Source organism: Anser cygnoides, chromosome 26 (assembly GCF_040182565.1).
Source record: "Anser cygnoides isolate HZ-2024a breed goose chromosome 26, Taihu_goose_T2T_genome, whole genome shotgun sequence".
In the NCBI taxonomy this organism is placed as follows: Eukaryota; Metazoa; Chordata; class Aves; order Anseriformes; family Anatidae; genus Anser; species Anser cygnoides.
In genome coordinates this window covers 5,717,445-5,859,758 of record NC_089898.1, presented here as the reverse complement: position 1 = coordinate 5,859,758, position 142,314 = coordinate 5,717,445, and the positions used below count along the sequence as shown (strand labels likewise).

The window sequence follows — 142,314 nt, the reverse complement described above, 5'->3', positions numbered from 1 at the left end:
GCTCTGTCCGTGCTCTGTCCGTGCTGTGTCTGTGCTGTGCCTGTGCTGTGTCTGGGCCGTGTCTGGGCTCTGTCCGTGCTGTGTCTGGGCTGTGTCTGGGCTGTGTCTGGGCCGTGTCTGGGCTCTGTCCGTGCTGTGTCTGGGCTGTGTCTGGGCTGTGTCTGGGCCGTGTCTGGGCTGTGTCTGGGCCGTGTCTGGGCTCTGTCCGTGCTGTGTCTGGGCTGTGTCTGGGCTGTGTCTGGGCCGTGTCTGGGCTCTGTCCGTGCTGTGTCTGGGCTGTGTCTGGGCTGTGTCTGGGCCGTGTCTGGGCTGTGTCTGGGCCGTGTCTGGGCTCTGTCCGTGCTGTGTCTGGGCTCTGGCTGGGCTGTGTCCGTGCTGTGTCTGGGCTCTGTCCGGGCTGTGTCTGTGCTCTCTGTGCTGTGTCCGTGCTGTGTCTGTGCTGTGTCCGGGCTGTGTCTGTGCTCTCTGTGCTGTGTACGTGCTCTGGCTGGGCTGTGTCTGGGCTGTGCTCTGTGGTCTGTCTGTATTGGCCTCCTTTCTCCCCACTTCTTCTCAGAGCCTGTCTTCAGATGAACAGTCTCAGTCCTTTGTCAGCCATCCCGAGACAAGCCACCACCCCCGACGGGACCGCTGAAATCAGAGGGTGCACCTTCCTGTCTGTGGTAGCAAGAACTCTCTGGTAGGCAACAAGATCCGGGACGAGCCCCTAAACCCTGAGAAAAATCTCAATAATTTTCTTCAGACAGGATCTTCTGTGGAGCTTTTTTATTCGCGATTGCAATGGCGGGCGTCCTGCAAGCAGGAGTGCGCAGTAAAAGTTTATCATAACCGTGTATTCCCTATTACCCGACACCTGATTTCTCCCCTGTTTCTTCATTGGCTGAGTACTACAGGTTCACAGCCTACTCGACGCACTACTATACCATATATGTACAATTTTATTTGACCAACCGTTAATTTCTCCTTATCCTTTTATTTTTTCCTTCTTCTCTTGTGACTAGAGGGCCCGTGATCTTTGCTTTTACTGATCTCGCACTGCTCATCCTGTTTTTCTTAGCTATCCTCGTGATTTTGGGACAGTGGGACCTTCCCCTTATCTGCTTAACAGAGTCCCCACTGCTATGCCACACACAATGCCACTTTTGCATATGCAAGGTTAGTGGATTTTTCCACTGCAAAAACACCTTCTATTGCAAAAACACAACTTTGTTTCTCACAAGGAGAAAAAACAACACGCCTAAAGTCGAAGCCACATGCTAGAAAGAGAGGAGGATGCGCAGCACGGGAAGCTTCCCACAGAAAGGAGCTGCATTTGGGGTAAAAATCTGTCCCTTTTTATGTCATTGAGACATACGAGGGCGTAGGACACCAGCACTTCAGGTAACCAAGAGATGCTGTGCGTTTCGATCCGTCCCCCTGAGACAGCCACTAGGTGACGATGTTTCCAATTTTCTTTCAAGAAACCTTGCTTTCTCAGGCCCAGGTGTCCAGCTGCACATCGAGGACGTCCCTGGCTCCCAGGCGCAGTTCCCAGGCCGAAGGCCGAGCTCCCATCCGAACCCCCGGCCCGGCAGACATTGCTCCTGGCGTTGCGCAGCAGCCATTTCATGTCAGCCTTTGCTCATGGCAGTCAGCTTAGCGCCGTCAGTGCTGCCATCGGGGTGCCCGAGAGCCGTGTGAGGTCAGCAGAGAGTCACTGTCAGCCTTTGACCTCACAAAGGTGGGTGGCCATAAGTGCCCTGAGCGTCCAGCTCGCATGGAGTACTGCTGGTGGCACTCAAGGCATGGAGGTCTTGGTGGTGGAATAGGAGACGCCGATGTCCTGCTGGTGGAACAAGAGACGCTGACGTCCTGCTGGTGGAAGAGGAGACTTCAGGGTTCGAGGTCCTGCTGGTTAGAGGTGCTTAGGAGTGGGCAGCCTCCATCCCGGTGGCCGAGCATCTCCACGGCAGGGAGGCCGCGGGCAGCACGAGCCAGCCGCCCCGCGGGCTGACAGCAGAGGCCCCCGGGGATGAGACGTGCCCCACCTGCCTGGGCCTGCTGGCCGAGGCAGCACCTGAGTCCTGCGGGCACAGCTACTGCTGCGGAGAGCTTGAACCTCTTGTAAGTTTAGTCTTGACAAAGAAAACCCATCCTAAGTGCATTTGCCTTGCAGGCATTGGTAAGTTGGCCCTCCTGATGGATTTTCACTGCCACAGTAGTGCCTCTAATAATGCTACTGTTAATTAGTGCTCTACCCTTCCGATCTTTTACTAAGGTAGCTAGAGAGAAGTGCAGACACCTGTTTATTTCCTGGTAATACCTGCAAGAACCATCTATCTACATCTTCGCCAGATTCATCATAGCGCTCTTGGTACCGCTGATCTGTGTTGCTCTGGAATAAAGTGCAATTGTTAGCACGCCAAGTGTCCATGCCCTTGAATCTACCAGAATCGTGCAAATCCCTGTTGTGATCTCTCTCTAGCTGTGGGCTGGCTAAGCTGTCTTTTGGATGGTGAAAATGGGAAATCGTGGGGATGGGAAATGATGAGTGGGATGAGAAATGATTGCTGGGATGGGAAGACTTCCTTGGGCTGGAAAGCCATGGGGCTAGGAAATGAAAGAGACGGGAAAGCTTCCTTGGGAAGGAAAAGCATTGGGATGAGATACCTTCCTTGGGGAGGAAGTCATCCTTAAGGAAAGGCATTGGGATGGGAAATCTTCCTTGGGGAGGAAATCATTGGAAAGGAAAAGCATTGGGGTAGGGAAATCTCTCTTGGGATGCGAAATTATTGGGATGGGAAATCTTGAATGGGGTGGGTACGATTCATTGGGGTAGGAAATAGTTGGAAAAGAAATCCAAGGGATGGGAAGTCTTTGGGATGAGATCTCATGGGATTAAGAAACACTTCGTGCTGATGGGAAATAGTTTGCATGGGAATCTGTTGGGCTGTGAAACTGTCGGGATGGGAAATCGCCGGGAGGATGAAAAGTCTTGGGATGGAAAAGTCTTGGGATGGAAAATCCTTGGGAGGGGAAAGTGTTGGAGTGCGAAACCCCCCTGGGCCTGGCAAATGAGGACTGGGACGGGAAAGGCTCATGGGGATGGAAACTGATGGCGCTGGGAAGCCTGCTTGGGTAGAGAAACTGCAGTCCTCACCAAGATGGCGGTGAGGGGCTGGTCAGCCGTTGGGGCGGAGCCCCCGTTGGCCGGGTTCCCCAACGAACCGCCCCACTCTCCAGCGACCATGGCAGGTACAGCAGCGGGCTCCCGCTCCTCCCGGGGCTGCGGCCCTGCCGGCGAGCCCAGCGCCCGAGAGCTCAGCCCAGCGCCCTTTTTCCTCACAGAGAGATTCCCCAGACGGCTGCCGCCGGTGCCGCAGACGCCCAACTCCCCCTTCGTTGTCCCAGCTGAGCCGCCAACGGTGGCTGCCTGGCTGCTGCCCTCCTTCCCCGGAGCGATGGCGGTGCCCTTGCAGCCCCCCCAGGTACCCACCCTCTCCTACGCGCTGCCCCAGGCCACCGTCTGGCACGTGGTGCCGGAGGTCCAGGGGCAGGTGCTGCAGCTCCCACCCGTGGCGCAGCTGCCACCTGGGGGGCACCTCCCACCCGAGGGGCACCACCTGCATCTGGTGCAGCTCCCCCCTGTGGGGCATATCCTGCAGCCGGTGCAGCTCCCCCCCGTGGGGCATAACCTGCAGGTGGTGCAGCTCCCCCCCGTGGGGCATAACCTGCAGGTGGTGCACCTCCCACCCGAGGAGCATATCCTGCAGCCGGTGCAGCTCTCCCCCGTGGGGCATAACCTGCAGGTGGTGCAGCTCCCACCCGAGGAGCATATCCTGCAGCCGGTGCACCTCCCACCCGAGGGGCACCACCTGCAGCCGGTGCAGCTCCCCCCCATGGGGCATAACCTGCAGCCGGTGCAGCTCCCCCCCGTGGGGCAGCTCCCCCACACCGCTCTTCCCTGTGCCCCTGTCTGCCAGTGCGGACAGCCCATGGTGACGGGGACACTGGTGCCCCACCATGCGCTGGGGCTGGGGCCCAGGGCCGTGCTCCACGGGGAGCCCCTGCACCCCGCAGGCACCTGCCTGTTGCAGGCCCCCGCCCACCGCAGGCCCCCGCCACCCCTCGTCCCGGGGCCTCGGCTCCGGGGGCAGGCGCTCCCCACGCCCCGCACCGTGACCAGCAGCCAGGGGCAGCTGCCGGAGCCCTGCGACCACGCCGTGGGGCTCAGCGAGGACCAGGGGCCCCCGCTGCCTGACCCCACTCCCCCCGAGCCTTTCCTGGCTCCATCGACCCGCAGCACCCAGACGGCGACGCCCGACGGTGAGTTTGGCGCTGGCACAGCCGCCCCGTTGTCGCCCCACACCCATGAGCCATGGGAAAGCTGACATCACCCGTCTTGGGGGATTTTCTTGCTTCGTCCTCAGCGGCGACAGCCCCGCAGGTGCCTGAGGAGCCCCCGCAGCTGCCCGAGATGGGCCCTGATGCCTTCGCCGAGGCCTTTCCAGAGCTGGCAGGGGACAGCCAGCTGCTGCAGCACCTGCAGGACCAGCTCCTGGCCGACCTGGACATCCCCGGCACGGAGGAGCTGTTCAGCTGGCTCGAGGCCGTGGAGCCCCAGGACGCCTTCCCCGATTCGCCCAGCAGTCCTGCCCTCAGCCGCCTCCTCTCCCAGCTGCCCGACCTCTCCGAGGACATCGAGGAGCCGAGCACGCAGGGACTGGAAGCCACAGGAGCCCTCGGTGAGGTACCCTCAACCCCTGGGGTGTACCCCGAGAAGGTTGGGGGTGGGCTGTTGGTGCAGTCCCCTGTTGTGCTGGCATTGAGCCCCCCGCTCAGCCCTGCAGCCAGTCCCCTGCCCGGTGCCCTTAGTAGACCCCTACCCAGTCCACCCCTGAGTCCCCCCAGGAGGTCCCCTGACACCCAGGTCCTCAGTTCCCCTAGTAGACCCCTGCCCAAACCCCCCCTGAGTCCCCCCAAGAGGTCCCCTGACACCCAAGTCCTCAGTGAGCAGAGGACACCCCTGCCCAAATGCCCCCTGGGTCCCCTCAAGAGCCCCCTGGCTGCCCCTGCGTCCACCGGCACCAAGCGGGGGGCCAAGCGCCGCGCGCCCACCAGCACCCCCGGGACAGCGGAGAGCTCCCAGCCCAAGAGACCAGCAACAGAGAAACCCCCCGGCAAGGACAGGAAGATGCTGCTGGGCCAGGGTCTCCAAGGCCCCAAGACGCCTTGCCAGGGACGCCGTGCCAGGGACGCCAGGATGTCCAAGGCCCCAGGACGCCGTGGCAGCAGCAGGAAAGACGGCAGTGGCAGGCAGCAGCCAGCGACCAACAACAGCCGGGCGCCCAGCAAAAGAGCCCGAAGCCCGGGGGCTGCTGGGGGGCAAGGAGCAGCGTCGCCGCCTCCCCGCAGAGCGCGGCTGCTGCCGGAGACTCCGAGCGCGGAGCCCGGTGCCGTGCGGCCCCAGGACAGCCTCTGTCCCCAAGGCGTCAGGGCCAAGACGCTGCAGCGCCAGCGCCGGGGCACAAAGACCCCCAGCGAGACTTTGCAGCCGCTGGGGGTCAGGGCGAAGGCGCTGGGGCCAGTGCGCCAGCTGCCCTGCGTGCAGCCGCAGCCCACCTCCAGCAGCCCCAGCACGATGCCCAGCGCCGCACAGACAGTGCCAGGCTCCAGCGCTGTGCCCGCTGCCCCCCAATCCCCAGCTGGCGGCAAAGAGAAGGTGGTGCCGGCACCACCAGGCAGCACGGCGTGAACAGGGGACGCTGCCCTAGAGCAGGCGCCCAGAGCGCTGTGCCTGCCAGCCACGGGGGGCCAAGCGCAGCGGGGGGCTCTGCCCACACAGCCGCGCATGCTGCAGCCCCTGGCACGGCCCCACGTGGACTACGTGCCCTGCGTGGGGCCCTGGGCAGGCGGTGACGCGGCGCCCACGCCGCTGGAGGAGCAGGAGGAGCCGGTGCCCATCACGCTGCAGCAGCGTCCCGAGCGGGAGCGCCTGAAGCAGCTGGCCCAGGAGGAGCGGCAGCGGGCGGCCCACCAGATGAAGATCGGCCCTGTGCAATTCTTCGTGCAGCGGCAGAAAGACGGGGCCATAGCCAAGTATGCCGGCTACCCGTGACCCTGCGCTCCTCGACGGCCCCTGCAGCACCCAGTGGTGCTGAGCTCAGCACGCAGGCACAGAGACCTCTGCAGGCACCTGCTCCAGCTTGAGCCGCACTCTTCAGCCCTTTCCCCTCTCGCTTGCCCTTACCATTCTTTAGTGCTGTAGCTAGTCAGTGTTTCTCACTGTCAGGGATGGGCAACGGGGGGGGATGGGAGATGGGGGGGTCACGAATGAGTGTTGGGAGTGTTGCGATGGAAGCTGTTGGGATGGGCAATACCTGGCATGGGCAAGTTTGGGCATGGGAACTGCTTGTTGGGACACAAAATGGCAGGGATTGAAAGCTTATTTCTTCCTTTCTGGTCCTTTCTCTGCTTTATAGCCTTTTTTCTTAAATTCCTCTAGTGTAGGTGTTCACTCAGCAACGCCTCTGCCTGCAGTTGTTCTGGCAGTGGGATGCCGAGGGGATTTAATGCAGCCCGCTCCCGCTGCCCATGCTCAGTCCGTGAATGGATGTGGGCATGGCCAGCACGGACAGGAGAAAATGGGTGGATGGATGGATGGATGGATGGATGGATGGATGGATGGATGGATGGATGGATGGATGGGAGTTGGGAACTGAGCCTTGGGATCAGCAATGGGAGGTTGCTGGGATAGGAAATGATCAGTGGGATGGGAAGTCATGACGGTGATGGGGATTCATTAGTGTGAAATGATGGGATGGGAAATTGCTAGGTGATTTTGTGATATTGTGATCATGGTGGATTTTTTGTGATATTTTGTGATGTTGTGATCATGGTGGTGATAGGAGAGCATTAGGCTGGGAAAAAATTGTTTACATTAATAAATTTTATTGATTGTCTTTTTAATGTATTGTATGATTTGTATTATTATTTTCTATTCCTTTATTATTAAACTCTTTATCAATGCCTATGAGCTTTTATTTTCCTTCCGATTCTCTGCACGTTCACTCAGGATGGGGGGACGTGAGCGAACAGATGTGTGGTGCTGAGCGGCCTGCTGGGTTACACCACAACAGACTTTTTGGCAGCCAAGCTGGGGCACAAAGGGTTGAGCTAACGTCACATCTGACCGGAATGTTTTAAAAGAGTGTTTCTTATAAGCTTTCTCTGAGATTGATAGTTGCTGGTCACAATGTTGATATTTTGTCCTTTCTGGTGTTGTTTTTCCGTGCTTTTTAGGTGCTTTTTCTTAATCCCTTTCTTGTTGTTTATGATCCCTGGGGGCTGGCCTATGTTTGTTGATGGTTTTGCCCACTTGCAGGTAGCACGTGCTCCTCTTGCACCGACGGTGAACTTAACCCAGTATTTGTCCCCGAATGACAACCTCTGTGGTTAGACAAGGAGTTAAAAATTCCAGCCAGCGATCAGCCCTGAGGCAGGATGGCTACAGGTGGCAAGGGGTGGGGGGGGATGTGGGCCGGTTTTTATCACGATTGCCACCTCCGATGGCTTTGGAATTCAGCCCTGAACAAATGTGGTATCCTACGGCGCTGCTAAAAGGTTTTAGAAAGGTGTGCCCCGATGCTGGCAGTGCCAGAGATTTACAGCTCGCCAAGTTGTCCGAGAAAAGTTTGGATTTGTTACCCGATGCGCAAGAAGCCAATCCAGACACCAGGTCGAGACACAGTTTTCTTTCAGAACTGCGCGAGTCTGGGTACCAGGTGGTTTCCCACAAAGCCAGCACATGGAAAGATTTTCCACGCCACGCTTGATACAATCTTTTATCACTACATTTCCATGCTAGTACAATCCCCTAACTTCTCACAGGTTCCAGAATTAGCCTACGGCTGACATGACAAAATGATTCTGCGCATCCTCAGAGGGGAAGGGTCTCCTCTTGGGCTGGGGTCTCTCACTCTAGGGCTGTGATTTTTTGTATTAGAATGAGGGTACTTCGTCTTAGAATAGCTTTCCATTGTTTTCCAGTGGTTTCCAACAAATGGATTAGTATCAAACTCCAGTGCACGTGTGTAGGATTTGGCCTTACAAAAGGGTCTTCTCGAGTAAATAGATTCCTAGTTATTCATCCTTTAGATAGCTCCAACTCCAGGGTCATCTTTGCCCTTGCCTGAAAATACCCATTTGGTATCTGTTCTCATGAAACAAAGTTAACGAAAAACAAACAAACAAACAAACAACACAAAACTAGTTCCTAGCACCAGCGGCTTGTTTGCTGGGTCTGCTCTGTGTGTTTTGAAGACTATTCAGTACAATTCAGCACCTTCAAGAGAAATTGTGTGGGTCTATGAAAATGCGTCTTGATCTGATGCAAGCCTGTGACGCACCCTGAAGGCCCTCCAAGCCCTGGGATGGGCTCTGAGGCCCTTCCGAGCCCTGGGATGTTACCCGCAGCCACTCCAACCCCTTTGACGGGCCCTGCGGCCTCTCCAGCCCCGCTGACAGGCCCTGCAGCCACTCCAACCCTCTGACGGACCCTACAGCTGGCTCCAGGGACTGCCCTGTGGCATTCCCAGTCACCGATACACACAAGATGAAAGAATGGATGCACAAGTCATCTCGTTTAGTAAGGGAAGAAAGTCCTACTGAGAAGGGGAAGGAGCAATAGGAAGGCGAAGCAGACTACCCCAGTGGAGGGCCGTCCTAGGGAACAGCAGGCTGAAGACCACCATCTAAAAGCAGCAGTAACCAGGTGATCCCGATCTCTGGGTGAGCTGTGAGACATGCGGAAAGATTTCAGCTGTCCTCCAGGCGAGCACATTGTCACCTTGCTGCTGCCATGCTGGGATAACGGCTCCGGTGTCCGGGCTGTGTCTGTGCTGTGTCTGTGCTCTGTGCTGGGCCTGTGCTCTCTGTGCTCTGTCCGTGCTCTGTCCGTGCTCTGTCCGTGCTGTGTCTGTGCTGTGTCTGTGCTCTGCCCGTGCTCTGTCCGTGCTGTGTCTGGGCTGTGTCTGGGCCGTGTCTGGGCTCTGTCCGTGCTGTGTCTGGGCTCTGTGCTGTGTGTGTGCTCTCTCTGCTCTTTCTGGGCTCCGTCTGTGCTGTGCCTGTGCTGTGTCTGGGCTCTGTCCGGGCTGTGTCTGTGCTCTCTGTGCTGTGTCCGTGCTGTGTCTGGGCTCTGTACGGGCTGTGTCTGTGCTCTCTGTGCTGTGTACGTGCTCTGGCTGGGCTGTGTCTGGGCTGTGCTCTGTGGTCTGTCTGTATTGGCCTCCTTTCTCCCCAGTTCTTCTCAGAGCCTGTCTTCAGATGAACAGTCTCAGTCCTTTGTCAGCCATCCCGAGACAAGCCACCACCCCCGACGGGACCGCTGAAATCAGAGGGTGCACCTTCCTGTCTGTGGTAGCAAGAACTCTCTGGTAGGCAACAAGATCCGGGACGAGCCCCTAAACCCTGAGAAAAATCTCAATAATTTTCTTCAGACAGGATCTTCTGTGGAGCTTTTTTATTCGCGATTGCAATGGCGGGCGTCCTGCAAGCAGGAGCGCGCAGTAAAAGTTTATCATAACCGTGTATTCCCTATTACCCGACACCTGATTTCTCCCCTGTTTCTTCATTGGCTGAGTACTACGGGTTCACAGCCTACTCGACGCACTACTATACCATATACGTACAATTTTATTTGACCAACCGTTAATTTCTCCTTATCCTTTTATTTTTTCCTTCTTCTCTTGTGACTAGAGGGCCCGTGATCTTTGCTTTTACTGATCTCGCACTGCTCATCCTGTTTTTCTTAGCTATCCTCGTGATTTTGGGACAGTGGGACCTTCCCCTTATCTGCTTAACAGAGTCCCCACTGCTATGCCACACACAATGCCACTTTTGCATATGCAAGGTTAGTGGATTTTTCCACTGCAAAAACACCTTCTATTGCAAAAACACAACTTTGTTTCTCACAAGGAGAAAAAACAACACGCCTAAAGTCGAAGCCACATGCTAGAAAGAGAGGAGGATGCGCAGCACGGGAAGCTTCCCACAGAAAGGAGCTGCATTTGGGGTAAAAATCTGTCCCTTTTTATGTCATTGAGACATACGAGGGCGTAGGACACCAGCACTTCAGGTAACCAAGAGATGCTGTGCGTTTCGATCCGTCCCCCTGAGACAGCCACTAGGTGACGATGTTTCCAATTTTCTTTCAAGAAACCTTGCTTTCTCAGGCCCAGGTGTCCAGCTGCACATCGAGGACGCCCCTGGCTCCCAGGCGCAGTTCCCAGGCCGAAGGCCGAGCTCCCATCCGAACCCCCGGCCCGGCAGACATTGCTCCTGGCGTTGCGCAGCAGCCATTTCATGTCAGCCTTTGCTCATGGCAGTCAGCTTAGCGCCGTCAGTGCTGCCATCGGGGTGCCCGAGAGCCGTGTGAGGTCAGCAGAGAGTCACTGTCAGCCTTTGACCTCACAAAGGTGGGTGGCCATAAGTGCCCTGAGCGTCCAGCTCGCATGGAGTACTGCTGGTGGCACTCAAGGCATGGAGGTCTTGGTGGTGGAATAGGAGACGCCGATGTCCTGCTGGTGGAACAAGAGACGCTGACGTCCTGCTGGTGGAAGAGGAGACTTCAGGGTTCGAGGTCCTGCTGGTTAGAGGTGCTTAGGAGTGGGCAGCCTCCATCCCGGTGGCCGAGCATCTCCACGGCAGGGAGGCCGCGGGCAGCACGAGCCAGCCGCCCCGCGGGCTGACAGCAGAGGCCCCCGGGGATGAGACGTGCCCCACCTGCCTGGGCCTGCTGGCCGAGGCAGCACCTGAGTCCTGCGGGCACAGCTACTGCTGCGGAGAGCTTGAACCTCTTGTAAGTTTAGTCTTGACAAAGAAAACCCATCCTAAGTGCATTTGCCTTGCAGGCATTGGTAAGTTGGCCCTCCTGATGGATTTTCACTGCCACAGTAGTGCCTCTAATAATGCTACTGTTAATTAGTGCTCTACCCTTCCGATCTTTTACTAAGGTAGCTAGAGAGAAGTGCAGACACCTGTTTATTTCCTGGTAATACCTGCAAGAACCATCTATCTACATCTTCGCCAGATTCATCATAGCGCTCTTGGTACCGCTGATCTGTGTTGCTCTGGAATAAAGTGCAATCGTTAGCACGCCAAGTGTCCATGCCCTTGAATCTACCAGAATCGTGCAAATCCCTGTTGTGATCTCTCTCTAGCTGTGGGCTGGCTAAGCTGTCTTTTGGATGGTGAAAATGGGAAATCGTGGGGATGGGAAATGATGAGTGGGATGAGAAATGATTGCTGGGATGGGAAGACTTCCTTGGGCTGGAAAGCCATGGGGCTAGGAAATGAAAGAGACGGGAAAGCTTCCTTGGGAAGGAAAAGCATTGGGATGAGATACCTTCCTTGGGGAGGAAGTCATCCTTAAGGAAAGGCATTGGGATGGGAAATCTTCCTTGGGGAGGAAATCATTGGAAAGGAAAAGCATTGGGGTAGGGAAATCTCTCTTGGGATGCGAAATTATTGGGATGGGAAATCTTGAATGGGGTGGGTACGATTCATTGGGGTAGGAAATAGTTGGAAAAGAAATCCAAGGGATGGGAAGTCTTTGGGATGAGATCTCATGGGATTAAGAAACACTTCGTGCTGATGGGAAATAGTTTGCATGGGAATCTGTTGGGCTGTGAAACTGTCGGGATGGGAAATCGCCGGGAGGATGAAAAGTCTTGGGATGGAAAAGTCTTGGGATGGAAAATCCTTGGGAGGGGAAAGTGTTGGAGTGCGAAACCCCCCTGGGCCTGGCAAATGAGGACTGGGACGGGAAAGGCTCATGGGGATGGAAACTGATGGCGCTGGGAAGCCTGCTTGGGTAGAGAAACTGCAGTCCTCACCAAGATGGCGGTGAGGGGCTGGTCAGCCGTTGGGGCGGAGCCCCCGTTGCCCGGGTTCCCCAACGAACCGCCCCACTCTCCAGCGACCATGGCAGGTACAGCAGCGGGCTCCCGCTCCTCCCGGGGCTGCGGCCCTGCCGGCGAGCCCAGCGCCCGAGAGCTCAGCCCAGCGCCCTTTTTCCTCACAGAGAGATTCCCCAGACGGCTGCCGCCGGTGCCGCAGACGCCCAACTCCCCCTTCGTTGTCCCAGCTGAGCCGCCAACGGTGGCTGCCTGGCTGCTGCCCTCCTTCCCCGGAGCGATGGCGGTGCCCTTGCAGCCCCCCCAGGTACCCACCCTCTCCTACGCGCTGCCCCAGGCCACCGTCTGGCACGTGGTGCCGGAGGTCCAGGGGCAGGTGCTGCAGCTCCCACCCGTGGCGCAGCTGCCACCTGGGGGGCACCTCCCACCCGAGGGGCACCACCTGCATCTGGTGCAGCTCCCCCCTGTGGGGCATATCCTGCAGCCGGTGCAGCTCCCCCCCGTGGGGCATAACCTGCAGCCGGTGCAGCTCTCCCCCGTGGGGCATAACCTGCAGGTGGTGCACCTCCCACCCGAGGAGCATATCCTGCAGCCGGTGCAGCTCTCCCCCGTGGGGCATAACCTGCAGGTGGTGCAGCTCCCACCCGAGGAGCATATCCTGCAGCCGGTGCACCTCCCACCCGAGGGGCACCACCTGCAGCCGGTGCAGCTCCCCCCCATGGGGCATAACCTGCAGCCGGTGCAGCTCCCCCCCGTGGGGCAGCTCCCCCACACCGCTCTTCCCTGTGCCCCTGTCTGCCAGTGCGGACAGCCCATGGTGACGGGGACACTGGTGCCCCACCATGCGCTGGGGCTGGGGCCCAGGGCCGTGCTCCACGGGGAGCCCCTGCACCCCGCAGGCACCTGCCTGTTGCAGGCCCCCGCCCACCGCAGGCCCCCGCCACCCCTCGTCCCGGGGCCTCGGCTCCGGGGGCAGGCGCTCCCCACGCCCCGCACCGTGACCAGCAGCCAGGGGCAGCTGCCGGAGCCCTGCGACCACGCCGTGGGGCTCAGCGAGGACCAGGGGCCCCCGCTGCCTGACCCCACTCCCCCCGAGCCTTTCCTGGCTCCATCGACCCGCAGCACCCAGACGGCGACGCCCGACGGTGAGTTTGGCGCTGGCACAGCCGCCCCGTTGTCGCCCCACACCCATGAGCCATGGGAAAGCTGACATCGCCCGTCTTGGGGGATTTTCTTGCTTCGTCCTCAGCGGCGACAGCCCCGCAGGTGCCTGAGGAGCCCCCGCAGCTGCCCGAGATGGGCCCTGATGCCTTCGCCGAGGCCTTTCCAGAGCTGGCAGGGGACAGCCAGCTGCTGCAGCACCTGCAGGACCAGCTCCTGGCCGACCTGGACATCCCCGGCACGGAGGAGCTGTTCAGCTGGCTTGAGGCCGTGGAGCCCCAGGACGCCTTCCCCGATTCGCCCAGCAGTCCTGCCCTCAGCCGCCTCCTCTCCCAGCTGCCCGACCTCTCCGAGGACATCGAGGAGCCGAGCTCGCAGGGACTGGAAGCCACAGGAGCCCTCGGTGAGGTACCCTCAACCCCTGGGGTGTACCCCGAGAAGGTTGGGGGTGGGCTGTTGGTGCAGTCCCCTGTTGTGCTGGCATTGAGCCCCCCGCTCAGCCCTGCAGCCAGTCCCCTGCCCGGTGCCCTTAGTAGACCCCTACCCAGTCCACCCCTGAGTCCCCCCAGGAGGTCCCCTGACACCCAGGTCCTCAGTTCCCCTAGTAGACCCCTGCCCAAACCCCCCCTGAGTCCCCCCAAGAGGTCCCCTGACACCCAAGTCCTCAGTGAGCAGAGGACACCCCTGCCCAAATGCCCCCTGGGTCCCCTCAAGAGCCCCCTGGCTGCCCCTGCGTCCACCGGCACCAAGCGGGGGGCCAAGCGCCGCGCGCCCACCAGCACCCCCGGGACAGCGGAGAGCTCCCAGCCCAAGAGACCAGCAACAGAGAAACCCCCCGGCAAGGACAGGAAGATGCTGCTGGGCCAGGGTCTCCAAGGCCCCAAGACGCCTTGCCAGGGACGCCGTGCCAGGGACGCCAGGATGTCCAAGGCCCCAGGACGCCGTGGCAGCAGCAGGAAAGACGGCAGTGGCAGGCAGCAGCCAGCGACCAACAACAGCCGGGCGCCCAGCAAGAGAGCCCGAAGCCCGGGGGCTGCTGGGGGGCAAGGAGCAGCGTCGCCGCCTCCCCGCAGAGCGCGGCTGCTGCCGGAGACTCCGAGCGCGGAGCCCGGTGCCGTGCGGCCCCAGGACAGCCTCTGTCCCCAAGGCGTCAGGGCCAAGACGCTGCAGCGCCAGCGCCGGGGCACAAAGACCCCCAGCGAGACTTTGCAGCCGCTGGGGGTCAGGGCGAAGGCGCTGGGGCCAGGGCGCCAGCTGCCCTGCGTGCAGCCGCAGCCCACCTCCAGCAGCCCCAGCACGATGCCCAGCGCCGCGCAGACAGTGCCAGGCTCCAGCGCTGTGCCCGCTGCCCCCCAATCCCCAGCTGGCGGCAAAGAGAAGGTGGTGCCGGCACCACCAGGCAGCACGGCGTGAACAGGGGACGCTGCCCTAGAGCAGGCGCCCAGAGCGCTGTGCCTGCCAGCCGCAGGGGGCCAAGCGCAGCGGGGGGCTCTGCCCACACAGCCGCGCATGCTGCAGCCCCTGGCACGGCCCCGCGTGGACTACGTGCCCTGCGTGGGGCCCTGGGCAGGCGGTGACGCGGCGCCCACGCCGCTGGAGGAGCAGGAGGAGCCGGTGCCCATCACGCTGCAGCAGCGTCCCGAGCGGGAGCGCCTGAAGCAGCTGGCCCAGGAGGAGCGGCAGCGGGCGGCCCACCAGATGAAGATCGGCCCTGTGCAATTCTTCGCGCAGCGGCAGAAAGACGGGGCCATAGCCAAGTATGCCGGCTACCCGTGACCCTGCGCTCCTCGACGGCCCCTGCAGCACCCAGTGGTGCTGAGCTCAGCACGCAGGCACAGAGACCTCTGCAGGCACCTGCTCCAGCTTGAGCCGCACTCTTCAGCCCTTTCCCCTCTCGCTTGCCCTTACCCTTCTTTAGTGCTGTAGCTAGTCAGTGTTTCTCACTGTCAGGGATGGGCAACGGGGGGGGATGGGAGATGGGGGGGTCACGAATGAGTGTTGGGAGTGTTGCGATGGAAGCTGTTGGGATGGGCAATACCTGGCATGGGCAAGTTTGGGCATGGGAACTGCTTGTTGGGACACAAAATGGCAGGGATTGAAAGCTTATTTCTTCCTTTCTGGTCCTTTCTCTGCTTTATAGCCTTTTTTCTTAAATTCCTCTAGTGTAGGTGTTCACTCAGCAACGCCTCTGCCTGCAGTTGTTCTGGCAGTGGGATGCCGAGGGGATTTAATGCAGCCCGCTCCCGCTGCCCATGCTCAGTCCGTGAATGGATGTGGGCATGGCCAGCACGGACAGGAGAAAATGGGTGGATGGATGGATGGATGGATGGATGGATGGATGGATGGATGGATGGATGGATGGATGGGAGTTGGGAACTGAGCCTTGGGATCAGCAATGGGAGGTTGCTGGGATAGGAAATGATCAGTGGGATGGGAAGTCATGACGGTGATGGGGATTCATTAGTGTGAAATGATGGGATGGGAAATTGCTAGGTGATTTTGTGATATTGTGATCATGGTGGATTTTTTGTGATATTTTGTGATGTTGTGATCATGGTGGTGATAGGAGAGCATTAGGCTGGGAAAAAATTGTTTACATTAATAAATTTTATTGATTGTCTTTTTAATGTATTGTATGATTTGTATTATTATTTTCTATTCCTTTATTATTAAACTCTTTATCAATGCCTATGAGCTTTTATTTTCCTTCCGATTCTCTGCATGTTCACTCAGGATGGGGGGACGTGAGCGAACAGATGTGTGGTGCTGAGCGGCCTGCTGGGTTACACCACAACAGACTTTTTGGCAGCCAAGCTGGGGCACAAAGGGTTGAGCTAACGTCACATCTGACCGGAATGTTTTAAAAGAGTGTTTCTTATAAGCTTTCTCTGAGATTGATAGTTGCTGGTCACAATGTTGATTTTGTCCTTTCTGGTGTTGTTTTTCTGTGCTTTTTAGGTGCTTTTTCTTAATCCCTTTCTTGTTGTTTATGATCCCTGGGGGCTGGCCTATGTTTGCTGATGCTTTTGCCCATTTGCAGGTAGCACGTGCTCCTCTTGCACCGACGGTGAACTTAACCCAGTATTTGTCCCCGAATGACAACCTCTGTGGTTAGACAAGGAGTTAAAAATTCCAGCCAGCGATCAGCCCTGAGGCAGGATGGCTACAGGTGGCAAGGGCTGGGGGGGGATGTGGGCCGGGTTTTATCACGATTGCCACCTCCGATGGCTTTGGAATTCAGCCCTGAACAAATGTGGTATCCTACGGCGCTGCTAAAAGGTTTTAGAAAGGTGTGCCCCGATGCTGGCAGTGCCAGAGATTTACAGCTCGCCAAGTTGTCCGAGAAAAGTTTGGATTTGTTACCCGATGCGCAAGAAGCCAATCCAGACACCAGGTCGAGACACAGTTTTCTTTCAGAACTGCGCGAGTCTGGGTACCAGGTGGTTTCCCACAAAGCCAGCACATGGAAAGATTTTCCACGCCACGCTTGATACAATCTTTTATCACTACATTTCCATGCTAGTACAATCCCCTAACTTCTCACAGGTTCCAGAATTAGCCTACGGCTGACATGACAAAATGATTCTGCGCATCCTCAGAGGGGAAGGGTCTCCTCTTGGGCTGGGGTCTCTCACTCTAGGGCTGTGATTTTTTGTATTAGAATGAGGGTACTTCGTCTTAGAATAGCTTTCCATTGTTTTCCAGTGGTTTCCAACAAATGGATTAGTATCAAACTCCAGTGCACGTGTGTAGGATTTTTCCTTACAAAAGGGTCTTCTCGAGTAAATAGATTCCTAGTTATTCATCCTTTAGATAGCTCCAACTCCAGGGTCATCTTTGCCCTTGCCTGAAAATACCCATTTGGTATCTGTTCTCATGAAACAAAGTTAACGAAAAACAAACAAACAAACAAACAACACAAAACTAGTTCCTAGCACCAGCGGCTTGTTTGCTGGGTCTGCTCTGTGTGTTTTGAAGACTATTCAGTACAATTCAGCACCTTCAAGAGAAATTGTGTGGGTCTATGAAAATGCGTCTTGATCTGATGCAAGCCTGTGACGCACCCTGAAGGCCCTCCAAGCCCTGGGATGGGCTCTGAGGCCCTTCCGAGCCCTGGGATGTTACCCGCAGCCACTCCAACCCCTTTGACGGGCCCTGCGGCCTCTCCAGCCCCGCTGACAGGCCCTGCAGCCACTCCAACCCTCTGACGGACCCTACAGCTGGCTCCGGGGACTGCCCTGTGGCATTCCCAGTCACCGATACACACAAGATGAAAGAATGGATGCACAAGTCATCTCGTTTAGTAAGGGAAGAAAGTCCTACTGAGAAGGGGAAGGAGCAATAGGAAGGCGAAGCAGACTACCCCAGTGGAGGGCCGTCCTAGGGAACAGCAGGCTGAAGACCACCATCTAAAAGCAGCAGTAACCAGGTGATCCCGATCTCTGGGTGAGCTGTGAGACATGCGGAAAGATTTCAGCTGTCCTCCAGGCGAGCACATTGTCACCTTGCTGCTGCCATGCTGGGATAACGGCTCCGGTGTCCGGGCTGTGTCTGTGCTGTGTCTGTGCTCTGTGCTGGGCCTGTGCTCTCTGTGCTCTGTCCGTGCTCTGTCCGTGCTCTGTCCGTGCTGTGTCTGGGCTGTGTCTGGGCTGTGTCTGGGCCGTGTCTGGGCTCTGTCCGTGCTGTGTCTGGGCTGTGTCTGGGCTGTGTCTGGGCCGTGTCTGGGCTCTGTCCGTGCTGTGTCTGGGCTCTGTGCTGTGTGTGTGCTCTCTCTGCTCTGTCTGTGCTCCGTCTGTGCTGTGCCTGTGCTGTGTCTGTGCTCTGGCTGGGCTCTGTCTGTGCTGTGTCCGTGCTGTGTCTGGGCTCTGTCCGGGCTGTGTCTGTGCTCTCTGTGCTGTGTCTGAGCTGTGTCTGGGCTCTGTCCGGGCTGTGTCTGTGCTCTCTGTGCTGTGTCTGAGCTGTGTCTGGGCTCTGTCCGGGCTGTGTCTGTGCTCTCTGTGCTGTGTACGTGCTCTGGCTGGGCTGTGTCTGGGCTGTGCTCTGTGGTCTGTCTGTATTGGCCTCCTTTCTCCCCAGTTCTTCTCAGAGCCTGTCTTCAGATGAACAGTCTCAGTCCTTTGTCAGCCATCCCGAGACAAGCCACCACCCCCGACGGGACCGCTGAAATCAGAGGGTGCACCTTCCTGTCTGTGGTAGCAAGAACTCTCTGGTAGGCAACAAGATCCGGGACGAGCCCCTAAACCCTGAGAAAAATCTCAATAATTTTCTTCAGACAGGATCTTCTGTGGAGCTTTTTTATTCGCGATTGCAATGGCGGGCGTCCTGCAAGCAGGAGCGCGCAGTAAAAGTTTATCATAACCGTGTATTCCCTATTACCCGACACCTGATTTCTCCCCTGTTTCTTCATTGGCTGAGTACTACGGGTTCACAGCCTACTCGACGCACTACTATACCATATACGTACAATTTTATTTGACCAACCGTTAATTTCTCCTTATCCTTTTATTTTTTCCTTCTTCTCTTGTGACTAGAGGGCCCGTGATCTTTGCTTTTACTGATCTCGCACTGCTCATCCTGTTTTTCTTAGCTATCCTCGTGATTTTGGGACAGTGGGACCTTCCCCTTATCTGCTTAACAGAGTCCCCACTGCTATGCCACACACAATGCCACTTTTGCATATGCAAGGTTAGTGGATTTTTCCACTGCAAAAACACCTTCTATTGCAAAAACACAACTTTGTTTCTCACAAGGAGAAAAAACAACACGCCTAAAGTCGAAGCCACATGCTAGAAAGAGAGGAGGATGCGCAGCACGGGAAGCTTCCCACAGAAAGGAGCTGCATTTGGGGTAAAAATCTGTCCCTTTTTATGTCATTGAGACATACGAGGGCGTAGGACACCAGCACTTCAGGTAACCAAGAGATGCTGTGCGTTTCGATCCGTCCCCCTGAGACAGCCACTAGGTGACGATGTTTCCAATTTTCTTTCAAGAAACCTTGCTTTCTCAGGCCCAGGTGTCCAGCTGCACATCGAGGACGTCCCTGGCTCCCAGGCGCAGTTCCCAGGCCGAAGGCCGAGCTCCCATCCGAACCCCCGGCCCGGCAGACATTGCTCCTGGCGTTGCGCAGCAGCCATTTCATGTCAGCCTTTGCTCATGGCAGTCAGCTTAGCGCCGTCAGTGCTGCCATCGGGGTGCCCGAGAGCCGTGTGAGGTCAGCAGAGAGTCACTGTCAGCCTTTGACCTCACAAAGGTGGGTGGCCATAAGTGCCCTGAGCGTCCAGCTCGCATGGAGTACTGCTGGTGGCACTCAAGGCATGGAGGTCTTGGTGGTGGAATAGGAGACGCCGATGTCCTGCTGGTGGAACAAGAGACGCTGACGTCCTGCTGGTGGAAGAGGAGACTTCAGGGTTAGAGGTCCTGCTGGTTAGAGGTGCTTAGGAGTGGGCAGCCTCCATCCCGGTGGCCGAGCATCTCCACGGCAGGGAGGCCGCGGGCAGCACGAGCCAGCCGCCCCGCGGGCTGACAGCAGAGGCCCCCGGGGATGAGACGTGCCCCACCTGCCTGGGCCTGCTGGCCGAGGCAGCACCTGAGTCCTGCGGGCACAGCTACTGCTGCGGAGAGCTTGAACCTCTTGTAAGTTTAGTCTTGACAAAGAAAACCCATCCTAAGTGCATTTGCCTTGCAGGCATTGGTAAGTTGGCCCTCCTGATGGATTTTCACTGCCACAGTAGTGCCTCTAATAATGCTACTGTTAATTAGTGCTCTACCCTTCCGATCTTTTACTAAGGTAGCTAGAGAGAAGTGCAGACACCTGTTTATTTCCTGGTAATACCTGCAAGAACCATCTATCTACATCTTCGCCAGATTCATCATAGCGCTCTTGGTACCGCTGATCTGTGTTGCTCTGGAATAAAGTGCAATCGTTAGCACGCCAAGTGTCCATGCCCTTGAATCTACCAGAATCGTGCAAATCCCTGTTGGGATCTCTCTCTAGCTGTGGGCTGGCTAAGCTGTCTTTTGGATGGTGAAAATTGGAAATCGTGGGGATGGGAAATGATGAGTGGGATGAGAAATGATTGCTGGGATGGGAAGACTTCCTTGGGCTGGAAAGCCATGGGGCTAGGAAATGGAAGAGATGGGAAAGCTTCCTTGGGAAAGAAAAGCATTGGGATGGGAAATCTTCCTTGGGGAGAAAATCATTGGAAAGGAAAAGCATTGGGGTAGGGAAATCTCTCTTGGGATGGGAAATTATTGGGATGGGAAATCCTGAATGGGGTGGGTAAGATTCATTGGGGTAGGAAATAGTTGGAAAAGAAATCCAAGGGATGGGAAGTCTTTGGGATGAGATCTCATGGGATTAAGAAACGCTTCGTGCTGATGGGAAATAGTTTGCATGGGAATCTGTTGGGCTGTGAAACTGTCGGGATGGGAAATCGCCGGGAGGATGAAAAGTCTTGGGATGGAAAAGTCTTGGGATGGAAAATCCTTGGGAGGGGAAAGTGTTGGAGTGCGAAACCCCCCTGGGCCTGGCAAATGAGGACTGGGACCGGAAAGGCTCATGGGGATGGAAAATGATTGCGCTGGGTAGCCTGCTCAGTTAAAGAAACTGCAATCATCACCAAGATGGCAGTGAGCTGCCAAGCCCAGCACCCGAGAGCTCGGCCCAGCGCCCTTTTTCCTCACAGAGAGATTCCCCAGACGGCTGCCGCCGGTGCCGCAGACGCCCAACTCCCCCTTCGTTGTCCCAGCTGAGCCGCCAACGGTGGCTGCCTGGCTGCTGCCCTCCTTCCCCGGAGCGATGGCGGTGCCCTTGCAGCCCCCCCAGGTACCCACCCTCTCCTACGCGCTGCCCCAGGCCACCGTCTGGCACGTGGTGCCGGAGGTCCAGGGGCAGGTGCTGCAGCTCCCACCCGTGGTGCAGCTGCCACCTGGGGGGCACCTCCCACCCGAGGGGCACCACCTGCCTCTGGTGCAGCTCCCCCCTGTGGGGCATATCCTGCAGCCGGTGCAGCTCCCCCCCGTGGGGCATAAGCTGCAGCTGGTGCACCTCCCACCCGAGGGGCACCACCTGCAGCCGGTGCAGCTCCCCCCCATGGGGCATAACCTGCAGCCGGTGCAGCTCCCCCCCGTGGGGCAGCTCCCCCACACCGCTCTTCCCTGTGCCCCTGTCTGCCAGTGCGGACAGCCCATGGTGACGGGGACACTGGTGCCCCACCATGCGCTGGGGCTGGGGCCCAGGGCCGTGCTCCACGGGGAGCCCCTGCACCCCGCAGGCACCTGCCTGTTGCAGGCCCCCGCCCACCGCAGGCCCCCGCCACCCCTCGTCCCGGGGCCTCGGCTCCGGGGGCAGGCGCTCCCCACGCCCCGCACCGTGACCAGCAGCCAGGGGCAGCTGCCGGAGCCCTGCGACCACGCCGTGGGGCTCAGCGAGGACCAGGGGCCCCCGCTGCCTGACCCCACTCCCCCCGAGCCTTTCCTGGCTCCATCGACCCGCAGCACCCAGACGGCGACGCCCGACGGTGAGTTTGGCGCTGGCACAGCCGCCCCGTTGTCGCCCCACACCCATGAGCCATGGGAAAGCTGACATCGCCCGTCTTGGGGGATTTTCTTGCTTCGTCCTCAGCGGCGACAGCCCCGCAGGTGCCTGAGGAGCCCCCGCAGCTGCCCGAGATGGGCCCTGATGCCTTCGCCGAGGCCTTTCCAGAGCTGGCAGGGGACAGCCAGCTGCTGCAGCACCTGCAGGACCAGCTCCTGGCCGACCTGGACATCCCCGGCACGGAGGAGCTGTTCAGCTGGCTCGAGGCCGTGGAGCCCCAGGACGCCTTCCCCGATTCGCCCAGCAGTCCTGCCCTCAGCCGCCTCCTCTCCCAGCTGCCCGACCTCTCCGAGGACATCGAGGAGCCGAGCACGCAGGGACTGGAAGCCACAGGAGCCCTCGGTGAGGTACCCTCAACCCCTGGGGTGTACCCCGAGAAGGTTGGGGGTGGGCTGTTGGTGCAGTCCCCTATTGTGCTGGCATTGAGCCCCCCGCTCAGCCCTGCAGCCAGTCCCCTGCCCGGTGCCCTTAGTAGACCCCTACCCAGTCCACCCCTGAGTCCCCCCAGGAGGTCCCCTGACACCCAGGTCCTCAGTGCCCTTAGTAGACCCCTGCCCAATTCCCCACTGAGTCCCCTCAAGAGCCCCCTGGCTGCCCCTGTGTCCACCGGCACCAAGCGGGGGACCAAGCGCCCCGTGCCCACCAGCACCCCTGGGACAGCGGAGAGCTCTCAGCACAAGAGGCTGATGACAGAGAAACCCCCGGCAAGGAGAGGAAGATGCTGCTGGGCCAGGGTGTCCACGGCCACAAGATGCCATGCCAGGGGAAGACGGGTGGTGACAGTACCATGGCTGGCAGGAGCAGGCAAGTGGCAGCGGCACGGAGCAGTCGGCGATCAGCAGCACCATGGCACCCAGCAAGAGAGCCCGAAGCCCAGGGGCTGCTGGGGGGCAAGAAGCAGCATTGCCGCCCCCCTGCAGAGGATCGGCCCCGTTCAATTCTTCGTGCAGCAGCAGAAGGACCACGTCATAGCCAAGTATTATGGCTACCCATGACCCTGCACTCCTTGACGGCCCCCGCAGCACCCAGACCCGCTCAGGACGCAGGCGCAGAGACCTCTGCAGGCATCTGCTTCAGCTTCAGCCACACTCTTCAGCCCTCTCACTTGCCCTTTCCCTTCTTTAGTGCTGTAGCTAATTAGTGTTTCGCATTCCTTTTTGTCACTCCTGGCATCCCATGCCAGCACCAGCACCACCACCTGCATCTCTGCCCAACACTGGCAACAGCATCCCCACCACCTGCATCCTTAGCCTGGGCTGGCAGTGGCTCTCCCAGTGTCGTTGCCATGGACCCACCTGCAGCCGAGCTGGGAGCTGCACGGTCACCCCTCGGGTGCAGAGCAGGAGGACAAAACAGCCCCCAGCCATTCATGCCCACCTGTGGTGCAGGATGGGGCACGACACATGCCAGTGTCCAAGGGCCGCTGCCACCAGCCCCATCCCTTCCGCTCCAAAAGTCACCCCTCCCCAACAATCCTCACTGGGTTCAGGAATTGTTAGCATGGGAAGTGGGGAATATTTGGGATAGTAAATGATTATTGGGTTGGGAAATCACTGGGATTGGATTTTTTTTCTCATTTATTGTCATTTCCCGTATCTGTTGCTCTGTTTAATATATTATTAAATAATTTTTGTTCACTTTTTAATGTCTCTGCCTGCAGTCATTCATAGAATTAATGCAGTGGGTGCCCTAACACAGTCCACTCCCGCTTCCCATGCTTACCCCATGAATTTGTGTGGGGATGGCCGCCAAGGAAAGGAGTCAATGTATGGGTAGAGAATTGCCCTGGGTCATGGACACCCATGGGAGACTTAGGGAGTGGCAGGAGGAGTGGTTCCCATGGTACAGGGAAGCGGGGGTGGTTGGGGCTGCTTTGCAGACATATAGACTTGTACAGATGCCTTGCATGTAATTGCTCTTCTGACTCCATGCTTTTCTAGTCCTGGTAGTTTTGTCCCAGGACAGGGACTCAGTCAAGCCTGTATGTCCAGGGCAGGATTTTCCAGTCCATTGTGCATCTCATTCCCAGAAGGGCTGTGAGGAGGAGCACTTGGTGTCCCCCATCTTCTCCAGTAAGGTGCTGCAAGCACCCCTGGCTGGGGAAAAAGTGCCTTTTCTTGGGGGGAACTGCACCACACTGCACATTGCCCCCCAGGGGAAGCAGTCTTGCTTCCAGCCGTCCCTGCCACTAGTGCTCAGCCCATGCTGGCTTGCAGGATGCAGCCCTTGGACTCCTCCAGCCCGGGGTGAGGGGGCTTTGCTGCCCATGGGGATGGTGGGGACTGGGGGGGACTCAGTGGTTGTAAAACAGGCCTGGGATGGTTTGGAAAACTGTGTGGCTCATAACCCCGCCTCTGCACAGCCAAGCCAAGCCCAGATGCCCCAGGGAGCCCTGGGGAGCAGCCGCGGCAGCATCTGGGCTCGACACAGCAGCCGACCTGTCAGGCAGGTTTCCCAGAGCAGCCAGAGAAGCCAGCCAGGACCAGGCATGCCCCTCCGTGCGCTCGCAGGCTGACGGGGCCGCCCGGCTCTCTCCTCACCGCCGAAGCCATGCAGGCGGCCGGGCTGCTCCTCACTTGGGTGCTGCTGCGCCCGGCCGGCACCCAGCAATGCCACCCCAGCAGCCCTGGCAGCATCCTCCGCTTCACCGACACCCATGCCGAAATCCGGGTACCAGCACTGCACCGGGTGGCCAGCTCACTCGACCCCCTCTACAGCCTCGTCCGACACTATCTGGACCTCATCCAGCAAAACCCTCTGCCCACAGGTGAGTCTCCCAGGGACCTGTGACATTACCTCCGTGGGTGCCACCATCCCTTGGAGCCCCTCTGCAATCCCTGTGCTAGTCACCTAGGAATGGTCAGCGGGGTCTGAGCTGCTTTGTCCCTGCACCGAGTGGCACACTGCCAGGGGAGGGATGGGGATGCGTCTTGTGGGACATGGAAGCTGCCCCCAGGGCATTCACTGGCACCATGGTTTCTTTTACAGAGCTGCTCAGGACAGCCCTGAATGACCCCAGCTCAGTTCGGACATCACAGGTGAGCAGGGACATGGGGACAGGGAAGCCATGGTAGTGGCACCTGCCCAGGATGGGGAATTCATGACAGTGAGTGGATGGAGTGCCCCAAAATCTGCATGTGACCATGCTGACTGTGCTCTGCCGTCACACAGGTCGTGCAGTACGAGCTGGGCTACGTCATCTGTGCTGCAGTGGCTCTGCTCTTCACTGTGGCTGTTCCGGTGGCTGGGCTGTGCTTCTGCTACTGCCGGAGCCAGCAGCGGTGTGGGGGCCGCCTGCGTGCCCATCGGCGCTCACTGGGTTGCCGGCGCCGCTGCCTCCTCATCTGCCTCTCCATCACCTCCCTCATCATCCTGTGAGTGCCCCAAAGCCCTCCACCACTGTCCCCCCTCGCCCCAGGGTGGACCGTGCCCATGGGGACAGGGATGGGGTTGCTCTGTGGGACCCCCCCATCACTGCCTGCTTGTCCCTGGCAGGACCAGTGCCATCTGTGCCTTGGTCACCAACCAACGGGTGAAGGAGCAGATGGAGCCAGGGCTTGGTGCTGTTCCAGACACACTGCGCACACTGCGGCAGCACATTGACAATGTCCCCCAGGTGGGTCCCCAAGCAACTCTGCTATCCCAGGGTGGAGCAGACTGGGAGGTCAGGTGAAGCTGGTGCATTTTTAATGGAAAAGTATGGTTTCATCCCCTCTTGGAGGATGCTACTGCCATGTGCCCCCGTACACCAGCTCCTCTCTCTTTGCAGGGTGTGCAGATGGTGGTGGACCAGTTTGAAGTGCCCCGGCAGCGGATAATCTCCGACCTGGCGGGTAAGCATTGTACAAGCTCCCAGTGCACCCCAGCCTGGGCTGGGACAAGCAGCTGATGGTATCACGGTGCCTTGCAGGAGTAAGTCGCAGCGTGGGACTCTCCATCCATGCACAGCTGAAGGCAATGACCTACACAGCACTGGCAGACCTGCAGGACAGGGCAGGAGGTATGGCTGAGCATGGCTCTCCCTTGGGCCACTGTCAAAGCCTTGCCAGGGACTGGGGTGGCCAAGTGGAGCAGTGAGAACTAGCCTTGGGCTTTCTCTTTAAGACCTACAGACCTCGCTGCACCATTTACAGATTCTCGACAAGACGGTGCGGGTGCTGACAGCGGCACGGGCTGAGCTGGAGCCAGTGCTGCGGGAACGGCGGCAGCGTGTGGTCGCACTCCTAGACGACCCACGCTGCACCTCCTGCGCCAGCATCCTGGGCAGGGCACAGAGCCTGGAGCTGGGTGCTGACTACAGCAAGGTGAGACAGGGTGCTGGTCGCCCCTGCCCCTCTGGCACCCACAAGGCTCATGGGATGCTTTCTCCCACCACCTAGGTGCCCTCAGTGGAGAAGGTTTTGAAGACATTGGCTGGTCTGCCCCGAAGTGATTTTGCGGAGATGATTCGGCAGGTGAGGGCAGATGGGGTTGAAGTGGGGTAGCCCAGTGCCCATAGGCAGCCCCATCTGAGCTGCTCCTACCCTCTCTTCTCCTCACAGGGCAACGGTACCTTCAACTCTATCCCAGAGCTGGCTGTGGAGAGGATGGCACAGGTCATTCAGGGTGAGCAAGATCCCCATGCAGATCAGTGTTGCCCTCCGTGGGGTAAATTTGGATTTAGGGAGGTGGCATGGGACACACGGACCCCCTTCACCATGGTCTTGGTCCTGCAGAGCTGCGGGAGGAGATGACCCAAGTGTCAGAGAAGGTGCAGAGCATTGCCGATGGCTTCCCCCTCCCTGACTATACCTGGCATGTCAGCGAGGCCCTGCTGAAGGCAGAGAACCGGAGCCAGCCTTTCCTCCGTGAGGTGGAGCGCTTCGAGCGGTACAGGTGACACAAATGGGTGCTGGGGGTGCAGTGGAGGTGGGTGCTGAGCCCCCATGAGCCATATCTGGGACCGTATCGCGAGACTGCAACTTTCTCCAGGTGGATCACGGGCATGGCACTGTGCTCCATCATCCTCCTCATCACTGCCTGCAACGTGGTGGGGATGGCCCTGGGGGCATATGGTCTCTCCAAGCGGGAGGACCCAAGTGACTACGAGTGCCGAGGAGAAGCTGGCGCCAAGTTCCTTATGGTGTAAGCATCCCTCTGGGTCCCAGGGGTCTGTAGCCATCTCATGCCACCCCAAAAACAGAAGGGGTCAAAATCAAAGGGACAAACCTGGAGCCACCTGAGCAGAAAGGCTTTTGTAGCCACCGCCTGCGCCAGCAGGTCTGGGAGAAGCTGCTCCTCCCTGGGAGCCCGCAGCTCCCGCGCCCAGCCAGCATGCCCAGGCGCAGGAAGGAGCCGCAGGGCTGGGCAGGTTGCCGCAAGCCTGCTCAGGTCTGCAAAGCTACCAGCAGTGCCTCCGTGCCTCCTCTCCCTCTTTCAGTGGCGTAGGCCTGGGTTTCCTGTTCTCCTGGCTCCTCATCCTCTTGGTTTTTGCCACGTTCCTGGTTGGGGGCAACATCCAGACATTGGTTTGCAGGAATTGGGTCAACCAGGAGATTTATAAGGTGGGTAGCCATGCATCTGTCCATCACTCCATACACGTCTGCTTGGGTACACCAAGATGCCTACAAATGCTCTGCCTCCTCTCCCTGAACCCTGCTTGGAAAGCCTTATCCTAGACCAGAATATTAAGATGAGGATTAGGCCGCTGGATTTGCAACAGCAGCAGGAAATTGGCTTTGTGCTGGTTAATTTGTTTGGAGTGACAATGATCCCACCTTCACCCCTATCCCCTGGGTGTTTGGGGATGCTGGGGGTGGCTGGGGTGTTCTGAGGTGCTTGTGACTGGTGACATGCTGCTGTGGGGCTGGGAATGGCACCAGGCTTTATCCTGCAGTCATGCACACACAGGCAGGGCCGTGCAAAGGGCTCTCCTCTGCTTCCCTTCCCAACATCATACAAATACATGCAAGATTAGCTCCAGATGGGATGGGGTACCCCAGCATGCACCTGTGAGGGCAGAGCAATCCCAAAATCATGTCTGGGAGTGCCTGTGTCTGACCCTACCCCTCTTTTTCTTACTGTTTTGCCCAGTTCATTGACACCCCTGGGAACCTGCCTCCATCCATGAACCTCACCCGCCAGCTCAACCTCAGGAGAGACTCCAACCTCAGCACCACTTACCGGTAGGTGCTCACAGAATACCACCTCTGCCCCTAATTAGTGTGAGGCTTGTGGTGATGCTGCCACTGTCCCTTCAACTTGCAGGGAGTGCAAGAGTGGTGCAGGTCTGTGGGAGGTGCTGCAGCTAGAGAAGTCCTATGACCTGGATGAGCACCTCAAAACCCCCAAGGTGAGGGCTGGCTTCAACCAGAGCTTCTGGGAAGGGGAATGCAAGAGCTTTATTGAGGCTAATGGGATGGAGGTACCTGGTCCCAAACCTGTGGCATCCCCCTATCTCACGCCTGCAGTACACGGCCAACTTCCAAAAACGCCTGGGTGACTTCACAACGCACCTTGGTGATGTGCGGCTCCTCCGCAGTGAGGGCAGGCAGGATCTGGAGACCTTTGCCCGCAGCGGCGTGGACGAGGTAGACTATGGACGCTTCCAGGAGGAGGTGAGGGGATGCTGACAGGGAGATGGTCCCCCCAGTGGTGGGCATGTTGCAGCCAGCCCAACAGGGGGCCACTTTCCAGGGCTGGTTTTCGGGCAGACTATGACTCTATCTTCCTCTAGATGAAAATCCCTGTAGTGCAGACCAGCCTCCCTGGCCTTGCAAGGAGCCTGGAGGGGCTGCAGAAAATGCAGGTGAGTGGCAGGGCAGGCAGCAGGGGCTACCTGCATGCCCAGAGGGCTGTCCTCATCCCACTGTTCCCTGCAGAGGAATGGCACAGTGGCAGGGCGGCTGGCTACCGAGGCCCAAGCCCTGTGGCAGATGCAAAACTCCACGGTGCAAACACAGGAGGCTTTGGTGGTGAGTCCATGTCTGACGGGCATCTTGTGTCACTGTGGAGGGGGGAACAGGGATTTTGCGGTTATTTCACCTCTCTGTCCTGCAGGTGAAGCTGGGAGAAAGCATCCGGTTCCTCTCTCAATTGGCACCACACCTCCAGGTACTATTTTCAGTTCCAAAAAATATGCAGTGCCATATGGGTCTTGCTACCCAGCATCCCAGAAGTGATTTATAGGGTGATGGAAGCCCAGGAAAGATGTAACCCCAGGAGGACTGGTTTCTTCAGTGACTCGGTTTCGCTGCTGCAAATTAGAACCCCCTTGCAGCACTCAAAGCTGCATCCCTGACAGAGCCATCCCATGTTGTTTAGCCCACTCCCTGCCAGGAGTTTTCTCTCTCTCTGCCTACCAACAATCAGACCCAATTTGAAGCCTCACTCTGCACATTCTGCTCCCCACACACCTGGGGCACCTGTCCCACTAGACCAGTGATGCTCACTGCTCTAAGGGTGTTCTGTGCTCCCTGTGCTTCTCCAGGAGCGGGTGAAGACAACGCTGGCCACCACAGCCTCGGTGGAAGCCCAGCTGCCCTTGCAAGCCCAGCAGATCCTCCGGCAGGTGAGCCAGGGCTGGATGAGGCCTCAGGGGGATACAATTCCCCACAGCCAGAAAGGAAAAGTGGTAAAGAGGCTCTGGAAGAAGGGAAGGGGCACCTGGAACCTCCAGCCCTCATTTCCAAGCCTCACCTCCATGCTGCCTTCCCTCTGCCCAGGAGATTGGCTGCTTCACAAGGAAGGAGCTGAGGTACTTTGCGCAGTACCTACACTGGGTTGGGCACACGGTAAGTCCATGCCTTTGCTGTGGAGTTGAGGAAGTAAACTGCATCTCCCTGAGCTGGGAGTGATTTTACACTTTGCCTCCTCACTTTTTGTTCCAGCTGAGGGAGGATGTGGCTTCATGCCAGCCACTTGCCACGGCCCTGGACAATGGGCGGGTGATCCTGTGTGACCGCATTGCTGACCCCTGGGTAAGGACCCTGTGGTCGTGGTCCCTCTGTGGATGCCCTTATCCAAAGTAGCACATATTCAGTGCAGCTGAAGCCGACAGCAGCCCTGATGCCCCCACATCAGGACCAGCTAACACAAGACTCCCTAGACCCCTCTGGGCCTGCCTCTCCCTGAACAGCCAAGCAGGACCTGTGTGCTCTCTCCTTGCAGAATGCTTTCTGGTTCAGCCTGGGATGCTGCACCTTCTTCCTCATCCCCAACATCATCTTCGCCATAAGGCTCACCAAACATTTCCGCCCCATCCGCAACAGACTCATGTAAGCAGTGGACACAGGGTGGGCAGACTCCCTAGGATGATGCAAGGAGGGGAGTTGTGTGCTCCTCCTCGACCATCTGATTGTTTCTCCTTCTCCCTCTACAGCTCTACGGGGTCAGAGGAGACCTGTCCTTTCCATATCCCCCGTGTCACAGCACTCAAGCTCTAGGCCAGGCTCTGCCAGGTATGGTGGCAGGCTGAGACCTGGGGCACTTGCTTCAGGAGCTCCTGCCTGTCAAACTCATGTCCAAACATTACAGGGCTTCCTCCACCTCAGTGTCCTTGGGGGTCTGAGCATCCTTCCTGGGCATAGGACACTCAGGTGTTGTAGGGTTCCAGGTCCCTCTGACTTCTATTTCTCAGTGTCCTTCAGGGTCTGAGAATCCTTCCCAGTCGCAGGGCACTTGTGTCCATGTGCTGTAGGGATCCAGGTCCCTCCAACAACCCTTCCTCAGTGTCCTTGGGGTCTGTACAACCTTCTTGGGCACAGGGGCACTTGTGTCCATGCATTGTGGGACCCCAGATCCCTGTGACGTCTCTTCCTCAGTGTCTGAGCACTCATCAGGGACACCCCCAGAGCCTGGCTGATGGAGGGTGCCAGGACGTGCCCCCGCAGATCCCGCTGACCGCTGGTGCTCCCGCTGCACATGCAGACCCTGCTGGGATGCATACCCGACTCCCTCCCACCCACCGCAGCCCTCCTGCAGCAGCACACTGCGATGCTTCTCTGCTCCCAGGATGGACCCAGGAATGGAGCACATTAAACCCTCCCATGCCAAACCCACCACCACCTGCCTTTTTTTTTTTTTGCGATCACCAGTGCTGGGTCTTTGTAGGGAACCGTTTGGGCCTGAGGGATGCAGCCCCTGGGGGGAGCACGCTGGGCCCACAGTCCCCTCTGCCCCCTCAGAGGCTTCCAGGGCTGAGGCTGCCCATGGTGGGGGTGAGGCCATGGCTATAGGGGCTCCAGAGCCAGGGGAGGGATCTGGGGCTGAGGGGAGCTGCGGGTTGGGAAGGCTGAGGAGATGCTGCGGGAGTGCCATGAGGGCCATGAGAGGCCATGACTGGGGCACTCCATGGCCATGCCAGGGAGGAGAGGCCTCGGAGTAGTGGCCTCTGGAGCTCCGGGGCTGGGAACGCTCTGCAGCCAAGGGTAGGTGGCGGCTCAAGGACTCTGGGGCAGGGCATCATCAAGAAGTGGCGAGGCTGGGCCCAGCTACCCACGGGACCCCGGCTCCAGCCACCCATACCCAGGCGGGGGCCTCGGTGTAGACATGCTGGAGTCACAGGAATGGAGACCCAGAACCCCTGTGGGGCTGGGGACCCTCCAGGCTGGGTCCTCAGTGCACTGGAGATATTCACCAGCATTTATGATCATTAATTATTATTGCTTGGCCCTGGCTGGTGTTTCTGGTAGTCCTCGAAGAGGCTGGTGAAAAAAAGCAGCCCCTGTGGTGGTTGCAGGGATTTTGGGAAGCAAGAAACCCCTTTGCCCAAGGCCTGAAAGATGAGACATAAGTAAACTCACCTCTTAAAATTAATTAGAGGTAAGTTGGGGGGGGGGGGGGGCGGGGGGCAAAAAATCAGGATAAGTCCTCAATTTTGTGGGTAGGAGAACCTGCCAGACCTGGGGATCATTTTCAAGCTCCACTAGCTGAAATGGTATGTGTTTCATATGTTTTGTGGTTCGGAAGCTGCATCCCCGCAAGGAAATACAGCCGGAGCCTTTGACTTCCAATTTACAGCATTTATGGCTTTGTGGTAGGAAATGTCTAAAATTTCTGTAGTATCCTCCATAATCTTTAAAGCACTTTGACCCTTTCAGCAAGTTATTATTTACGAAATCTATAAAGGAGTTGACAGATCTGTGCCTTCAAAGTGAGTGAGGATTTCCCTGCATTTCCCTAACTGAAATACTCTCTACTTGGTAACTGACAGGGAAATACCCCGTTTTATGCATTATTAAAGGACTATTGCTACCCAAAGCCATCAATAATGCATAAAATACCTATGTTATGCATTATTTAGGTTGTTGCTGCCCAAAGCCATCTGGTTCTACTCAGTATTTGCCAGCAGAGGTCAGTATTGCAAAGCCTTTTTGCAAAGAAGGGCTTTGGTGAGTGCTTGCCCAAAGAATTTCTGCAGGAACCCAATGGGATGTCTTCAGCCCATATAAAAACTATGTGGTGGTGTCACCAGCAAAAATTGTCTTTAAAATGAATCATTTACAGCTGGCAACCGGTCATGAGTGGTGTTCCCCAGGGGTCGGTGTTGGGACCCATCCTCTTTAATACCCTTACTGATGATATGGATAAGGGAATTGAGTGCACCCTCAGTAAGTTTGCAGATGACACCAAACTGGAGGGTATTGTCAATCTTCCAAGATAGTAGGGTGGCCCTGCAGAGGGACCTGGATAGGATGGGTCGATGGACTGAGGCCAACGGCATGAGGTTCAACATGGCTAAGTGCCTACTCTGCTCTGGTGAGGCCACACCTCAAGTGCTGTGTTCAGCTTTGAGCCCCTCACTACAAGAAGGACATCGAGGCTATGGAGCATATCCAGAGAGGGCTACAAAGCTGGTGAAGGGTCTGGAACACAAGTCCTGTGAGGAGCAGCTGAGGGCACTGGGGTTGTTTTGTCTGGGGAAGAGGAGGCTCAGGGCAGACCTTATTGCTCTCTGCAGCTACCTGGAAGGAAGCTGTGGGGAGCTGGGGGTTGGCCTCTTCTTGCAGATAACTAGCGATAACACAAGAGGGAATGGCTTCAAATTGCACCAGGGGAAGTTCAGGTTGAAAATGAAGAGAATTTTTTTTCTCAGAAAGAGCAGTCAGGCATTGGAACTGAAGGTGGTAGAGTCACCGTCCCTGGGGATGTTTAAGGAAAGGTTGGACCTGGTGCTCAGGGTCATGGTTTAGTGGGTGACATTGGTGGTGGGGGGATGGTTGGACCAGATGATCTTGGAAGTCTTTTCCAACCTTAATGATTCTGTGATTTTGTCTTCAGAGAAAGGCTGGTGGAGGGGAGAGGCAGGGGTACCACAGTGGGGTACAGAGAAGAGATGTCAGTACCTGGAATTCAATTAGAAAACACATCTACAAACCTTCTGGGTATATTTTGAAGGCTTACAATCATGTAATTCTTACAAAATTATAAAGGAAAGGTATACCTCACTTTTTTAAGCCCCTCTCAACAGCAGTACTACATTTTAAATAAAATTATACTCAATATGTGGTATAGAAGAGCAAAGGGCTTATCTACCTGAGAAGGTGAGTAACTGAAAATATTTGTTGGGCTGATCCATTGATTAAAAAACCATACAGGTGTGCAAACAAAGGAGACTAATTCAATTAGTTCTTCTTACCAAAGTTATTTCTTGTAGCTGGACCATAGTAAATGAAGTGCCACACAGATGAGCAATGAATAACAGAGGAGTTCATCCCAAGAGAGATGATTGTTATGAATATGCATGGTCAGAAGTACCGTAGTGCTGTTTCCTGCTTGGTAGATAGACAGATTAAAAACATGACTGGTTGCATCTCTGGGTTAGTAGTAAATAACCAATGAATAATCCAGAAAATTGTTCTAAACCAAATAGACTGGGGATTCATTTTAGTTTTTAGGAAAAAAATGAAAATGCGGACAAGCTGGTTAATGATTCCTCAGCTGAAGCAAGGTCATGAGGTTTATGAATAACTTCTGATTCCTTCCCAAAGGGGCCTCCTACAGTGGTTTAACAACCAATGGGCACCACCACTCTCACCAGTGAACGGCCCACTCTCTCACTCCACCTGAAAAAAAAAAAAAGAAGACTTCACAGAACCAAAAGGAGAAAAAATTAGTCTCTAATTCCCATTACGAAGTGATGTTCGGCCACTTCTTGGGAAGAGGGGCCTCAATACATGTAGCAGTTGCTTGGAAAGACAGACACTTTCATAACAAGAGACACATACACACACACACACCCTTCTGCTTTCACTTCCCCAGCTTTTATTGCAGAGCATGACATTATACAGTATGGAATATCTTTTTGGTCAGTTTAGGTTGGCTGCCACAGTGATGTCCCCTTGAGCTCTTGCCTAGCCCCAGCCTACTATCTTTTTGGGGGGGAGGAAGGGGCTCAAGAGACAGCCTTGATTCTGTGCCAGCAGGAGCCAAAATGTTGGTGAGGTATCAACACTGATCTAGCTAGAAGAGCAGAACACAACACTGTGGTGAAATGAACTCCATCCCTGTCAGACCCCGTACACTCCCTTCTGTAGGCTGACACACCTTTCCCCTGCTCATTTATTGATAACATAAAGACTAGAAATGACTTATTTCCAGCTCCTGGATGCAGTGTGTTTTACAAAAAGTAGTTATCTCCTTCATCAGAGTTTGTTTTTTTTTTTTTTTTTTTCCTCTATCTTGTTTTGTATGGGATCTGTGTTCTGTGCATTTAACTAAACCATTAAACCATTTCCCTTCTCATATCTTCTCTCTTGAAATTCAACCACTGCAGCACCTCACCTTCCTTGTGCTCTGTGACTGACCCTGAGAAGTGTCTACAGAATATCAATAATTCAATGGCTAGACAGCAGCAGGAGCCAGGAGCTCTGGCGCTAGCCCAGGTGCAGTTCCCCACCAACACCTATTTTGAGACATAAATCCCTTTTTCTTAGTCCCAGAAATAAGGAACTGGTGGGAACTAAGGAAAAAATACAGGAAATACAGCCAATTCTACCACAATCTGCCTATTTTTGGAATTAAAATAACATGAGGGCTTACTATTGTTGTTTCATTTTCCTTTTATTCCTTTCTATTTTTCAAGGAACACCGACCTCATTTTTTCTCCAGAAAAAGGACTTCTGTCCTTTTACATCTACTTCTCTCATCATCTCCTTAAAATATCTCCAAAAGCTAAAACTGTAGCATCTCCAGAAGAAACAGCTGCAGCAAAATGTTACTCCAAACTTCATTCTCATCCCAGTCGCCAAGATATTCCCTTTAAAGCTATTTTTGCAGAAGAGTTACAGTGGTTACTGAGGGAGCAATAATACCCCAATTTGCAGCTTTACATAATTTAATCTCTGCTGAGGAGTTGGCATGATTGTATCAAACTAAACATCTTTGGTTCTTTTTGTGCAATGGATGACCTAATGAATCTTTAGCAGAATAACTCCAGCTCCCACACATGCTGAGCTTGGTGAGAATTCAAGTCCCAGAGGATTTGCTCCAGCTTAATTTATTTTTTACGTGACAAAATCCTTGGACTATTGATACCGTAAAAATATTTTGAATGGTGCAGATGTTTCTGGCCAGAATACAGACAATAAAATACCCTGGGAATTATAAACCATGTTGTATTATTAGCACTGATTATTATTTCCTATTTAATGGTCGCAGATGGGGCTTTGCTTGCAAGATACCTCATTGTGCCAAGCCTGGTGTGAGCAATCTTCCTGGTCCGTTGGCAAGATTTATGTTCCTCCATCCTCCTTAAGCCCTGCTAGATAGCAACTCCAAGCCCTGACAAGCCTACATGTTTCTATCCTTGTAATCTAATCCATAGTGGTTCTGTACAGATTTAACATAACTTTTCTTATCCCAGCTTTCTCCAAGCAGTCTGCAAGACACGGCATTTACGCTACAGCTGAGAGGTGGTGGGAGTTAGCAGGAGATAGAAATAAGGAATAAATCCTTTAGGAGAGTTGCAGGCTATAGTGTATCAGCTCAGCCACTCATGCTAACACATCTCAGTTGCAGATATATTAACTGGTTGACAAAATCTAGATGTTGCTATGGTGCGAAGTCTTTGCTGTTGCTTACAGGTAATTGCTACCCAGGGAAGAAAACACAATTCTAAATGATTTTTTTCCACACCCCAAGCAAAGTTCAACTTCCTTATCTGCATGCTGGACTAATTGGGAGGTAGCTTTTTTTTTTTTTTTTTTTCCCTTTAGGAAAGTCATGCCCATGGGATAATCTTGGCTTGATTCTAAAAGCAGGAATATTATGTGTGGGTTTTTTTGTTTATCACACTGCATTAAAAAAAAAAAAAAGAGCTGCATCTGCACCCCAGTACACTCACTGTAACAGTGCATCTGAGGCGTGATGTTACAAATCTCAGTTTTTTATAAATAAAAAATTTGCAAATCTCAGCTGCCTTCAAGCTCACAGCTAGCATCCCTGGGGATAAACCTTTTGGATCATCCCAAATGGTGCTTGTTTATACCAGGTAAGAGTGAGCACGCAGCTTTTAAGCTAACAACGTAGTTTCTGCAACACTTGCATCTCCAATGCTCAGCGCTGAGGTAGCCATGGAGATGGCTATGGGGAGCACCGTGCCCATGACAACTCTGCATGAGCATCTGGAGCATCTTTGGAGCAGCATGCTTCTCCCTAGTCTCTTCCCTGCATTAGACCATGATTACTGGCTTGTTCTTGCTCCCACGCAGGGGACAGTAAAGCTTTTCCCCAGCAGCAATTCCCCTTCCAAAATAAAAGGGCAAAGAATGAAACACGGAGCAGATTTGGTACTAATGTCTCTGAGTATTTGATATATAACGTCTCTTTGGTATATAATATCTCCTTGACATATAACATAGAATCATAGAACCTTTAAGGTTGGAAGAGACCTCCAAGATCATCTGGTCCAACCATCCCCCTACCACCAATGTCACCCACTAAACCATGTCCCCAAGCATCACGTACAACCTTTCCTTAAACACCCCCAGGGACGGTGACTCCACCACTTCCCTGGGCAACCCATCCCAATGCCTGACTGCTCTTTCTGAGAAGAAATGTCTCCTCATTTCCAACCTGAACCTCCCCTGGCACAACTTGAGGCCATTCCCTCTTGTGTTATCGCTAGTTATCTGCGAGAAGAGGCTGACCCCCAGCTCCCCACAGCTTCCTTTCAGGTAGCTGCAGAGAGCAATAAGGTCTGCCCTGAGCCTCCTCTTCCCCAGACTAAACAACCCCAGTTCCCTCAGCCGCTCCTCACAGGACTTGTGTCCCAGGCCCTTCAACAGCTTTGTAGCCCTTCTCTGGATATGCTCCATGGCCTCGATGTCCTTCTTGTAGTGAGGGGCTCAAAGCTGAGCACAGCACTTGAGGTGTGGCCTCACCAGAGCAGAGTAGGCACTTAGCCATGTTGAACCTCATGCCGTTGGCCTCAGTCCATTGACCCATCCTATCCAGGTCCCCACGGACTTGTGACAGTCCAGGTGGAGTAGCAGGTCTCTAACTGTTTCCACCTGAACTGTGGGAAGGTTCTTCTGCTCCTCATCCCAGAGTTCCAGTTCAGGAGGCTGAATACCCTGAGGATAAGTGGTCTGGCTAGTAAAGACATGCAAAGAAGGCGTTAAGAACATCAGCCTTTTCCTTATCCTCTATAGTCATATTCCCCCTGCACCCAGTAAAGAATGGAGATTCTCTTTGGCCCTCCTCTTGCCATTGATATATTTGATGGCAACCTCACCCTTACCTTGGGACTGCTCCCCCAGGTCCATCTCAGCATGAGCCTGACCCACAGCACAAGCCTCACAAAAAGCCTGTCAGCTTCCCAGCTGGAAGATGCGTCAAAATGCATGGAAAGGTGCACATCATGTGGGAAACTGTTTCAGTGTGTTAAAAACCCTAATAGCTGTAAGCCTAAAAAAAATATAATAATTGCCCTGAAGGCACACATTGCCCAAGCCCAGTTTATTTTTGCTTGTTTTACTGATACCTGGAGGAAAGAGGGATGAATGCTCAGCAGTGGCAGTGGTAGAAAACAAGGTGGACATGGCCCTGGAAAACTTTACCTGTGGGAAGAGGGGGAGATTAGGGCAGGAGCAGCTGGGCTAAGGAGATTTGCACACACGTTTGGCGAGAGAAGTGGGCTTAATCATCTCATCCTACCCAAGCACTTGAATTAGAAACCATGTCACTGGGAGTGAGAGTTTGATTCAGTCTCCTGTGAATAAACAAATCCTGTGAATAAACAAAGCAGAAATCTAGACCAAAATTATGTATAGAAAAAAAATATGGATTTTAAAAAAAAAGCACTTTACAGTTCTCTTTATCATTTCACCATCTCCAATCTTGTGTCATATCAGTCTTTTTTTTTTTTCTTAATTAAAAACAAAACAGCCTGTGTTTTCTGAAATTCCCATAGGGGAAACTGATTAGTTTTACCCCTCTCCCAGTTCAAACCAGACCCATTTCAGAGGCAGCCCCAGGGACTGCTGCATCATCTCTGCTCCCATCGCCCTTCCCACTGCAGGGACAATGTTCCAATACGTCAGCTGGGCTTTCGGCAAGCTCCTGCACGCTTTCAGCTCGCAGCTGACGTCCATCTGGATAGGAACTGGCACTGAAGCAATTTCCTGAAACTGCATCTGAGACTGGCACAGATGATTTATGTAAAAACAATGAAAATGGGAGTGCCTTCGCCCGCCTGGGGTGTGCCCTGGATTATTTTTAAGGAGCTGACCTCAGTGCTGCCGCACTATGTCATCTGATCATGCTCCCGTTTCTGAAAGTCTTCCAAGGGGATTGCAAGTTAAAAATAAATGGGAGAGGTGAAGGAAAGCCTCCTGGTGAGTCAGATATTACTAGCCCTGAAAAAAAAAAAAAAAAAGGCAAAGATATTCAGCTTTTCCTGCACAGGATCCAACAGGTCGGTCCTGCGCTACTTGGGGAAGGTCTGTGAGTAAGTTTATAGGAAGCTGGATTAAAGCATCACTGGCTGAGTATTTGTTCCTGCAGCTTTACGGAGCTTTAAAAGAGCCCAAATGCTGCCTGTCCTTGTCTTTTCAAACAAACAAGCAAGTTATTGAGAGGAAAGGACATAATGTGCTCTTTCTGTTAAGGATTTTGGTTCTTCTACATGCTCATGCTCCCAGACACAGAAGCAAATTGTTCACCCCCAAAGGCACTGACCCTGAGTGTCCCATGGCAGCTTCTCCAGAGGCACAGGACAAGTTATTTTTAAACAAAATATCATACTGAATCTGAATTCAGACAGCAAACTTCTTCCTTGAAGGATCGTGATTTACTTATCCATGTAGCCTGATTTCTCCATAAATTCATCTAGCTATTGCTTGCAGAACCCAGACTTGATTTTTTTTTCCTCTTTCAAAGCACTTTTATTACCAATGCTTATTCCAAAATGAAAAAGTATCCCCCCCCAAAAAAAAGCTTTTATTTTATTTTATTTTATTTTATTTTATTTTATTTTATTTTATTTTATTTTATTTTATTTTATATTTTTTTAAAAAGCAGTTATTTAAAAAATAAAAACAGTTACAGCACCTGAGTGATGTCACTAGAGCCAGCAGGGCCACTCCCTGCAAATTCTGGGGGGGTTGTACTCCTTGCAGATTATCTTTTAAAGCTGCAGTGCATCACTGGGAAGGCATCAGCCTGTAGTCAGGGATGCCCCCATCTGTAAAGAGCTTAGGCATGCCCCTGCTTGGAATAGCAGGTGTACACCAACAGAGCTTGTTATACTCCTAATCAGATTGTAGCAAGTGGCTGTATATTTATAGCTCTTTTAAGATAGTTCTCTAATAGTAGAGGGTATGTTCTCCAAAAGAAGCTCACATTCAACTACTTCAGCTAACTTGCTTCCTCAAGGATCAAGCTGTGGCTTGGAAACGCAATAAGAAAGCTACCTCACTTATTTGCAAAAAGCAGTAATGCCTTTCAATGCTCACCCAGCTATGCCCTCAATAGGAGCCTTCCGCCCACAGCATCACGTCACACCAGTACCTGAGCCCCGTCTGCCTGTGGAGTGATTTGCAAGAATGTGCTGCAGAGACCTGCAACCCAAAGGAGATACAAGCATGGGGGATATAATTCCTCCCCCTGCCCCAGAACCATGGCTGCAGGCAGTCTCATTTGCTGGGGCAGGCATGAATTGATTTATTCTTTCATTTTTCCATTCCAGCTTTTGGCTTTGCAACAGAGCTGCATCTGTTAAAAAATAAAATCCTGGAAACAGCATGAGATGGCGCTTGAAAAAATTGCTTTGCTTGCTTTTCCCTCGTGTTTCCTCTCCTGGCACATTTTTGGGCCATTTGTGTCCTTGTCTGTCTCCAGGATTAGGAACTAGCTGTGACTTCTCCACAGGATCAGAGGTCGTGCAGTTGCTGCCTGTGATAGAGTGAAGGTGCATGCATTCAGTGTCCTGCTCACACCAGTTTTGTAAGGAGCATCATGGCTTGCTTCCACCAATGGCAAAGGGCTACAAATTTGTACAGTCTTTTTATTTATTTGTTTTTAACAGGAAAACTTACTGCACTCAAGAGTGGAGGAGAAACACCATCCATGAGCTGCACTTTCCCCTCATGCATTCCAATGCAGAATAAATGTGCAATTCAAGATTTCTATGTAATTCTTCAGAGCCTTGTGGAAAACCCCCTTGTTCTAAAAATGGGCCCAGTGCGGCATTTCTTGTTTGTTGGTAGGGACCTGCCTTTCCTGCGGTCCCCAGGGACTTGAACCCTGGTGGAGCTTTACCCTGTGTGTGCAATGAAGCCCTATGCAAAATCCCTTAATAGTTGTTTTGTTTTGTTTTGTTTTGTTTTTAATTGAACAATGACATGGAAAATTAAGCCTGACTGAATGACATCTGTCCTTTTCTCTTGTACAGTTGCCCCTGGTGCTTTCCTTCCCTGCACTGCCATTGCCCCATTTATTCCCCAGATTGCCTTTTCTCTGCTCTCATTGAGGCAAGAGCCAGATATCACTGAGATATTGCCTTCTCAAGAAAATCCCGAAGTAGAGCATTTCACATAAGAGATTGTTCAGTGGTGATACCAGAAAATAAACCAATTTACAAATACAAAAATGTATTTCATTAACCCTTCAAGCACATAAAGGGAAGATTGTTTGCAGCTATTATTGCCCTTGAAGGGTTTAAAGCATTTCCTATGGAGGGAATGTTTTCCTAGCTGATTCCTAGCAAGGTGATTGATGTTCCATGCTTTGAGCTCCATGACTGATGCTCCAGTGTTCAAGAGGCATTTGAATAATGCTCTTAAGAATATGCTTTAACTTTTGGTTAGCCTTGAAATGGTCAGGCAGTTGGACTTGATGGTATTTGAAGGTCTCTTACAACTAAACTAAATTAAATTTCTTTTCTATTCTATTCTAAAGAGGTTTCCTGATGAGGTGACTGTGCTTGAGCCAGCTCAAGCCCAGATGTGTTCCCAGCTCCAGGGAGCAACTGCAGGACAGGGATGGGCTGTGAGACTTGGTGATCTAATCCCCACCTCCAAAACCTGTCAGATCACCCCAAAAACTTATATCCAGTAAACCTCACGCAAACTATTTTCATGCTTTCCCCTGCATTTACAAGCTGTGGCTTTCCCCAGGCGAGCCAAATTGCCAGAGTGCACTATGTGAACTGAAGCGTTGTGCATGAATTAAACCAAAATTTCAGAAAAAAAAAAAATCAATGAGAAGCAATGAAGTAGGGTCACATGGATCTGGGTCCTCTTGCAGCTCTTGCACAGCTCTCATTATTAAAACAAAGTCAGTTCTTTCTATTTGTTACAAGAAAAAACAGCCCATTAATGCTTTCTAGCCTGGCACCAACTCCCTCCTCACTTAACATTGCATTACTGCATCCGCCTAAGCTGTGGCTGAGGCTGAAGATGAAGAAGGGCTGACCTCCAGCACAGATCGATACAGCTCTCAGGTTTCTGCCAGTAGAAATTTCACCCCAAGATACTTAAAGCAGGGAACACTGCAGAAAGAGTTTGTGTGGCTCGGTTAAAGAGATGCTGCAGGTTTGGGTGCTTTCAGTATTGCTAACTTCTACAATAAAATAAATCAGTTGGCTGGTCCTGTTCTAACTGCAGCTGGGATCCAACAGAGTTTCTCTATTTCCCCAAACAAGGTGAGAAGTTCCTCTGAAACAGATTATGGTGGAGAGATTTTGTTTTTTAGAAGTCACTGATGGATTGATCTCAACCGTCCAGTCCCTGGTGCTGTATTTCCTTCACAGATGCTTTGGATTTTAGATAGATAGTCCACTGATGAGTGCTTAAGCCAAACCCAGGGAATCAGGAACCATCTGTGCACCCACAAGAGGAATGAATGTGTCTACATATTACAGGAAAAATATTCAATCGGCCTGTAATAGCTGACCTTAATCCTGACCCAGTTATTTATTTTTTTCATATAGAAATGAATATGTATGTCAAGCAGGCACAGCCAAACCACCCAGCACAACCCACTTCCTGCCAGACAGAAGTTTCTTTTTTTTTTTTTTTAATTTTTTTTTTCAAATATAATCTGGTCAGATGGATAGAGAAGCACATGGAGCAAGGGGCTGGGAGTCCTCTTTATGGCCAGATGTACTGTGTAATCCAGTGGTGGGAGCACCACCAGGGCGGCCATGCAGAAATCCATCTGGGTGCAATTAGCTTCAAGGTGCAATTGCATCTCCTAACCACTGTGCCAGTGCCCCTGGGTGCTCCAGGCTCAACCCTTTTACCGTAGCCTAACCTAAAGGATGGGAATTAAGGCCAGATGAAAAACTTGCCTGAGCCATTAGCGCACTATAGCCATACATTCCCTTATCCTCCAAACAAAGGGGGCTATATAAGCTTGTCATGAGCATCACATATCATTTTTAATTAGTGTTTGTGGTAGAGGCATACCTCAAAACACACATCTACAGGAGCTCTGCAACTGCTCTGCCGTTTCACTCAATCAAAGCAAGATGAACTCAGAAGACAGACCCATCATTTCTGCTGTCGGTCTAAGTCTATTTTATTCTCTACTCATCAAGCTGCAGAGTATCTCTCTCTGTATATTTTACAGTGGATGGGTTTTTACAAGCTAATGGATTTGGATACAAACGGCACCACTAAAAGCTTCCTTTGCTTCTCATGCTGCGACACCCAGAGCCCTGACACTGAGCTTTCCAACCCAGCCCCAAATCCCAAATACAAACAACTCTTGAATATCACCGAATAGAAACAACTCGTGAATAAACCAGCCAAGCGCTGCAATTTTCCAGTTTTGCCTCTTGCATTGCTCGTACACGCCGGGAGAGATAGGGAAGAACCCAAAACGCTGTGCTCTCCGAGGGGAAGGAGGGTGCTGGCCAGGCTGTGCAGCTTGTGCTCGGCAGCCGGCTCCTCCCTCTCGCTATTTATTCCTTCCCCCGTCTCTGCGGCCGGGACTGGATCACCCTGAGCCGAGCAGGCGGTGGTGAGTGCCGGGGCAGGGACTCTGGGGGGCACGAAGCCAGGCGGGGGCTGGGGGGCAGCCGGGGCGATGGTCGGAGCTGGGCTCTGCGCGGCGTTGACGGCTGAATCGCCTTAGGGGATGAGGGCTGCCCTCCCTTCGCTGCCTAAAATAGGCATTTCCAGCTCCGAAGGAGACTGCCAGCCTTAAAAGAGCTCTGCTGCTTGCCTCTGCTTGTTTATTCCGATTCCGGGCTGATTCTGGTGGAAAAATGTCGTCGCTCCCCCCCCCCCCCCCCCCGGTCGACCCCCGGTGTTTTATTCGCCCGGTGTTGTGGGAGCCTGGGGCCCAGTGGTGCAAAATTGTGCTTCCCTGGTGCTGGGGGGGGGTGGAAAAAGGGGGGATTTCTGAAAGGCAGGGATGTTATTATCAGAAAGCAGCTGTCATGTCTTACACCTCCCCCAGCCCTGCTTTTGTGGCCCCGGTGCCACCGGCACTCAGCAATTCCCAGCATTGCAGAGGGGGCTCGGCTCGAAGCACAAACCGAGCGTCTTCCCCTCTACCCCACTGCTCCTCTGCCTTGCCCTTGCCCTTCCCCTTCTCCACCTTCTCTCTTTTCTCCTTTACCCTCATCTGGGCCCAGGGCACTGTAGCAAGGCCTGGCCTGGGGTGATTTTGGCAGGGGGTGCTGGATTTCCTCCCCGGGGCCAAAGCTGTATCTGACAGCCCCCCGCACAGCTGCACACTCCCACACATGTAATCGCTGTTCGCAATCGCTCTATGCAACCTCCATTTTCCCTTTCCCTTCTGCCATGCTGGCACTGTGGTTGTAAACACGGGTGCAGACATAAAACCCTCCTTCTACCCCTCCCTGAGTGCCATAAATCAGCTGAATTAATCAATCATCTCCATTCAAGGCTTCTCAGATCAGTCACATCATAAATATTATCTCTGAAACAAAGAAAGCAGCTACTGAGACCAGGCACCTCACCCCCAGGTAAGTGCATCCGCATTCCTTATCTCTTGCAGGGTTTTAATTGCGTTTATTAAGGGAGAAGCTCAGCCACCTGAGGAGCTCAGTAATTAGCTGTGCAAACACAACCGAACCCCCCCCCCCCCCCCCCCCCCGGGGTTTGTCAGAGCTGAAATACAATTAGGGGATCAGGTCGGTACTGCCGGGCTGGAATATCCTTTGGGGCCTTCCCAAAACCTGTTTTCATCAAGGCTGTGTTTTAGGGTTATTTTTCCACCCCTTGCAACTTGCTTCAGGAAGTCACATGTCTTAAAATGAGCTGCCAACTTGCTGCTTTTTTTTTTTCCCTATTTTCCAAATCCTTCTTTGAGATCCCAAGGGAGCATTCACCCATCCAAATTTTTTGACATGTCTTCTGGCTATTTTTAAACTAGCTGATCTCATTGTTGCTTGCTCCCAAGTGGGTGGGTACTGTGGGACTGGGAAAGCAGCAAACCTGGTGAAAAGCAGCTGCCAAGACTGGGTTTCCTCCCCATCACAGGGGTCACCTCACTGAATCCTCCCTGTTGTTATTTAAGACTCTTGCTAGTGATCCCAACCAAAATGCTGCTGTTAAAGTGCCGCAATTCAAGATTTCCTAGATTGTTTCAGGCCAGAATTTTCTGAGGGGTAAAAGGGCATTACTACCTGAATAGAAAGAGATTAGTGTCCTTTTTCATGGAGCATAAAACCTTAGCTGGTATGCAAAAGGAAAAAGTTCTGGCTTCAAGAGGAAATTGTTGTGGCTGTTTGCTCTGTTAAAAGCAATATCTCACAAGAGCCATCTGTTATCTGCATTAAACTTGTCTTTGGATTTACTTGTGACCATTAATGCCTGCAAAAAACACTCAAGATCCAAAATGCGGTTACTTCTTGCTGCAAGATGAGCCAGAAAGCATGCCCAGCACGTTGTCTACCCTTTTGTATTACTGGACACGCTTACTGATCATGAGGATTGCAGTAACTTGATGCTCCTTCGTGCTGCATGTGGAACCTGAAGGGGGTTTTCAGTTCAGAAGGTGTTTTCCAAAGGCATAGACCTGGTGTTTATTACTCCTTCACTGTTTCACAGGGAGATAACAGCTCATTAAAGTGGCATTTCTTCCTCCCACCAGCTACTGTAAGTGTAAGGGACTCCTGGCATCCTGCATGCCCCGGGATGCCAGCAGCAATGCTGAGTAAGCAGCTTTGCAAACACATTAACCAGAAAGACACCACCAGCTGGTTTTCAGTTAAGGTCTGTTGTGCATAAACAGGGACTTGGGCAAAACACAGTGAATTTCATTCTTTTGCAGAAGATCTCCAGGGAGAGCCTGAGTGTAAACCTCAGGTCTGGTTAAGCATTTTTCCCAAAATTCTTTTTTCCGCTATTGAGAATTGCTGTTAGCAGCAGAGCTGGCCCTTGTGGCTTATGGAAAGCTGTACAGGAGGTTCCAAGCAAGGGAAGGTAGAGATACAGGGGTTCTGGGGGGAGGGAGAAGGGAGTAAACAAGCATTTAAGCTCAAACTGTTCATTCTGTAGCTAGATTAAAGGGGATGATGTGTGTTTTATATGATGCATGATTTGGATGCAAGCAAGCATAAAGCCTGTCATGCTTACAAATGGTGCAGACAACAGCTGGGGGTCTCTGTCCCCTGCCCCTAACACACTGCTTGTCCTTGTACCTGCAGCCATGGCCAGGCTCCTCGTCACCTGCTGGTTGGTGGCCCTGCTCCTTGGTGCCTGCACTGATGTTGCCCTCTCCAAGAAGGGTAAAGGCAAACCCAGTGGGGGTGGCTGGGGCACTGGGAGCCACCGCCAGCCCAGCTACCCCCGCCAGCCTGGCTACCCCCAAAATCCTGGCTATCCCCACAACCCGGGGTATCCCCACAACCCAGGGTACCCACATAACCCAGGGTACCCCCACAATCCCGGCTGGGGATACAACCCATCCAGCGGAGGAAACTATCACCACCAAAAGCCGTGGAAACCCCCAAAGACCAACTTCAAGCATGTGGCTGGGGCAGCAGCAGCAGGTGCTGTGGTGGGGGGCTTGGGGGGCTACGCCATGGGGCGCGTCATGTCGGGGATGCACTACCACTTCGACAGCCCCGACGAGTACAGGTGGTGGAACGAGAACTCAGCACGTTATCCCAACCGGGTTTACTACCGGGATTACACCAGCCCTGTGACACAGGACATGTTCGTTGCTGACTGCTTCAACATCACAGTGACCGAGTACAACATTGGACCCGCTGCCAAGAAGAACGGCTCGGAGGCAGGCACAGGGGCAAACCAAACGGAGACGGAGCTGGAGACCAAGGTGGTGACGAAAGTGATCCGTGAGATGTGCGTGCAGCAGTACCGCGAGTACCGCCTGGCCTCGGGCATCCGGCTGCACCCTGCCGATGCTTGGCTCGCCCTCCTCCTCCTGCTTGCCACCCTCTTTGCCATGCACTGATAGGGTGTTGCACCCCGGCCCTGCAACGGTGAGATGTCTTCATGTCCCTGAGCCCACCCGAGGGGTTCCCCTCCCCTGTCCTCACTTTGTCCACCTTTGGTGAAGAGCTGTCAGGGTGAGTGGGCACTGATGTCCCCCACTGCCTCCCTACAGGCTCCAACTTGGGCAACCATGAGTAAATTTTGCCCTGTCCTGGTTGTGTCAGGACAGCTGCCAGTGATGGAGTAGGATGCCCAAAAAACAGTCATCACCACCTCCTCCTCCTCCTCTTTGGGGTCACCCCAAGAGTGATGGGCCCAACAGAGATGGGCTTGCCCAGCCTTCATCATCCCTGCAAGAGCATTTCTGAAAATCCTCTTTGCTAGGAAGCAGGGTTTTACCTAATCCGTTTAGCAACAGCAACACCAAAACGCCTTTCCCTGGGACACGCCAGTGTTGCAACTCTGAGCACGAATGCTCAGCACTCTTGCATTCCATGGGGTTTTATGGGTTTTGGGGTGCTCCAAGCAAGACCCTGGGCTGCTGGGTGTAGTTTTAACCCTTTAATCCCCCAAAACCACCCTCACGATGTACATAGGAACATATCAATGCTGCAGCTGGCATGCTGCAAATACCTCTTGCAGCAGCACCCCACCCCCAAAAAAGTGGGTTTGGAATAGCAAGGCTGAAGCCACAGCTACTTTCCGAGTCCCACCAGGGCTGGGTTTGGAATATCGCCCCGCACCACTTTGCTTTCAGCTGAGCCTTGCTGCCTTTTGTAGCCTGCCCAAAGGAGGCAAGTGTGAATACCTGAATGCCCAAGAAAAGCCCCCCAAAGTAACACCTGCAATGTTACAGCCCGAGAAAATGCTTTTCCTTAAGTGCTATGGGTGTTGAGTGCATCTTGCGCAGTCAGTCATGGAAGCATGGTCATTATTTGCCATCAGCACTGTAACCCAAAGGATGCAAAAATATATCCAAAGGGATTCCCAGGGGGATCAGTCACACAGGGAGGGACTTAAATCACCTAAACTGGACTGATACAGCAAACAGCATTGATAAAATGAACCCTGAGGAACTGGCGATGCTGGAAAACCACCTTTCACAAATAATTTGACACACTCACGGCACAGCTGCCATGGCAATGGCAGCTGAAACTATTGCTTCTTGTGCTTTGGTTGATGCTGATTTGTATATAGGCTGTAGTATATGTAAAGTTACACTTGTCAAGCTACTTAACACCGCATAGATCTGATATATATCATGTATTTTGGCACTGAATGCCCCTGTTGACGATATCAAACCATTCTAAATGATTTTCGCATCAGTGTAAGCTAAGTGGAGATATACATAAACACAGAGCAACAAAATCTTTTGGGATATTCACTGCAAAAGCAGGACATGGAGTTAACATGTACTTTGTGATACGCGACTGTTTTGTAAATTTGTAACAGCGCATGCTCTGCATTTTACCTTCCAATACTTTTCTAAGTGTTCGACATCTGGTGCAAATTAAAACAGGTGAAGCGAAGGTGCAGGTCAGCCTCCTTCATGCGAACGCCTCCCTGCAGTTTTAGCTCTTGCCATCTTGAGATCCCACACCCCATCCCAGGGCTTTGGTGACATCCTGGTCTCATCACCTGTTTTCCCCATTTTCTTCCCCTTTTCCCCGCTTCTTGCCCACTTTCTCTCTCGGAAGCATTCTGTAGGGATGTGCTTCAGATAGAAGCAGCTTTCTTTTGCCCTTTCTGACCCTGCCTCCCATCACGTGGACATATTGTTCCCCTTTAACACTGAATTTAACCCAGAAACCACAATCTGAGTTAACCTCTCCTCCCCTGCTTCCACAACTGGCTTCAGTGCCATCCAACAAACATTTTCTAATAAAGCCAAAACAACAGCTGAGGACCAGGATATCTTCTCCCCATTTGAACCTTGTATTCCTCCCTCTGCTTGTCCAATAAAAGAGCTTTCATGTTTGCTATTTCAGTGGAGATAATGCTGAACAACGTCACATGAAGCCTCAAACCATACTTACTGCTGCCAGAAATTGGAATCTCCCATAGTTCAAAAAACAGCACAACTTTTGGGCCATTTGGAATGTAGCGAAGCTTAAAGATTGCAATTAAACGAACTGAAGGGTTTGGGCACCTCAGCGTGATGGTGCCTTTTTTTGCAGCTTGGACTGGTTTGGTTTGAGCCCATGCAGAATGCTATTAATTGTACTGCAAAACCCCCTTCCCACAAGGACACTAAAGGATTTGGTCTTCAAGCAGTGCTCCAGGTAAACCCCCAAAGTGTCTCTTTTTCATACTTCTGGCGGGGAAAAAAAAATATTCAGCACTAAATAGATTATTATTTCTGAGTGCAAGAAGCCTGCTCAGAGAAGGAAACCACAAGAAGTCGTTAACAGGGATCGAGAGCTCCCATAGGTGTCTGGAAAGAGCAAAAGTTTTTTCTTCCTTGAAATTAGCTACTGGGTGTAACCACATTATCTCTGACTATCGGTAAGGAGCCCCAAATGGGGAGTGGGGTGAAAAAATAGATGGCAGGCAAGAAATGAGCAAATTTTATTATTTGGAGCTAGTTACCAAAGTGAGGGGGAATAAATAAGATCTCCAACATTACATCCTTGCTGTTCCAGAGCAATGCAAAAAAAATGGTGATGAAGAGGAGGATTTGGGGAATAAAAAGCCCCTATGACTTTGTTGGCTCTTCCCTAAGCTTCCCTGGGACTGCTACTCAGCTTTTCTCCTGCACCAATTCAGTTGTGAAAGCAACCCAGCCGCCACCCAAACCCAGCCTTCACCAGGTCGGTTAGCCTAAATAATTGCAGTTGAATATCTTAGAATGCTCCCAGGTCATTTTAGGGGTGCAAAGAGATGCAGCACCCCAAAACACACCACTTTAGCTGCCCCAGCCCTGCTTGTGATCCTGGGTGGGATTTCTCATTGCTCCAAGTGCAAGGTGCACAGGAGCAGCTCGTCCCTTCCATCTCCAGACAGATGTTGCAGGATGCTTCCCCAAGGGGAAGTGGAGAAAATGTCTTTGCAGATGGCCAAGGAATGGCCTGCATGGCTGTTCTCTGCACGCTGGGGAAGCTTTATCTAACCTTTCTTATTAATTAACACATTGCAAACCGAGAAACAAGAGCAACTTCAAACTTCAAATAAATATAAAATGGTAGCAGTGAAGGCATGGTTCTTTGGGGTTGGGCTTAGAGGACCCAGATCCTGTTCCAGCAAACTGCAGGTAAGCTCAACATTTAAAACAAAATGAAAGAGAGAAAGAGAAAGAGGGAAAGAGAGAGGGAAATGGGGAAAAAGGGGGAAGAGGGAGAGAGAGAGAGAGAAAGAAAGAGAGAGAGAAAGAAAGAGAAAGAGAGAGAAGAGAGAGAGAGAAAGGAAGGAAGGAAAAGGAAGGAAGGAAGGAAAGAAAAAGAAAGAAAGAAAAAAAGAAAAGAAAGAAAGGAAAGAAAGAAAGAAAGAAAGAAAGAAAGAAAGAAAGAAAGAAAGAGAAAGAAAGAAAGAAAGAAAGAAAGAAAGAAAGAAAGAAAGAAAGAAAGAAAGAAAGAAAGAAAGAAAGAAAGAAAGAAAGAAAAAGAAAGAAAAAAAAGAAAAACACATTTTCAAGATGAGTGTACTGATATTGGGGCTAGCAACATCTGCATGGCAAGTTGGGTCGTTCCCAAGTTCCAGTAAGGGAAGGTCTGACCTCAGCACACAGCAACACAAAATGGTTATTTCCAGACCCCCAGAAGCCAGACATTTTCCTGCACTTCACTCAAAGTAGATGAAGCTGCTCCAGGGCCAGCAAGGCAGGTGGAAACACTGACTTCGGCAATGCTTGGAGGAGGCTCAAAAAAACTATGTCCACCCTCTGTGCCCACACAGCACTGAATTAATTGGCTAAATACTGCAAATCCTGCAGTGTTCGTGGAGCTTTGCTGCCAAACAAACAGAAAGTGTTTCTGATTTACCATGCTGATAAAGGAGAAATAAAGTGCAAATGCAATAGTTTAGAGGTAGTTTTTTTTCTGCTGTCTTTGAAATCTCTTTATCAAGGTAAAACCCTCACTTGACAAATAAGCATTCCCTATGGAGGCTGAACAACACCACACTTTTTTTCTACCAAATAACAAACAAACAAAACACCCGAAACCCTCTAAAAAGTGTGTTTTTAGTGCAAGTGATGTTACAGCTGGACAGTTGGCACAGAGCTGGAGGAGGGATGTGCAGGGGATGTGCAGGACATGCATCGCTGCCGGACACTTGCCGCCAAGCGGACGACAGCTCCATCTCCTGTCCGAGCTGTGCCCCAGCTCCAAACAGCAGCCCTGGAGATGTTTTTGCAATGCTCTTATTCCCGAATACACCTCCCAAGGCAGCTCTGATGTCTCAGGAGTTGTTATTTCAGAGGAAAAGGAATGAAAAATGCCCTTTCCTCGCCTGCTGTTGCTTTCATAAAAAGGTGGTTGGGGGTGGTGGTTGTGCATGCCCTATGTGTTGCATACCCTTCGGAGGAAGAAAGCAAGAAAAAGGTGGGACTGCATGAAGCTGTGGCATCTCTGAACTCAGGCTGCAAATCAGATGGTTGAGTGGAGGATGCTCGTAGCATGGTCCTGCCATCTAGCCTGGGCAGGTCAGGATGCAAAACATGGGTTGGAAGATGTAAATTCAGGCTTATCATTTACATCACCTAAGCACGCTAACAACAACCAACCAACCCCCAGTACGTTATAGGAACAGCTGTACTTGTTCAACCTGAAAGTGAACCCAGGCTGTGTCCTAAGCCAGAGGAGAGGTGACAGAAAATCATACTCAGCATCATTTAAGTGAGAAAACCAGGCTCAGCAATATTTATCCTTACCTGCAGGAAGATGAAGCTGGGGACTGCCCCATTGTTTTTTGGGGACGCCCCAATAGTTTGCTTGGTTCCTCTTTGCTTGCAGCAGTGGCTGAGCTGCTGCACCTCAACCAGGTTTTTGGAGAGGTTTAACCACACAAGACAGAGAACAGAGATAAAAATGCAGGATCTGGGGCAAAAGGATCCCTCTTTTCCCAGAAGGACATCAGAGAGGATTTGCATCAATTTCTCTGCTGGGAAGGCCTGGAGGAAAAGCAAACCCGAAACATCCACAAAGGGCAAATCCTGGAGCAGGGAGCCCCCACACCCCGGAGAACGGGCAATCCCATAGCTGCCTGTGTTTTGGACAGGGGATGCTAAAGACTGGGACAGATTTGGTCATATTAATGCTGGAGAGATGGGACAGGAGGAGTTAGTCCCCAGACAGTGTGGTTACCCCCAGTGCCACCCTCTCTGCAATGTCCCTTAGCAGTGCAGGGCTTCCCAGGCTGCAGATGGTACTAAATATGATGGATTTGGTTTAAGGCTCCCCATGACACAAGCAAATCTGCAGTCCAAGAAGGTATGCCCCAATACTGCAAACTGGAGCAAGAGGCTGTCTCTAGGCCAAACTTTATTGCAAGTCAAAGGGGTTCATTTTGGAGCCCCATGTCCCCACTGAATCTCTGTGCTTTTTTCTGGGGGGGGAGGGGCATCTTTTTGCAAAGCCGTGCAGTGCAAAACCAGATCCCAAGCACCATGGCTGGTGGGGCTGATCCGGGGCTGCCTGCCACCATCCAAGTGCAAATATTGACACTTCCTTGCAGGGCTTGATTTGATTGTATGCTTGATGGGTTTGCAGGATCCAGTTGGCCCCAAGGTGGCCGCAAGTGTGGTGATGGCTGCTCGGCTCCAGCTCTCACAGAGGGTCCCGTCATGCCAGTGGGGGAAACCAAGACAGCAGCATCCTCCCGCCTCCCCCCAAGCCCCATCCCACCTCCCAGCACAGTCACGCACCAGTAAATCCCCACAGCTTCGGCTCAGAGGGGTCACCCAGGTGCCCGTGCCCCCTCCCCACACTGATGCTCAGAACTGCATCCTGTGGCTGACGAAGCAGATGGCATTAGCCAGCAGCAGAGTGGGGACAATGCCATCGTGCTGGTCCCTGGGGGCTCGGCTGGGGGGTCCTCGCTTGGCCCCCACCTCTGGCCAAACTGGAGCATGAAACCCCCCCACCAGTGGAGGCTGCCGGGCGGCTGGGGGGCCGTGGCCAAGACGAGATGGCCGCGGGCGTCCCAGGAGCCCCATGCCGTACCCCGCGGCAGCACCAGCCGCGATGGCCCCTGCCACCTTAGAGCCACGGCTAGGGGTGCCGCCGCCACGGGAGACAGCGCGAAAGCCCCCGCGCAGCCCCCCGCCACCACCGCCTCCTCCTCCACGTGCCCCGGCTCTTCCTCCAGCTCCACGGCGGCCACCGGCAGCATCGCTGAAGAGGGCGAGCAGCAGCACCACCATCCAGCACCAGGCATCGCGGGGCCTCATCCTGCACGACCTGCAGAAGGGGCGCAAGGAGGGATGGTGAGCACCGGCATCCTCCTTGTGTGCTCTGTGCATGCAGCCGTCTAGCTCGCATCCAGATCAGGCCAAGCGATACGTCTTATATTTTCTTACATTGTATTGTGTTATATTATACTACACTACACTATACTAATGTATTTGATTTTGTATTTGATATGCTTCATGTAGTTGATATAGTTGACATAGTTGATGTATTTTATGTAGTTGATGTAGTCAAAGAACCATAGATTGATTTGGGTTGGAAGGTGCATTAAAGGCCATCTAGTCCAACCGTACCACCACGGGCAGGGACATCAAATATATTTGATATATTTAACATATTTATCATGTTATTTAACCTATTATTTCATCTGTTATTTAAACTATTTACCATAGTCAGCATATTTAATACATACGAAGTTAGCCCGGAGGGTTGGCACTGCTGTTGTGGCACAACCTCCCGCGATGCCAACATGTGATGCAAATGCTCCTGAGCTCCTGAGAGAAGCTGCACCTTCATTTTTGTGACCCAGCGAAAAGCAGCGTGGCAGCATGGTGAGGACTCCCCCGTACTCCCCCGCCGCCCCTCCGGCTGAGCAAACAGGCTGATTGTGCCGAAGCTGCTGAGCCATCACTGAGCCGTGTCGACAAAAGCCTTTTGAAAAGGCAGAGCCCCGTGGCTGGGTGCCCTGGCTGAATGAAAGGCGGCAGAGCATCCCTGCGTCAGCATTTCCCCCGGTAGAAGGTGCCAGGCGTGACCCCTCCGCCCCCCCCCCCCCCCCCAAGCCTGACACATGGGAGGCAGTGCAAACACAGAACTTCCAAAAAAAGGGCTTAATTAGTTAAATTTGCCAACTTTTCCACTGTTGAGAGGGCATGCTCCTCCAAAGATCGTAATACCAGATTTTATTTTTTTTTTTTGCTATAAAGAAAGCCAGGATAGGTGCATGTCCCCATTCCAGATGTTTGCAGCTGCATCACTGCTACTGGAGCAGTGAGGCTGGAAATGCAGCAAACCTGAGCAGCAAAGCCCCACAAAAATTAAGACTACTCTTTTCCTTCCTATTTCCCTCCCCTTTTTCCCTGCAGCACCCACATTCATGGATCAAATCCCAGCGAAAACCCTGGTGCCGAAGTGCCCAGGCAGGGTGCAATGCCTCCCTGGGCTGCTCTCCCCATCCCGACCCCCAGCTCTGGTGCATGCTGCAAACCTGCAGTTTTCACTGCTCCATCCACACTACATCTTATCCTCTTATCCCGCTCTGCCATGCCACATGGCTATGAGCTGCCCTTACCGTGCCTCCGTGGCCGCGCTGGAACTGCCTCTTCCCGTCTGCACGCGCGGGGCTCAACTCACACTGGGCTTTTCCCAGCTGATAAAACATCGACAACAAGGGCCAACGTCACACGTTTCCCCTCCTGCATGGGGAGGGATAAATTTCACTGGGCTGGCTAACATGAGACGGTGGCTTCCAGCAAGCTCAGCGTCATGAAGGAGAAAAAAACAAAATGCATCAGGTTGAAAAATTCAGTGGGTTTAAAACAAGCCCAATCAACGCACAAGTTTCCTTCCAGACATGACTTTTATGTTCTGGAAGAGAAATACCCAGAGGATCGAGCACGCTAACCATGATGCATGGGGATAAACAGTCTGCTTAAGGGCCAGATAAACCTCACAGCAGCAAATTCTCACAAAAATCACCCTGGTGATTGGGTTGCGAGTCTCCAAATCTGCAACACAGGATGCTTCTCCTTAGGAAACACCTCAGCCCTCATGCTGGCAGAGTTTTGCTTTTCTCTCTCATAGCACCTAGGAAAAAACAGCTCATGTGAAGAGCCTATTTCTCAGTAGCGTTTCTATCCACAAAGTGCTTTATTTTGAACAAAACGGGTTCTAACTCATGTGCTTCCACACGGTATTAAGTTGCTACAGACTTTTTTTCTTGTTAATAAATGAAGCAATGCCACAGTTGTCCTCCAAATACATGAAACGCTTTTGTCACTGGACAATACTTTTTGTAACATGTGTTAAAGGTGTAAAAGGTACCATTAAAAAAAGTTACAAAGATATATCGTAAAAAAACTAAGGGACAAAATCAGAGTTTTAGTTCACATCGAGGTATAAAATTGATATTGCTGGTATAGCGTTGAAGGAGAGAGGCATTTGCCTTGCAAAACAAAACTATTTTTGTCTCTCCCCCCCTCCTGCCATCCTCACACACAAGCAGAAACATCCCCCAGACTCAGTTTCAACACCAGCAATGCACAAACACGCAAAATCCCCCCAAAAGAATGAGATGAGGAGAGTTCACAGATGATCTGTTCCTGTGCTGCTCCAGTTTCCTTACAGCATCCCTCAGGAGCAGCTCATTACCATGAGCGGCTCCTGTGAGCAGTATTTGGCATGTTATATCTACCAGGAGGTTTGACATCAGGTGTGTTGTTTCTTTTTTTAAATCCCACAGTAAAATTAGTGCAAATTAGAAAGAGGGGGGGGTTAGGCAACGTGATGCAGGTTTAAGGGAGAAACACAGCAGAATAACTCTTTCACTGTAAGTCCAACATTCAATCCTGTTTTGCTTTCAATGGCAAAAGCAGAAGAAAGCAATTCTCAGAGGTCCTTTAGGGATGTACAAAACCTTCCCATCACCTGTGAATTATTGCAATAGAAATGTGCTTTAAAAAAAAAAAATCTGAGAGGAATTATTTGTGCTATTTGGCCTCCTCCAGGCACTGCGCATGCAAACCATGGAAGAGAGCATCGCCAAACGGAGCTGAAGTTATTGCTCTTGAACACTTGCAGCCCCTCTCGTCCCCATATTCAGCGGCTTTGCCCTTCTCCTGAATCTCTTCTTTTTTTTAGCTGGGGTTTACAGGCATTTGAGGTTTCAGCCGAAGCCAATTGTGCTGCTGCTGGCCAGCGCCCTGCACCTGGCTCTCTGTGTACAGAAAGGAGCAGAAAAAGCATTTGCAGAGAAGGAGCTGTCTGAGGATGCTGCAAAGAAGCTGCCAAGTCCCGTGCATGGGACGGGGCTACCCTGAGTGTGCCGGCACCCCATGAGCTTGAATTTTTTGGGTGACATCCAGACATGGCAATAGATGCATCGAAGCTGTCTGAACTGCTCTGCCTGATGCAGGAGGCTGGGTTGGCTCGAAGACGGAGCAGTCCAGGCAGGTGGGTCCGCTCCCGGAGCAATGAGCATTTAGGGTTCAGTACAGGATGTCCTTCATGCAAACCTCTTGCATTGTAAGCAAGGCGCAGTGCTGCAAACTGCTTCACAGCCTTGCTGGCCCTTCAGAGATCTCTTCCAGCCTTTGTTCGATCATCAGCCGGAGGATGGAGTATCTGGAAAGGCAAAGGAAAAAGCAAAGAGAGCAGAGCCTTGCAGAAATGCTCAATGTTTCCAAGCTCCCCACTGTGTCTGCTTGATCAGAGGTCAGAAATTTTGGGGTTAGGATAAATTCATCACTGGAAAGGAGCCCAGAGCATCTCATGGGATGTGCACAGACTGCAGTCAAACTCTGCCCCAGGGGACCATGTTGTTTCGGGAGCCCAAGGCTATCTTAGGGACAGGCTCCAGTGCAGCATTTTTGGCAGCTGGGCAGGGAAGGGGTTTTGTGCTGGTGGGAGGACTTGTGGCTCCGCACCAAGGTTTTAGCAGCAGAAGCAGCAAGATGGGCTCTTAATCCAAATTACTAAGAAAGCCCTGGATAACGCAAAAAGCAATGTCTCATGCATGCATTAGGGATGCCTGTCTCGCAAGGCTGTTCAAATGAATCTTTGGCATCTAATTACTGCAGCTGAGCCCTCTCCCCTCCCCCCCCCCCAATGTCCTGTAAGCTCAGCATCTTCCCTTGATGTGCCAGCGCTCAGCAGTGAGATGCTGAGTACGTGTATGCATACTTGCGCATCAGCTTCTTCACTTCACGATCCTCCTCCTCCTCCAGCTTCTGAATGAAGCTCCTGAGGACAGGCATCTCAAATTTGATGTACTGAGCCACCTACAGAGGAGAGATGTGCAGATAAATGTCCACCTAATTTTTTCAACCAAGACCAGGATCCTTCACATCCTGGGAGTGACATGCGCATTGCCCAACAGTCCATTAAGTGCTATTTAAGCCCAAATGTACCCCAAAGCACCTCAGCTGTGCCCTGATTTAGGAACAAAGCCACAGCAGGGGCACGAGCAAGCCAGCAGATGGCACAGCAGAGCTGTTTCCCATGAGCAGCACTTTCCTCAGCTGGAAAAAAAATATCAATTGTGCTAAAAGATGTGCAGCAGGGAGATTTGGAAGGGCTGAAAAGGCAGGAGACAGATGGAGGCACAGCAGATGCTGGTGTCCATGCAAAAGGTGGGTAGTTTTGTATCCCCCTGCAGACAGGAGTTAGTCTCCTGCTCGGCATTTTTCCCTAGATACTTGTGTCCTTTGTTTAAGCACCCAGAGAGATTTTGAGCTCTGAATTTAACTCTTTCCAGGAAATTTTTGCCACTTTGAAAATGCTGGAGTGCGCCCCATCCTTCTATAATGTCAAGTGATGGAAACACAGGAATTGGATCAGTACCTGTGGCAGCCTTGATTGCAACATTTCCCACTGACATTAATACATCTTCACAATTACAGTGGGGTCCCTTTGCTCTCAGTTGCTCTTTAAGCACAGAACAAGGTTTTCCACATGAGAAAGCTTTAAAAGTGGCACAAAACATTGCAGATGGGTGGAAGGAACTGGGAGGCTTTCTCCTCCCTCATGCAAATGAATGGTACAGAACAGGGCCACATTGGCAGGAAGCTTCGCAAAGCTAACAGCATTTCAGAAAGCAGCCCCTTGGTCACCTGCAATGCTTTAAACCCCTGGAGCATGTGTGCTCCTGCACCCAGATGTGGGAAGTAAAGGGTGCATGCAGAGAGGCTGCGGTTTCTGCAAAGCAACTTTTGCACCCCAGTCCTTTTGGGGGTGCTCACCCTGAGTTGCCAGAATGTGCAAACACCAGGGACATCCGATAGCAGAAAGCTTGCCACAATGTAAAACTCACATCATAGGTGACTTCCTCCACCTGGTCCTTCTCCATGAGGAAGACCTTGGAGACCTGCTCGCAGGGGCCCTGCAGGATGCGGGCGATCAGGGGGTAATCAGTGGCCCTCAGCTTCTGCTTTTCTGTAATGACAAAAGCACCAGTTTTACACCACCAAGGCCACCAGCAGGCTTGGCCATCCCAGAGCTGGGCCTTTCCTGCAGCCTCACCTCCACTGGTGTGGACAATGTACAGCGCGAACTCCTCCGCTGAGTTCTCGATCTGAGCACAGATGTAAAGAAACATTACATTTTGATTTTTTTCAAACCAAGAAAATAAACATCATTTTGCTCCCCCATTACATTTTATATCCATGGAAACTAAGCTCCCCATTACATCTGGTGCAGAGCAGCCCAAGGATCACCCCAGCTTGCCTTGAACTTGTTGAGCAGCAGCTTGAGGACCTGCGGGGTCGTCATCGTGCTGTTTATCCGGACATTGGTGACGGAGCCGTACGCCGGTGTGAACACTGATGTCTAAGGGGCACAACGTTCATTTCACCCCCATGAGCACCAAAACCCCCATCCTTTGCCCCCGGAGCAGCTTCCACCACCCATCCCCACCCCACCCCGGTGCCAGGGGCGGGAGCCGGGGCTCGCCTTGTGGTTGTAGAAGTGCCCGTTGATGGAGAAGCGGTGGCGGCGGATGCGCCGCTGCTCGCTGGGGGTGCGGGCGCTGCCCCGGCGACGCACGCCCACATCGCTCCGTGTCCGCAGCAGCTGCGGCGGCTCCTCTGGCTGCAGCCTCACAGCACCTGGAAAAGCCAGGATGGGGTTAAAGGTATGGATGGACAGACGCTTGCCAGTGACAGTCGAGTGGCTGGGGCAGAAATCACTTCCTTGCTCTGCTTTGGGGCAACCGGTAACCAGCGGGGTCCTGGTCCAACATTTCCCTGATGCAAAATAGCCGTTGCAAGCCACAATACCCCAAAAACATAAACAGACAACCCTCCCTGATCTCTTGCCCAGGACATCCATCGGCCCAGACCACTGGTTTACTTGCCCCAAAAGGAGGCTGTTAATTCACAATTACTGCATACATCCATGCTGCTACCTGGATAAAACCTCATCTCCTGGGAACTTGAGCATCTTACTCGCTTTTCCGTAATTTAACTTTTTTTTTTTTTCTTTCTTTTCCCTTAATGAGAGCAGGAAAATGAGGCCAATGCTTCAGATCTCGGCATGAAGACTGGCCTGGGTCCAGATTATTATAAACTCGCCGTTCATCCATTTTTAATGAACCTCTCCAACTCAAGCTGATGTTTTAATTCAAAGCATGTCTGCACCAAGAAAATCTCTTGTGTTCCAGATGCATGCCAGTGACTAAGCACTCACAAGGAGCCATGCACACACATTATGCACTGATTTTGCAGACTTTTGGAGAAAATAAAATAAAGACTTCTTTCTGTGCACTGGCATATGATCCACGTCATATGCCCAGCCAAAATAGTGCCTGGGTTATTTCTATATGTCAGTGCGTTGCGGTTATCGCCCACCAATCTGTAACACGTCTCTAGGGCAAAAAAAAAACACAAAAGAGTCGTGCATGGGAAGATCAAAATGAGGAAGAGGAAGCGGGAGGACAGAGGGCTGTGCAAGTAGTTTCACAGATCTGTGAGCAATGCAAGGGCCCAGTTCCTTCCCGACTGGGAAGCGGATGAACAGCAAAGCCCAAAGCCAAAAGGATTATCCGGCTCTTATCAGCCTCCAGGGTGCCTTTCCTTAACAGCATTAAAAAAAAATAGCAAGGAACACGTGCAAAATGCCCTGATTGAATGAGAAAAGGTGTAAGGCAGGTTTTCCTGGTGGGAACCCTGGTTTCCCATTCACTGCTGCCGCTTGCAAAAATGAAGAGCAAAGCTGGTGCCAGGGTGAGGAATCTGGGTCCCAGTGGGATTAAGGAAATGCTGGGGCAGGCAGAGGAAAGGCCCTAGAACCTGACCTCAGTGCATGCAGCAACGCGATGGGGAGGGAAAAAACTTTGCAGAACTGTTGACTTCCCCATGGTAACGGCACTTCACAACAGCACCTATTATTCCTCCGTAAAAGCAGAACTGCCAGGAAGGGGAAGCAGCAACATCCTTTTCCCTACAATCCCAATAGGCCTTTTTCTTCATCCCCCTATTTCTTTCCACACTCCTCTCCAACACATCCACCATGGACATTTCCCTGAGCAAGCTCTTAGGAAGGGTTTCAGGTCACTGCAATTAAATATAAGCACTTAGGAAATGGCTTGAGCTAACCTAGAGAGGCAGGGACACTGACTTCTACCAAAAGAAATGCCAATTTTATACTTTTACAGATATAACTGGAATGTAAGGAAGCTGGTGCAGAGCATGGCACTGCTCGCAGTGGTGCAGCTAAATCCATCTCTGTCTCACCAGTGCTGCTGCCGGTGCCCTCCGCGTTCATTGTGGCATCCACATCTGTAACCTGGATGTCTGGCAAGGTGCTGGGCTTCAGCACCAACCTCGGAAAAAAAAAAAAAAAAAAAAAGGAGGTGCATCATTACCAGGCAGTTGCAAAGGAATTAAAACCATAATAATTTTCCCTCCAAGCCCCATGTTGCTATGTTGTCAGGAGGGAAGGTAAAATACTCCATGAATCCATCCACAACTGGAGAATGCAGTTTTCCCACCAGCTTTGCAGTTTCAACCTGCCCTTCTCATGGCTTTGCCCCCCAGCCAGACCAGAGCATCCCCAAAACTGGGGGCAGTGGGGAGACTGGGTGCACCCGACTACACCAGGCTGATGCTTAGATCAGGACAGGTCCGGCAGTACAGCCACCCCCTTCTTACAGATCTGGAATGTTGCAAAGCACCGGCTAACCTCCTGCAGGGTCTCTGCACAATATATTTCCACTAAAAATCCTGGATCCTGCACATTTTTTTTTCCACTTGTAGATGTCTAAGTGATGAGTGAAAAGCATGCAGAAAAACCCACAGACATGCTGCTCTTAGTCACTTCTTAAGTGACCATCATGCAGCCCCAGGGTCCCACGGGCGTCTGCAGAGCACAGGTCAAAAATCACTGTCCTGGAGAAATTACTTGTGTCCAGATTAAAATTCAGCATTAATCTTGTTTTGTATTAAAGTTAAAACTGAGGCTATTTTGGAAGGATCTTCTTGATGGCAAAGGGGTCTTCTTGATTTGCAATAGGGGTCCTTACAGAGTGAAACCCAGTTGCTTTACTTTGGACCTGCCCTCTCTGGGCATTGCATGTTGGAATAAAAGGAGTTTTCCTGCACAAAGCAATGACTGAACACAGCCTGCAAAAGACCTCCTTGGCCACCACAGACTCATTGGTGAACACAGTTATTAGGCTGCTTGGATGAAATGCAAATATTAACAGCCCTCAGGTCTCATCTTCATTAGGAGAAATGATGTCCTCCTTTATTACAGCCACCCAACCGTTACCGTGTGGCCAAATCCTTTCAGACACGGTAATTGTGATTGCACCCAGGCAATGGCTGCAAAGCACAGCCTGGGACCTCTCTTTTTCCTGCACTCACCCATGCGCTCCCAGGTTGCAGCCCGAGTGCCAGGAGGAGGAGGAGGGCGGTGGGCGGATGCGCTGGTTGTCATCCTGCATCTGCAGGCGGATGGGCCGCCGCAAACCCCACGAGATGTTCAGCAGCCCCTCAACGATGAGCTCGCCTTCCTCCTGCACAGAGCAAAGAGATGGGCATCACTCTGGCCACCCACACAAATCCTAAAGGATGCACTGGGGAGGAACAGTGTGAACATGGATGGGAGGTGGGTTATAAAGAGACTGAACGGCCAGAGGGTGGTGGTCAGTGGTGCCAAGCCCAGTTGGAGGCCAGTCACCAGCAGTGTACCCCAGGGGTCAGTCGTGGGTCCCATCCTGTTCAACAGCTTCAAGAATGAGCTGCATGACAGGGCAGAGCGTGCCCTCAGCAAGTCCACTGCTGGTCCCACAGTGGGAGGAGTGGTTAATGCACCAGAGGGCTGTGCTGCTGCCAAGGGGAACCCAGAGAGGCTGGAGAAATGGCCTGAAGGAACCTGCTGAGGTTCACCAAGGGGAACTGAAATGTCCTGCCCCTGGGGAGGAACAACCAGAGGCACCAGGGTAAGCTGGGAGCACCCGGCTGGAAAGCAGCACTGCAGAGAAGGCACTGGGATCCTGGAGGACACCAAGTTCAACACGAGCCAGCAACATGCCCTGACCACAACAGAAACTAACAGTGTCCTGGGCTGCAGTAGGCAAAGTGTCACCAGCAGGTCAAGGGAGGTGATCCTGCTCCTCTGCTCAGCTCTGGGGAGGCCACACCTGGAGAACTGTATCCAGTTCTGGGTTCCCCAGTGCAAGAGAGCATGGCCACACTGGAGAGTGTCCAGCAAACCAGCAGCCAAGCTGGTGGAAGGACTCGAGCTCTGTCCTTTGAGAGTCTATGTCCATCCGTACCCGCAGGAAGGTGTGGAGGGGATGGAGCCAGGCTCCTTCCAGTGGTGCCCAGTGCCGGGCCCAGCAGCGCTGGGCACAAATTGGAGCCTGGGAGGCTCCCCCTGAGCAGCACGAAGCGCGTCCATGCTGGGAGGATGCCAGAGCCCTGGCACAGGTCCCCAGAGAGGTGCCAGAGCCTCCTCCTCTGTCTATTCGCACCCAGCTGGATGTGGTGCAGGGCTCTGGGTAGCCCTGCTGGAGCTGGGTGGGCCCAGATGGACCCAGGGGTCCCTTCCAACTTCAACCATTCTGTGATTCTGTGGGAGAGTTATGGGGTTTGGGTCTTCAGTTGCTTTGGTGTACCCATATATGATAAGCAAGTATCAAGGAATGTTGCTAACACGCACTTTTTGGACCTTGCAAATCCGAATCGAACCAGACATTCTCATTTCGTCATTGAGCCTCTCCTGCCAGAGATACACCCCTGCTCGGTGCCGGCCCCAGTTCCTTACCTCCCGGTGCCGCAGCTGCAAATTCTGCCCTTCATAGTAGATGTTGTATGTCTTCAAGTGCAGCAGCAGCTCATTTCTGCAAGAAAAAGAAGAGAGGTGCTGAGAAGAGGAGGGGAAAAGCAGGTGTGAAGGCTTCATTTCGGGCAAATTTGGGTATTTCACTGCCTCTAGAACTCCTTTATTGGGGATATCTGCTGTGGGTTCAACCACATCCCTCTGGCCACCGGCAACCATGGTTTTGAGGACAAGATCCCTCATAACCATGCTCTTCTCCAGGCTCGCAAAAAGACATAAGAAAACCTCAGTGGAGTCGGTCACAAGGCCAAAAAGAAAGCAAGGCTGAAAAAGAAAAATTTAGGAGTTCCTAAGCCTTGGGGTCACGCTGGCTGATCACAAGTTATCACAAGTCCATCAGTTTGGCTCAAGGCGTCAGACCCCAACCTCGTGTTCAAATTAAAAGTCTGAGCCTGCTCCAGCTGCAGATATATAATGATAACAATAATGATAATTACTGTGATGATGATAATAATAATAATAATTAAAAACAAAAACAGGATGTCTAAGTACAGCTGTGTATCACTGGGAAACAGTGACTGATAGCATAAGGCAGTCATTAATTTAGCTGGCCTGACTGATTGAGTTTAAGGGTGCTCAGTATCATTGGATCAGCAAAAAGAAGCACAAATCACCAGGATTTGAAGTTATGAGAAAGAAAAAAGAGGGAAATATCCCACATATGCTCTATCACCTCGTACTTGAAACTTAGGAATTGATTGCTTCTTTACCAAAGCATAGAAGAGCAATGACTGAGCTAGAGCTGCTCAGGACTTCTTCAGCACAAAGCATATTTCAGCAGGAATTCTGTTTGAGCAAAACTGAATGGTTTTAGAACAGCTGGGCATGTTCCTAAGAAAAAAAATAAAAATCATTTTAATAACCCTCTCTAGCACTTTTGTTTTAAAAAGAAGTTGCCATTTCCTGCCCCAGAATGTTTTTTTGTTTCCAAATCCAGACGAATCATATTAAAAAACAGAAGGTGAGGCCAACACAGCTGAAACGACCCATTTGAGCCGGGTTGACCACTCTCCCTAAAAGGCAAAACCCCTGGGAATTTTGCAAATAACTGCCCACCTAGCAGCATCACACGTATTTTTGCATTACAGCTCCAATGAGCATCTTACTTGGAGATGTATTTGTCTTTTCCACAAGGGACCAGGTATTCGCAGCTGCCGTAATCCATCCTCACGCTCCTCTTTCATGAGAACTGAATGGCAAAGAGACAAAAGCAGTGGTGTCAGCCTGTGTTATCGCATCTCTGATACGCGCTCATGGCAAATGGGAAACAGAAATTTATTTGGATTTGTAAGAGCTCTTAGGCTCTGGCACAGCAGCTGCAGACATGGGCAAAATTAAATGCTGCTCCTCCAGCTAAACTGCTGGGTAGGGCAGCAGGAGGGGAAATCAGATAAGGTGAGAACCGTTGTAAACTCACTGAAAATTTAATACTGGCAGAGATACGCTTACTCTAACATTTGCATTTTGAGCAGCCTCCATCCACAGACTGTCACAGCTATACAAGACCTGGGTGGAAATGTTATAAGTGGAATTTGCTGCTTTTCTCCATTTCTTTTATAATTTTGTTACAGAGCTCTGGACAGGTAGGTCTGGATTCAACTCAGTGCCTGCTTGCACTGCCCCAAAAATCAGGCAACATGCACGAAGGCTGGCCGACTTTCAAAAGCAGTGTGTCCTCGCTCCTGTGTTGGTTTCTTTTTTTCTTTTTTTTTTTTTAATATACAATGTTCATTGACTTTTCTTGCATTCCCTCCAGTGCCAAAATATCCCCATCTCTCTCATACAAACACTCAGAAACCGTCCCAACTGTCTGACCTTTGAAGTGGCCTGGCCTTTAAAGTGCTGCAGACCACAATCAAATGATTTGGGTGAAACACTCAGGATCACCCATTTGCTTGGAGTACTTTGCAAAAGCAGCACTTAAGAGAATTTGAAGTGCAGCTATGGGACGATTTTAGGCTATGAGCAGGGGCTTTTGAGGTCGTGGTTTTTCCTGTGTGTTTGTGCAAATCCATGTACAGATGGTCTCTAATGTCACTGAGGTCTCTACATGCACTCCTCTCCCTTCCCTCATACAGAAAGCAAAAAAAAGAGCATTTGATGCACAAACTGCAGTTTTCTCCACTTCCTGCATTGCCCAGCACTTCACAGCCCCTGCACACTCCCAAAGCCCCAGGAAACAGAACCGTTTTACTGCAGAAAAACCACAACGATGTCCAGAGAGATAAATGACTCAACCAAGGCCATATTGCAAAACCTGTGTCAGAGGAAGGCAGTAAACCCAAAAACATAAGTGCAGCAGCAATTCCTGCTTCCTACCCCAGAGCTGCGTATACTTGCTTACAGCAAATAAACTGTATGCAACAGGAGAAATATTCTGCTTTGTGCTTCAACGCAGAAAAGAGCCACACATTTAAGCTGACAGAAACGTGGGGAAGGGCAGGACGAGCCTGGCCCCATGCTCCTGCTCTCTCCGCAGAAAGCAGAAGAGAAACCCGCCTGCAGAGCTCACGCCTCACAGCGGAAAAGCTGACAAAGCTGTGCGTTTCCTGACAAAGCTTCTGAAGAGTTGCGGTGCTGCCCCAAGCTGTCTCAAGGCAAAGCCCAGCTGCAGATGCATGCCCAGAGTGCCTTTTCCCCATCCACACTGTTCACTGGTCTTACCAGGAATAGGCAAAGAATTTAATAACCCTATGTACATGTTAAAAATTATATAGGGAGGGGATTTTGCAGCCTGCTTTTGCAGGAATGCTGATGTTCTTGTGATAAATCCCAGCACAGCATCTGCACGGCACCCACATTTGGGGTTTATGCAGAGCACAAGCAGCTGCGATACATGGACTGGTGTTGATGTCTTGCTCACGGGTGTCCTCTGAAACCAGATGAAGACTCGGTGGAAATTACCACTAAGGAAGGATTAAATTACACGGCTGCTTGCTTGGGTCATGCAAAAGTGTTGCCAAAAAAAGTGGCCAAAAAACCCCTTTGCATTGCAGCTGAGCAAGGGGTGGAGCCTGCTCTAACAGGAGGGAGTTTCACTCCTAGTATCATGCTGATAAGAAGGGGTGATGCCAAACCCATTTTACCCTATTGAGGTAAAATCCAGGCATTCTGAAGCAGAAGGGGAGCCCCAAAAAGCAGGTTTGTGCCCTGAATGCTGGTGCTGAGGAGCTGGGTTTCCTGTTTACCACCTTGCAGCCCAGCCGGCGCTACCACCTTCACCTCCGTTATCACATCCCCTTCCGAGCAGCCAGGAACAGGGCAGATTCTTCCTTTTTTGGCTCTCGAGAGCATCAGGCTGTGCATGGAGCAGCGTGGCAGCCAGCGGAGATCCCCGAACAACGACTGACAGATTTTCTGCTATGGCTTTGGCAAACGTAACAGCGCTGGAAATCACCAGAATTAAATAGCTGGAAGCATGCAAATTGCCCAGCTGGTTGCTCAACCTCTGCAGCTTGGCATGGTCAGAATTTCCAGGCATCCCCATGCATTGATTTCCCGTTTTGATGCATTTCCTTCATGTCTGTCATGGGCTGAGATTTCATCACTGGCTTGCAGAGCAGCCCGAGGGCTGTATCAATACTTTAAATTAATTAAATCCATGCTCCCTGCTGCAGCGGCAGGAGGACTTAGCACTCTTTGCCTTCAACTATGACCCATCAGCTACCGTCACCATTGCTTTCAAACCCAAACATGCCCCCCCCCCCAAATAACCTTCCTAAGGTCTTTTCCCTGATCCCCACAGCCCCATCTGCTCCACAGCGCGGAGCAGGATTGAGTGCCTGCTTCTGCAGAGCTCCCGGAGAGATGCCCAGCTCAAAGTCAGCAAAAAAAAAGGGGGGGAAAAATAGAAAAACAATTAATGATTGCATTTTTCAGTGAGAGAAAGATGGCGCAGCCCTGCTCCTCCAATGAAGGATGTGTTTTCTGGGTCTGTTTTCTTGACCCCTTCCCATAGCTCACTGCCACGGATGCTCCAGAGTGGGAGAGCGGTTTCGGCACGGCTGAGTCCTCCCCCAGCCGTGTGAGGGATTGTGGGAATATCCCACTCCCTGGGGATGCTTCTCCTGCCCAAACCCTGCCCAGGGCATCGTGGGGCGGGTTTCAACCAGCCCAACAGTGCATCCAGCGATCCCGATGCAATCAGAGGCAAAGAGGCAAAGCAGTATCCGGAGGCGACAACAATTCCCTTGTAGGCACGGGGAGCCTCTAAGAGGGCCTCGCTCCGTGCCGCGCAGTGGCTGCACGCTCTCACCCCGTCCTGGCAGATCCTGGCTGTGCTTTGCTCGCGCAGCGGTGACGGCGCAGGGACGGCTCTGGCCCAGGCCCTGTTTCTGAGCTGGGATTTCTTCCGAGTGGCCGTGCTAAGCGTGAAGGTGCAGCGGCTCCATTGTTTTCCAGCGCTGCTATTGTTCGCCAGCCCAATTGTTCAGCTCCGTCCTGCGAAGGGAAAGGAGGTGAGCGGTGAGCGGCGGCAGAGCTGCCAGCGGGCGATGCCACCCAGACTGCGGGCGTGCTTGGGGCACGGGGACGAGCCAGGGGATGAGCCAGGGGACCCCCTGCCCGTGCGCAGCAGGTCAGGCCCCCAAGCAAAGCCAGCAGCCCTCAACGGCTCCTTGGGGGCCGCAAGGAAGGAGCTGGGGGCGGTCGCAGCCACGGGCCTGTGCTGGGAGGCGTCGTGCCCAGGTGCGGGGGCCCTGCGGCCCCCCGCGGCTCCCTCCGGCCCGCAAAGAGCAGCGGGCTCCGAAAGAGAGGGCGAAGCCCGGGACGGAGCGGTGCCACCCCCGGGCGTGGGGGGCCAGACCCCGGGCTGGGGGGAGCCGCCCGGCCGCGGCTGGGGCTGCGGGGCCGCCTCCGGGGCACCCTCCCGCTGCGCTGGGGACGGGGACGGAGCGGGATGGCGGCCGCCCCGGCCCGCCCGCACTCACCCGGCCCCGCTCCGCGCCGCTCCGCCACCGCTCCGCCACCGCGTGCGGCCGCCCCTCGGCGGGGCCGGGCGGGGCGGGGCGGGGCGAGGCAGGGGGCGGGAGCGGGAGCCGGGGGCGCCCCGACCCCAGCGCCACGGCCGGGACCACGCAGGACGCCGCCGTCGCGGCTCGGACTCCGTGCCCGGGCCCCACGGGCAGCCCGGCTCCAGCAGGGGGTTGGACGCGGGACGGGGAGCCCCGGGGGTGGCGGGGACCGGGCTCCCGAAGGAGCTCCCGCGTGCGCCCAGGGACTGCGTTCCCAGAGGATGCCGCATCCCGGGTACCACGCCCGGGTTCCCAGAGGATGCCCCATCCCAAGCACCCAACTTGGAGACGCTCCCATGATCAGCTCCAGCTCCGCGCGCGGAACTCCCTGGGGACCTTTTCCAGGCTTCACCACGCAGCCTAAAGAGGTTGATTCACCCTTAAAATGCCCCAAACGCTGCGATATTGTGTCACATCCATGCACGCACCATACCATGCCCTTCTGTTTCTGGGACGGTGCGGGGCTGTGTGCTGTCAGCACAGCCAGGCCAGCATCCTGTCCACAGCTGTGGGATCCTGCCTGGATCCAAAACCACCCACGAGATGGGGATTTAAGAGGAAATAAAAAATAAAAATTATTAATAATAAAAATGAGCATCGAAGCAGATGTTGCAGCACAGGGTGGGGGTTACCTCCAAAACACTGCTCAGCCTCTGCTCCTGGGGTCCCATCCTGCTGTGTGCCCCACGCCACTGTGTGGAGAGCTCGGGGAGGCACAGAGGCATTGAGTATTCCAGAAGTGCAGCGGCGCCTTTGTCTGCTCTTGACCTTTCCCAGTGCTTTGTGGCTTCTCTGGGCCTTTTTTCCTTTTTAAGGAATTTGAGTAGAAACAGCCCACACTGGGGGAAAAAATTAAAAACCCCGAACCAAAGAAATAATCTAAACAGCTGGTTTAGCAAAACAAGCAGCTCTTCACAACTGCAACATTGTAATATTTTTTTTTCTGTTGTTTTTTTTTGACTTGTATGTAAAATATGAGAAGTTCACGAGCCATCCGGCTAGGGGAAAACACTGACATCGCAAAAGCAGGCAGGAAGGGGGGGGGTGTTATTATTTATATTCCAGCAGCATCTTCAAGGGCTGGCAGAGATGAGAAGCCCTTTGTGGCAGGGAGAGCCTGGCCGTGCTGCACAATGGAGAAGAGCTGCCTGTGCTGTGCAAACCCCCAAAACTAGGGGTTTATCTCCAAAGCAACCAGAGCAAAAACAAAAGGGGGAAAAAGCGAGCAGGGTTTTGCTGCGGGTACCTGTGCAGGCACAAAGTAGCAGAAGTGGGGGTAAATCCTGATTTTGTAGCACCTGCTCGCCGCCCTTAGCACGCATGTGGCCTCCAGCATGGGTAGGATGGAGCCCAGATGGAGGCACTCATTCTCATCCCACTCCTCTTTCCACATGGAAGCTGCAGCATGCACTTAGTTGGCCCAGGATGGGAGGTGAATTTAAGTCTCTTCATAAACGGCTTCCCAAGCCACAAACACAGCAGGTGCTGACAGGAGGCCAACCTCACCCACACAGCAGCTGTGAGAGCAAACCCAAGTGAAAAAATAGTCCCAAAACTCTGCCCTGCCGTGGTCCCTCCAGCTGTGACAAACCCAAGCATTGCTTCTTCCTGCTGCCAGAAATCTCCTTGGAAAAGGAGATTTTGAAGTCTGCCATTAGGTACGCTGTGCCCATTTCGCAGGTTAAATCAGCATTTCTGTGCTAAACGGCATGCAGGGAAGACAATTGACGCCTTTTAAACCTTTGATTTTGATGGATTTGTTACCACTCCCATTAAGTGAGGCAGGATGGTGAGGACCCAAGTGTAGGGCATTCACTCCAAAACACTCCCAAATTCAAGTATTTCCCCCTGGACTGAGCAAGCATCCAAATTCACTTCTTTCGCACTTCCCCGTTTCAACTTTAAGACCCCCAAGATAATTGTCAGTAAATACCAAACAATGTTATGCACTTGGAATCATGCTAGTTCAGGAGCATCTGTTAGCCGTTACGCAGCCTCCAGGAAGCAGATGGGAAAAGATGTGCTTGTCTAAGGGATTTTGTTCATACCTAATATGTATTTCTTCGCAACGTGGTTGCTGTCCCCATTTCAGAATAAACCAAATGTCTCAGTCATTCTGAAAATACTTCTGAGACGCTGCCCAGTGTATAGCCCTTTCTGAGCTGCTGCAGCTGACGCTGAATTTTGATTCAGACAAGACGCAAGGAAGAAACCCAAGTATTTTCAGAGCTCTGACCCAGTCAAAAGATTAATTGAGATTTAGATCAGAGTGATTGTCATTGTAGCTTATAGATACAAACACATCCCAGCTCTTGCTTTAGGTGACTTTTTACCATTTTTCTTTCTTTCTGTTGCCCACTGGTCTATGCAGTTTTCAGACTGGTGCTGTGAGTTAAGCCTGTAGTTACTTGGGTGCCTTAATTCCTCTTAAAATCAATGGTTGTTAAGACACCTTGAAAGCTGACAGATGACTGAAGATGCTGTGTTTGTACTCGGACAGACATTTCAGCTCCTAATTTGCCATAGGTAGCCACTGAACATTACTGGTGCTCCAGCTAACATTAGGGATTTAGTATGACGACCCCAGCTAAAACATCCAAGTTCATTAAATGGGTGGAGATAAGGCAAGGTGCTATTCAGCTTATTTGTTTTTAAATGTTGCTGAAGAAGCAGAGTGATGCAAAGCTTATTTATCTTTAAATTCTGCCTGAGAGGACCAAGAGCACATCTCCAAATACACCATCAGTGTGCCCACTACCGCTGCGGACTATTTTGGCCAAGCAGCAATCCTGACAGGAGGCCCCAAGAGACTTTGCTTTGGCTGCAGATTGCTAAAGAAAGGGCAAGAATTTAGGCAAACTCCCAGCCCTAAGGCTTTACAAAACCAGAGGCTATTTCCCTGCTGTTAACACTTTGCTGTTGCTTATATTCATAACGGCAGAGAGTCACTCAAAGATGCCGCTCAGTGAAATTTCCTAAGGGAACTTGAAGGTTGTGGGGTTTATTTTTGTTAGGAAATCAGTCACTAGAAGCTTTGCTTCATGGACACTGCTCAGCCACACATCAGTGCTGACTATGGAAGTGCCTTTATACCAAGTTTGTCTGCTCCTTGGCTGCCTAAACTGGTACAAGACACGCATACTGTATATGATGCCTCTTCCAAATAAATCAAGAAGATTTAAAGTGTCTTGAGTGGGAAGGGTCAGGCAGATGTCTGCCGGTTGTCTTTTCAGATGGCACTTGCTATGATGAGATGTGGGTCTTCACATCACCTGGATTCCCAAACTATAGATTCTCCTTTTAAGGGAACGTTAAAAGCAAGTATAACACCATGCCACCGAGTTGCATCTATGCCCGCATTTATTTATACTGAACAGCTTTAAAAATACAGAATAAAATAGCTTTATCTACTATTATTCACAACATCTGGTCCAAATATTACATTTTTAAATATTTAATTGTTTAATGAAGCAATGTTAGAAAAAATATGAAATTAAAAAAGTCCATAAAAGAATTACACATCTCAGAAAAAAAAAAAACCCTCTTGCTGTTTAACAAAAAAGTTTTACAGCCAAAGTCAGTCACAAAATATCATGAAAAAAGAAATATTTATCCCCACTGCCTAAGAACAGTTTGTTACGCCAAAGGTTGTTATAAAGAGACAAAGTACAATAATTTGGACTGGCAGCAAGATGACTTACCTGGAAAGATGTAGTAAATACCAGATAATACACAAGGCAATTCTAAATATCTCTCTCATATCAGTATGTATGGATGGCAATGCACAGTCACAATCGAATTAGAACTAGACAGGAATATTTTGGATGTTTCCGAACACAGATCCCCAATACTTAAAAGCAGCCCAGCACTAAGCTGTATAGACTCATGGGCAGAAGCTAAACACTGGCAAACTTGTGGCCTCCTCCAATACTGTGATGACCTACCATAGCTATAGAAACATGAGAGCACAGAGTATCTGTCATCCCATGCCCCAAAAAGGCTGTTGGCCTTGGCAAGAAATACTAAGAAACATGTACCTAGTGAGACATTTTTTGGGGGAAAAAAAAAAAAGTGACCCACTTACTTCCCCCCCCCCGGAAAAAAAAAAAAAAGTGGATTATGGTTTAAGAAGGCCACATAAAAGAAACACTGTAGGCTGTGCTGGTCTGTCACATGCATTTTCTACATTGATATACATATGTTAAGCACAAGTTGTTTTAGATTGTATAAACATCCAATGGCTAACTGAAACCATTAGAAGCTGGCTGTTATTATACCACATGTGCCTGTAGTGCTGTTTATACCACAAATTACACAATTTTTGACACCTTTTGTTGAGAATACATAATTGACTGGTCCAGTCTCACTTGACTGATGCTCCTTGTGGTATAAATAGTACCAAGGATTTCAGTTTGCAAGTGCTAATTCTGCATTGGGAGTATCAAGATCTCAGTAGGGAGATGAACAGTAAAGGAAACCCTTCAGTTTTTGGTAGAAACATAAACATGGGTAAATAAAGTATACACAACTACTATAGATTCGTCAATGAAGAAATTCTACCATCACATGACATTGTCATGACAATCATACCACTCCCTCCCAGGAGAACTGTGGTAATTATCCTGAGTGGAAATGTTATTTTTTAATATATGGAAATAAAATACTGCAATATTCATGTACAAACCAAGTTGCCATATTTAAAGTCAGTATTAAAAGGCATAAAGCAAATTCTGGGTTTAAGTTTGAACTTTCTGAGTGAGGCAACTGATTAAGTTCCTCTGCCAACACATTCTAATATGACAACATTAATCATAGCTGAGTTCGCTATGAAACCTAAATTTCTATAGGTATAATTTGCAAGTATTTGCTTTAGAAAAAGTGTTTAAACATGTTAGCAAGAATTCTTAATTTAACTTAAAAAAATACAATAGAATATCAATTACAAAAGTCCCAAGTTACATTGTTTTGCATACATTTATACCATCTTAGATATGACAAAATGATATTTCTACCATGAATATTTGCCCTTCCATCTTAAAGTTTGGTTGAAACATCGCCTCTTAACTCATCTCTGAGGTGTTGTCTTCTGTATGTGGTTTTGCTCAACATAGCAGTTTGAAAGGCAGGCAATTACCTACAGGAAAAGTACAGTATTGCATTTACAGCCATATTTCTATATCCAGCCACCTTTACAGATCAAATCCTAGATGTAAACAGCTAAAACAAAGAATTTAAATGCTTTTCAAAACTGCAAGTTAACCCTCTGCAACACATCTGCCAGCAACAACCGCACAGCAGCTCAGACTGCAAACTATGCTCTTCCAGGTAAGAGCATTCCACAACAGCCACTCTAGGACTCAAATGTAGAAAAGTGTACATGGGAGTAGTACTTAGGGTCCGCAATTGCCTGCCACAACTGTACAAAAATGGGGGCAATTCTGAGCATTTCCATCGCAAAGAAAAGCAAGCATTGTATTTGCATCTTCTCTGGGACTGTTTCAGATGCATCAGAAAGAGAAAGGGGAGCTTCTCTTTCCAAGGCAAATTATTTATCAGCTCTGTCCTTTGCTCACCTCAAACCACTGAAGAGATGCATGCTTTAATATAAATATTTGAGGTGCAGCAGATGTATCAGAACATTCCCTGCATGTCCAGGGTACCACCACTAACTTCATCATAACCTTTCCCTATATGTTACAGGTGCTTCAGCAGATCTCCATTGCAAAATTGAGGCCCATCTTTAACCATTCGTGTTTGTAGTAAGATTGACAGTGTTGTTACACGTGATACAAATTTGGTTACAAAAATGACTGCTAACTACAGCTATTTATTTTAGTGTTACCGAGTTAAGTGGCAAGAAAAGCAAAGCATGCCAGCTAAATGCTACTGCACTTCTCAGCCAGTCAACAGAATCAGTACGGCAGAACCAAAAGTTGAGAAAGAATTAAATCCAAGTTTGACAGAGTAATCTGACTTCACCTATTTGGATAGTCTTTCCTACGCTGCAAGAAAAGGGTGGTATTCTGCCCCAGGAAGAAGAAAAAAATCCTCGGAGTCGTCGCCCTAATTTAACTCAAGTGTCACAAATCGTCTTGGCAATTCTTTCTGACATGCTCAATTAAGGCAATACAGAAAATGTACAGCTTTACTCCAGCCAAAGGTGAGAGAAGATAAAACGCTATTTCTCATCATCTGACCTCTTCAGTGTGTAAGCATTCATGTTGTCAAAAGAATATTTGGGGAAAAAGATTAGAAAAGCCTCACAACACAGCTGTCATTGCTGTGCTCAGTTCACAGCAGCATCACTGGAACTGAAACACTTCAGTATTTACAAGGTGGCACTGTTCTAAATACCAAAACTTTGCCTCTCTCCACATTTTAATCAACTTTGGCATTTTACATGGTAATAACCACCATATACAGGTGTCTTTTTTTGTTTGTTTCCATTTTTAGTTTATTTAATTATTCTTAATTCTTCCATCTCTCCCGCACATCTTTGGTTGCACATAAATTTGGGAAATTTGGAAGCTTTGTGTCACTAATTAGAGGTTTCTGCACTCAAACTATTTGTAAGTGGATGTGGAAATCTAACACCTCACTACCCGAAGAGCAAAATTTCAAATGATAAAAATGACTTAGTTTCACAGGCAAACTAACCTTGTCTATGACACAATAACTCTTCTGACCAGCTTTCGAGATAGTCCAACTGACACCAAGACTGCAAACTATTGAAAGTCCCCTGAAGCAGGGACACACACATGCTTTGTTACGGAAAAAGCGGCATAAAATAGTTTCTGGAAACAGTCATGACATGCTGAAAAGGATATCAATGGAATCATTCTGATCCTACACTATTCAGTACTGATCCATTAAGCTCTTTCCTTGCCCTCCCCACCCCAACCCTTCCATGCTTCAATAACCAATAACATTCACGTGGAAGTAGACTCAGAGAAAACAGAGTTCCTGCGCTCCTGTCCAGTAGTCAAACTTTGATAAATATATTAGTGAATTACAGGATCTACTGTTACGTTTTTCCAGGAATATAAAATGCAAGCACCGTAGAGCATACTGGCCTTGAAATTACATTACACTACATTTCCCTGATGATCTCCACAGCTTAAAAATGCTTTTGGGGCCACACTGAAGTCTAAAACTAACTTGCAATAGTAAGAACATTAAACATGAATAAAACTTTTAATTATGAATGCATGATGAGCATGAACACTCACGTAACATCAGAGCTGAGACTATTCCAGGAAAAAAAATCTGAATGGTGTCCTGATTGGACCCAATACCCGTTAAACCACCCAGTGGATGAGGACATCAAATGTAGTGTCTCTGTCATTTAAGTTCACCTCTCTAGAAGCAGCAAGCTTTTGTAGTAATCCCACAAAACAGGAAAAAAAATTAGGCAATGCAACAGAAGCCATTCATAGGCAGCACTGGCTCTCAACATCCAAACAAGAAAATTTTGCACAGATCCATACCCGCAAATGCTGGCTGCAATTTGATCATATGGTTTTCCCCACAGGAAAAGCTGTATGCATACAGGTGTTAATTGCTTAGAACCGCTTAACAAATTACCATTTTTGTTCAGAAAACATCTAGCTGGATACATGCGTTTTGCTGTAAGAACAGTTATCAGGTCCCATCTGGAAGTTAAGTCTCTCATCTCTACAAAACTCAAGCTACATAAGGCCCTTTAAAGAAAACCTATGCCTGGACACCAGTTAGGTGGTTAAAAGCCTGGCAGAAAAAGAAAATGTTTAAAAATACAAACTGACTAGAAGTGAGTGGTATCTTCTAAAGCAACAAGCTAATGAAAGTCGGTCATAATTTTCACAGGCAAAATTATAATGGAAACTTCTGTCCTAACACTGGACATCTGACTGAACTATCAAGTAATTTGAAAAATACTCTCATGATTTGCCAGTATAAATTCAGTCTGGTTTCCAGGGATCTGAAAGTATGGAATGTGCAAATCAGTGGTTAGAAAACAGTATTTGTGATTAGACATAATTAGATCCCCCCCGAACCAAATTTTCTGGCATAACTAACGTTACAAGCAATGAATAAGCCAAAATGGCAGCATCAGTGATGTAAAATCACCATAAAAAGTAACATTTCCCATAGCACTTACATACTTCAGGAATCTAAGCCCCATTTTAAAAAAACAGACTTGGGTATACAGGTATCTGTAGTTTTTGGAAAAAAAAAAATCAAACAGGAGTATTTGCAAATTTGACCCAGAGACACTAGATCTGGCTACCACCACCCACAACAGGAAAGCTTTTTTTTTTTTTTTAAATCCGTCTCAGCTCTGGTTCCAGAATTTAAATGCAGATATACAAAACATATATTTTAATGCTTCTTAATCAGCAAGAAACTGCAAATACATCTCTTACTACAACTAGATAATATAATTTCAACTAAGGCTATACTGTAGCTTCTGAGTCTTCATCTGAACTCCTGCAGTTGCTGCTTTTCCTGAAGCCTTTCCATGTGTAACCCATGAAGGTAGGGCTGATGGGCAGGAAGCTGAAACACCTGTATTTTTTTATGAAGTTCATGCCAAAGGGCAAATCATATGTTTCCATGCCATCCAGTGACTTGCTTCCTTTACCAACTCCTTTCTTCCATTTCCTTATTCCTCTTTCTTCAGGGCTTCCTAGAAGTAAAATAAATAAATAAATAATAGGTACACATATAGATCTATACATACACAGACACACACGTGTAATAGAGGTAAGAGGAGAAAGAAAGAAAGCTTCAAGTCTCAGCAAAGCACTGGAAAGACCTAGAATCCTCAAAGAGGTAGAAAAAAGGAAAAAAATATTGAAAATGGCAAGTATCTGTTTTACTATATATCTGGCAGTTGAGGCAAACTTTTGCTCTCAAATGAATGGAAGCAGGTTTGGATCCTAAAATATTTTTACTGTATCTTCTGAAGAATTCTCCTCTGGTTTCATTTCTTTTTCCCAGTTATTTTCTATCTTTAAAGAAGATGAAGACCTTAACTTGAACAAGATTCAAAGCGTTATCAAGGAAACTGAAGCACACAGGAATGAAGCGGTCTACTGAAGGTGTTTAAAAACAGAAGTTAATAAAAGCGGCAATCACTTCCTCATGTCCTGCCTCCTTGAAATGAAGTACTATCATCATTCAGTAAGATAGTCATTATTTCAAGTAAAATGGCAAGTTCATATGCTGACCTGGAATGGTATTATCCAAAATAAATGCAACACAGCCACCAACAAACATGGCTGTAGTGAGAAGAACATTCAATACTTGATCAATGCCTGTTATTCCTAGAAGAACAGAAAGGAAAAAAAATTAGTATTTCATTTTTTAACATATATATGTACATCCTATGCATTTAACGTGGGAGAACTTTAAACTAATGTGGTCCACCATGGGAACCCTTATTTCCAAAAATTCCATGAATTTTCAGCTGCTTTTAAAAATGCCATGAAATACTGTTTAAGTTTCAACCACAGACAACTGTGCAATTGAAATTATTTAGAAAACTTCAAAATAGAAAAGGAAAATTTTCATGATGTAATATCATGTGGACTAAAATAACTCCTTTCAAAAGCTTTTTTTTTTTTTTTTTAAGTAGGGCAAGAACCTTGAGGCAGCAATTCACTAAAAAAGAACGTATTAATAACAAACTAAATCTTCACTTGAACGATTTATCTAAACGACCTAAAGAAGGTAAGATATGGTCTTAAACCTACTTCTGAAGTGACAGCTGTAAGAAAATCTATTTTTTTTAAATCAAGTTAAGTGCTCCTCTACAACACCTTCCTTTGATGATGTACACTGTCATAACCACTATTGAGGAGGTAGTATTTAAAAAAAAAAAAAACAAAAACAAAACCGCTTCTCCATAGATTCAATAAAACTGCAGATTTGCCGGCAGTCTGAATCAAGTTCATTAAAATTCAGGCTCAAAGCATGTCTAGAGAGACAAAAAATGTTCGAAAATGAAAACATACTTCCAGTTTTCAAGATCTAATTTGGTATTTCCCCTTCCTCTTTTAACAATTTAAAACTCGGATTTGCCTTTCCAGTCCTTATTCCAGTCCAGCTGGCAACTGTGTCCTTGCATTGCTCCACAATTTTATCCAAATAAAGCATGACAACTTGAGATGTATCACACTGAAACAATCAACTCAGCTCTCAACACCCAAAATAATTTTCCTCTGAATGCACCTGCCTTCTTACCTATAGCTTTTATTGTCTCTGTAATATTTTTGTTTTCCTCTTATTTACTTTGTACTTGTATCTACTTTGTATATCAGTATTATGTAAAAATATGCTTCATGTAAATGAATAGAAACACATACCTGTCACCAGCGGATTTTGTTTGAGATAGCTTGGGAGGACAAGCCCAAAGAAAATGGAAAATCCAAGTACAAACAGATTGCGAGAAGAATTTAAATCTATGAACTGGAGGTTTGACAGACCCACAGCTGTAATCATCCCTAAATAAAAAAAATAGAACAAGTCTCAGCCTTTAGACTTTTTCCTGGGGGGGCAAGATAAATGCAGCACTAGAGTAAAAAGATACTGCCACAGAATACACAAAGAGGAGCAAAAAACATACGTTACCAAAGAGAGTGCAAAAGAGGGCACCAAGCACAGGGTCAGGCAGCGATGCAAAGAGAGCACTGAACTTGCCAACCATCCCAAGCAAGAGCATGAAGGCTGCTCCATATTGTATAACCCTGCGACTTCCAACCTGCACGAGAACAAAAAGGAAAGCACACTGGAAAAAGTCTGTCCTTTGTCCAACTTCGTGCCTTGCATTTTATTTTATTATTCTCTTTCAGATTCAAAGCTTCTTTTCAAGCTTCCACGTATATTTTTTGCAGTGTTAAAACACAGGCTGCAGACCCCTTGCAAATGTCTTAGAGGACTCAGCTGTAACATGGCTGCAGTCCAGTTCTAACATAAAACTTTGTTTGACTTTGTTTTCATTAATGTTAACAAAACCATCTGTGTCTGCTATAGCCACTATAACCATGAAATGTGGCACGGTCCCATCTACAATAAAAAAAATAAACCGACAATAACTAGGAGTGATTGCAAACAGATCAACTGTAGTGCAAACAACAACAAAATAATGCCATGTGTTGCTGCCCTTTTACACAAGAAAAATATATCTCTATCCATAAATCATCTTCCACGTAGTTCACTTCAAGCAGATATAGCCTTTCTAGATAGATTATCAAGTGATTTTATAACATTCCTCCAAGATCAGAACTGAATTTGCTTCATATGCAAATCATGGCCGTGCAAACACTGAAATCAAATGTCTGCACTTCCTTCCCATTTTTATTTTAAGCATTCAGACTTCAGGGCAGTAGTTGTCTGGCATTATGTAGTATTAGTAGTTGGTAAACCTGAATATTCAATATTTTAAATAGTGTTGTATTCGCTTAAGAGGTCCACTAAAAACAAAAACAAAAATTTTGTTATGCTGATAGCGTAGTTTCTAGCAAAGCTCTTTGTAGGTTTTTCTTTTACAGAGTACTATGCTTCAAAGAGAAGCTGATGTTAATTTGTTAATCATGTGTGACTGAGCTAAATAAGTTAAATCAAGAAAAAAATATACTAGGCATTTTTAGGGTAAAAGTATTCCTCCTGTATTTTTCACTGCTTAACTGTTAGATGAGACATGATCACCTACACAAAGAAGCTAGACAGTAAATTTTGGCATTTCAGTAGAGGAACGAGTTAGCCTACAACTTTCCCTATTTAAATAAAAATACTCATCTTCTTATGACCAACAATAACCTTGCTCTAAAATTACCTTGCTGTATGAAATAGGCAGATTCTTTAAAGAAAGAAAGAAAAAAACATGACAATAACACTGGTTTATACAAATTATCATTCTCTACAAGCAAAATAGATTAAGCTCCAACAGAGTTTTAAATGCTACTGAAAGCATCTTCATAAGCATCTAGATCAAACTATTTAATTATTCCAAGGAACTTGTACACATACTTTAAGTAATTATTTTGGAGTACATGAATAAAGATATGGTACTTAGTTCCTTACAGGAGTATCTGTATCATCATCAACATTATGGCATAAACTGCCTATAATTTTGGCTCAACAAATGAGTTTTCATCGATTACCCTCTCATCTACTATAATTCACTCACAGACTAGCTCAAAGACTTTGCAGTATTACCATCCAGTAAAAGCCTCATATTTAAATTCTAAATTGTAACCATATACTGATTTGAAGCAAAGGAAATGCCTTCTCAAACGTTGCATCAGTATAATGGGATCACTGGGACTATATACTCTTCTGCTCATGAACACAGGAGATATCCTCTCACAAATAAACAGCAGAGTATCGAAGTAGTAAAAAACTATTTTTATATAAATTGAAGTTGCAAAACTATTAGATTTTTAGGGACAAATGTTCAGCCAGGAAAACAGGACACACAGCAATCCAGCTGTGCAATCCTGGAAAAGGCATATTCACTTTTCCATCATGCTCTCTGAACAAACCTAACTGTAGTTAACTCTGTCCTCTGTAACAGCTGCCAGCTTAACATTCTTTTTTTTTTTTTTTTTTGCTGTTTCAAAGCAAAATACATGCTCATTTCTGTGTACTCTTAATAAAAAAAGCACTGTTAATTCACATAAATATGAAGTGAATAACAGAGACAGAGCAGAACAGAATAAACCTTTCTTTAAGGATTTTTCTAGCAATTTTCTTCTAGGAAATTTCCACCAGCAACTCAAAGGAAGACTTATACAGACAGCAGATGGTGCTATTACTATTTATATTTTATTCCAAAAGCAAACAGAACCATCCTTTGTGCAGAAAAAAATGGCTGAAGATAAATTCATCATCTATATTAGATTAAGCAAGGGGGACGAGTTATTTTAAGTGGAGTGCATGCATTTTATGTCTTGTATTCATTAAACAGATTTATAGCTTACAAACCAAATACACAGCAAGCTGTACATATTTGCAACGTACATTATCTTACCGATTTTGCTGATATTTCTTAACACAGTTAAATTAACAATGCCAAGCAAATCTCTCTGCAGTCCAAGGTCTCTCAGTTCAGCAGGGCATTCAAGCACATGCATCCAGTTTAGTGTGTGAACAAATTAATTCCTCAAGTGCTTAAATATTTTGCTAAGTAACATCCCAGAAAGTATGCATTCCCCTAAGCATGCTCAGTGCTTTATAAACCTATCACAGTGGAGACATACATGCATGTAGCATACATGTAAATTTGAAGTTACTTTGACCACATTTTCAGTTCTAGTTGCGTCAGTGTCATGTCCTAATACAGTTGTGGGTAAGACCTACGGATCTCAGCTTGCATTTTATTTTGTGTCGAAGTGAGACATTAAAAACAGTCAGTCCTCTAGAGATGCTATCAGAGTCTAGACATCCAAAAAATATCAATTTCTATACAGTTAGTAGTGTTTGTGCCTCAAAAAAGAAAAAACACCCTTGAACCTTAGAATACTTTCTTGTTTTTCAAAAGGACAGTTTATTTAGTATCATCTGCTTTACGTACATTTTCTAAACGCTATTTACTTTGAATGAAAATAAGATTTTTGGGGTCCTTATCTAGAATGGACTTCTATTAGACAAGGTCTGGTACAGAAAGTTACATGAATTCAGAGTACTCTGTGAAGTTTGTCTGCACAAAGTATTATTTTGCAGAAGAGGATTATGCTGTGAAATGTGAAAATGGCATAAGCCAGCCACCAGAGGAGATAAAATGTCACTGACCACTGACTGATCAAGGTAAAGAACATACCTTCGTGATGCCCAAGACACCAATGTTAGGGCTGGAAGAAGTGGATCCATTCCCTGTCCCAAATACTCCATCCAAAACACAGGAGAGACCTTCAATAAAAATCCCTCTGTAATTCACAAACAGAAAAATTGTCAAGCTTGTATTAGTGTAGATTCACTTCAGATGGTGCTTTGTGACTGTCGTGCCTATTCAGGCATCTGTGCCATAAGATTTTATAATTCACATTTCAAGCTCCAATACACCTGGAAAAACACGTTGGGTTCTGTTTTCTGTGTCTTAGATACCCTTGTTCCTAAAATAAGGAAATTACAAAATAATTGAAGTTAAAATTAGAGCTGTTCTTATTTCTAAAATTATGCTTCAGGCAAATTCAACAAGCTACACTGATTCCAGAACTGATTTAGAGTTCTGTCCTCACTGAAATTGTACTACTAACTTCCTCAGACTCCAGCAGGAATGGGACTAGTTTTTCAATGTTACATTTGAATCAGGAGTTCAACATGACTGTTACATCTTCCATTTCAGATCCCTGGCCCTTGTGTTTGACCAAATTTTAACAGTTAATCTGAGAGCACATTCCTGTCTTCTCCTGAGGGGGTTAAAAAAAGTTTTTAAAAAGTAGTGTAAGATACTGAAAAATATATATATGTAATTTTTTTTTGACGTACCTGTTTATTGCATGAATAGGTGGAGGAGGAGCACATGACAACCTGGCACAGGCATAGTAATCTCCTATTGATTCAATAATGCTAGCAACAACTGCACTAAGCATTCCTATAACTCCAGCAGCTGAAATTGTTGGCAGTCCCCACTGAACTGTGAAGAAAAGAAAACTGAAATCTCTCATGCCACAGAAAGCACTGTAGATATCAAAACATATGGCAATTCATTAATCCTAATGGAATCAACAAATTTCCTTAACAGTAACAAAGCCTGGCAAGTTCAATTAGATTAAAGGAACAAAGGAATAAAGGCCTAACTAACTGCTTTGATCATGCTTGAGGGAAAAAAAAAAAAAAAACAACCAAAACCCTGAACTCCACCACAAAGATTCCTCCCGTGCAGAAGGAAGGAATTTGAACTACTGTTTGGAAAAAAAGAAAAAAGCCAACAATAATTCAGATCGGTGAGGCAAATGCGACTTAATTATTGTTGCTCTGAAAACTCAGTCTTTGGTTGCAAGTTTAGTCTACCAAACAAAGACAAGATCCAACAACCAGCTATGATCACTGCATAAACACCTTCCAATTCCAAATTTTTGTAGAAGGGAAAGTAAGATTAATTTAAGCCTGTAGAAAAGCTTGGCAGGTTTTCCACAGCAATTGCCTTGATGCTTTTTATCTCTTTGAAATAGAAGAGCCTCTCACAACAAAAGGAACTTTAAGTCATACAAACATGAATGAACAAGGCTTTACAAATAAGAAAGCTCTAATCAGGGTGGAGAAAAAAGTTTTCCGCCTCTTCTTTCCCAAAACCTTCTATTATACATTTTGCAAGTAATGCTTTAGAAGTGGTTTCTCCTAAGAACTAATCAGAACCAAAGCATATGGAAAACCACAATGAAGCTCTTCATTAAGATCTAGTGGTATTCGTAATTTCTATTCCAGAAGAATATTATTCTATTATGATCATGTTTATTTCTGAGCAGCACAAATGAGTTGTGCAATTCTATCTCATGTCCTAAGAAACAGCCTTTAACAGCTTTACACTTAGAGCAAAAGAATAAAACCACTGAAGATGTCACTTAAAGCATTTTGCGCTGTCTTCTAATTCCTTTTTTCCTTTGATAAGCATTGACTAGTATCCTTTGGCTTTCCCATAAGCCCGATTCTAACACCACTTCTGGAAGCCAGGACGTTTTTGTGCAGTTGCCTAACATTTGTCCTAATTCAAGAACAGGTGTGTTTGGGGACAGGGGAAGTGTATTAAGTTAGAAAAACTCCATACACTATTGATTCCTTTGACAACGAGAATCAATGATTTCAGTAGCTCTCTACAGGAGTTATAACAACATATCTTTCTTATTGTATAACATTAACAGCAGGTACCCACAATATCAACACGTAGAGGTTAAGTCAACCGTTACCTGAAAATCCATGTTACACAAAGTCACAACCACGTTATTAGGAGTCAAGAGTTACCTAGATAAACCTTACAAGTTCAAGCTTCAGAGACTTGGTCTTTCCTGTGTGAGACCTTAAGGTACCACGTTAAAGAGCAAAAGAAGGGGGAAAAAACCAAGTGTATGTTGCAGTGAATCTAAATATAGTACTGAGAAAAAGATGGCAGGGTTTCTAAGAAGAACACAAACAATACTCATAGGCCAACTATTAGAAGAAAACAGCCCTTAAAAACAGACATACTTACAAGGATAAGGAACTTTGAACCATGGAGCTACCAACAGCACTCCTCGTCGGGCATCTGTGCGAGCGTAGAAGCCGTACTTTGAACTGTCAGGGGGAAAGACGTCCGTCACAGTGAAGATGAAACAAAGCAGCCATGACACCAAAATCGCTAAAATAATCTGCGAAAGAAGATTAAAAAAAGAAGCTGTTTAGAATAAACTATAATTGGCAATATTCACCAATAGAAGTTTCTACACACAATATCTATTGCGCACACATCTGAGTGCAATCTTAAGTGATATTTTAAATCTGAACAAGCAGTAAACCCTGTAATAGATCCACTGAGTATCTTTTTCCTCTAATAAAGGTGCTGCTACAAAAGCTTTAGAATTAGAGTAACTCTTCTCTCCCCTAACAAATAAGTCTCCAAATGGGCACTTACATGAACGAGTAAATTAAGTCTACGTTAACACAGAAATACAAGGAAGTCTTTCACATGGAGAAACAGAGTATTGCTTTCATAAAACTAAAAGATAATGATCTTGCCATTCCTTTTTTGAAGGGCTCCATTTTAGCTTTCACTACATGCACAAGCCTACCTCCTTTTCTATCCCCTTCACTCCCCTCCCTCATCTTCATCACTCCAGCAGCTCCTCATTAGAGACGAATGCCAGAACGGTATCTAGCAAAACTACGAGACTATTTCCTGTTGCAAATAAGCCATTTAGTTAAGTTCCTCACAAGCACATTTAAGCTTTTATCTCAGCTTTGTGATCTACTGTACTACCTAGAAAAATTAAAATCAAGAAAAAAGCCCCAAAACATAAATTGGTTTACTTTTGCCAACCGAAGAACCAGTTCAACTACTTACAGGGAACATCTTAAAAAGCTGCAGCCTATAAGCTGTCCATCCTTTCTTGGATTTGTAAATGGGTAAAGGAAATTTGACATTTCTGGCATACTGAGAAAACAACAACACTAGGAAAATAGTCCTGAGAAAAAAAGGAGGGTAAGACAAAAGAGACATGCCATTAGCACCAATATTTTAAAGATCCTTCTCAGCAGAAACCTGATAATCCTTCGGGCTGTTCAGACTCAGAATACAAATGTACATGCTAAATTTAGTGTAAGACAAAATATAATGAGTGTATTTTAAATAAATTATTATTCCACAAAATCTAGAACTACATCATTTGTATTCTAAAGTACTGCAACAATAGCCAGCAACAAATAGGTAAATAAGAACGGGAAAATGAATCAAGACTACATTTCAGAATCAGAAATATTTTCAGAGTTAAGACAACCATTAGCAAAGAGGTAGGCTACATTTCTCTTTTCTTTTTGTCTCAAATTCTCTAACTATGTGTACCCATGTCCACACCACACATAAAGCACAAAGGCTACTGCTAGCAAATGGGAAGAAACAGGAAAACTGGAGGCCTATCGCAGGCCAGACCAATTATACAGTAATTTTTGCATAAAACTTAAAAGCACTTGAAAAATGTCTGTCATGGGAAAATTTGTCTTAAAATTCTTAAGAACCCCAAAGTATGCTGTATGTGCACCTTAACTTTTACATAGCTGATAAACTAGCTGAATGGAGCCCCAAAACCAAGATTCCAGTGAGCTGCAATTCACCAGTAACCTAGTTTATTACAATTTTTAGATGCCTTAAATATTATGCACTTCCCCCTTGTCAAAACTGCTAAGCTTCTCTGTATGTTAAAAATAATTTAAGTCTACAGCTAAAATCCACTGCAATGAAAAATAAAAACCCAGGATGGGCTGCTTAATTCTGAAACAGTCAAAAAACATTTTCCTGTAAAAAGACTAAAGAAAGAGTCAAACTGCCTGAAGGAGTAAAGCTTTTCTGAAATTTGAGATTATGTTTTCATCAGATTTATAAAAAAAGAGACAGATTTTAAGCTTCCCTCCTTTTTCTATTCAAGATCGGTTTTAGTACACAAAAAACAAAACAGAGCTTTATTCTCCCTCAGTCTCCAGGAACAAAGAGCTCTGCACAAGAAGGGTGTCATTTATAGCCTTCACCCCTGACTAAAGTCGAATGATAAAGACAACTTTTCCTTTGCAGTCAGGAAACACTTTGGCATCTCTCCAAAAGTCTATTATAGGAAGATGATGGCCTCCACTCCCTAACAGCAGCTATTCCAGCACGTTAGCCCTGAGGACAGGCAGAAACCATGATTTTTATTTGAAAGTGGCTTATATGATTTAAAACAGTGAGGAGGATACATGCATTGCATGGTATGACAGAGGCTAAAGCAGGAGACAGATGCAAGAAATAAAAACAACAACTAAAAGTCCTGAACTGTTTCACTGATAACATCAAGATTAGTTTCTCAGTTTGCTTGTCTACATAGTAGGCATAATACTGGATCATTTAAAATACTACCAGAACTTTAAATACCCAAAGAAACATTTCATTCACCAGGTGTACAAGTGTACGAATTCAGGAATACTTGCTGTTTTTGCAGAATATAATGTGTTGTGTTTTATTATTAAATTATTTCAAACCGGCATCTGCAGAACAAGCAAGGTCAGAAAATTCTTCTGGAAACTGAAAACCTTGTCAAGTAACACCTGCAGCTAATAGAGGATCACAGCTCGTACACAGATATTATTCTGCCGTGCTAGACAGTGAGTGATACAATCATTTTATCTCATCTGAAAAATTGAGACAATTCAAGTGCCGCATCTTGTAGAGATCAAGTTACTTTTTAGTGACTCTACATGGCTATGAGTTATTTCCAACTAGTGCACAATTTTTGAATGGCAGAAGCCAGAAATACTTAATGACTGGGTAATATTTAAACCTTGTTCCTAAATTCACTTATTTTCTCCATCTGCAAAACATCAACTTTCATAACAGGTTTCCACATCCAATTCATCACAGGTCTATATGATTGATATAATGTTAGTCTCAACTTGCATGCAATTTGTTTTACAGGAAAACAAGTGTTCCTTTTGGTCAGCTGCTTAACGTAACGGAGTAATCATGATGCTAACACCCAAAGTAAGAGTCTTAAACAGCCCTTTTAATCATAAGCTGCACTTACAGAATACTTTATATGTTCAAAGTACTGTGCTAACAGATTAGTTAGGTCAGAATCTGATTGGATCAAGTCATTCCTTCCCCTTCCAGGGCAAGCACAAAGTTGGTTGCTATACATTGGATATTCTAACTGCTTCAGCCAATTTCATAATTCCTAAAATGTGTTTTTCATCCTGATTTGGCTGGTTATCAACAGTATTTCACAGGAAACTTGTCACTAAATTAACAGACCCAGCAGTCCATGGCTCCCCGACCAGCTAGTTTCACAAAACTCTGTTCTCCAAACCTCACTTTCAACCTCCTTTCCTTCCTCCTCTCCCAGAGTCACTGTGGTCTTCATTCCCAAATTGCTAGCTGACCCTATTCCTGGGCATTATACTCCTCTCCACGATGGGAGCACTGCAATGCTACCTTTGGCAGCCAAGCAGACTCAGGTTTTTCACTGGCACTCCAAAATTCCTCTGTGACAACTTACCAGATGGGACCCACTGGCCTAAGACAAGAACACCCAGGAGTACTTACAACATCGCAATACCCCAGTGTTTGCCAGCTCTTTCTCCAGCTGCTTGGAAACCAGAGAGGCCAATAAGAGCAACAGTTGGAGTGATGGTCAGAGGTCCAATGTATCGCAAGAGGGCGCCGGGAAGGCCAAGCAAACCAATCACCACTTCTATCAAGGAGGACATGATAATAGCACCTTGGATCTGAACACACAAAAATGGGAAAGAGACAGTTCAGCTGCATCTTAAAAGCAAAACCAAAACATTTCTTTTTCTACTCTGGCTTACAAACTGCAGTTAAAAGAATTCAGTGACACAGAAGAACTCAGCAAATTTTTCGTCATAAAACAGCTCATTAGGTTCAAGTGACTTATTGCTTAAGCATAACACTTATGGTTTTCTTCACAAAACTATTACACGACAGACCAGTGGGCCAGTCTGGTAGTTGTGTGGATAGCACATCACACTGTCAGACAGGAGACCTGGGTTCCAGGCTAACCTTTAAGCTCTCAGATCGAGCCGGCAAGGGTTGGTGGCGCCACGGAGGTGATGCTCCTAGCTCCTAGGGGCAGTGTATGCTGCATTGTTCACAAGTGCTCCTTAGAAGCTGGTATAGAGCAGCGTTGTGGTCTCAGGAGACTGTCAGCCCTCTTGGCTGCAGGGCTCTTGGCAGGATGTAGCTATGGTTTGAACATGGGGAAGAGAGAGGGGTTGTTTTTAATTAAGAAAAAGTTTGCAGCCCAAAGCAACGGGATGGGAGATAAATTCCATGACACACGCCTTAATTTGGACTACACTATCTAGCAGTCTAGTGTGATGCCTGGGCACAACCCTCATTGTGAGCTCTGCAGAGACTGATGAAGTTCAGACTGTAATGCTGCAAATGGAAAAGGAGTTTGGTGTATTTCAGCAAGTCTCTTGGGAGAATCAATGTTCCATCAGGATAGTCTCCAATTTAAGACACCTAGGAATGAACAGATTTGCTAACTGCATTTTACCTTCCATCGGACAGCCTACTGAACAGAGTGACAGAAGGCAAGTGATCTGGTAGTAGCTTATGGTTTGCTGAACTGCTACTGGTGAGCACAAATTGGTAAGTGCTACAAGAACAGTATTCATCTCACTTGCGCATTTTACTGAGTATCTTTTGGAATGTGGCAACTAACTGATTGTATTTGCTGTTCAGCAATGAACAAGTTGAAAAAATGAAGACTTCCATGAAATGAGTAAAGGGATATATTCAAATGAAATTGCAGTGAAAGAAGAAATTGCCAACTTAAAGACAAGAACACACAGATGATTAAATGAGAAACTTAACTGAAATCGGACAGATCGACAGCTAAAGGCTACTCCCACATTACCTCTCGTATTCTGGGATACCAGATGTGCTCAGTATGAAGCAGTTCTGTTGTTCCATTTGTAACTGTTATATCTTACCAAAAGAAAAGACAAAACACAGGTATTTATTCCTCAGCCACTTTTCCATATTTAATACAAAATAAGTTTCTCCTTCAGCTGTGTCTAACAAATGAGACTTAATTTACACAGAAAAGAAGTTCTGCAGTGCTACAAATCGCGTAATATCATGCTTACATTTCCCAAGAGCTAACCACTAATTTCACCCACTGTACCAAAGTGGAAAAAAAAATAACCTTCAGAAATAAAGGTCATATAGATCTTTTTTTTTCCCACCCCAATAAATGGATTAATGGAGAACTACTCAGTTACACACCAGGAACCAAGGAAACATTCCAGTGTTTGTTGTTTGCCAATTTAGGTGATTCACTGAACGATGAACTGACCCATACTAACAACCCTATCTGACACCTTTTGAAGGTTAAAAGGTTCAAGAGCAAAATGCAGCAAAGGCTCTTTCTGAAAAGTTGAAATAGTGGAAAAATTGCTTTTGCGATCGAAGGTTATCAGACAGTTTTTTCTCTCAACAAGTTGCGTGTTAGGACACTGGCATATTTTGTCAAGAAATATCCAACACAGCCATGAAATCTGAAGTACACCACAGTATGCCTTTACATCTTGGGCACTGAAACCCATGTGCTCCTTCCCAGTAGCTGAATCTGATTACTCCAGTGTGAAAATGTGAATGCTTAAAGCTGTATTTTATACATGAAAACACTAGGAAAATTGATTAAGTGGTCATGAGTGAATCGAAGAGTGTTATAAACACACAAATAATACAAATATAAATCACTAGAGAATCTAAAAGACCTCAACCCCTCCCCCCCCGAAGATCTTCAATTAGAATCAGGCAGTCTTGTTTCTCTATAATGCCATCTTGCACTGCCCACAACCTTATTACAGAATAACCACACCCCATTAAAAAGAAAACGTCCAGAGCTGTTTCCACTTCAGTTTTCTAACCTAAATTAAAGAAAAGGCAGCCTACACAACCAGTTTTACTGCACATTTTCATTCTAAATAAATTTGCTACCTTTCACGATGGTAAAGGTAGCAAAGAAAAAGCTAAAAAGAACATCCAAATGTTGTTAAAGCCTGCTCTGCAAGGACTATAAGTTAAATGAGCAAAGATACTGAACCTGAGGTGATGCTGAACATTGCTCAGAATTACTAGTACTCCTTCTCAACTAAAAAGGACTCTTATGGACTCACTACTTCCAAATAGAGGCCATGATCATTTATGCAACCCTTCTGCCATTCTCTATACTAACAAAGTAATTGTTTTAAGCTACTGCCAGATTTCTTAGTATTAGAAGATCTCTCTCTCTCCCTCCTCCCCCTCTCCCTCAAAGCAAAATTATAACTGGATGTTAACCCTAACATGAACGGGTTTTCTTACAAGGCCTTCGATTTCCCCTTAAAGCTTTCTTACATTTTTCATCTTATATTTAACTCCTTTAAGTACATTGGACATGAATATAAAGGTTTAAAACTAGAGTTCCACAAGGGCATTTTTAGAATTCTTCCAAAGCCAGGAGGCACCAAGTTCAAAGGCGGTAAAATGAGATATTTTTTTTAATTCCCTGCTCATTACTTTCAGTTTCTGTTTGAAAAGGTTCAGCAGTTGCACTATGTGTCATCTAGGTCATTTGTCACTTAAATGGGTGCAAGCATAAACGACAATTACCTGTATTATTACATTTCCACTTCTCCAGGGAAAGTATCGCTCTAGCAGGTGCTAAGAATGCAAAAGCACTTGCCTGAAACAAGGGTAACCTGGTGGAAAGAGAAAGAGGAGATGATATTACTCCGTGATACAGTATTGTGTCAGGGTATCAACTGCAGTTAGGTGCTTACTCATCCTCAAAACCATCCTTCATCAGGTAGTTACTAAATATGAGAATTTCTTATTAAAAAAGGACAGACATAGAAACGCTAAGACATCACAAGTGAAATCCTAACATAAGACACTACATGAGTGAAGTTATTAACACGATGCCTATAACAGACAATTACTGGATACCGGCACACAGGTACCAGACATTGATTTGAGTTTTTGACTCAGTATCATAACAAGGATAAGGATGCACGTTCTGATGTAAGTACCAGCCAGACTGCTGAACAAGCAGCTTTTACAGTCCCGCAACATTAAAAAAGCTCTTTGACAGAAGTAAGCAGTCTGTATATTCTACCTTCTCTTTGCATAACCTGAAGTATAGTCACCTACAGATTCATCTTCAAGTGTACATGTAAACAACAATTAGGCTGATAAGTGCTGATTAGATGTTCCAGGTGGCTAATAACAATAAACGCAAACGTTGCAAGAATTTCAAGATGACATTCTTAGCATTGGTGTTTATACTTCCCAAAAGGTTCAGTATCTGAAGAGCGTTCACCAGCACCAACTATGTATTTATTGAATAAACTGTAGCATGCATAGCATTACAAATATCCAGATGTTACTTAACTACAAAGAAGATGCACTTTGAACTGTTCTGTGAACACCAAGGATTGGATCTCAAACCGTAACATGTGAAATAATTGGTCATATAGCTCTCGTTACTGCACTACATTCATGGCTGTTTTACAGCCACAATCAAGTGCATTGATGCCAGTACAAGTACCAGTAAAGCAAAAGAACTAACTGCAGCAGGTTTAGATAAAGATCAGAAAAGGGACAAGGAAGATGAAAAACGTCTGTAAGGGAAAAAGATCATGCTCAACAGAGAAAAGATCAAAACAGAAGCATGTTACAGACAACGGCTGTAAAAGTTCACAGGCAAGAAGTTAGAACAGCTGAACTATTACTGGAAAGGAGTTTGGGCCATAACCAATCTAAAATGTTGACCAACCTACTGCAAACTTTGAAAGCTACATTAAAAAATTCAAACTCCATAAAGCACATGAGCCACCAGAGCACACCTGACCTGCACACAATTCCCTCTCACATTTCTTCTAGCAAAAAAGAAAAAAAAATCAAAATTTTATCTTTGGGGAAGAAACAGTGGTAGCTATGAGTGAATGATTCACCTCATTTTACAAGGTTCGTTGGGCAAACTGAGCAAGCTGGTGCCCATGGCAAAATATGCAATACTTCTAAGGAACTGTTACTCCTCTATCCCACCTACACAGTACTCTGTCCCTGCATAATGATTTTGTAAGTGTACGTTGCAAGAGCATTCTCCAGTGATGAAGTCAGTTGCACCAAGACAAGTCTGGATTATGAGTTTTCTATGACATAAAATACCCTTCTGAAACCTTGCACAACCTTCACTTGGTGGTATATGTAGTACACAGTTGTTGCTGTGGGCATTCAGAGTCAGAATTGTCCTTTTAAAGATAATAAAACCACACAATCACAGAACCATTTAGGTTGGAAAAGACCTTCAAGATCATCAAGTCCAACCATCAGTTTGACCTACTGAGTCCCATCACTATACCGTGCTTCTTGATGCCACATTCACACGTCTCTGAAATGCCTCCAGGGATGATGACTCCTCCACTTCCCTGGACAACATGTTCCAAGGCCTAATCACTCTTTCCATTAGGAAATTCTTCCTGATATCCAGTCTAAACTTCCTGCTGGCTCGTGGTCAGCTGGCTGTTGACCAGCACCCCCGAGTCCTTTTCTGCCAGGTGAGCCTGCACTGCGTGGGGTTGTTGCGACCCTGGTGCAGCACCCAACATTTAGCCCTGCCAAAGGCCATACAACTGGACATGGCCCATTGATCCAGCCTATCCAGGTCCCTCTGCAGAGCTTTCCTACACTCAAGTAGACCAACATGCCCACCCAACTTGGTGCCAGCTGCAAACTTACTACTGAGGGGGCCACTGCATCCCCTAACCAAGAGTGTTGATAAAAATGCTGAACAAAGCCGGGCCAAATCCTGAGCCCTTGTGAACACTGGTGACTGGCTGCCAACCAGACTGAAATCCATTCACTATGACTCTGAGCCCGACCATCCAGACAGCTTTTCACCCAGTGAACAGTATACCCAATCCATGCTATGAGCAGCCAGTTTCTCCGGGAGAAATCTGTGGGGAACAGTGTCAAATGCTTCACTAAAACCCAAGGAGACAACTTTGTCCAGGTAGACAATTTGTATTAAAGACCTAGGACTGCACACACTTGATAAATCAACTTCCCTACTCATGATCTGAAATAAAACTCAAGAGATACTCCTGTATCCCACGTACACATAATTTCTTGTTGACAGAACTTAGGTAAAAATTTCTGAGTTTAAAAGGATAAAATTGCAAAGTCTTGAGGGATATAAACATCTAAGGAAAAAGAAATTGAGGGTTTCCTGCAAGGTTTTGAACAAACTTTTCGGTTAAGTGTTCAGAGAACTTTCCTGGGAACAATGGAATTATGTTGTTTGTTTAATTGAATGCTCACATGCTCAAGCAAAATACCAACAGCCTGATTTAGACGCTATTTCCTCATCTCACACAGTTTTAACAACTGCCCCTAAAGTCATACCAAGAAATCCTCACTGCACGGTTCCTTCCTTTGGCCTTTGCCAACCTATTCAGAACCTCAGCTGTTTGGTCAAAAGACACTATTAACTGGGAACATTTGCTGAATTTTAAAATGTGATTTTTTTTTTTTTTTTTTAACTCTACCTGACTCATCTTTGTAGATCTAGACTATACACCTGGATAAAATTACATATTGCACAATAGGGTCTTAGCACGTCTTGCATAGCTATCTATTAAACCATCATATGAGACAGTTAACCCAAAATATTTACCAAAAGGGCCAGTAAGCTCAAAATGCTGCTGTTGTTTTTTCTTCCCTAAGCCGAAAATAGCAGTCTCTCTCCCCCTCCATCGTTTCTTTAAACGTTACCCAAAATCAGCCAACCATAATCAGTATCTTTCCAGAGAGACAGCTGTAGTTTGGAACATGATTTATGAAATAGCTTTCCCATTATTAGCCAGACATTCATTACCAGCTGAGTTAAGAACCACCAGTGTGGTATACAAATATCACGTCTAAATTGTACAGTTGCTCAATTTTAGTACTAGTCCTTGTGACGATGGAGCTTTCCATGCAGTAGAAGTCATCTGGAAGCATCTCCGTTATCTTAAAATTTCACCCAGACGTGGGAATGTTTAGACAATGTAGTGATGGGCACAGCAGTAAGCCTAAAATGTTTAGGTATATTAAAGCTGTATTTGATTGTCTCAGTCATGCTAACTGCTCTGAATCCTTGCCAAATCTTTTGGCTTATTACATAAACTAATAAATTGCTTGAATTCCTAAAATTAGTATGGGTACCAAACTGACCACAACGCCTCCTCATAAATGGAGCTAAATTCATCTTTAAGGACCTTCGAACCATGGAATTTGCCCTTTCAAAACCATACTGGCTTTATTTGCTGAAATACTTTGTAGATGACAGACTTGCCAATGAACACTTGAAAACCTCATTTAGAGAATGCCACTGCTTTATCTCAGCCCCACCCTTACATAAAACCAGAATCACATGTTAGATCATTATAAAATGTTCAGTCACTGAAATTTTCTTCATAAATACAGGTTAACTTATTTTAAGACCCATACACAATTACCTCTTTGGTTTATAAACGTCCTTCACAGGGCAAGTGGAAGCCACAGAAAAGGAAAACCATGGAAGGCAGACAAAGAACAGAGCATTTAAAACTCATGGGACCACACCTGTTTTTGCAAGAGCCCCAAATCACTCTATATCAAGTAATGAAGACAGAGCCTAAGATTAGATGGGGTTCGAGGTGGGGGGAAGAGAGAAAAAAGATGACAAACTTCAGATCTGTGAAGTCTCAGGAAGTACAAAAACTGAGCTCTTTGTTTTTCCTGATAAATTTGAGGCAGAATAAGAAAGCTATTAAGGCACAGGAAAACCAAACTCCCCTTTGAGTTAATATCCATTCACAACTCTGCACTCTTCTAGAAAATTTGAAGATTTTCAACTTCATTTAACACAGGAAGGGAACACTCAAAGATGAACAATAAAAGACCTTATCTCCCAGTTCCTGTCTCTGTCAACAATACCTCAATTTCCTATATAAAGCACAAATGGGAGTGTGTGTGTAGGGGAACATTCCCTATTAAAAGGGAGGCTGATCAGGTTCAGAATACCAAAGGGCACAGAACTCTGCTCCTCTGCCTCCTTTTGGACAAGGTACTTGAGAATTTATGACTACAGCTAAGGCAAGCTACACCCAATAAGCACAAAGAGCCACTCAGGCAGAAAACGTGATCTGCCTTGACTAAAGGAAAATACATTAGGGAAAGATGAATATTTTCTCTTTCATCAATTTTAATAATACAACATTGTCATCAGAATGAAGTTTCCATAAAAAAGCGATGTTCTACATTTAGCAAAATGTAATAAAAATATATCAAACATTCTTTTTCAAAAACAAAACAAAGTATGTTAGCAATGTATATTTTTAAACCAAAATATGAACTAAAGATTATATTGGAAAACCTGACATACTTGGAAAGGTTTTGGATGAAAAACTGATCTAAAAATCAAAGTGATCTACCACAGGCTTGTCTTTTGCACCCTACTGGGATAACTTCTCCACCCAAAGATTCTGTTTCTTAAATAAATCTTAAAAGAAGTGGGGGGGCATTTGTCCATTTTCTATTCAAACGCAGGATTTCAGCTTCCATTGTTCTTAAAGTGAACTAAATGGCCCAAGAATCATTCAGGTAATCATATGAGAACATACTCATAAAGTATGCACTTTTCTGGTTTCACTTATCCTTGGTTTATTCAAGAAAATGCAGAAATAACTTTGCAGGTTTTAGCTATTCCTGGTTCTCACAGGCAGAGTCAACGTAAGTTTCACTTCTCTCTGCAGTGTTTACCATAGAACAGACATTTTTTTTTAAATTAGCTTTACGTTAATAAAGCTTACAACATTCTGTTCTTAACAACACCAGATTTTTACAAGTATTTACTAGTGCCTGTAACGGTCTCTTGAATCCTCCTAGAGACACCAAAGGCAAGGTTGAGGCATCCCCATAAGGTTACACTAACGTACATGTTTCTTCCCATGTCAAGGAAGGATCACAGCCTGCAACTGGAAGCAACTAACAAATAAAGGCAAGTTACTTGTTTATTGCAAGGTAATGACCAGAGATACTTGGTTCAAAGAATAAAAAGTTATCCTCATCCTTTTTCCAGTGTTGATTATTGTATTTTTCATTTCTGGAGGAAACGCTCAAAGTTCTTAAATCAACTTTGGGAATACGTTCCACAGACCACTTTACTCAAAGTAAAGTACAGTCTAAGATACCAGAGCTGGATGTTAACACATTTCTTCAACTATGCTTACTTCGTGGCATGACTCCAAACACCTTACCCTTTTAATATGGCAAGCACCTTACAGGAACAGACACACAATTTGCTGTAGGACTAACCTTAACCTAAATGTTGGCAAAATAGAGCATCATTAAAGTAACTAAAGAAAATAGCAAAATTAATTCCTCTTTACAAAGGTGTATACATTTTTCCTTATCCTCATAAACACTTCTACATTCTCAGTCCTCAGAGACTTCTCTCCTCTTTTTCTTTTCTGCATTCTGCATTTTTTTTTTTTTACCCATGGAATGCCTTCTCCGAATTCAGATCCACTTTTTTTGTAGAAGCTTTCCAAAAGCTTTAACTAACTGTCCTGTGACTGAATTGCTATCTTGTCTTTCATGTTTATCCTTTGGAAACAGACTAACTACTTCTTGGATCTCTGACTGAAAAGTATAGTCTTACCATCATCAGCCCAATAATTAGAAACAAAGCCCAAATCTCACCTGCACCCGAAAGTTGTTTGTAACAATGTAGTGATGCCCACACAGAAGAAAATGGTCCCAATCAACTGGCTGGTAGCCCACTGGTCAAATCCAACACACATGGCATCAGCTAGCAAAAAGGGAACTGCTATAGTTCCACTGAAACATGTTAAGTAATGCTGTGAACAAAAGAAATGGTTTGTTAATACCGCAGACAATTTTTTAAAAGAGTTTATGAAGGTATTTTCTTTTCTATTGGATGTTTTTGCTTTTTATTATCCATCAGATCTCTCATTTCCTGGTTCTAAAGCATTTCTTCAACTATTTGCCCTCTATGTCAAGCTACCACTTGCCTGTTGCTAATGATCACTATTTATGTAGAATAAACTAGGTTATTTACATAGCTACATGGCTACTGTTCTTGATGAAGAGGTATCTAGGTAACTGCTGAAAACAGCTTTCAACTCAAAAAAGCAGATAAATAACTCCATTCATTTTCAACCATGTGAAAAACCATTAGCTTACGAATTAATTTAGAGCACACATAAACTAGCATGCAAATAAGCTCCCAAGTACCAGACACTAGGTACTCACTAATTCTTTTGCAATCCAAACATGTTAAGCAAACAAACAGGTGTCACCATATTCACCAATGCAAATAAAAATATAATCCCTACAGAACTGCCTGCCCTTGAGGAAAGACAGAAGTAAAAAGATGCTTTGGAATGTATTTGCTTGGAGATCTCAACATACTTTACAGATATTAACAAATTCTCTGCATTCTTGTGGGATAGATTTTATTGCCATTCAAGAAGGGAGGGAGATGAAATGAGCTGTTCTGCTTCACATAAGCGAATGGCTGAACTAGTAGTAGGGTCCTGCTCACCACTACAATCCTACTGACTGTAGGATGCATACATTCTCACTCCAAGAGGAGGACACCTGCTTATTAGCAACTTACAGATTATGACTGTAAGATGGTGCTATCAAGCTTCTGGAATTGAAACCACTACAGTATCAGCTTTAATAGACAAGATTTCAACACTAAACACTTATCTCTCTCCATCTTTAATTCCAGAGGTGCAAGATGTCAGTTTCTGAAGCTTTGCACTTAGCATTTGTTCATATATTTACTACCAACAGCTTAGAAGAATAAACATTTAAGTGCATCTCACAAATGCATAAGCCAGCAAATAACGTAAATAATTATTAACACAGTAATCTTACTGTGTGATCAACTTCAGAAGAAACTATCTTAACAAGTTTCTTCAAATATGCAAGAGCGTGGGAAGAATAAAATTATCACATACGCAAATGCAAGAAACTACACAGAAAGTGCTAAACAAGCTTTACAATTTTCAGAGAAAAAATAGCAGCTGTTTTGGAACATACCTGTAACCCCAAAAATATGCAGAGATACCATGGAGGAACATCTTCGATAGTGTAAATCATATCAGTTCTCTGAGCATCTAAACTGCCAGTGCTGTCCAGCGTCTCTGCCAAAGAGCTCTATCAAGTAGGGGATGGTAGAAAGGTGGGGAAGAACACAAAACATAATGGTCAGTTAACGTTACATATGAATGATCTGAATTTGAACCATCAGGCAATTCCAAGATACTCCAAGCCTGGTATAATACTCCCAAGCAACATCTGTACCATTCTGTCTTCAGAAACCTTATACCTTTGATGATGAGCTTATCTCCAACTGTAGTTACTGAAGTTGTACTGAACAGATTCACTTGTATAAACCATTTCCTGCTTATTTATACTAGCACAACAATAGTTCACTTATGATACAACTAGTCTGGCAGCCAAACAGTGCCCAAAATACAGGATTATCACGACAGACTTGTTTATGAAAAAAAAAAAAAAAAAAGAATTGGAACTAAATAAAGAATCAAGAATGGCTATTTGCAAAGTAAAAAAGCTATAAAATAGCTATCCTTGCATAAGACACCTAAATCACAGGCAAGGAAGTTCCTCACTACGGTAACTTCTTCCCAGCTTAATTCTTACTCAATTTGAGCCTGGGTTAACCATTTTTTAGTCGCAAGATCGTTTTTTTTTTCCTACCCTACATTTAAGTACACATGAAAAACATCCTAATCGTTATAACTGAATACATCCATGGCCAATTTATATTAGTCAAGCTAACTTCCTGCAGACCTACAGGAATTTAAGTGATACCACATTCTGGCTTTCCATGTGCCCTAATTCACAGACAGCTAAGAGAACACTGACCAAACATACACATACATTAAAATCCCTGCATATATTCCATTAGAACAAGATTCAGAGTAACCATTTCTTCTTTACAACTAAGTGGTATTTTTTAAGTTTAACTCTGGTTTTTGAATTCCTGAGAACAAGAATACAATACTCCAAAGCCTAAATACCAACAACAAAAGCAGGAGGAAATATCACATTTCATCATTTCAGCTCAACTATCCAAAAAATACTTTATATAACTAATGTTCTGACCTAATCCATACTTGAACTTAAACTCACGTGAAGTAGCCTTACACAAAGGTTGGGAACTCTGCCAGACTTGTGACTTTGCTTCTAATGGTCTTCTTCAAAATCAAAACTCATTCACCGATTATATAAAATAATCTCCATTTAGTTTATCAACCACAAGGGAAGCCACTGACCCACAGTATTTCCCTTTTACTCCCTGTTTCTGATGGGAAAATAAATGCCACTGGGAACATATGTTAATTCAAATTCAGGGATTATAAATGACTACACTGCTATGGAAAGACTGAAGGTATTACAGTGGAAAGTGAAATATAGAAACACTCGTTTCAGAAAACTCTTAAACAGCATTAAGTACTAAGCATTCTGATCACCAGGATCAGTTTAAATGTATAGTTCCCGAACAGATCAACATGCAAAACTGTTTATTTGCTAACTTGCAGCATCAATATAATTTTTTTTTCATTGAAAAAAAAAAAAAAAAAGAAAAAAGTCTGCCTGACTGACTGGGTTCACTAAAAAAATGAAAAAATACAAAAATAATTCAAAGAAAGAATTTGAGTTTTAGAGCTGCACGTCATGCTGGAGGGAGAGCACTGAGCAGCTGTAAACTGCAAGTCTTGTCTATAACTGGAACTTAGGATAAAACATGTATGTCCCCATGTCAACCTAAGTATGTGTAAATCCAAAGCCGGGCACAAAGTGTCTGACCCACAAAGATAAGCAGAAGGAAAGAGGTTCGGCAACTGGTATAAGACACAGAGAAACATCAGGATGCTAATCATCACTAGAGGTGTCTAGGAAAGCCTGCTCAGGAAAAATAAAGATTCACCCAGAGAAGCTCCTATTATATCTTCTGGTGCTATAAAGAAACTTTGTGAAAGTTTCCCTAGAGAATACATACAAACATACAAATATTTTTGTATGTGTATATATAACTGCCTCCCCTCTATTTCACTGCAATATATGCACCACATGAGAACTTTGCTCAGTGACACTGCTTGTTTATTCAACATTTTGACAAAAAGGTCATTACACACTTTCAAAGAGACAGAGGTCATGAAGGAAGAGTAAGAACAGTTACAAAATCTGCCCATGAGGTAGGAACATCTCAGCAGGAATTAACTGTTTGTTTCATGAATCAGATCAGCTGGCTGAAGCCACCCAATGAGCAGCACAAATTTAGCAGAACAAACCACCGAATCTTCCCCACCTGACTGCTGGAAAGATGAAACAAACACGTACCACAGCACACTGAGCAACCTCCATTACTCCTCCCAAAGACTGACAGAAATGTGATTTTCAAAGTTCATGATGCTTCCATACAGGATACCAGGTTCTCTAAAAAAATCCTGTACGTGATTTGTACAGATTGGTGGCTCTATTTTGGTCCCTGCCTTTTGAAACCAATGTTTGATCCTTTTTCCTAGCTTTTCTAACTTTGCCAGACCAATATCCAGTAACTACCATTCCTCTTAGTGCCAATCTCTAATTTTTCCTCACAGGATTGATGAGGTCGCATCAAGTCCATTCAATCAAAAATACATTCCCCTTCTTCTTAGGGCAACAGAATGCAGAAACTATGACTTGTTTCGACCTGGAAGAGCAAGGCACATTCAAAACGTTGGCTGCCCAGCACATCCATGGCTGCCCAGTCCTCCGAGTTGGAAGATCATGACTGGGGGAGCAGTGACTTTCCATCTGTAGCCACTAAACTTGTAAGGAACCAGCTGTATCAGCTGAACATTCGTAAGTCCAGGGGACCTGATGGGATTCACCCCAGAGTGCTGAAGGAGCCAGCAGACGTTATAGCTGGACCTCTCTCAGCAATTTACTGAAGGTCGTGGGAGTCTGGGGAGGTCCCTGCTGACTGGAAGCTGGCCAACGTTATACCCACCTACAAAAAGAGCATGAGAGAAGACTCAGGGAACTACAGACCTGTTAGTCTAACCTCACTCCCAGGAAAAGCTATGGAGAAGATTTTCCTGGGGATATTGAAAGGCAGTTAAAGAACAAAGCTGTTATCAGACACAGTCAACATTGGTTCCCCAAGGGAAAGTCCTGCCTTAGTAATTGATCTCCTCCTATGGTAAGGTCACCTGCTTGGTGGATGACAGGAGAGGTGCTGGATGTAGACTTTTGGGATTTCAGGAAGGCCTCTGATATCCCTCACGGTACCCTTCTGGACAAATTGTCCAACTGTGAGATAAACAGGTTCATGCTACACTGGCTGATGAACTACCTGAATGGTAGAGCCCAAAGGGCTGTAGTGAATGGGGCTACACCAGGCTGGTGGACGGTCAGCAGCAGTGCTGACCTCCTGGAGGGACAAGAGACCTTGTGGAGGGACCTAGACAGATTGCAGCATTGGGCAATCATAAGCAGCATGAAATTCAACAAAGGAAAATGCCAGGTGCTATATCTGTGATGTTGTAACGTTGGACACAGGCACAAGCTGGGAGACGAGCGGCTGGAAAGCAGCCGAGCAGAAAGGGATCTGGGAGTGCTGCTTGACAGCAGGCATGAGCCACGGTGTGCCCTAGCAGCCAAGAGGGCAGACTGCATTTTAGGGTACATTAAACATCATAGCCAGATGGTCAAAAGAGGTGATTCCCCCACTACACTTAGCTTTGGTGCAGCCTCACCTTCAATATTGCATGCAATTCTGGGCTCCACAATATAGAAAGGATGTTAAGGTCCTTTAAAGCATCCAGAGCAGGGCACCAAAGCTGGTAAAAGGACTGGAGGGAATGACTTATGAGGAGAGGATGAGGACACATGGGATGTCTGGTCTGAAGAAAAGGCTGAGAGGTGACCTCCTTGCTCTCTGCAACCTCCTGAGGAGAGGAGTGCAGAGGGAGGTGACTGTCTCTGTTCCCTGCTAACCGATGGTAGGATGCATGCGACCAGCACAGAGGCGCACTGGGAGGTGAGGGGGTGTCAGACTGGATGTAAGGAAAAATGTTCTTTACTGTGACGGTGGGTCAAACACCGGAACAACAGGAACAGGCTTCCTAGAGAGGTGGTTGATGCTTCATGTCAGTCAGTGTGCAGCTGGACTAGAGGAACTTTGTAGGTGCACTTCAATTGAATTCTATTTCAAACTTTAAAGCAGAAATGTCATAGCGCTGTCCTTCCTAAACGGCAAAGTATTGGCATAGAGAACATCCAGGATACTCCTCAATCCTGGATGGATCCTCTTCCAAAAGCCAGACATATCCTGCTTCAGAAGAGGAAGCTTTCAACTTTAGCTATTATCTGCTAAAGGTTTGTTAAACAGAATGGACATAAAGAGGCACGAAGACTAAACAAGAAATCTGAGAGCTAGGGTGAGGTGTGGCTATGCAACTTGTAAGTCACTGGGTAGTCACTGGCCCTTTCATATCCCAAGCATGTGCCTGCTGGTTTCATGTAATGACTACCTGCTGGTGCTTGCCAAATGTGCCATAGCAATATGCTTTCGGGAACTGCCAGGAATAAGCTGCACCTTTTTGAATGAGATACTGATCAGAGACTAATTCATTTTTTGGTTTTTAATTGGCCACAGGTGGGACAACACAAAAATTTAAAAAAAACAGAGTAGGTATGCACAGAAAAAAAAGAGACATAAAGGTGGAGCAAAAATGTTGGGCGGTAACACGGGAAAAAAAAATCAGGAAAACAAACACCAGCAACCATGCAAGATGAAGACATGAAGACTCTGTTGTGAAGTATCACTGGGAATGACCAAGAAAAATCTGATGAAGTGCAAGAACAAGAAAAGAGGCCTTTAGAGAAATACCTTAAATAAGAACTGACAATATGTTCAAATTAATTGAGTTAAGCAACAAACAACATACTGTTGTTTACTTTATAGGAATGCAGCAATAGTTATTTTTCATGTGGGCTAATAGTTGTTTCTGTTAACAAATATTAAGAGAATGTAAGCACTGGGTATCCTCCAGCAATTAAGTTCACTTCAGTTCTCTTTGTCAAAGGATATTTATTCAACGTCTTCCATTTGACTTTTTTGGTGAATAATCTCTTCAGAGGAATGGAAAGAGAAGAGTAATCATGCTTCACGCACACTTATTTTAAGTGAAAAACAGGCAGTTTGGCTAGATTACCAGAAACACTAGCCTCAGATACCATCTTAATACATGAGACTGCTAAATGCCACAGCTCCTCCCCTTCGCTGTAAGCCACAGCAAAGACTTAACTCAAACAGATTTAATTGTATAAAAGCTCACTGTCTCTTTAAGGCAAATTATCATCTATCGTGTACAGTCCTGATTCACAGGGATCAAGTGGAAGGGAGAAAAATACACATATGCAATAAACAGGCCATGAAGACATGTTTTCATGTCTAGTGATCAATAATCTTAGTTGCACAATTTCATCCCAACGATTTTTGCTTGAGGCTTTGCCTCTTTACTCGCTAGTCTGAGCATGCTCCAAGTCAGCCATCACAGACATATGCATGTCATCAGTTGCCAAAATGTGTCCATTAAAATATCAGCATGATCAAGATGGTAGTAGAGGTGTGTCTGAGACAAATTTCTACATACAGATCATCTGTAAGAAAGACAAACCATATCCAATGCACACTCCAGCATTCATAACATTCTTTTAAAATTCTTCCACAAGACATCTGCCATAATTACCCTCTTGGCGTACATTTTAAATTTGAAATTCAGAAGTGAATTTTGACATCCAAGTTAGAAAACTAACTCCACTACACGAGAACATCCGTGTCCTAGCAGAAGTTACAGCCTCAGAGAAACAAGCGTCATGATGCTCTTACCTGGAACCAAGAGGGTTTTTTTTTTTTTGCTCCTTGCTTCAATTAGGGTATTTGAAAAATTTTGTCAAATTGAGGCTTTTCTGGGATAATGCCTAACCACAGAGCCACTTAGATAATAAACATTTCAGAAAAAGTTGCTTTTCATGTTTCCTATAATACTCTTCCTTTACTTTAAAGGAAAGTTCAGGTGATTCACACTATCTCTATTTACAAGGTTATTATTAAACAGAATTGACAAATGATGCAATTGAGAAAAAAAAAGCTGAAAAAAAAAATCACAACCAAACTGGGTTCCCTTCAGGCATTGACCAGATCCTCCCAAATAGGAAAGAGAAAACCGTTGTTGTCCTAAGGAAAACATCCGAGGGCCTTTATGAATGACCTGACCTTCACTCAAAAGCTGTCACAAAATAATAAGCAGCTCCCTACTTGGGAGAAGGTTAGAAAGTTAGGTTTATGAGGCTGGAGCTTAGAAGAGACTGGGAAAGAGTGGGAAAGACCCTGCTTTCAAAGGTATTCAACACTTCCCAGTTTACTTGACTAAATACAGGAAAAATTAAAAACTGAAGAACAAGGGAAAACGATCTTAGCAGGGAAATCACGCAAAAGGGCCAATATAAGTGAAGAAATGCAAAAATTGCATACTATGAATTTAGGTGGCAGGTCACAGTGAATAAACTGTTTCTACTAAGGTTTGCTGAGTCATTCACCGAATTTGGCAACAAAAACTGCAGACCTGATGAGTCATGAGGACAGAACTCCCCCAAACTTGATCTGAATCTACAAGTCAGCACGTTCAATCATAGGAAGAACATCTCCCAGCTAAGTAAAACTAGAGTGAACAAATAATAGCACCAAAAAAGCAAGAGTGAGCTCTTGCACAGAAGGACACAACTACATACCTTTTCTGCTATGCCATTTTCTGTAGTATAGATGGCCATCAACTCTGTGTCTTCTGTATCCTGATCACCACTGGATGTTGCTCCACCATTAATGACAACCTTAAAGACAAAGCAAAGCAAAACAAAACAGCTCTAAAATAAACATTTTCTCTGCAAGTTCATGTCAGCCATTTTACCCTCCTTGTCCTTAACAGCTACCTTTGACATGTTGTTAGAAAAGGTAACGTGCACGACAAGCAATCAGTTCTCTAATAGCTTCACACAAAGCTCTTTGAAGCCTAGACATAAAATGATATAACTGAAAATCTGAGTAAGCTAAACAACTGTAGCTGCTGCCTGCTACTTTTACTCAAGGAACACAGCATACTTCTCTTTGGGGCTGGTGCATTCTGCAGTATGACCACCAATTGTTCTTATCACGAATCCCACGGGGAATCCCACGTCCTGTAAACAGTACTGCTTTGGAGCACACACAGGAAATAGCTATAGACAACATAACTGGCCATGTGTATATATAAACAGTAATAAGTGGCAAAAGAGGTTTTACTAACAACTGAAGGAGATAAAGGTTTTGTATGACATTTTAAGAACAAAGCATTGTACACTGATTCACACTGAGCTTGAGTATGCAGTTCTTGAATGTGCTACTTACAGGCAGGGTGAAAAAGGTGGGATGTTTAGATTCATCCTCATATTTGCCTTCTGTTGAGCCTCCCGCCTCCACCGACTTTGAAGTGGTATTCTTACCAATTCCCATCGTTTCCAGAACGTCAGGGACTTGCATACAGTACCCAAGAGAATGCTTCTGGGTTGACCAGCCAAGTGCTAACAGGACAATTCCTTATTTAAACAGCAGCACCTCTGGGAATCACAGAAGTCCTCAACAATCCAGCTGGAAAGGTTGCTTTCTTTAAGTACTGTTAGCACCTAGAATTAAAAGGACAATTATTTTTTTCCTTGATTATCCAAGTTACACATACAAACACACATGCCCTTCAGACTTGCTTCCCCTCTCACAGCCACAACTCATGAGTACTTAGCATTCCTTTTCTTGATTTGATAATGAGCAGGTATCACATAAAAATAAAGTTGAGAGCATTTAAAATTCTTTCAGGATGGGAATACTGTGATTATTTTCTCATTCTTCTCTTGTGGTCTTCAATTATTAATAGCATACTTAAATGCTGGTTTTGTTTCTATTTCATTGTTATTTCCACTGAAGTTTTTGGGAACAAAGTGAGCCTGTAATTCAGCTCTACTGAGACGCCAAACAGCTTGCTATTGTATATCTGCAAACAATACTCGTGCTTCTTCAAAGAATTTAAACTTGTAGGCCTAATCATGACTTTGCCTCTGAATATCTAAATCCTTCCTTTTAGCATAACATATTATTAAATACAAAACATCCGGGAAGCTAAGACTAGAAGGCAATGAAGCACAGCCTATTTCAGACAGGCAGAAGCAGCCCCTTCTGCTCTACACCTTTACCCCAAATTATCCCAGTTTCTCGAGGCCTTTCAAAGTTATCTGCCTGCTAATACTGAAACAACTGCTTCTGGACAAAACTGCATTTTAATTGGTATTACTACTGTTTTGGCACAGGAACAGGAAAGATCATACACACATCTTAGCAGTTCTCTCTTGTTTTACCAGATGGGTTACCACACAGTATAGTTTTCCCACGTTTGATCCTAAAAGGGCCCTAAAAGGGCCAGTCCTTGGCCATCCACACTTTTGCCTTTTCCAAGACAAACAAGCACAAATTAAGAAATTTGAGCCTAAACTTCCTGCAGGACAGCATCAAAAAATTCTGCAGTAAACCAAATCTTGCAGCCTGTGGTTACCAAGCTTTAAAAATGAAAGTGCAGTTGCAGGCAGCTGCGGATGAAACAAGCCAAGCTACAGATGAAAGTACATGATAGAACCTGAAAAATGATCTTCAAAATCATAACAAGTGAAATTTTCTGCAGAAACAGTAACGCATTCAAGCGGCAAAACCCCACTGCACACTGGCATTACTTCAAAGTGACATTTTCAACCTAATTGCAGGAGGTGGAAATACTGCTAACGGATATTCAAAAATCTCAGTTGTATATAAGAAAGCCAAAAAGTATGGGTTAGCTTTTTTTTTTTTTTCCCTTAAACCTCTTGTCCAAAATATTGCTCAGGAAAATGCCAGCAGCTCAAATATCTGCTGTAATTGCAATAATAATTAAACTTGAGAAAGACCCATCTGATAGAGGCAAATTAGGACTGCCTGAAAAATTATAAAGTACTAATATTTTAAAATCTCTTAACAGTTGTTAATTGCCCATTTGCTAGAAAATTCTGGTTACTTGAGGTGAAAGATAATCTTTCAAAGTGATGCAACTTTTCAAGACATAAAATATAAATACACAAGAAATACTCATTGGGCACTGAAATGCCCTTAAAGGCATTCCTAATTAAATCAAAATGAAATGGAAAGTACTGCCTTCAAATAAGGGTTTAATTAAGATTTGTTTCTTAAAGTAAATAGTAAGATAGCACGACTAATTATTTCTCGCTTGCACTTAAGACTAAAGGACAGGACAATTTCAAATACCATCTTGACTTTTTATAAAGGGCCTTTCCATTTTTACAATAACCGCATGCTTCTATTCAAAAATGCTTCTACTTCCAAAATGCATATCTGCATATGATGCACATGAACCGCAACTAAAATAAGTTTGTTTCTCAGTTTGTACACAGATAACCAATGATGCCTCCTCAAATATTTATGGGAATGCTAGTCCCAAAACTGCCTTTTGCACGCAGGTCTGAGAGGTGACACGACCAGGTTAGAGAGAAGGAGTTAAACAGCTCAGGAATTAACCAGGAGCTCAACCGGTTAAAGACTGGTGCAGGCAGGTGTTTGTTATTTTGAGGGTTTGCATTTGCTTTGACTGTAGAGGCACAAAAAAGTCTGAATAAAAGAAAAGAAAGGAATCTGTCTTTTTCTTTCAGCGTAGGCACAATTTGTTCTCCAAGAAAATCAGTGATGGAGACAGGCTCAATTTACTCTGGCAGCTTTTATCATCTCAGATTTGGAAAGGGGAAGGGAACGGACAGAATTACACCTCTCTAACAAATGCAGCCATGCCAATAAAGTACTACTGTTAGAGTCAGACCAGCAGGATACCTGCTTTTCAAGAGATCTGGTGTAAGGTATTCCAGCATGATAAGCTTCTTAATTAGCATTAAATAGCACCTCCATTGATGCAAAAGAAAAGACCATATAATCTTATTTTATTTAGCATTGCAAAACAGTAAGACTGATATCTTCTCCAAGAACATGCAATACTTCCTTGGGAATCGTTCTTGAGAATTACATCAGCAGATCGCACAAATAAGCTGTGCCTTGTATTAATTTAGAGCTGAAACACAATAGCTAGAAAGGTACTGTTGGGATGAGGGTTCCCAGATGATGGCAAACAAGCTACTCCAAATTAACAGACAAAAATAGCCTTGTCTGCTATTTCCCTGACAAGAGCGTGCATTTATATACACACAAGTGTGTACACCTACACACGTGCACACACAAAAGCACTACACATAGGCAGGTTGGGGGGCTGTCCAAGGAAAAGGAGGAGAACAAATCTATGAACTACACTGGCTTCTACCCAGCAATTAAACTTGCACTTACTGGCAGAAATGATAACTACAGATCTTCAGAATACTTTTATTTTACAATCAGAAGTATCAAATCAAAATAAGAATCTTCAGGCAGCAGCCATACAGGTCATCTGAAAGATACCAATCTCCTTTATCACAGCTCTTATCCCACCAACTGACCACAGCTAAACAAGGTGACTCAGACACTTTATAGCCCTCCATAACAAATCCAACTGATCGGAAGCCAAAAAGTCACACAACAGGAGATAAAACGCATTTGCCATCAGCCAAGCGCACACATAAGTTATCTGCCACCTGGGACCAAATGCGAAGGCTAGAAGTGAAACTTCCACCGGGACACTGATTAACATTCATTTTTTTCCTATACGTGACTATCTTCAATACTCATACATGATTAACTCGGGAAGTCCAGAAGCTGACAGGGGTTCACAGTGCTTTAGATAAGATTGGTATCTAGACAAACAGCCTGCTCAGGAGATAGTCCCGATACAAGTTCACAAGAGGAAAGCCCAGCTGGCTTCCTGGCAGGAACTGGGCAACGGTCACGCTGCATCTTCCACACAATTCTCTCTTCTCCTACACAAATCTTTTTCAAAGTTTGGTTCCAACACTAGCAAGACACAGCTACAGGAGTGTCCGGTGGGACACAAGACAGTAGTCCTTAAGCTTTGTATTTTCGTGACTGCTAATGCTACATTTTTGATTTTACCACGGAAGCTCCTAGTCTGTTTAAAACAAGTTACGGAGCTTTTCAACATTCAGGGAAGGAGAAAGCTTTAAGAACCGTAAGAGATGGAGATGTTCAATGGAAGACCGTAATTCAACATATTTATCTTCTCTTTATCTTTTTGTTCTTGCAGTTCTCTCTGCATGTCATTCTGGAATCACTGCCACAAATAAAAATGTCCACCCACTGAAGGAAATAAAGGTTTTCCAACAGAGAAATCTGCCCACATACCAAGATAAGGTGTAAGAGAAGTTTCTACTTCACAAGCTACTGAACCGCATGCATGCCTGTCTAAAAAGACAATTTGAATATCCATCTCTTACTACATTTGGTAACTTGGACATTACAGAAGATAGACACATACATAAAGAGCTTATTAACATGGAAAGGAAAAATGGACCAAGAACCCCTTAAAAGGAGTATGCAACTACACAAACACGTCTTCTCCCTTACCTGTATCGCCTTCTCTACTTGGTATTACTTGACCTAGTCTTTGGCTGAATCACACTAAAGTTGTTCTCTACGTTTTTCCAAATCATCTGAGAATACCCACTGATGACTACGAAGTACCCAAAAAATTAAAGTTTGCTTTAATGGCATTGCTCTCTACAGTGTTATGTCTGAGGGTCTTTAATGTGCTACACTGCCAATACCGTAATGCTCATCTCACGATATTTGCAACAAGCAGACCTAGAGGTTAACCCTCTGCAAAAACTCAGCTCGGACCTGAAGTTCCATGACTGTCACGATGACTTACAATGCTGAAAATTACTGTTTTTCCAAAGCGTTAGCATCATGTTTTTTTTTCCCCAGAAGCTTAAGAGGAAACAAGCTTTATGTATTTTCCTTATTTACTAAATTCAAAACAGAAATTTCCTAAAACCACGAGGGTCTTTCCAAATTTCAACCGCACCTCAACTTTTTAGCAACTGAGCCATGCTCACCATAGAGAGACGCTAGCCAAAATAGTTTAGACTTCCCATATTGATTCACGTGGCTGCCTTGAGAGGGCAGGAGAAAGCTGACCCAGCACAAAGCAGAGCAGAGAAACACTAGCAGTAAGCATGAAGTTTGAACACAAAACTCATTTCGTGCTTTGCCTGATGGGACAGAAGCATTTTAGAACTGGTACCAGGTCCCCTGAAGTCACAGCTGCAGCCAGAAACTGTTGTACAATCACAAATGTTTAAACTCCCTGGCAAAGCAGCAGAACTGTCTGTAGAGACCATGAGAAATGTAGAGACCAAGAGAAATGGGAATTGGTTAGCTTGTATTTGTGGCTTGCTGTACTGTTGTCCCTCAAACACAATGTTCTGCTGGGAGGGGTCTAAGAGACAAGCAACCCAGCTGGTGAAAGAGTTAAAAGAAGCACACTAGGTAGTCTGAAAGGTCAGTGCACCCCTCCTACTCCTTAGCATAACGCAAGTCACAAGTTAAGCAGCAACTGTGGTCCTTTTCTCTCAATCTCTATTGTGGAAAACCAGGGACTGACCTACATTTGGTGTCCCTACACCATTGTGCAAGGGAAATATTCGTAAAGGAAGCAAAACAGGCGTGGTTATAAAAGAAGCTGGCATTGAAACAGCACATTCTTTCAAGCATACCGATGGAAGAGCTCCCAGGAGCACTGGATGTAGGTACACCACCTGGCAAGCACAGGTCATGCCGCCCGGAGGAAGGAGAAATGTGAGATCCAACCCAGGATCTTTTTGGTTTTCTACAGATGACTGAAGAGCCAAGAGAGCTCAGTCTATCACACACAGCAAGGAGATTAGAATCAAATTAAGGTGACAGCTTAATTACAAACTCCAATTTATTATTTATAATTAGCTGTCAGACTCAACTTTCTTCTGCAAGCATAGATGATGCTCTGCCAGAAGCTGTCCAACCTTACATCAGCCAAGGTTAGCTTCGCCTAAATTTTAAAATACATTCAAAACACATAAGGCAAGTAAGCTGAACTTTGGCAGGATTTAAGTTCCACCATCTCCAGTTTCAGGCGTGTGGCATCCCTATAACACACATTTTGTCTAAAAATAAATCAAGACATCCTCTTATGTCTGAGATTATAATTTTGGCAATAGACACATGACAGAAATGCGGAGGGGAACCTGCAACCTGCACCTCGGGATATTTTATTGTTAGAATATACCTGGTCTGAGCTATTAGGCCAAGTAGCTAGTACTACTCTACGTCACCGAGGACGAGGATGTATTGAAGACAAAGGGTGTGCTGCAGGACAGAGATGCCGCTGGTTTGCTGCCAGCTGGCGCTCCCCAAGTGACCTCGCAGAGGGGGACAGGCAGCCACGCAGCTGGGAGCAGCACAGGAGCATCCAGGGAGCTGCAGGTTGCTGTGGAAGACAGCAGGATGCACGCCAAGAGATCAGGGATGTTTTGAAAAGAACTCCTTCACTGAAACACTGTTTCCCTAATCAGTTTGGTACAGGAGTGCTTCTGTGCTTTCAAGACCGGCAAAGCAGACAACCGAGGAACTTACACAAATTCCAATCAGGCAAGCTTACTTCAAGGTTATTGCCACCCCTGGCCAGACACACAATTGAACACAAAAGCAAGGCGATTCCCAGTTAATTATGGAACAGCAGCTTTCTCCAGATTGCTCCTGGCTTTGGTTACACCAAGCACACAAGATTTCTGTACTGAGTTTCTGCCATTAAAGTATCATAAAAAGACTTCTTGTAATTAGACACACCTGGTCTTCCATGTATTAGACGGGAGCCACAGCGATGGGCATCTATAGACATCCTCACTTACACAAGTCTTGAGTTATGCTATTTTTAACAGCGGGAGATCCTCAGAGTGAGATTCACCCCTTTATTTTCCAGCCTGCTTGCCACTGCCATCCACACGTGCTGTTCAGCAGCAGAAATACAGCAAGCCTGAGGTATCATTTCTAGAAGTTGTTAAAATGGGGCTGTGCTTTATCAAGGGGATTAAAATTAATGACCAAATTATAAGCAATCAGAAGAGTAGCAACTTTGCATCTCCGAGTTGACCAAAAAGTTGCTTGATGTTTTTCTACAGAGCAAAAAGTCCTCCCATTTTCAAAGGATTCATCAACAAATATCTCATCGGTGCAGCTAATAAAGCCCAGCAATCACTTGACATTAAGCAATCCAAGTCCTCTCAGCAGACCCACAACCACAACTGCCTCAGCACTGGCCATCCCAATTTCATCTTGAGATTGGTGCTGCGATACAGCGCCTGCAAGATCCTTACCCTACAAACCGTTCCAGATATGTAGGTGTGCCCCAAGGGCATTTCTTCAGCCTTGCAGGGGATTTTGACCATCTTACAGATGCGGAAAAAGTTGCATAGCACCCGTCCTTAATCTGCTGTTGCTACATCTAAAAACTATCTTCCTGGTTTAGTCTTAAATAGAGATTTCCTCAGGCTCTTTTGAAACAGAGCCTCTTTGGTCTGAAAAGTACTTGTGATTTGTCTCTACCACACGACACTTGTGCCCAGAGCTCCTTCCCATTAAATGAAATGGCACTAAAATGCTGCAATGTCCTTACACAGCGCAGGTAAGATTTTCCCCCTCTGCTCAAGAGGAGCTACATCCACACTCATACAAGCATACTTCAGATTCCTAACGCAACACATCACCAAAACACATCACTTCCCTTTACCTGCAGTAGAAGTGGACCAAGCACTGCTAAACATGCCCCAACTTTCTAACACTTAGATTTTAAAAAACAAGATTTGACAGGCACTTTAAGGAGTTTCGGTCCTGAGTTCGTTTCTCACTTCAAAGTACGTCTTCAAAGCACCAACGTATTCTTTCTTTGTAGTCACTAATGAATTTTTAAGTAGTTGGTATTTTGACTGCCATCCAGAATAGTATGTCTTAACAACTGACCAACATTATTATAGCATGTCTACACAAAGCCGTGCAGGAAAGTTATGCCCAGCTCAAACCTTCTGTTGATTTAAAACACATTAGGTAAATCTCATTAACTTCCTATGTGAATGAGCTTGCTGAAAAGACTTAAATCCAACTGAATGAGATATTTAACAAAGAAGCTCATAGCTTTCAAGAACTACACGCTTGGTTACTCCAATTATTAAAAAGAGATAATTTGGCTATGAATCTAAACAAAAATATCTTCAATACAAATATTTCCAAGAGGTATTGGTCAACATTAATGTGCAAGTTTGGTCAAAAACATTATTTGTCAAGCTGTTCCTTGCTTATTTTTCACACCATTTTTCTCTCTTTTTATTGTTCCAATAGGCAACGGTTTTGCCAAAATTCTATGCAGTATGTGCACTACTTTCCATAGGAGATGCACTCAACATGTACGATGATCTACGTCCTAACGAATATCCTAATGAATGAACAGGAAAGGAGTATCTGGAAGAAACTGTAAGAATACATTTCAAAGACGTATGCAAGATCTGACAGACAGTTTTACAGCTTGACACTATATGACTGATACCAAATGACAACTGCTATTCTCTAGATAGCAATGACAAGATAAATAAAAATGAAATACCGTATCACTGTCCTTTAGGAAACATATTACTACTTCGTAGTCTTACCTTCAGCAAAGTACACATCCATCCCTGTTTACAGTAGGCATTAAATTGATTTACAATAGCATACAGTCCTTAGAGTCCCGCTGTGAAGCATTAATAATCTAAGAATTCAGAAACTTCCACATTATTATGAATGTTAATACACAGTTCATTAAGCTCCTTTACAGCACTCGGAAAGCAACCTGAGCACACACTGGATCTTTTCTCAGCTTTCTTTGTACTTCTACTTGGCATTTTGATGAAAGCTCCTTTTCTCCAAGACCTTCATCACATTAAAACAAAGGTGAAGTTAGAGACTCATCTAGGAAAAATTCCATTTATTAAGCAAACCTAGGTAATGGGCCAAGTTTTTCAACTCTGACTATGAAGCTCCTTTCCAAAGATTTTGACTTTCTTAAGTCTACTTTTGAAACAGATACTCCTTGCTGGAAGAAAGCAATTCAAGTCCAGTAAGCATTATAAAACCAGTAAGCGATTACACAATTTACACAATACACACACACACAGATATATAGTTGTTCTGCTAGGCATAACTTGAAATAATTAAGCTTTTCTCTTCCATTTAACATAACTTATTAAAAAAAGATTGGAATTCAAGACACTTTCAAAAACTGACCAAGATGCTGTACATCTGGGGTCCAGCATTCTTAAAATCTTTTTTTTTAAACTACATAAACGTCGTATAATTTCCTCCCATTTTAAATTAAAAGGGAGACCAAATTTACAGGCAAACAGAAAAGACGGTAAATACTTCTGAATCTCTCTTTACAGTGATGCTGATATTTTTAAATGAAAAATTAAGTCTCCAAATCCTGGGTATATTGAAAATTAAGCTATTCAAAACTTGAGTATATCAGGATTAAGTTTTCTTATTTAATAATTCCTACACTACAGCAGCTGAATTCCTGTAAATCATCCCCATTAACATTTGGATTCAGAGAAGCCCTTACCTCCAGAAACCCGTACTGACTTCTAGAGACTGTCTCGGCCAACTCCTCCGCGGTGTTTCTTCCAGTCTGTGCTCAGTGCAACAGTTCAAGTTGCAAGCCACAGCCTGAAAGGATGCAGGCATCCTGACGGAGGATTTTTATAATCTTGTTGGGCTCACTACATTGTATAACTGTACTTTGCCCAATAAACATCTCTGCACGTTACACAACGGCTGAAACGCAGGAAGACACCACATGGTCATAAACTGTTACTACATGCCTCTGCCATAGTTACGAGAAGTAAGTGAAGGGACAGTATCTCCAAGTAACAGCAGAGTGCGTACACGTCAAACTGAGCAAGGAGGTTCAAGAGTTTTACATAACCTGCAACGCTACAGACAGAAACTCCAGCCAGAGCCTCTAAAATCAAGCTGCATAAATATTTACATGCCTGACTCCAGCAGCTGTAATCAGAATTGGGATACTTCGCCGCCCGTCTCAGTGATGAACAAATGAGCACTACCATAAACCTCAGTTGTGCAACTTGCATGGAAGAATTTTTCTTAGCTATTAGCCAGTTTTCAAGAGCTCCCAGATCTCACAGTTCTATTCCATAAAACCAGGTTTAACAACCCACAATCTCACCAAGAACTGAGAGCACACAACATATCACGTGCTGGGCTCCTTCACTTTACTAATGAAAAAGCTGCATAAAAGTGATGCTCAGGGCCTCAGAACAAAGTGAGATGGAAAGGGAGGCAGAACATGACTCTTCTTCTCTCCCCGATCTACCTCCTCCTGCATGAGGATGGCACTGTGTCAGTGGCACTACCCTTCTCCTGTGCTCACTCTGAACCTTCTTCCCCACTCTCTGAAGTCTCACGCACGTACACGCACAGCACCATTGCTTCTAAAAGGAAACAAACAAACAAACACACACACACACTTCGTATTTGCTACGAAGTCCGTATACAGTTTCCTTACCCCAAGAGGGAAGTGATCACGCGGCAACCTCTCCACATACTCCATGTGTGTTGCAGCACTAATGAGTCACCATCACTTCTACAACCGATACCATAACTAAAACAAACCTGCAGAAAGCAGCATCCAGCTATGGGACGCTGCCCACCTTTACGTGCAGCCTCCCTGCCACTTCCACCTCCCCAGGAGAAGACCTCTGAGGGCAGCATGAGTTCTCTCTACCTGAAACGCACCTTTTGAACCCAAATTTGTGGAGGCAAAAGACAGGCCAATGGCGCCATCTAGCTCCCTTCTAGTAGGCAAAGCAAGCATTACGCAATTTTAGAAGTTCGTCATAGACTGCCAAAGCTTACTTAATTGTCAAGACCTGAACGCTGCTAACATCAGCGCATCAGATACTGGCATGTGCTTGTTCTTTCATTAAAGAATGAAAAATTGATTAGGGCACATTTAATTGAAAGCTGACACTTATTACGTGCATTATTTTTTATTCATTTTCTAAGAACACATTAAAGAAAGCCAATTACATCCCATGATAATTCTATGCGGTGTGTGTATATATACATACACACATTTTCCAGCATTTAATCTCCGCTGCAAAGAGATGTTGAAAAGTTACCTCCTCTACTGCTCCTTTCCAATTATTAGATTCTTTCCTTTGCTCTTGATTTCTGATTCCCAATGCTTTCACTGATGTTCACCCAAAGCGCAAAACATATGCAAAATCCAACGAAGAGAAAGCTTACAGCCCCTAAGGCAAGCATCACTATATCTTAAGACCATAAATAAAGTGCTGCACCACAGGTCCACAAGCTGCCTGTAAGATTGTCCAGGTACAATACTTTTGAGGGATATGCTGGAAATTATTTTAGGTTCAGGGCATTTGATATGCTTACAGGGAACTAGAGGACTAAACAATCAATGGCAAGAAAAAAAAATGAAAAAAATAAGTAATTTGCTTTTCGACTCCAATGTCCAGAATTATTTCTTTTAAATAGTTGCGGTAAAAAAAAAAAAAGCCCTCAAATGCTGCTTGCCCTGAATATCAAGGTTTGAAGCATAATTGATTTTAAAGCATAAATGATTTTAAGTACCCAATTAAACAAGACTTGTATATTTACGTAACAATTAAGACTAATCAGTCCAAAGTCCATCATCAGTTAGTGGAGAATTTCATCATTCACAAGATTTGTTTCTGGTTACTGATATTTATACTCAATAATTTAGTTCAAACAAACCGCCTACTAATCTGGAGGCCTTCACTCAAAGCTCAGCTTCGATGATGCACGGTGCCGGACAGCTGTAATTGCAGGCTGTTTGCTTGAAATTGCTTGCAGTGAATAGGTACTTAATCACTGTTATAGTTGAGATGAATGTTAATTTGACATATAACTCTTACAATTACCATTTCAAGACAGCAGAATATTTTACAGTGCATCTTCAAACTCTCTAACACTGTAAAAGACAGAAGGGAATAAACTGACAAGAACAGAAACAGGGAACTTTATGCCATCTTGCAATGTTCTTAATCTCCTGGTTCATGCTACCTGGAACAGGAAGAATCTACAAGACCAACTCGCTCTCCAGCTGGGTTAAACCCTAGCTGACCCGCTATGCCTGCCACGGGCGTGCGAGCAGGGGTATCAGAGGTTCACTTTACTTACCGCACTCCAAACCCAGTGGGAAGCTTTACGTATGTCTGCATTTTATTGACGGAAGCGAAATCACAGTAGACAATTTACATTCTGCTTCTCCAGTGTAGGAAGCAGACCCTAGCAATGATCCTACATAGCTAGTCACCACTCGTATGCCCTACTTAATATTTGAAGCTTAAACCGACAGGAGCACTTCTCTTGCTTGAGGATGTTTACTCTGAGGTGGAGTTCACTCCTAATTATTCTCACAAAATCCAATTTTGTGCCCCTTCATCACTTATATAGTGCTCAGTTTAAGCGCGAAACAAATACTTCCGAGAGCTATAGTCAAATTACAAACGCATGGTGTTAGGCACACGTTGGTAAACTAACTGACAATTTACAGGCAACACTCTGAGCTAAAATATTTATTCTGAGGACATCCTCCCCAGTTTTGCTGCACACAGTTAGGCCAAAATTCTCCTTTGAAGTTATCTGTTTCCACTGTACTGAAAACAGTCTCCTGTGTATAGGAATGGTGTGCAATGGTGAACTGAAATGACCAAAATTGATAACAATATGACCCAGTGACGACAAACAGCGGGTAACTAAATCACCCCTTTGAACCTTCAGATAGTGCCAGGTAATAACAAGAAAAAAAAGCAACATAAAAGGCAAGTCTGACGCAATCACTGAAAACTGTTAAGAAGTTCTGTTCCACAATTTATTAAAAAAAAAAAAAAAAAAAACTGTTTCAGCAGAACAGGTGCCTCACAAATATTCTGCTGTTGGAATATGGAATACCCCCTTCTCAGCACTACGCTGTCAGGAAGAAACATCTCCTCTGCAATAAAATCCTGTTGCATCAGAAGGATGAGGTGAAGAATGCCTCATTTATGATGGCCAAATAATAGCTCAGCTACATTTTTTTTTTTTTTTAATTCTTCCAATCTAAATTTTCTTCCTACCAAAGCAATAACAAGTATGTAGCCTTTTATGTCAGTGAAGGGATTCAATTTATAGAGCAGACTCCCATGAACATCTTCTAGAAGATACTTAACATAATACAGCACACGCAAGACAACAGCATGACATATTAGTAAACAGATGCGCTTCCACCCACAATTTTGAACAGCAGAAAGACCGAGCTGTTAAATCTGATTCCAGAGACATTCATGAATCCACTGAAATTCCTTGAAAAAGCATTTACCAGAAGACACACTTGAATATAAAAACATCTACACGTCCCCTCCCTAATGTATCAAAAATACGCAAAGACTTACCAAAACTACTTTGAAAGCTTGTATTTAATTCAATGAGCAATGCATAGCCCTGGGTGCTACCTACATGTACCCGTTGTACACGACTCAACTCATCAAAATGCACATCCCTCTTCATCTAACAGAAATGATACCTAGAAGCAGCCCATGGTAAGTGAATTCCACTTTTCCAGTTGAAGAATACAATGCTTAGTGCTTTTTTTTTTTTCCTTCTTCTTCTTCAACCCTGAATTCAGTTACAAGCTGTATTACAGTGTTCCTTAGAACTTTTCCTGCAATCGCTTTTTTCTTTTAATACTTTAAGAAAAGTCTAGGGTCTGAGAAGTAAGTCAAGGTAGACCTATGCTACTTCTACATAGAAAAACGTGATTACAAGATGGAAATGCCTTTTAAAATACCTACAATTGATTTCTGTTCAAGAAATAAGAAATCATTTTCAAGTTAAAACAACAACAAAAGAGCAGTGAGGCCAAAGCCATATACCCCCAAGGCACAGATCAAAGCACTGCAAAAATTAATGGAGAAAGAATGTGCTGTTGTATCCATCATGTCCATAAACTAAGTCAGACAGCTACATCTTTCCTGGACCTCCAGGTATGTCTGCAATTAATGGCAGTCCAAGCACAAATCATTTTTCTTTAAGGACTGACAAAAGTGAAACCAGTTCGTTGCTCAATATAACACCAGAGCAGGTTGCTGACTGCAACCCTTAGATCATCATTGCCTTCAAGTATTCCCAAGATGCCCAGCAAAACATCGTCAACGTATGCCAAGAAGCCAGTACACAGACCAAACTCAAGTACGCAGTCACTCAGCCAAGGCAACAACAGAGCTAAGCTACTAAGCCCGGATATCTAATAAGCCTGAAGCTAATAAGCTGCGAACTAGAAGCCTACAATCACACTTCACACCAGCACCTTCAGCCTCCTCGTTTCTCAGAGGTGACACCACAGGAAGACATCCAAGGTGCCCTCATGGGTTCCAGCCGCAGCTAACAAGCAAAAGCCAACAATCAGCCCAACGGCTCCAACCCTTTCAACGCTGCAGATCACAAAACGCGGCAGCTCTACAAACAGACATACTAAGTCTAGACTTGAAACACCTGATGCTGTATCCGCTGAAGTTGCAATTTTGTCATTTGTTGGCATTACCATGGCATTATTTTGCTGTTACCCTCTAGTTAGCACACTCGTAGTTTAGCTTATCCATCTTATTTTTTTGACTGCACACGGTTTCAAAAGTGCAGGCTATACTTCTTCAAAGAAGAAAACAGACTGCTCTGAGTACAGGCTATGCAAAGAACGTGGAAAGTTCCATCCTTCAGTTGAAGTTGCTGTTATTTTCGTTTTCTAAAGGCAAACCATGTCTATACAAAAAACATCTTCACAGTTTTTAATTCAATACACTTTGCTCAGATGCCCAGAAATCTACCTGCACTAAAGACCGATCAGCCAGGTTGAAAACTATAGCTGTGAAATTAAATATCTTAAAATCGGGAGAAAACAGCAGATAGCCATACTGCTGTTCAGTTATTCTGGTTTCTCGTTCATGGTTCAGTAAGCAAATGACAAATGTGGCTTCACTGCACTGCCCAATTGCTCCAGCAGCTGCAGCTTCTCCTCCCACCAATCCTGACCTCCTCCATCTGAAATGAAAAAGCCCTTTTAATCCTCAAAGCATGGCCACAAGTCAATCTCCAACTTAACACACTTTTTAATTTTCTTTTTAATTATCCAGTTGGGAGAATTATGCCCTCCTTGCTCAGTGACCTTTCATTCCTTCAAGATTATTTCAAGAAATCTTTCCTGGGAATAATCAGCAAATTTATACCACTTGCAGGGAAAATGTTTCTAGGCATCCAAGCAGTGAGAGGAGAGAGAGCATGATTCTTCACGTGCTTTTGAGCAGGCAGCTTTTACCAGGTTACAAAGTACTCTCTGCTCTGTAGGCCAAGTATTTTCTGGCCTCACACTGGTGACTGCTCGAAGTACAACTTTGACACATCTAACCAAACACCTTCCCAGAAGTCAGTCATCACCATGCTGAGATTTAGAGTCCTCAAGCCCCCACCTACATGGAGACAAACCTAGAACAACAGAATTTCCTTCTGCTGAACTGGCAGAAGACGACGCAGAAGCTGACTGTCTATTGCTGCAGAGATTTTAATACCAATGACTGCTGACCAAATGTTGGTCCCGTGAGCTTTGGTCTCAAATCATAGCTCGGTTTGCCATAGTCAGAGCCACAGGGATAAATCAAGTCATTACTGCCATTAATGATTTTTAAGTTATGCCAGCACTACTTACTCTCTGCCCACACACTGAACAACTGTATGCAACCCTGCATTTCATTCCCACACCAATTACTAATTTATTAATTTCACAACAAGGCTGGAAGTGTTTATACAGACGGGCTTGTGTTTAACCAGACCTGCTGGTTAACTTCCCGTACTCATCTTTCAGGCAGATTAGGGTGAAAATGCATACGTGCCCAGTAGTCCTGACCCACTTCTTTATGAACGTGCATTAGTAGATCATGCCTGGCCTGAGAAGTTGACGTGCCATCGCCAGTTCAATCCTCTTACTCCACGGGGACAATCAGCAGAGAGCAGAGGTAAGCAGCACCTGTTGAAAGGCAGCTGGCGTCTAACCTGTACGGCATTTAGCACGTTAGCATGGAGGGACTCAAGATGTAACTTAGTACAATTGCTTTGAATATTTTTCTCCCTATGTAGGCAGTTAATGAAGAATATTCTCATATATGTTCAACGTATTAAATATCCCTTCAAGAAAAATGCATAAGAACAAAAAGTGAATTCTTCTCCAACTGAAGTGACAGGAATAGCACGTTCCACTTTACACTGTACTGATTGCTCAGGAAAAGCACAAAAAATGTAATATTCTGACAGAGTTCATGTTTCTTATAATAGTATTCATGTCAAGTATTGTTTATTGAAAGATTCTTTTCAGCAAGACATGCTTTTTATGAAAAGTATTTTGGCAATATTTAATGTAATACTTTTTTGTGATTTTTGCTGCCAAAACTATCCCCCCCCTTTTTTTTTTAAAGCAAGCATACTGTGACGTTAATATTGCACTCTACTGGTTTCTTCTTTGGGGGGCTTTTTTTTTTTTTCCAGATGTCTGCGTAGCACTACTTTAAAAAAAAAGATCACAATTATTCTTACTTAATTGGTGTCACTTAAAATACAAGAAGTCTTTGCTGCTACTATTTAGAATAATATAGTCATACATTTTGCCCTCAAACAAAATTTCCCATTTGAATAATTAAGAGGAGAAAAGGCCAATACAGATAGAGTCTCCTTTGAAGATACCCATATGCTGTGCTCTCTCCATAATAAACCTATTACCTGCCATTCAACAAAACATCATCTGTCACAACAGCCCCCAGAACAAAAACACTAATTAGACTCGGGTCTTAACGCACTCAGCGTACTGTCCTGTAGTCTAGGATTCAGCAGGTTTAGGAAGCAAGAACAGTACACAGAAGCGAGATTTAAAACTGAGCTAACACTAATGGCAAAATCTTTACCAAAATAGAACAGCCAGGAAAAGGCAAGACCAGATATTCTTTGCGTTTAGGCTCATTTATACTAAAAAAAATCAATAGAAGGCTTAATTGATAGTTTTGCTTGATTCAGTTGTGCCTTATTAGGCATCTTCATGAAAAGCATTAAATTTTTTTGATCCCTTCCAAAGAGGAAGGCTCATTAGCAATGGATGTTTACAAGGCCCCTGGGCTGAAGATTATCAGAGTTCTTCCCCTTCTGCAGAAGGAGCTCTTCAGACCTATGTTTTTATGAGAAGGATCACACGGCGCCTCAGAAAGAGCTCAGGTTACCATCCTCTTCTCCCCATACAGATGGGCAATGGAAACCGCAGCTCACTGCAAAGCCCAACCCCGAGTTCATAGACCTTAGACCTTGGTCTGCTTCAAGTGGAAGGGCCAGGCAACACAAGATTATTACTTATACCGAGCCAGATTTGCTGATTCCTATGGTCTGAAATTAATACACTGCAAATTGAGCAGTTCTCATTCATTTTTCACTTTCTAGCTAGAACAGATAAATAGATATACTATCTTACTACAACAAAAACAGACCGCTTGGCTATTAAAAAGAAAAATAGTTATCCCACCATATTATTTTTTTTGCTTGTGTTGTAAAAGGCATCTACAGGCAAGTTAAAATAAGCTCCATATAACCAACAAGTGTCTAACAGTCTGAGTACACCAGAGGACAGTCCTGTAAAATTATACTGATAACTGTAATGCATATCTCAGCATAAACTCACGGTATGCCACATGCTTTTTGTCAGTCTGAATCCCAATTACTCCCTTGGTTTAGCATGCATGCAATAAAACGCTCAACAGGAAAAGGTGCTGTTTAAGCCTTTATCAAAAACTCTTACAATACAATCGAGCAAATGCTTCTTGAATCAGAAACAACTACCTCAACTTTCAGAAACATTTCATTTTCAATTAAAAAAAATGAAAAAAATGCTGTAACTTGTGAAACAGCTTGTGTTCCAAAATATACCAAAGACAGTATTTCCCATCAGCACCAAAAGAAAGGATGTGTTTTCTTAGCTCAGGTGTGGCAAGGGTCTGAATACAGGCATCTCCCCACAAAGGGGGAGTAATACACACAGCAAAAACTGTAGAACTCAAGATTTTTCCTGCCACAAGCACTCCACTGAAAGTCAAATCTTATTACAACAAAGCCAAATAAACACCATCAACTCTGGGACATTTTAGTTTTATTTAGCACACACAATAAGAGGCTGCTAGCTTTGTGGTGCAGCATTTTATATCCATTCCAGGCCTGTAAATCAAGTGCAAGTCATGACATGGAGTCACGTTACCATTTTTCTTAAATCATCTGTACGACCTTGAATACCAATGAGAATACATAAATAGGCACCTTTTTTTCCACAACAAAACAGAAACACTGAATTACATGCCGAAATTCAAGATGATACGGGTAAGTAATAAAAGGAATAGGGCCAGAAAACAGAAGCCTGTAAAATCACTACTTTTTGTGCTAGAAAACCACAAGCATCACACAGATGTGCTTCACAGGAGACTCAAGCAGTCAGATTTGCAGCTTTTTCCTCCCACTGTTAATACTGTGAGCAGTGACTTTCAGAGCACGGCAAGACTGGGGTAAATTCACTAACAGCACGTTAACCACCTCATCATATAAACACAGCTAAGAGCACACTCAGTACACTCAGCATTTCAGGTGCCTTTCTCTTAAAGTTTCCAAACTGTCCTTTATTCTCTTAACTTTTATAATCTTACAAGCACATTAATAGCCAGCATACCACTAAAACAGGGCTTATTGCCCCAGGCTGCTATTTCACGGCCATGCAACAAATAAGAGTAAACCCAATTAAAATGCCTACTTTTAGAGCCCGAACTTACTCAAGGCATCGATACACGAGGTTAATGCCTAGGAATGCAAGTGCACAGAAACTTCCTAAAGTTGCTTTTTTACTTCTCTGCTATGACAGCATTCCTGTCTACAATGCATTCTCAAAATGCTTCAGCCAACTGTTCAAATGACTGCAGTAATTTGATTTAAAAATAAATTCGGACAACAAATATGGGGGACATGCAGCCATTTGAAATCTATCGCATGAGTCATTAGATTTCAAAACAGTCAAACGCAGAGCCACGGTGAGTCAATCTCTCCTTCACCATTTATGCTAATTTGAGTCCATACTTCAAGCAATTTCAATCAAAGGCAAGCATAATAGAAACAATGCTAAATTAACAGTCCCTTTAGTCACAAAGGAGTAACAGGCAAGCACCAGTTAAATCCACACGTTATTATTATATACAAGTATGCACACACACACACGTAAATAAATTCCGGTATTGCCTTCATACTGCACAGCCTAAAAGTTCAAAAATACTTACAGGTACCATGCTGCTACTTGGAGCTCCTCAAACACAATTACAACGGGACTAATCTGCTCCCATCTGCTCCTAAAAATACAACTATCAGACAGAGCTCGTCTTCTCTGGCATTTCGCTGACGCAAGTACAAGACCAAAACATCACTCATTCAGAGAAGAAAGATAGACTGGTCTCCATAATACACAAGATAAAAATCAACTATATCATCACGTTAAGGTGCACACGACCCAGTCTTACCAATGCAATACATGGCAATTTTCTCGCACAGTTAATGATGTAGGTTTTAGCGAAGGGAAAAACAAAACAAAAACTCTGGCTGCCTGAATGTGGTAAAAAGAAATTCAAGAAGCTCCCTTTCACCTGAATAGGACAGCTTTTTTCTTTTTTGAAGCACAAGAGAGAAGAAATTTCTTTTTTTCCCCTCCTGGCCTCCGTAACTTCCACTTTACTGTTCTTGCCCAAAAACTGAGACACAAGGAGATTCAGACCATTGAATGTGTAATTATAAATCTGTGCAATTGTAGTTTAACTCAAACCCAGCCATTCCTCCACAAATGATACAATTAAGGAATGATAGGAAGAAATGCTATTTCAGTACTCTCTTGCTGCACAGGTTGGAGACGACCACACTTGTGTTTTGGGTCATCCTTCCCCAAACCCAGACACTGCCCAACACTGCACTGGGGCCACAGGCCCAGGCTGCACAGAGCTGTGAGAAAAATTTTTTGAAAAAATTCACACCTAGATTCATTTCTAATAGAAGAACATGCAAATAACTGACATTTCCTTCCCAATACCTGAAAATGGCTGACTATCAGACTTTTCTTTTTACAATAGGCATTGTCATAAGACCAATAATAACAAATAGAAATATTTAGCTGTAATATGCTAATAAGAAAATATGCTCGCCAGTACTGACAGAAGTATTATGTGCAGTATCACTAAGTTAGCACAATGTCTTAATGCACCTCACCCCTGGGAATGGCTAGGGAACACGGCAAATAGCTTTCATTTTAAATGATTTATTTTATCCCTGTCTTACACTCCATCATGCTGCACATCTCTTTACTCATCTTGACTGCCAATATTTTCTTCCTGCAACTTTTAAGTAAAATAAAACACTGTAACTGCTCTCAGACCATTTCATGACCACTAAGGCTTCAGAATAAGAGTACTTGATACAAATAAATTTTTCAGCAATACATAAACCATCATCTTCAATGGAAGAAAAAAACATTTTGCACAGCCCTCCGCATTTTCTTTTCCTACCATAAGGATAAATGTCTAAGGAAGCGTTTGAAAGTAAGATAAATCCATTGAAGGAATAGCTCCAGAGAATCTTTTTGGTCTTGGGTTTTCTCATTATTTTTCTTATGTCATTCACACAAAGATACCAGCAGAACAGCTACAGCAGAATAAATTCTTCCAGAATCACCTTGCATAGGACACTGCAATGAACTGGAATAGCTCACAAGGGCGTGCCGGTTTACTTCCCCTGTACACACGAGGATCAGACAAGGTTAACTATAGTTCAGATTAGGTCATTAGAGAAGTTTACCAGACACTTCTTCAGGAATCCATACTAAAGACGATTGAAGTTGCCACCATTTAGCTTTGAACAACCTACGCAGCACCCAAAGCCACACTCCACAGCACAGTAAGAGTCCTTTCTATTGAGGAAGTTGACAGTTTTGGCTATATTAGGGAAGAAAAAAAAAACAACATACAGAGATTCTCAAAGAACAAAAACCCCAACAGTTCTTATTTTAAAACATTGAAATAGTATCCGTACACAAATGCAGCATCTTCTACAGAGTCTCTGAAACACATACGGGGAAAACACAGTCATATCACTGCCTGTTAGGATTGGTTTCCCTCCTCACCCTCCCACCCCAAACACTGCCAGTACCTTAAACTTCCCCTTGAAGAAAAGCCTCCAGACTAGCGATACCAACAAAGATACAACTTTTATTTCTCTACTGGAATTTAACTCCCTGTTAGCTTCAAAAAAAGAAAAATTCTCATATTAGCAGTCTTAAAAAAATAAATAAAAACCAGACAGTATGGAACAGGTAAAAATTCTCCATGCACATCTGGCTTCAACATAAAAGTAAGCTTCTGTGGGCTAACCCAAAAAAGCTCCTCAGCCTCACTGCCTCAGTGTCCATCTGTCCAGTGGTACCAGCAGCACCACAGGGTCATGGCACAGCTGGCAGCACACAGCCCGTGATGGATGAAGGCTGCTTAAATCGGCACTGTCAACAGAGGAAACATTCATCAACCTGCAGCTCAAATTATTCCATTTGAAAGCCGCTTTTCCTTTAGATTTGTTTCCATACTGAAGATGCAGAGCAGACATTCACAGAGCCTAATTTCCATCTATCTCTTTATATCTAACTCAACATGAGGGCCTGATGCCTTGAGAAAACACGCACTGAATCTAAGCCTAGCTAGAAGTAGGGTTTAGAGACAAGTGACAGATTGGGATGGATTTTAAACCATACGAATTTGGTCTCTTAAGGAACAGCAGGAACCCAACCTGCCCGAGAGAACTGAAGCCCTTAGCCCCTTCCTTTATCCCCAGGGCTCTGACAAGACATTTTCAACTCCAATTTGCATCTCTCCTGAAGCCAAAGGCTTGTTTAAATCCATGATAAAAATCTCAGGGCTTGTTTAACCTCATTGCCAGCCTACGGTTGAGTTTCTTCCAGTGCAGCTCTAGGTTAATACTGCTCTAATTTCAAGTTGTCTGGATCATGACTTAAAGCTAGGAGTAGGGTTGCAAGAACTCATCAACTACTAATCCAATTGTTCTACATTTCTCAAGGATTATTTTCCGGTTTACTAATCTGAGCTACTTGCTGCAATAATCCTTTACCTATAATGAAATCACCAGGCAGATCAAGGCGCGCAGCCTGAGTCTCATTCTGGCAACGTGCAGCACATCAGCAGCTAATTGCTCAAGTATTTGTTCTGCTTCTCTGCTAGGTTCTACCGCCTGCATCAAACTCCAGGTGCCAGTAAAACCACTATCCAAACCAGCTTATTTTTTAAGCTTAAACTGGGTAATTTAAAGCACACTCTAGAATGGCAACACCATGCTGCAATCTCAGAAGAGAGGATACACAAGCCTATTAAACTCCCCATGAAAACTGAGCATTTTGTATTTTTATTTTAGCTGGTCGAGTTCAACACCGAGCCTAGTGTTTACCTGGCACTGAACTCGTACTAACAGGTATGAGCAAGCAATTAGATGGTAATAATTATCATGTAAGGTCTTTACCTTGTCTTAAATACATCTGGGGATTTCTCTTTCCTGCCAGAATTTTCTATGGGCTCTGCTGGAAGCTCTCTGCCAGGATCAGCCCCACGTCAGCACTCACCTACAGGGCAGTCTGGGATATGTGAAGAGCAGACCCCAAGCTGTGTTAAGTATCTGTCTTCTGTATCTACAAAATGACAACGATGGCTTCAAAATGAAGGGACAGGAATGAAAGTGTATACGAGTCTCTGCCTACATGCTCATCTATTCTGAAAAAGCAAAACCTTCCAGCGACAGAAATGCACAATGCAGATATTTATGAATTATCAGTTAATTAATGAAACCTAATCAGAGGCTTTCAACAAGCTTTGTTTGAGCATTTTTCTCTATTGCCTACATCACTTGGTTCTACCAAAAACATACCTTAAGACAAAAGAAAACTGCACGATGCTGAACAGGGCTCACAAGTCAAAAGCAACAAATAGAAATACATACCTACTGGATCTGCACGGGGAAAAAATAAAAATAAAATAAAAAGAAGAACAACATACACAGCCACACAGCCCCCCAAATAAATTAAAAGAATAAGAATAATTAAAAAAAAAAAACCTCAAAGCATATCACGAGAACGGGATCAGACAAGAAAGGGAGAGCCCACCCCTTCAGGATCAGGGGAGAATTAACCTGCATTTCTTCACCCCGTTTACAAGCCGCCGGCTCTACCACACGTTATGTTTTAAATAGAAGAAATATCCACACGCGGCGACCGCCGAGGAACGGCGAAGGCAGCCCCGAGCCCCCAGCCGTGCGCCCGCCCGGCGGGCAGGTGGCTCCCGCCGCAGGTGCCCACCTCAGGCGCTCGCCGCCCCCTCGCAGCCGCGGCCGCCCAGGCCGTGCCACCAGGTAGGGGCCCCTCCGCCCCGGCCCCGCACGGGCTGGAGGCAGGGAACGCAGCCAGGGAGAATATGGAGGGGCTGAACGCAGAAAAGGAAGGACGGAGGAGAGGGGGGCGCGGATGGCACGGGAGGGGCAGGAGCTGCCAGGCCAAGGTGAACCGCAGCCCGGCAACATGGTGGAGGCTGCCGGGAAGCCCCTCGCCGGCAGGAGGGAAGAGGCGAGCCTCGGCAGGGCGGCGGGAGAGCGGGTTAAGCCCGCGGAGAGGATGCGAGGGAATGTTATGGCAGCCCTCCGGCAGGCGACCGGGATGGAAGTGACAGCGGACAGCAGGCGAGAGCGCTGACCGCGGCGCGGCTGAGGGGAAGGCGCCATGGGGGAGGCGCCCGCGGGGCTGCTCCCTCGGGGCGGCCGGCAGCGCCTTGCCCGCAGGAGGAGGAGGAGGACGGGCTCACCTGCCATAGCTGACGGCAATGGCGCTGACGTCTGCTGCGGCGGCTCCGCCGGACCCCGCTCCGCTCGGTCGGCAGCGGCGAGTGCGGCGGGGCCGGGGCCGCCCCGACAGGCAGAGCACGGGGCGGGCCGGGCCCCGCTCCGCCCCCGACAAGATGGCGCCCGGCGCTCCTCTGCTTTCCTCCCCTGAGGGCCTGGCTGCTGGGGCGGCTCCGGGGCGGCGGGGCAGCGGCCGGCACGGGAGGGCCGGGCCGCGCCATGAGGTGGGCTCCCGACCCCGCAACGAGGCGAGACGGGGCTCGCCGGGGCGCATCGCTAGGGTTCGGGGGGGGGGTCTCTCCCGAGCGCCAAGGAAAATGGCGCTCGTGTGGTGTCAGTGCAGGCTGCAGTCAGCCCTGGCCTTTGGGGCGAGGGGAGGGATTAATTTAAATGAAATAATAATTATAATAATCTAGCTTTTATAACAGGAGAATGAAGAGAAGACAACCAAGGAAGTGGAGACCCCCAAAATAAGACACCTCCGCCACACACACATATCTGTCTTTTCTCAGATTTTTCAGTATTTTCAGCCTGGGGAGAGATGGGGCATGTCAGACATGCAGCAGATTGAAGCCCAGTGCAGAGAGCTGGGTGTTTCAGCCCCATGGCAGACACCTGCCGCTTCGATACCCCACATCAGAAGAGATGGATGCTTCCTCTCTGAGCCACTTGGCAAAATTTGAAATTCCTAATTGATTTTGATAACGGTAACTTGCTTTAATGCGGGTTTTGCCCTTTCAAGTATGTGCAGTTCTCAGATGTGTTGAGATCAAACTGACTCACCAATCCTTTTGCCTCTTGCTACCTTTCGGGAAAGCAACAGCCCAGCCACCGCCTCCAATAATTCCTACTTTTTCTCCTACAACAAAATTACGCTTCAAACAGCAGAGTGCAAATCTACCGTAGGTGTCCTTGAGATAATATCGACTGATGCTGAGCTTTCTCCATAACCAGCCCAATTTGTTATTTGATTAAGGTGGCTCATAGCTGTAACAGAAACCCAAATCGATAGGAAGGCCTCTGCTCCCCAGACCAGTGACACTAATTGTAATCCATTGCATCATTTCACCCAGACCTGCAGTTCTTTGTTGATCTTTCAGGTCTTTGCCTTAATAGTTGCTGTTTGCAGAGTTCAGCTGCTCAGAGTGTTTACTGAGTATTTGCTCACCAGCTGTCTGACCCCTTCCATCCATTGCCCATATAAAGAGGGTTTCATCGGATCCTACTAAAACCTAAACCTAGGAGCTTATTTTAAGACCATAGATTCTACAAGGCCTCTGGAGTGTTTGTGCTTCTTATACTTGTGCATCGTTTGGTTCCACATTCACTGAGCTCCTCTGCTTGTTAAGCTTCTAAAAGGCTTTCAAATGAACCATGTGGAAAACTATATTGGACACAGTCTCAGTGCACCTTTTCTGCTGTATATGCTCTTGATTATGGATATCGATCCCTTAGCATTACTTAGTGCCTGGCTTTAACCCAAACATATACATATATTTAATGTAGCTTTTAAATGTTAATAGCCTTTGTTTGTTAGGGCAGAGGAGCTTGCAGCCGTGATATAAGGGACATTTTAGTAATGCAAGATTGATTGAGATTGCAGCAGTTTCACTCTTGACAGAAGTTTATACTGGAAGATGGATTGTATGTGTCCAGTGATTCGGTCTCCCTCTGAGGACTTCCTGTGTTCAGAAATCATTAGTAGAGTCACAGCCCTATAATTTTTTAATCTGGATTCACAAATAAATGTTCTAATTTTGCCAACCTGGCACCCCTCAGTTGAAGATGGCAGAGTGAAATATAGGTAAGCTGGCAAGAGAAGTGCAAATGGCAAGTTCACATACACGCACGAGTCAGAGAAATTTAACAGATAAACAGACCTCATGGTCACAATAATTCCAAGGACAAGCAAGGGAAAGATGATAAAGGTGAATTTAGTGTTCAAAAAAAATTGAGTTTGACACAATTAGACCCCCTGGAACCATGGGCTCAAACCTAGCAAAGCATTTTCAGGCTTTTGTGTCTATGAAATAGACAAATTACCTTCCAGGTGGCTTTCTGTGTTGTCAAATATCAGAAAACAGCCAGTTGGTCAGGGACCCAGAGCCCACTTTACGTGGTCACACCTCCCTGCTGCAGAGGTGTAAATTATTTTGCAGGGATTATTAGCATATATAATTTTTTGTTACAAAAATGGTCTTTATAAACAGTCACTTTCTACCTGAATGATTCACAGGACCATAAAGAGGTTGGAAGAATCAGAAATACAGGATATGCATATGCCTGTCCTTCATAACAACTGCGGGTTTAGAGGCTATCAAGGGAAATTAGTAGCCATTAATCATTTAGTGTGCAGACCTTTGAGACCTTAAAGAAGAAGCCTTCTCTTTGTAGTTCTCCTTTATATACTACACCTAATCTAGGAGATTATCTGAAGGGGTGAGAGGTAAGGTCCTCAGAGCTCACTCGGATTTACTTGAACAGGTGAGGTGTTGTTGCATCTAGACAGCTAGTCGCCATAGAAGGCTTATGCCTGTTGTCCCAATTCAACCAGTTTAAAATACTTGTCTGTCTAAAATAGATCTCCAGAATCCCTCCCTAACTGGCCTAAACCTTGTAAGTACTCCTAAAATGCTGAGGTTCCTCAGCTAAGACCAACAGTCCTGGAATCCCAGTTCCTCCCTCTGTTCTTTGTGCTAATCAGTCATTATGCTTGCTTTCATAACGCAGGATAAATATTGTAGTATTAATGTAATCACAGTAGTAATGATTAGAGAGTATATGAGCAAATAGTTTTGTGGGTTTTTTTTTGTGATATTTGCCAGCTTGAATCACTGGAACATCTTGACAGCATGCAAGTAGGGACTTGGTTTTGTGGTGAGGTTGTGCCCATGTGAAACTAGAAGTCTGCATGAGGAGAAACAGATGTGGGACAGTCAAGTCTTTAGGTTGAGCTGTGTGTCCTTCTCTGCAGCCAGAGAACACAATATTACTGCAATAGTCTGAGGTAACCTTTAATGAGTATGTTCCCCAAGCATGCCAGTTTTATTTTGTTTGTTTCTTCATGGATCTGTAAAAATAAAATGGTAAGGACAGGACTACAGGTCAGGGTTTTCTTGATATGCAACAAGTGCATTACTGGCATAAATTTAAATACTGAAATCTTTTTGGCTGTCATCTCCTCTGTTTACTCAAAATTCCCAGTTTAAACCAAAATGTCACCTCAGTTTGGGCATGTGTCATTGATCTGAGTACAGGATCACCAAAAAGACCAAATCACAATTTCACATCCAGTTATATCCAGAGATGATTGTTTTGGGTCTGGGATCCGTAGCCCATTTCCAATTCCCTATCTTGTTTTATGTTGTTAAAAAAAAAAAAAAAAAACAGTGTTTTGCCTTGATCACGTTAACGATATTCTATGTGGATCCCACAGGTGGAATTCAGGAGTTTTTAACAACCCAGCATGGAACATCTATATCAATAATAGGAATGCCTTTTACTTGATTACACAAAGTAAAAATGAACCCCCTGGTATTTTCATGGCTGCCTAAGAGGAGGAAGGAGAAAGTAGTCTAGGAAAGGTAGTTTGTTACTCACCAGCAGTGATATTTTTGCTTTTTCCTCCAGAATATGGAGTTAGGGGAAGAGAATACTGAACTGGACGGACCCTGGGTCTATAAGGTAAAGAAGGGAAGAGTGAAAAACCCTTCTTGAAAATGCTGTCTACCACCACCTAGTGGAAAATACCACTACAGGTTTCTTGACCTACATATATTTATGGTTGATCTTATGGACAGTCGTGACTTAATTGCTGTGTGTTTCCCCCATAGTGCTGTATGTAATTAGAGTTAGCATAAAACTATTTCTTTTGAGGAAGTATTTTAAAAACTGAACAACATACTTCCTGATCTGCCGTCGGAGCTAAATCCTTAGTTTTGTCATCTGCAAAATGGAGGCAGTAAGACCCAGGAAGAGCTTTATGAGGTTTAATTAGTGCAGAGTGCTCTTAGGTCTTTTGGTCCAAGGATCTCAGACTACTTTGGTCCAAGTACTCAAATTACTGAGGCTTCAGTCAGCGATCCAAGAGGAAGATGTACTGCTGTGCTTGCTATATAGAAAGATAAATAGCACGGGTTGCAAAGTTGCAGTTGCCAGAATTCACATAATAAATCAACAGGGGGAGAGAAGGAAAAGTCTGCATAGTTGCAAAATTGTTGGATCCCTACTGTTCACATCGAGATGGTTTTGCCTCTGGTAACTTTTGGAGAGAGACCTTCCTTCGCCTTTGTATATGCAAAATATTTTGTAAATGGAGACCAGATTCTGGCAGCCAGTGGGGTACAAACAACCAAGAAATCCTCCTGTGCTTCTGGCAATAGGGCTGATTAGACCATCATGGCCAAATAATATTCATTGAAACGTTGTCACTGAATGTGGGGAAGTGCAAGTAATAGGGAACATGCAATAACACTGACTCAGCTGGACAGCTTCAGATGAGAAGCTAATTTTCCTGATGCTGTTACGTCTGGGACCTCAGGGGCTGCACCAAATAGTTAAAAGGTAACTTGCTGACTCTGGTGTAAGGCCTGTATTTAGCAGAGGATGGAGGAGATAGGTTTAGCCACATCTCAGAGTTCATTCCCAGTCCTCTTTTCACAAGCAACTAGCCAAGGGAGAGTCTTTATATATTGGGAAGAATGGTAGCAGGAGGGGGCCAGGAAAGCAGCATGCATTTATCTTCCCTATTCTCTTGTTTCTGCCAAGTTTTAGCTGCCAATACTGCTGAATTGCTGGAGCCTAATCTCCTGACCCTGAGATGTGGCAACAAAAGAAGGACTGCAAGAAGCCCGTGGCTGACAGCTCCTGACATTTTTGCTTTGCTGGTGCACATTCACACTGGCATTTTGCTTGCAGCTACCCATCAGATGAAGCCTATGTCATTTGGAGAGATGGTGCCCAGGCAGGAGACAAGCTGAGTTTTGCCATCTTACATCAAGTTCATGAGTGACTGTTGTTCAAACCTGCAGCAGTAAATGGCAGCTTCTGTTGACAAATATGTATGGGCAGGATCAGGCCAAAAAGGGACTTATTTCCACTTTGTTTCCAAAAGGGTATGGACGTGGTGCTCTGTGAAAATCATTTGCAAGTCCATTAGAGGAGTGTTGCAGCGCAGAACAAAATAGGTTTCATATGAGGCACTGTAACAGGTTGCCCAGAGAAGTTGTCAATGCCCCATCCCTGGAGGTGTTTGAGGCCAGGTTAGATGAGGCCCTGGGCAAACTGATTTAGTGGGCTGCATCCCTGCCTATGGCAGAGGGTTGGAACTAGATATCTTTGAGGTCCCTTCCAACCCGAGACATTCTGTGATTCTATGATTCATTAAGCCACCTCCACTGGGGGGTTCAAATGAAGGTCCTTTACTTTGCAAAGAACAGAAAGCAGCACTTGTGTGGTTGCTTACTTGTATCTCAGCAGAGAAGTGACAGCAGAGAGAGAATCCCTGGGTCTTAACTTTTTCATTGCCTGAACCCACTTGCAAACAATTTTGAAAGAACATCCACAGCATGTTCAGAGGAAGGATGGTCTTGGATGTTGTAATTGCTTTTATCCTCTATATGCCCATGACTCATTTAGTTCATCACGTGAATGTATGGTTACAAAAACACAGCAATGTCAGGAATGGTAGAAAAATGTTGCAAAATCTAGCGAGTAGCAAAAGACAAAATAAATGAGTGTGGTGCTGAGTCAAAGAGGGAAACAGACAGTACCACAACAAGCCCTCTAAAAGCTTCTGAAATTGAACTGTCCGAATCACGAATCATGCTGGGTAGATACTTCATGGGAATCGTCACTCACTTGGCTAGAAAAAGAAGAACTCCCTGAGGCAGGAGGGAGAACTGGGCCCAAACCAAAGCACAATGGGCAAACCAAGAGCTGGAAATTGTCTGTGGCAATACTTTTCAGTTCCTTCTTTCCCTGACAGCTGAACTAACAACTTGTCACAGGAGTGCAAACGAGGCAATTATAGCAAACCTGGATGCCACAGGGCTGGACAGGCTCACTATTTATAGTTCCCTGCTGACAGAGCTTTCCCACTGTGCCACTGCACACAGGTTAAGGTAAAGTCCATGCCTTGAAGGGCTTACAGTCAGTCCTTTTACAAAAATAGCAAAAAGAAAGACAAGCAACCCCTTTTATGATGAGAACCAAGACTCAGAGAGATGAAAGGATGCAAAGGAAATCCACAGCAGAGCCTGGAACAATGAACTCCAACTTCTCCCCAGCAAATTGCCCTTCCTTTAGTTAACTCCTTCCTGCCTGAAGTCCTACCTCTCCATTACTTGTAAGTAGTGCCAGACTGATACAGTGTCATTGAAGGTGAGATTTTGCAAGTTCTGGGCTGTCTCCCCACTGTTAAATTATTTTCCCTACAGCAGATGTGGGAGAAGGGATGTGCACCCAGCCTACACTCCCTCCTATTTCAATGCTTCCCATCCTGTTGAAGGAAGGATGGGGAGCATTGGACCAGGACAGCATCCTGGTGTGCTGACCCTGCTGAAGGGATGTTAAATTCCCTGGAGAGGAGCAGGCTGTCATCTTCAAGCATACAGTGTCTCAGACTGCTGTGGATCTGAGTCAAAGACAGACAGTCTCCTTTGTTTCATGTGGAGGGTTAAAACACAAGCAGGTTGTAAGTTGAACTCTGCAGTGTCTTCTCAGCAACTTGAAATGTGGTTACACAACAAAGAGAAACTTTTACAAATACGTTTTTTATTATTATTTGTAGTTGGAGACCATCCGCTGGCCTACTTTTACACATACATTTGAACTGGCCACATTACAATCCTGCCGCTGTTCTTGTGCAAAAAAAAATACACTTGACCTGCATAATCAAATACAGAGAAAATAAGATACTTGTCTGTAAAAGAACCACCCAAAACAGTGCTGAAGAAGTCATGCTGCTACATGCACCGTTAGTACTGAGAGACAAGAAAAATGAATATTGAAGTATCTGGTAGACTTCTTCTAATGGTGTTAATGAAAATTAACTGGTAGAAAATGATACGGTGATGCTAATTAGTATTTGTGTGTTTAAGGACCTGAAAACTTTCACTTTTACACTGAATACACGTGTGTAAGGGTAAGAAATAATCCTTGCTGAGGTGAGACTGCAATATAAGGAGTGAGTTGAGCAGGCGAGAAATCCCTTGTCCAAACCTCTTACACAGTCTGTTATCAAACTGACCCCTCTCTCTAATTGACGTTAGTTGGCGTCAGCAAAGAATTTGGCCCAGCATTTCATGTCAGCTTTCTGCAAGATTTTCTAAACCCTGACTTCCTTTGCTGAATATGGCTTTTAGCTCAGAAGCTGATGCTGTTGTGTGCATGAAAACTCCCCTGGTAGCTGGCTTTTCGTTGACTGGTTTGACCACTTACATTAAAGATGATTGTCCTGGTTTCAGTTAGGACAGATTTAATTTTCCTCCTAGTAGCTGGTAGGGTGCTATGTTTTGGATTAGGATGAGAAGAGTGCTGATAACATGCTGATGTTTTAATTGTTGCAGAGCAGTGCTTACACTAAGCCAAGGACTTTTCAGCTTCTCGCTCTGTCCTGCCAGCGGGCAGGCTGGGGGTGCAGCAGGAGCTGGGAGGGGACAGACCCAGGACAGCTGACCCAAACTGGCCACAGGGGTATTCCATACCATCTGACGTCATGCTAAACAATATATAGGGGTGGCTGGCCGGGGTGGGGGGGGCCGGCTGCTCGGGAATAGGCTGGGCATCGGTCAGCGGGTGGTGAGCAATCCCATTGTGCATCACTTGTTTCGTACACGTTATTAGTAGTAGTACTATTATAATAATAATTATTATTATTTTCCTGTCTTAATAAACTGTCTTTATCTCAGCTCACAGGCTTCACTTTCCCGTTTCTCTCCCCCATCCCAGAGAGGGAGGGGGAGGAGGAGCGAACGGCTGTGTGGTGTTCAGCTGCCGGCCAGGTTAAACCACAACAATGATGCAACATGATATGACAAATGCAACCAAGCATTGGGATGCAATGGAAATGCTGCATCCTTTTTGATGGGTCAGCAGGAAAGAGAGAGCTATTTGTCTTTGGTAACAGCACATGGAAAAGCACAGAGGTGAAGCTGACCATATCTTCATGGCAGGGGGCGTGATACATTTGCGCACACATCTCATGTTCCTTAAATTTCTATCGGCCTCTGTTAGTCAGACTTTGTAATATCCTATACAGAGTAGACAATTACTACTATATGTATCTTTTGTCTTTCCCTCCTTCAAGAAGCATGTTAAACTGGGGGAAGAAGACCTGACTGCGAATGTGTTAACTTCCCACTATCGCATCAGCAAGACTTGTGTGTACCATGCATTTCTCACTGACAAGCAAAGAAAGGCTGAAACCTTGCATGACAGGTTAACAGCATGATTTGCAGCAACAGCTTAAATAAATGGTTGCAGACATGAACAACTAGCAGGCAGCTAATCCTTTAAAGACTTAAGAGCAGCTACTGCTGCAGTCCAAGTAAATATTTCAAAATAAAATTAATTAGTGGTGACTGGTGGATTTTATTCTTTGTTTTGCAAGCCCAGACTAAAATGGTGATTCCTCCACAGAACTTATGCTTTCAGTGCCAAACCCACTATTTTGCAGAAATTGAGCCTTCTCAAAGACAATTCTTTGCAATTTTGTTCCTTACTGTAATTGTAGCAGGCCTGGAAAAGTTATAGATGAGTCTTGCAGGACCATGTCACCTTCAGAAAGGCAAGTTCCAAGAGATGGAGGACAGCACCGTGGCTGTCCAACACAATACAATGTCAAGGAAGGAAATGTTTGCTTCCTGATTCTTGTCACGAGCAAGCTCTGTCCATGGCCACAAAAAAAGACCTCCTAATAATTGCCTTACTTCCAATTCAAAGAACTTTCCTAACACCTTCCTAGACACAGGTGAAAGCAGGAAGGCAAAGGTCTCAATAGAATGTGTACCCAACTAGCACAAAAGAAAGTTTGCCTGAGCCTGGAGAAGAAAAACAGTCTGTCTACAGCAGCAAAAGGTCAATGAAATTATTTGAAAACAATAATTTCTAATCCACAAGCTTTTTTTCAAAGACTTTTTTTTTCTTCTACCTTGACCCTTGGCTCTATCTCAGAACAAAACTCTCTTGGGAGGGAGGAATCTGTCATGGCCCACTGAACTGTCTGGACTATTTTTAGTTAAATCCAGCATTCCTAAAAATCTCAAGCTGCTTGTGTATTAAGGAAGGAAGAAGGAAGCCCTGACACACACTGACATTTCACTCGGTGAGCACGGAACATGGCGTGCCAGCCGCTTTGCAGCATGCAGGCATCACTGGGGCTGAATGCAGAGCTCTAGGAAAAAGAACAATTTTTGCCTGCAGTTTTCACCAGGTAGAGAAGGGTGAAAATGATGGAAGGATTGCCGTCTTCCCTGAGCTGGAGGAGGCAAACCAAAGGGTTCTGCTAGCAGCTGGAAGACTGGAGAGATCTGAGGGTTGGACAATTTGCACTTACCTGCTAAACTGACGAGCTGCAGCTCCAGAGCACAGCAATGAGAAAATTGCCCAGTGGAAAGGCAGAAGTCAGGGAGACTTAGAGGTGCTTTGCAGGTGGAGATCTTGCTGGGAGGAGCAGGACAAAGGAAGGGTAAGGAGAAAGATTAAGGAGCTAACGAGCTGTTTAGGGAAAGACAGAAGATGCAAGGAGTGGTTGTATGAATGGGCTGATGCTTTGGACTTTTAAGTACTAGGCATGAGGGGGAGGAATGTGGAGAAACTCATTTAGACCTCAGCATAAGCGGAGTATAGCACAAATCTGATTAGAAAGGACAGAACTGTTGTGCCGAGTCATTTCTTCCTGCCCTGCAGGTTTTTACGTTGTTTTTTACGCTAAGCAAAATCCATATTGCTATAAAAGTAGCATCAGAGCATGGAGCCTCTCCATGGCAAATGTTGCTGAATTCGGCTAACTGCAGTTGACAGAAAGAAAGCAGACCACGACTGTAGGGTCTAATCTAAGTGTTCCTGCGTGATGGGTACCAGAAGAGCACTAGAGGTGCTGTTGTAGATTGCGCTGTTTATTCAAACAAAACATTCATTTTATGGCTATATTTATAGTGCATTGATTATATGCAGCATGCTCCAAGTGAGTCATCACATTCTCTCTCCCTCATTCTCTGCAGATGTTTCACACAATTTCTACTAAAATATTTTCAGGACTATGATCAGTTACAAACCTGCTGGCCATCCCAGCCTCTTTACAAGCACCCCTCTCCACAGACAGTCCTCAGCCCTCAAGGGATGATCATCCAGATGGATGACATTCAGCCAGGCCTCCAGGGTCAATTTATAAAAAGAGGAGATAAAATCACTACTGAGAGAAAAGAAACAAGGTGTTGGAAACCCAAGGTCCTGCTTGCTACACCACCACAAGATTAGTGATGGGCCTTGCTCTTCTCCCTGTCCCATGAACTTCCATCAGAACAAACACATGGAAAACTTCAGAGAGAACGATCAACAGTGATGCCAAGAAATATATATAGTACAAGGAAAGTTGCTGCTGGGAGTACTTACATCCCCCTTTCCCAGGATCTTCCCTGTAGAAAGCTCTCACAGGTTAGCTGCCACTGAATGTCGGTGGGTAAAGGTTTGCCAGTCATTTAGGTGCTAGGGTCCTTGTAGGGGAAGCATGGGACAAGAGGAATTAGCAGTCACCTCCTCACAACAGTGAGAAATATGATGCCTCCTCACTAGGCTCTTCGTATGGACAGATGCAAAATCACTGCACCTGTAAGGAGCACGGCTTTGTTGGCTCCGCTAACCTTAAAACAAAGAAGAATTGGGAGAACAGCATAGTGTGATAAGCCCTTCACAGATGTGGTTTCACTTGGACTCAAGGCTCACATGCAATAGTATCTCCAGGCTGGTGAACTGCCACACCACTGCCTTTATCACATCAAGCAACCTACAGAAACACCATTTCTCCCTCTTCTCTCAACCATTTATCAGAACCATTTGCACAAAGCTTTGGTTAATTCTGGCTTTTCCTATTGCTCCTTTCTACTGCTGAGTGTATCTCTATGCCTCCTATTTTTGCCTTGTGATACAAAGAGTCCCTTTCAAGCAGGGCCCCTGCAGAGAATGTTTCGCCAAGGGAATCAGCCACAACCTTGGAGGTGCAGTGTTGGATCTGATGCTATAAATTCTCGCTGTCGCCCACTTTAGCCAATGCATGAGTTGGCAGAGACTGTTATGATGTTTTTAGCAGCATCTTGAGGTGTGAAGCCTCTCCTGGAAGCCCACGAAAGTCCCTCAGCCTGTGTGTGGGCAGCAGGTTGACTCCTTAGCTCTATGCTTGAATGTCACTGCTTGGTACAAGTCTGTTGCCTTACTTTCCTTCTCACTGGGAACTGGCAGCGGGAGGTGTTAGAAAATCAACATTAATTATATATGGCGGTTTTGATCCAGGAGCTGTTGGTGGCCATCTCTCAGAGGCTGGCATTTGTACCACCAACAGCGAGAAGGAGCCTACTGGAGAGGAGGGGAATGGGTCGTGTTCTGCCTCGGAAAGCATATGTCATTAACAATGAGCCGCTGCAAAAGAGGATTAGAGAAAGTCGTTTTGGATTTAGCATGAGTGTTGAGGGCTCATAGTTAATATCTGCAGCTACCCAGTATGTCTTCACTGCTACCTTGTTTGTTCCCCTCAATTTATTCACCTAGACATTTCAAACAGCTTGTCTAGTTAAGGGAAGTTTCCTCTGATGTGATTATGCTTGGGAACTTGTATTAGCTGTGCTCACTCCAGACACTTAAGTAAAATTCGTGAGATTGACCTAAAGGGAGTCTTTTCTTTTATAAATAATGTTTGGCAAAATTTCTTTGGGACTGCTGGTAGCTCAGGCCTTCAGGGGACTCTAGAATCAAACAATCATATAAATACACCATACCGCAGCAACAGAAAAACATCACTGAGGATATAAATTCAGGCACTCATAAACTGGAGAAAAGCCTTAAATCTGGGTGCCTGTTCTTGCTACAGAGCTTCTGTGTATAATAATATCCCATCAAACTATATAAATGCTGACAATTTTTTCTGAGACAGCTGCCTCACCGAGTGCCCAGAATGGATGATGCTCAATAAAGGAAACAGCTATTTCAGTATTATCCCCATTCATCAGTGTTCAGCCTCTGCCTTATTTGTCGTTCAAGCCCTGCTCTAGAACCAGAAACTTCTTCACAGGCATTTTCCTATTACCCTCATCAGTCAGCTCTCCCCAAACCCACAACAGACAATTTTACAGAAGGGGAACTGAGGAGCACAGCCATTAGCTGTGGGATTTGGCAGAGGCATCGAGCACACAGGGTGGAGGGAAGGATGCAGCTCCACGCTCAGGGAGCTGAGGCAAGCCAGCTGTGCAAATCATCCATGCAGGTCCATGGCGTGGCTGGAGTAGAAGGAAAAACTGTAAAAGATCCCGTTGTAATGTATTAGCACTAAGGGACTAGAACAAGGAATGGGAAATGGCTACATTTAGAAGGAAAACTGTGATGCCTTTATGTAATACTTTAACAAAAGTAAGAGCTGACAGCCCTGATTATCCTCAAACCTACCCAAAGGAGTACCTACCACTGCCATAGAGGTATGGACCAGAAACAAATGCAACAGTAAAATTTTCCAAATTTTCCAAGATGTAAATTAGTTTATTTTCTAAGAAAAAATGAACCCAAGGTATTAGCTACACTACAGCTAGACAATAGAAGATTGGACGTAAAAGAAACTTGTACCCTTGAAAGCCACACTTAGAATACACCACGCAAACTCAAAGAATTAAGTAGCCTGGACCTACAT

At 46.4% G+C, this 142,314-nt stretch overlaps 6 protein-coding genes across 7 annotated transcripts; 4 read left to right on the top strand and 2 right to left on the bottom strand.

The window, feature by feature from the left end:
* Positions 1-4,357: 4,357 nt before the first annotated feature.
* On the top strand, positions 4,358-5,734 carry LOC136786969 (nascent polypeptide-associated complex subunit alpha, muscle-specific form-like). Its single transcript, XM_066983316.1, has one exon. The coding sequence runs from the start codon at positions 4,358-4,360 to the stop codon at positions 5,732-5,734; it is 1,377 nt and encodes a 458-aa protein (XP_066839417.1).
* Positions 5,735-13,091: 7,357 nt separating this feature from the next.
* Positions 13,092-14,468, top strand: LOC136786968 (proline-rich protein 36-like). Its single transcript, XM_066983315.1, has one exon. It carries the CDS (start codon positions 13,092-13,094, stop codon positions 14,466-14,468), a length of 1,377 nt encoding a protein of 458 aa, XP_066839416.1.
* A 9,645-nt stretch (positions 14,469-24,113) lies between these two features.
* On the top strand, positions 24,114-30,689 carry PROM2 (prominin 2). Its single transcript, XM_048053994.2, has 24 exons — positions 24,114-24,418; positions 24,640-24,689; positions 24,823-25,025; positions 25,147-25,267; positions 25,421-25,484; positions 25,562-25,651; positions 25,756-25,955; positions 26,031-26,105; positions 26,193-26,256; positions 26,367-26,526; positions 26,623-26,775; positions 27,071-27,194; positions 27,724-27,815; positions 27,898-27,982; positions 28,101-28,247; positions 28,367-28,438; positions 28,512-28,604; positions 28,690-28,743; positions 29,120-29,200; positions 29,355-29,423; positions 29,520-29,609; positions 29,800-29,906; positions 30,011-30,089; positions 30,453-30,689. The coding sequence occupies exons 1-23, from the start codon at positions 24,202-24,204 to the stop codon at positions 30,072-30,074; spliced, it is 2,475 nt and encodes an 824-aa protein (XP_047909951.2). The 5' UTR covers positions 24,114-24,201; the 3' UTR covers positions 30,075-30,089; positions 30,453-30,689.
* A 12,246-nt stretch (positions 30,690-42,935) lies between these two features.
* Positions 42,936-48,037, top strand: PRNP (prion protein (Kanno blood group)). Its single transcript, XM_013199246.3, has 3 exons — positions 42,936-43,098; positions 43,992-44,071; positions 45,758-48,037. The coding sequence occupies exon 3, from the start codon at positions 45,760-45,762 to the stop codon at positions 46,525-46,527; it is 768 nt and encodes a 255-aa protein (XP_013054700.3). The 5' UTR covers positions 42,936-43,098; positions 43,992-44,071; positions 45,758-45,759; the 3' UTR covers positions 46,528-48,037.
* A 6,720-nt stretch (positions 48,038-54,757) lies between these two features.
* Positions 54,758-67,983, bottom strand: RASSF2 (Ras association domain family member 2). The gene is made up of 12 exons (XM_048053967.2): positions 67,900-67,983; positions 67,227-67,411; positions 64,078-64,160; positions 62,897-62,972; positions 61,492-61,643; positions 60,361-60,449; positions 58,580-58,734; positions 58,355-58,456; positions 58,151-58,202; positions 57,942-58,063; positions 56,813-56,910; positions 54,758-56,254 (listed from the first exon to the last, which is right to left on the bottom strand). Exons 3-12 carry the CDS (start codon positions 64,134-64,136, stop codon positions 56,185-56,187), a joined length of 975 nt encoding a protein of 324 aa, XP_047909924.1. The 5' UTR covers positions 64,137-64,160; positions 67,227-67,411; positions 67,900-67,983; the 3' UTR covers positions 54,758-56,184.
* Positions 67,984-71,325: 3,342 nt separating this feature from the next.
* SLC23A2 (solute carrier family 23 member 2) lies at positions 71,326-129,541 on the bottom strand. Of its 2 annotated transcripts, none has more exons than XM_048053964.2 (16): positions 129,386-129,541; positions 105,717-105,991; positions 105,065-105,163; positions 98,297-98,413; positions 96,926-97,083; positions 90,809-90,897; positions 89,067-89,137; positions 87,728-87,909; positions 85,004-85,124; positions 84,155-84,311; positions 82,456-82,603; positions 81,788-81,893; positions 78,598-78,727; positions 78,333-78,470; positions 77,196-77,291; positions 71,326-76,651 (listed from the first exon to the last, which is right to left on the bottom strand). In XM_048053964.2, exons 2-16 carry the CDS (start codon positions 105,846-105,848, stop codon positions 76,419-76,421), a joined length of 1,977 nt encoding a protein of 658 aa, XP_047909921.1. In that variant the 5' UTR covers positions 105,849-105,991; positions 129,386-129,541; the 3' UTR covers positions 71,326-76,418. The 2 variants fall into 2 exon arrangements, with proteins under 2 accessions (XP_047909921.1, XP_013054685.1); XM_013199231.3 differs by lacking the exon at positions 129,386-129,541 and adding an exon at positions 114,958-115,159.
* Between the last annotated feature and the right edge of the window lie 12,773 nt (positions 129,542-142,314).

Bases quoted from the DNA above. Each gene is read 5' to 3' on its own strand.
- LOC136786968 (XM_066983315.1), top strand. From the start codon at position 13,092: ATGGGAAAGCTGACATCGCCCGTCTTGGGGGATTTTCTTGCTTCGTCC.
- SLC23A2 (XM_048053964.2), bottom strand. From the start codon at position 105,848: ATGCAAGTCCCTGACGTTCTGGAAACGATGGGAATTGGTAAGAATACC. The intron at 90,898-96,925 runs GTGAGATTTGGG...TCTTTCCACCAG, and splicing joins CAAACAACTTTCGGGTGCAG to GTTACCCTTGTTTCAGGCAA. The intron at 87,910-89,066 runs GTAATGTGGGAG...TTGTGTGTTCAG, and splicing joins GGTATCCCAGAATACGAGAG to ATCCAAGGTGCTATTATCAT.
- PRNP (XM_013199246.3), top strand. From the start codon at position 45,760: ATGGCCAGGCTCCTCGTCACCTGCTGGTTGGTGGCCCTGCTCCTTGGT.
- RASSF2 (XM_048053967.2), bottom strand. From the start codon at position 64,136: ATGGATTACGGCAGCTGCGAATACCTGGTCCCTTGTGGAAAAGACAAA. The intron at 58,203-58,354 runs GCAAGCTGGGGT...ATCTGTGCTCAG, and splicing joins TGCTGCTCAACAAGTTCAAG to ATCGAGAACTCAGCGGAGGA. The intron at 56,255-56,812 runs GTATGCATACAC...TTGCCTTTCCAG, and splicing joins GTGAAGAAGCTGATGCGCAA to ATACTCCATCCTCCGGCTGA.
- LOC136786969 (XM_066983316.1), top strand. From the start codon at position 4,358: ATGGGAAAGCTGACATCACCCGTCTTGGGGGATTTTCTTGCTTCGTCC.
- PROM2 (XM_048053994.2), top strand. From the start codon at position 24,202: ATGCAGGCGGCCGGGCTGCTCCTCACTTGGGTGCTGCTGCGCCCGGCC. The intron at 25,652-25,755 runs GTATGGCTGAGC...TTTCTCTTTAAG, and splicing joins CCTGCAGGACAGGGCAGGAG to ACCTACAGACCTCGCTGCAC. The intron at 28,439-28,511 runs GTGAGTGGCAGG...TGTTCCCTGCAG, and splicing joins AGGGGCTGCAGAAAATGCAG to AGGAATGGCACAGTGGCAGG.